This window comes from Pelodiscus sinensis, chromosome 3 (assembly GCF_052426305.1).
Source record: "Pelodiscus sinensis isolate ZL-2025 chromosome 3, ASM5242630v1, whole genome shotgun sequence".
Lineage (NCBI taxonomy): Eukaryota > Metazoa > Chordata > Testudines > Trionychidae > Pelodiscus > Pelodiscus sinensis.
The window spans coordinates 25,565,925-25,710,103 of record NC_143054.1 but is presented as its reverse complement, the minus strand read 5'-3'; the positions used below and the strand labels follow the sequence as shown (position 1 = coordinate 25,710,103).

Sequence of the window (144,179 nt, the reverse complement as noted above, 5' to 3'; positions counted from 1 at the left end):
CAAGGTAGGGAGGTAGGGTCTTCTGTCATACAAGGAGGGGCATATCAGGGCTTCAGACCCTAGGAAGGAGCCTGGTCATGACCCACATGTCCCCTCCCAAGATTTTGGCTAGGGTTGCTTACCCTGTTCTATCACATGGAGCTACCAGGCCTCCTCCCTGCAGGAGATTTGCTGGAGAGCTGTGGTCCTGAAAAGAGGCAGTGGGGCAAATAGCTGGGAGCTGCAGGGAAGACTCTCTGAGGGAAAGGGGGAGTGTGTGCCTGGGGGCTGTGACTCAAGCTGTTGGACGGTGCTACTCCCCTTCCCCATCATCTCTGGCAAAAGCTCCTAACCACTCCACCCTGCCACTGGGCAAAAGCCTTGAGTTTCCTTCCCCTAGTCTGGTAGGCAAAAAATGGGAGGAGGGCACAGGGGCTCTGTGCCTGTAACTTAAAAATAGCCCTAGGTGGCTTGCAAGCCATTGATTGGCCACCCCTGCTATTATCAAAGCATACTAGCAAAGATCATGAACACTGTATTAATGTAAGCATTAATACAAACAATCCAGTGTATCCAGTTTAAAAAATAAAACTTTTGTTACTGGACTTAAGAGTGAGTTAAGAGTAAGCTACTGTTCTTTTCTAAATGCACTGGGGTAGGAACCAAAAACCTGCTCTTTTTAACGTGGTAAGTAGTACATAGTATACTGGAAGAGGCAAAAAATAATTGTTGTTTCTGTCCTCTGGAGGGTGGATGATAGAATTATAGAAGTCAGAAATGAAAAAGACATTACATTTTCTGTGCTTTATTTTGAGTCTCTTGTTCCTCTCAGTGTTGTGACACACTAGCACAGAGTTCTCCGTCTTGCATTTCAGTTTTTGAATCTTATATGAAGAAGTTGGCAAAAGTGCAATGCAAATTCTGGAATTTTAAACACCAGCTCAGCCGGGAGCTTAGCTGAGGAGGTGGCTCCTTCATTGTTTGAAATTCATCGGGTAGCTGTTCCAGAGCAGTTTTAGGAAGGGGAATCGCAGGGATTATCCAACTCTGGAGAGCATTAATAAAACAGATGCATTTTCAGCACTTGATAGCACTTCAAGCTTCAGAGTTAGAGATCATTACAGAGAAATAGCTCAGATATATGGTAATTGTTGCAACAAATGAAAACACCACCAAATAAACAGCTTTTCAAGCATGGGAAGAACTAGTGAATTTTGCCAGAAGGGTTAGAAACTCATTTATGGCAGCAACAAAAAAGGAACGTCGCTAAATAACTGTATTGCTTTTTGTTTTCAAAATGGAATACTTTAATAACAGATAAATTCTGTATTTTGAACATTTCAATTTGTTATCCTTCCCTGGTAATTTTTAGGGGGTGCTCTTTCAGTTTGTCCCTAGCTTTTGTGGGACCCACTGCAAAGTATGAGGAAGTGACTGCTAGCTCTCTTTAGCTTGTGTACCATTTGTGAATAGAGGGATTTGACAGGTAAAAATGGCCAGAATACTTATTAGCATTATTGTTGAGGGATCTCAATTGGTTTAATCAGTTAAGAGGTAGCGGTGTATTTATTACTGGCATGGTTTCATCCACTAGGATAGGGTCTGGGACATATATCAGAGGTCACAAAAGATATGTTCAGAAGCTGGGGAGAGAGAGACAGGACACTTGCAATACTAGTTGCAGGAAGATTTTGTTAGTTTGATGAATAGGGTAAGGATACTTGTCATAAAAAACAGGTCCACATTCACAGAAGTATTTAGGTGCCTAAGGGCACCTACATTGCAATGTCTATAGTGCAATGTACATTTGTGCTTGAGGATATGTCTACACTGCAAGAGTTTTTCACGAGGAGTAACGGTAGTTCGGAATAGGACCCTAGTCCGAACTACCTAGTTCGAGCCCCGTGTAGCCGCGCTACACGGGGTTCGAAGCAGCGGGGATTTAAAAATGGCGGCTCCCCGCTTATGCTAATGAAGCCCGGGAAATTCAAATCCCGGGCTTCATTAGCAAGTGCGGTATGCATACATTACCCCGCTAGTTCGAACTAGCGGGGTAGTGTAGACATACCCTGAGGCTATGTCTAGATTGGCATGATTTTCTGGAAATGCTTTTAACGGAAAAGTTTTCCATTAAAAGCATTTGCGGAAAAGAGCGTCTAGATTGGCATGGACGCTTTTCCGCAAAAGCACTTTTTGCGGAAAAGCGTCCGTGCCAATCTAGATGTGCTTTTGCGCAAAAAAGCCCCAATCGCCATTTTAGCCATCGGGGCTTTTTTGCGCAAAACAGTACTGTGCTGTCTACACTGGCCCTCTTGCGCAAATCATTTGTGCAAGAGGGCTTTTGCCCGAACGGGAGCAGCATAGTATTTCCGCAAGAAGCACTGATTTCTTACAATAGGAAGTCAGTGTTCTTGCGGAAATTCAAGCAGCCAGTGTAGACAGCTGGCAAGTTTTTCCACAAAAGCAGCTGATTTTGCAGAAAAACTTGCCAGTCTAGACACAGCCTGATTGTACTAACTCAGGTCTCAGATGCAGAATAGTAAGACCTTGCAGGGCTGCAGGATCTGAACTCAAGTCAAGTGGGAACTAAAGGCCCATTGCTTTGCTGTGTAGCCACAGCTCTGCTTGACTCAGGTCCAGGAGTCATCTGAAATTATCCTACGAATTCCATGGGACAACTTCCTTCATCCTCTCTGTTCTGACAATCTGCAATATGCTCTATTGAAAACAGAAGCACCCATCTCTCTCCCCATCTTAGCAAACGGCAGCAGCTCAGGTCAACATTAACCCCTTCTGCTCTAACCACCAATCTGCAAGCATACAATCAGAGAACACTCCTGGATTTGCAATGGACTGCGAACTGATAAAGCCTTTAGCACTATATTCTGAGGACTAGAGCAGCTGCATTTCAGACTGGGGACAGCACTAGGGACTCTGGCATGAGGTTGGGTCTGGAGGCTGTAGTGTGGACACCAGAGTCCTATGTTCAAGCATGAGGCAGAAAATTCTTACCTTAGGCTGAAACTACAAAGCCCAGAGTTCCCGAACATGGGTCAGTTGACTCAGTTTAGACCTATCTTTAATGTGGATTTAAGTACCTCAGTCCCAGTATTGGCTCCACTGCAATGCACAGAACTCCCATCTAATCCTGTAGTCACACAAGCTAACTCGGTGCCTACATTTTCAGAGTAAATGGTCCTTACATTTAATCCCCAGGGCATGCACCCGGCTGGCTCACTCTAGGTGTCCAGATGCCTACCTCCTGCCTAAACTCCAGAGTGAGTCACAGATCGGGAAGGCTGGCATTCAGCTGCTCAACTCTTATGCAGTTCACATGCTTGGAGGCTGCCTACCAAATCAGGCCCCATTCTAACTCTGGCTGGAGAAGGCAGTTGTGGTGCCCCCGCCCTATTTATACCTTTTAGCCCAGGTATTAGAGGAGTCACCTGGGATATGGGAATATGGGTTTGAGTTCTCCCTCAGGCAAAGGGGAGGAATGGATTTGAACAGGAATCTCCACCTCCCAGAAAGGTGCTTTAAGGAGTGAGCAATCTGATATTCTCTGGGGCAGGAAGGGTGTGTCCCTCATTGTCTCCTGTTGAACCTATTCCAGCTTGGCTAAATAATTAAAGCGATTGAAGCAGGAGGACTGGAGCCTCCTGCTTCAGTCACAGAGAACTGAACCTATGTTTCCCACATCCCAGGTGAGTGCGCTAACCATTAGGCTAAAAATTATAAGGTGAGACGCGCCTTCTCCTCTGGCTGTTTTGTGTGGAGTTAAGTGCTGCTTACAGGAACCATCTTAGGAACCTAATGTGCCTGATTCCAGATGAGTGATTCCCTTTCATGGAACACTAACAGAAATAGGCACTTCCCTATAGCCTAGATTTAGGAATTCTTCTCTGTCAGAGGAATAGACAACTACCCCCTCCTCCCGCCCCCCTACACACACCATTTCCCATTGACTAGCTGAGGCAGCTCCCTACCTAGTATCCTGGCTTCTGTCAACCACAGTCTAAAGGTTCCTGTCTCTCCCCATCATTATATAGGGTGCCTCACTCAGGCTTTGCAAAGCCCAGCATTATTTCTGTGATTTCTATGTGCTTAAAAGTTAGGCATTTCAACACTAATGTCACAATGCCTCAGTACCTCTGGGAATACTTGCCAATTTGCCATGTTCCATGTGCATTCAAGTTTTGTGGGTTCTCCTTTTGGTCTAAAGAGCTATTTGCCCACCTCAATGGTCCTCTGGGATGTGCCCTATAGTGAAGTTGCAGTATGCAATGAGACTCTTTTCTCTGCCCATTCTTTGAGGGGATGATCTCTGATGGTACATCTACACAGCAGGGCTAAAGCTGAATTAAGCGATGCAACATCAGTTATTCCGAAGTAACTGCTGTGTAGACTTACCCAGAGAGTGCAAGGATCTTCTGGAACCCTGTCACACCAGATAGCATCCACTGTTGAGCATAAGTTGGTTAAAAGCTGATACATCTGTGTCCATCGCATGCTTTCTTTATTCTGATGACAGACAAAATTTTATTCTTAAAAATAAAGAAGCCCTAAAAGAGGCAATAGAAACCTAATTCAGAGGCAAGAAGAAATGAAGCCTAGAGAAGTCTGGGCTGGAATTTTCATAAGCACTGCAGCCCAGAGATCTGAAATAAATTCAAGGAACTTGTGCTTCTAAGTCACGGAAAATGCATCCCAGTGTTTGCATTCAAGTAAAAACTGTTGTTGCAGTGAATGGGGAGGGGGAGAGAGGGAGGGATGATTTTATTAATTAGTATTAAGGTGTTTCCTATTCTTCTAAGTCTTGCTTTTGTTGAAAAGAAACCTATCATGAATTGTATGTAACCAAAACAATGTAAGTTAACATTCACTAATACACTCCAGCTCCTTTGTATTGTTAGTGTGTCAGTGAATTATAGCCTTAGTAATTTGTAGCTTACAAATGCAAGAAGTGATCACAGGTTAAGAGAATGCTTACAATACAGGTCAATAACTACAAGTTTATACTTTAAAACAAATGATGTAATGTTTAATATTCACTTTTCTTTCATTTCAAGTTTAGAGAGTAGAATAAACCCAGTACATTTAAGGGTATTTTTACACTGCACCTGGAGCTCGAAATAAGCTTCACAATTTGAGGTATGTAAATTGCGTAGCTTATTTCAAGTACATTTCAAAATAGCTTATTTTAAAATTTGGCAATGTCTATGCACTATTTATTTCTAAATAAATCGCTATTCCAAAACGTCCCTTACTCCTCGTGTAAGGAGGTTTTTAAGGTCATTGGAATAGCGAGCCTGTTATATTTAAAAAACATAGGCATGCTCAAAAGATGCAGAATAGCTATTTTGGGATACCTCCGGTATCTGGAAATAGCGCTGCAGTGTAGACATAGCCTTAGAGTCCAAGATATGAAGGAAAAACTTGTAGACTTTGGAAAACAAATGTCAGTACTTCATGTCAATCTCCTTCTATGTAACTTGCTTCATTGCTCTCCTGGGTGCCACAGAACAAATCAATTTTAATTCTAAGAAAATGCAATTTAGCAAAACTAAAATGCTGTTTTGAATCATTCCATAGAAAGATGAGTTCTTTCAGTTTTTCTCTGTGTGGATCCCAGTAATGGTGTGCTCGTGCCTTATGCACAGGAACTTGGTAGCAGGAAATTTTGGATGCCTCTCCCTGGCTTCAGTGAGAATTAGGCACCTAAATTCCTTTGATCCTTAGAATCTTTGGTCCAGCAGTGTTCACTGGGGTCACAAGTATGCTATGTAGATCCCTGTGCCTCTGATTTCTTTCTTACAGTTTATGGTAGCAAAATGGAATTAAGCAGTGTCTGCCTGCTGCTCCATAATGTCTTTCCACTGAATCAGCTTGTAAATATTTGCTTAATGTAGCTTAGTGACAAATTAGCAGCCCCTGATTTGTTTTCTTTCTTTAAAATCTTTCCTATCTTCTATTAGTTTATTTTGAGGCATTTCTTCCCTTGCCCCCTTAATGGCAGAGTCTAAATCCTGTGGCTTCAAGCCATGCTCATCACATGAAAGACATATTCCTTTAATCAGTGGACAGAATCTGTGTCTTTTTTGATTGTGAGCAATGTTCCAGACTGGTGCTTTGTTTGCCTGTCCTCCTCCACTAGAACTCAGTGCTCCAGAGACATTCAGCTAAAGCTCTATTTACTGGAGTTATCTGTGAGGGAACTATCTGATTTCAGAAGACAATTCTCCAACTCAAAAAGAAGACTCTCCTCCTAGTGATCCCATCAGAACCGCTTAAGCAGGGACTTTGCCCTAACAGCTACTGTGACTGGGTACCAATTAAAGGTCAGCAGCCCTATCCATCAGTCATCCTTGATCCTCAAAATCCAGTTCAGCATTGAGAACTCATCACAGAAGCCTGATTCCACCTCTATCATATCAAGGCCAGGAAGTTCTGAGTTCCTCTTTCAGAGTGGCTTGTGGCACCAGTCCTCTTTCCTGAAATTGAACAAATCAAAGACATTTTTAAGAGCCATGTGCCTCCTGACTCTTATGTACCACATGCCCAGAGTACTTATGATCCTTGTCTGGCTAGCAGATCTAAGTCCCTTTGGCACCAAAGCCTCATTCAGCGAAACATTCTCATTAATTCTGGCATCCTATGAACTGGATATACTAGATCTGAAATCTTTAATAGTACCTGTAACTCCAACATTGATCTTATTAGTACCTGCTGAAATGTGGAAAAAACACATTTTCAAGTGAAAACCACACATTAGAAAGCTTTTCTTCACTGATTTCTGGCATGACATGCAGAATTGGTATGAGAGGATCATATATGGAGACACATCTAACTGTCAATTTTCAACCATTAAGTCAATAGAGGTTTGTAGATCAATGCTAGCATAACCCAGCAGAAAAAGAGGAATTAATAGCTGTTCCATATGGAAATTTTTTGTAAACATTATTGGATTAATTTTAGAATAGTATATACTTTTTCAGTTTGAGGTATTAAGGTTAAAGGTAAGTATTCACTGAAAATTCCATGCTGCTACCTGTGTACTTATTAATATGCATTGACTTATTGTGCAAATTCACAGCTTATTTTGCACACAATATAGTATACACCCCCATACAACTGAGATCCACCAATAATTTGGACTGTAACATTTGTGTACAAAGATGGAAGTATTTTATAACTAGATGGGCCACCTTAGATAAACTCTTAGTTCATAAATTTAAGAAGAAGTGCGTCTTATTATACCAAGGAAGAAAATGAGTGATTTCAAAAGCCGTAGGGCTAAGTTCTACCTTTGGATATACACAAAATCCCACTGAAATCAGCCAGAGTTCCACATGAATGCTTTTCATGCTTTGGGCTATTTACTGCTCTTTCCCCACTTCTACAGCTCTTGTTGACATCAACAGAAGGTTTATTGCTGACTGAGGATAACATTTTAGCCCACAAGTCAAATATATTCACATAAGTACCTAAGGGTATGTCTACACTACCACTCTAGTTCGAACTAGGGTGGTAATGTAGGCAACCGGAGTTGCAAATGAAGCCTGGGATTTGAATTTCCCAGGCTTCATTTGCATCTCGCCGGGTGCCGCCATTTTTAAATGTCCGCTAGTGCGGACTCCGTGCTGCGTGTAGCCGCGCGGCACGGAGTCCGCATTAGCGGACATTTAAAAATGGCGGCGCCCAGCGAGATGCAAATGAAGCCCGGGAAATTCAAATCCCGGGCTTCATTTGCAACTCCGGTTGCCTACATTACCACCCTAGTTCGAACTAGGGTGGTAGTGTAGACATACCCTAAGATATTTGCAGGGCAGAATGGAGCTTCTATACAGAAGAGAATGGACCTGATTCAGCACTCCACAGGTATACCTCGACTGAGTTTCAATGGCATTAAACCAGAGTTAGCAGAGGAGGAATGAATCAGCCCTGAAATATGTATATGTTTGTGAATAATCTGCATTATAATTTTTGCTCTGTTTGATTCATGTTGACTCTAGCACTTTGTTCTGTGTGGTCCATACGGTAACACCTCACCTATTTTATTTCCTTGGAATACATACTTTAGGTGTTGTACAAAGTGGAAAGGAGTGCTGTGATGGGATACTTATAAAGACAACACTAGAACCAAGCTAAATAAATTTATAGGGGATAGGTTCATCCCCTATAAAGCTATTAGCCAGGATGAGTAAGAATGGTGTCTCTAGCCTCTGTTTCTCAGAAGCTGAGAATGGATGACAGTGGAAGGATCACTTGTTGAATTCCTTTTCTGTTCACCTCTCTTTAGCCACTTTCTTCTGACAGGATGCAGGGTTAGATGGACTTTAATCTGACCCAGTATGGTATACCATTCTTGTGTTCTTATGAAGGAGTTAAGGAGTACGTTTGTGCCTAATTTTAGCCATTTTTGGTCTCTTTGTACCTATTTTTAACTGGTACTTCCAGATGCTTACCAGACTGCTGTGTTTGGATCCCACCACACTAAATCCAAGTGTTGTAAATTTCCTGAGTTTAAGCATAGCCCATGAACTGCCCTTGGCTCCGTTTCTAGGGATACTCGTGGGATGCAGATGCTCCATCTAGCACAGCTTTGTAAAAACGGAATGATCCCGGGGCCAATGGCCAAAGCCTGAACCTAATGCTGGCTCCCCCTGGCTTCCAGATAGCTTCATCACACCCTTCCCCAGAGATCCAGCCTTGCGTACCCCCTGGTTTTCAGTTCACTTCTTCAGGGAACATGCCAGTTTATGACTGGAACACACAGATTTTGCAAAAGATTCCAAAACAAATACTTTTTACTTTAGAAAGCCCAAGAAATATACAGATCTGGACAAAGTAATAAAACATGTAAATACCATTTACTGCCTAAGTTTCATGACCACTTTAGAGTGTTCTTCAGGATCTGGGCCAGTGTTCTTTCAAGATCCCAACTCTCCTCTCCTGAGCCTCTAAACTCATGGCCTCTTCTTTGGAACAAAAAGTTTATGTCTCACCTCTGCAGTTGGAACCCTTCCTGTCCTTCTAAAATGGCTGGTTTGGCTACATCTATACTGTGGAGACTCCGCTATCCCAAAATAGCTATCCCGCGTCTTAACCGTGCACCTGGTATTTTGACTATTCCGACGTCCCTGTAAACCTTGTTCCATCAGGGTTAAGGGACATTTTAGAATAGTGGGTTATTTCAAAATCTGGTGTGGTGCAAACAGCACCAAATTATGAAATAAGCTATTTCAAAATTACCTCAAAATAAGCTACGCAATTTGCATAGCTCAAATTACATAGCTTATTTTGAGCTATGGATGCAGTGTAGATGCACCCACTGAGACCCTTCCTTTGTATAACATCCAGTCCCATTTGTTAGACTTGTCAAGTGATGAAAGTCCCTCACAGGAACATCTCTTGTTTATTTGCCATTTAGAGTGACCAGATAGCAAGTGTGATAAATTGGGAGAGAGGATGGGGGTAATAGGTGCCTATATAAGAAAAAAACCTTCATAACTGCACTGTCCCTATAAAATTGGAATATCGTGTCACCCTATTGCCAGTCCACCTGTTCAGAACATATTTTCTTGGCTTAATCACCTTCCTTAATATATCTACTGTATAGCCCAAGTAGATCCATTCAAGTCTCAATACATCTTGAGCCTCCTTGGGCACAGCCTCCTCAATCCCCCACCACCACTCCTGGGCTTGGGGAGCATAGGCGGGAGGCTTCTGCATTCTTCCCCCGCCTCTGGGCTGGCTCCTGGGCAAAGCCGGCAGCCAACATGAACAACTCTCCCAATCCCCACCCCGGGCTGTCACTCACCCCCTCCGGACCAACCCCACGGCAAACCCAGTGGCTAGGGTGCATGCCCCAGCCAGAACTAGGAACAACCCAGCAACCAGGGAGCATATCCCCCTTCCCCTCTGGGCCAACCTGGGGAGAAGCCAGCAGCACCGAGCTGCACCCAGGCTATATCAGGTAACTTATCTCATATTTTATAAAAATTAAAGCAAAAATCTTCTGTTAACCACATTTAATATTATTTTTGTAGTAGACCATGGCCTTTTGGGGGAGGCAAATAGAGTCTCTGTGTGAATATACAATAGGTTCATTGTAATTAAAATAATAATTTAATTGTGTTTTATTAAAATATTTTTGAACTGATCCAGTGGAGCTGCACTCATTTATACCACATGAACACCCGTTCACTTGTCTTTCGATTTTGCATCCTTTTTAACTCTCATGAATTTGCTATTATGAGGGAAATTCTGTAGGTATCTCTTCTGAATAAAATATTTCAACCCCTTATTAACTAAGGAGTAATTTCATTCCTCATAGACTGATTTGAAGATACTTTTGTGAAGGTGATATTCCTCTCACTGTGATATGCTGATTACTATATATTTTAAAGCTATTGTAGAGAAGTAAGCTTATTGGTTGGCCGTAAGTAATCTGTTTAGATTAGCCCCTGGCAATCGAAATCTAGATAGATAGATAGATAGATAGATAGATAGATAGATAGATAGATAGATAGATAGATAGATGAGACCATTTGATTCCAAAATAATAATGATGTACATTTGATTGATTATACATGTGCTAATTATGAAAATGAACAAGTTTTAAACCATGAATCACAAATCATGTTCTCATAGCAGGCCGTCTCCATTTTCCCTTGAATATAAACTTTATCTCAGAGTGACAAAAATGTGTAGATAGATTAGTATTATTCTGTGTGTTTTGTGCCTTTCTTTCAAGCCTGAATTAGTGCATTTTTTATCATCTGTACATTTGCAAGCATTTATTGTTCTATAAAGAGAAACTTTTAATTCCCATTCAGCCTATCAGTCTTACAAACTAGTAAATCACACAGTAATAATAGTGCCAGTATAACAGCCGGACAGGGTATGTCTACACAACAATTAAACACCTGAAGCTAACCTGGGTCAGCTGATGTAGACTTTTGGAGCTCAAGCACCAGTAATATAAAATTTCAGGGAAGATATTCTGGCTCAGGTTGGAACCTGAGCTCTGGGACCTAGCAAGGGGAGTGGGGTGAGGAAGGAGTCCTAGAGGCTCCAACACTTCCACTTGAATATTTAACCCGTAAGCCCAAGCTCCACAAACCCAAGTCAGCTGACTCTGGCCAGCCATTTTATAGTAATGTATAAGTACCTTAAAAAAGCAATAAGTAATAATCACGGCTTATATATAAAAGAAGTAGATGTGATTGTGTTAGCAATGGGTTTACACTCCAGAAAGACACAGTAAGAACCAATTCCTGTCTTCTGTATCAACCCTGAGAAGCAAGGCTTGATGCGAGAGGCTCTGCATGGGTTGATGAGGAGAAGAAAGTCAGTACAAAATTTAAGGGAACAGTGATACTCTGTGGGTAAAATATGAATGGGAACAGTGATACTCTATGGGTAAAATAGCTCCAACCTCCCCTATATTCTTCTTTAGGGGGTGACTGTGGATAGTGGATATGTTTTGCATTGGTTTCATCTCTGCTCCTCTTCCAAACCACCCATGACCCCCACTCTCCACTGAACATTGCTGTGCAGAGAGGGACAGGAAAATATATAGACTTTCTGACCTCCATCTTAGGCTCCCCAAATCCTGTAAGCACTTGCACAATAGAACTTCATTTTACTGATGTTTGTGTTCCTTCACAACCACAAATAAGAGGAAATAATGCCATTGATTCATAGAGTTTTAAGGCCAGAAGGGACTACTGGATCATCTAGTCTCATTTCCCGCATAAATAAAGCCATAAAACATCACCCGGTAACTTCTGCAGCAAGCCCTTAGCTTCTGTTTGAAAGACAGCATACTTTTTTTAAAGATATCCAGTCTTGATTTAAAAATTCCAAAGATGGAGCATACACCATAGGTAATTTGTTCTATATCAGTATTGCTATAGTACTCTGACTTTTAAAATTTGCACCCTGTTTCTAATCTAAGTTTGTTTAGTGTCAGCTTGCAACTATTGGATCAACCTTAAGCAATCTACAATCAGAAATCTCATCCCTATATAGGTACCCAGGCCATGATCAAGTGGCCTCTTAATCTTCTCTTGAATAAACTAAATTCATTGAAATGAGGTTTACATACTATAAGACATATTTTCCTTATCTGGAATCATTCTCTAAACTCTTTCATTATCCTTTCTGAAGTGTGGATACCAGAACTGAGCAACATATTCCACTAATGGTCTATCAGCAATGTAATAAACAAAGATAATACAACCTCCCTATTTATGCATCTGTAATATAGTAAAAGCGACGAGGAGTCCTGTGGCACCTTATAGACTAACTGAAGTGTAGGAGCATAAGCTTTCGTGGGCAAAGACCCACTTCGTCAGATGCATGTAGTGGAAATTTCCAGAGGCAGGAATAAATATTTAATAATAAATAATTATTCCTGCCTCTGGAAATTTCCACTACATGCATCTGACGAAGTGGGTCTTTGCCCACGAAAGCTTATGCTCCTACACTTCAGTTAGTCTATAAGGTGCCACAGGACTCCTCGTCGCTCTTGCAGATTCAGACTAACACGGCTACCCCTCTGATACTTGTAATATAGTAGATTTCTGGGAGCACTGCTGAGAGGGTTAAATCACTCTGAAGTGATTAGAGATAGGGCTACTTACAGCCCAAGACTGGGGTCCTTTGCTGTAAGGCACATCAATCCAATCACAAAGCATTTCTGTATGCCTCACTGGCCAGCAAGGAGTCATACAGGCAATCCCCTCAGACACTCCAGCTTTATTGTACCATCACCAGTATCACTCCTTATACAAATGAGAGGTTATGAAAACCAATCTCACCAAATCCGAACAGGTTCTTCCAGTCCCAAAAGACAAGCCATATTCCAAGGTCAATTTATACCTCAGTTCTTACCCAAAAGAGCACGCAGTGCCAATCCTTTAGAATCTAAAATATAAAGGTTTATTAATAAAAAGAAAGAAGGAAACATTTGAGAGGAAAAATTGTTCAAGGAATTAAATTACATACAATAATTGCAAAGTTCTTGGTGCAGGTTTATAATAGAGATGAAATAATCTGCTGGTGTTTAAATCTCTGGAATACATCCTCTGTTAGGATGGGTCATCAGTTCTTTCAGGTTTCAGTTCATAAAAGAGATCCCTCGTGGGTGATTAGCAGGATGGAAGACAGGGTTGAAGGCAAAATGAATAAAACCCAGGCCCCTCTTTATACCTTTGCCCATGTGGAGAGGATCCCATTGTTCTTATTGTGTGGAAGTATGTCCCACGATGGAGTTTGTCACATGAGCAAGTCATCTGTTCATGCATAACTCAGTCCTTTTTAGGTAGCAGCCATTGCTTATATCCTGGTTTGAATGTTCATAGCAAAGCTTATCAGATGTGGATTGGCGCCAGTCAAGTATTCTGATTCACTTGATTAGCAACCCTTTTACAGTAGGTTAGCCAAGCCTCCAGTTGAGGTATTCCAGAAGCAAACATTTGAAATACAAGAATATACACAATACTCATAACTTCATATACAAAAAGGACACATGAATATGAATAGTAGAGACAGAATCAGCGAATCATAAGCTTTCTGTAGACATCTCGCTTGTCTGACGGTACACAATTTGGTACAAACATATAACAGTAGTTGCAACAATGTTTTGTATGTTCACATCAGAATCCAATAATGTCACAGCATCCAAGGCTCCTCTTGGCTACATCATCACATGGGGAATGCACATTCATTTTGCTGCCTGCCATGATCCCTAAGTCCTTTTCAGCATTCCTGCATTCCAGGATAGTTTCCTAACTTGTACCTGTGACCTACCTTCTTTGTCCTTATAATGTTTAACTTTGCAACCAGCTGTAGTCAAAAGGATGTTGTTGAGCTGAACCCACCTACCCAAGTGATTAGAGATTGTTGGAAAAAAACATTTTTCCACTAGAAAACGCTGATGCATTGAAATATAAATGGTCTATAGGGACAAAATTCTGATAGAAACCAAGCAAATGTTTGGCGGTGTCCAGCTTGCCTGGCCTGGTTCTGTCAGCAATATTCCATTTTTTCCTAGCTGACCAGTCTAACTCCTCAGCATCTGAGAGTGTGGGAGCCTCATCTTCCTGACTTTCTGCTTCTTGGAAGCTGTAGCTTCCAAACTTTCAGTCTTTATCACCGTGCCTGGAAGGGAGCCTAGGAACCAGGACTGCCCAGAATCCCCACCTCTCCAGTATAGAGGGATGCCCAAATCCTATGCTGACATCCCATTTTCTCTCTAGGAAAAATCTTCCTCCATTTCTTCTCCTCACCACCTCGGGGTTTCCATCCCTTCCTACCCCCACACTCTCCCATTGTCAGGCTCTATAACCTCTCTTCCCCTCACATTCATTAGCCTGAGGGATTTCTGCCCAGCTCCCCAGAAGCAGTACTGAGGGAAAGGGAGACCTAAGACAGGTGGCAGCAGCAATGACATAGTCCCGAATCAGAATATTCTTTTATAGGAAATTTCCAGTTTCAAGATATGGTTCTAATTTGGAGTGAAACAAAATTTCATCCACTCAGAACTTGCCATAGGACACATGTTCTTTTTTTTATGGCCAGGACCAACCAGATGTTACAGGCTGGTGTGCATAACTGACCTGTGCCCATCATTATTTATGACTCCACTAATTTTTCTATCTGCTCCAAATTTTATTAGCAATGATGTATTCCATTCATTCAGAGTAGATACAGATATTGAATATCATTGGCCTAAAACAGGGACCCCACTGGAGATACCCTCTTGGCAGGATGGTTCCCCATTTACAATTACTTTTTAAAATGTATTTATTAGCCCATTTAATAAGGGCTACACTGATTTTTGTAATGTGCTATTTTTGTTACCAAATATCATATGTTACTGTCAAATGCTTTATAGAAATTTGAGATTATTATATCAACACAATTACATAATCCTATTACAATTATTTTTTTTACATTGTGTAACCATCCTTAAATTCTTTATTGATTACATCCCATATCATCCTTTCCATGAATTTGCCTCAGGTCCACGTCAGGCTAACCAGCCAATAGTAGCCTAGGAGATCCTGTTTTACCTGTCCTAAATATTGGAACATTAGGTTTGTTTGGTTTTTTTTTTTTAAGTTTTCTGCAACTTCCTCAGTGTTACAACACATGTTAGAATCAACAATAATGTTTCAAAGAGTTCCTGAACCAGTTGTTCTACCATTATGGGGTGGAAGTTATCGAGTCTGGACAATTTAAAAACAATTTAACTTTGATAGTTCTTGATTAACATTTTCCCTACTTACTGGCAAGTATTTCCATTTCACTGTAAGATATGAATACCTCATGCTGCTTTACTCCACAATGTTTCCCTTTTCCTATAATCTATCATTAATATATTATAAAAAATTATTTCTCAGACCTTGTGTCCTAATGTAAAATTTCACAAAGAAAGCAAACAATAACCACACATTGTATTAATTCACTGACTCCAAAACACCACATTTGAATTTTACACTGATAAACTTTCTTAAATATCCCAGAACACTAAGGTTATGTCTATACTATAGCTTTCCTGCGGAAAAGCATATGTAAATGAAGTGTGGTGTGGAATATCGCTGTCTTCATTTACATAAGTTATGAGTAGCCATTTTTGCACAAGAGGATTTTGTGCAAAAACGAGCCATGTAGACGGCTCCTTTTTGCTCAAAACCCACCTCTTGTGCAAGAGCCATTCTTCCTCATTTTTTGAGGAAGAACAGCTCTTGCACAAGAGGGGGGGTTTGGAGCAAAAAAGAGCCATCTACACAGCTCATTTTTGTGCAAAAGCCTCTTGCGCAAAAACGGCTGCTCATTACTTATGCTAATGAAGCGTGGCGATATTCCACGCCATGCTTCATTTGCATATGCCTTTCCGCAAGAAGGCTACAGTACAGATGTAGCCTAAGAAATTAACTCAACAAAAATGCTTCCCTTTAGATTTTTGTTTTGTCAAATTAAAATAAATGAAAATTTTGTTGTACTGATGATGTTTTAAAAGATATTCAAATGTTGCTGACAGAAATTTTAAGCTGGAGAAATGTAAAGGTTTTTGATTCATATATAATATAGTTTGGGAGTGACCTAAAGTCATTATAATCTGGCAGATGTTTTTGATTTATGGGAAATAAATTTGTGTTCAAAGTCCAGTTACCAGTGAGTAGGTATGTACCCACATCCCAACTGCAATCCTTATGAAGTCATCAGACAGGAAGAGAACTGAATAAGCCTGGAGACTGAGGGTATGTCTATACTACAGAGTTTTTTTGGAAAAATGGCCGTTTTTCTGAAAAAACTTCAATTACGTCCACACTGCAATCGCGTTCTTCTGAGAGAAAATCGAAAGAATAGAGGGGTTTTTTCCAACATTGGTAAACCTCTTTCTCTGAGGAAGAAGCCTTTTTCCTATAGAGCTTTTTCAGCAAAATGCGTGTGTGGACGGGGAAGAGGGAGTTCTTTTGAAAGAAGAGGAAAAAGTACAGGTGCCATGGTGGCCACTCTGTCCATAATAATTGCAGCTGAAATGCGAGAGAGCATCCATTCAGTATGGATGCTATCTTTTGAAAAAGCAAATCACTTTTTGGATGTGCTTTTGCAGTGTGGATGCTCTGTTTAGGAAGAAGTTTTTTTGGAAGATCTACTTTCAAGTAGGAAGAAGGGATCTTCCGGAAAAGGGCTTATTTTCCGCAAGATCCAGTCTAGACTGGTGCTTTTCTCCGGCAAAACCCCGAGCCGGAAAAAAGTGGCAGACATGTTCATGCAAATGCCGCGGGGGATATTTAAATCCCCCGCAGCATTTGCAATTCCAACTGGTCTCATTAGCATCCCTTTTCCGGAAAGGGGTGCCAATGTAGACACAGCCTAAGGGTACGTCTACACAGCTGTTATTCTGGAAAAACAATTGCGTTATTTTGAAAGAAAATCAAAATAATGGAGGGCTTTTTCCAACATTGGTAAACCTCATTCCAGAAGGAATAATGACTCTTCCAAACAGCTTTTTCAGAAGAGGGTGTGTGTGGATGCTCCACTGCTGCTATGTCGAAGTAGCTCCTCCCAGAGCCATTCTAAAGTTATTGCTCCCCAGTGCCTTCTGGAGCTCTAAACAGGAGATAGCACGTTCACATTAGGGGAGCCAGCCTTGGACTAATGTTGAGGCTTACCTGCAGGGTGTATGCTTTATTTTGAAATAAGCGTTTTTGGAAGATATCTTCCAGAATACCTATTTCCGAAAGAAGCTTGCAGTGTAAACATACACTAGGATATATTGCTTAATAGAACTAAACATTTAATTGTCATTATGAAAGAAGTAGATGTGTGTGGACAGCTTTCATAATCTGTTTCTAATAAGGTTTTATGAATTTAGGATGATAATTTAATTTCTCTATAAATTAAAAAGACAATGTCTGGCAAGATTCCTATTCTTGATGTTATAGTCACTCATCATATTGATTGAAAAGGATTCCACATTATTCCAGATTAATTTATTGCATATTTATAAAGCTAGCAAAACACTTGTTGAGAAGCGGCATTCACATTTATATTATGAAGTTTGTCAGCCTTTATTTCTAATACAAAACATGAAATTGTACCTCTGTGTGTCTCTAGCAGTGAAACTCAAACTGTGGTTTGAGACCCCAAAGTGGCTCACGACCCTGTTTTAATAGAATTGCCAGGGCTGGCATTAGACTTGCTGGTGTCTGGAGTTGAAGCCAGAGCCCCACTATCCAAGGCCAAAATATAGGACTTCAGTCATGAGCAACAGGGCTCAGGCTTCAGCCCTAGGTAGTGTGGCTGAAGTCTTTCCACTTTGGCTTTGCTCTTTGCCTTGGGCTGGTGGGAGTCACTTGGGCTCAGGTTTTGGTCATATTGTTGTCAGAAGGGAATCATGGTGCAATGAAGTTTGACAACCCCCTATGTACATCTCTAGGTCCCCTTGCAGTGTTCTTGTGTGATCCATCTTGTTTTGGTATCAGGATTAACTATGAATAAATAGAAAGACATGATGCAGCTACAGATGTTGCTTATGTTTTTAATATAGTTGATTGAATATTAGCAGAAAACACTACTGCTTCATGCCTTGCAGGTGCTTCATCATTGCAACAGAAGCAACTCTTGGAACTGCTCTACGGATCATCGTATGAAAAGTATTCCTTTACTGTGCATGATGCAAATAAACATGCAGCCTCCTCATCTACTACATGGCAATCAACAGAATATTGAAAACATGAAAAATTGCTGTGCGAGCAACAAAGATTTTGCTGAATCTTAGAAGATAGAATTTTTTTAAATGCTTGCTTGTTTACTTTTTAAAGTAATTGAGCATAGGAATGGCCATACTATGTCAGACTAATGGTCCATCGAGCCCAGGATTCTCTCTTTTGTCAATGTCCAGTGTCAATTGCTTCACAGGGAAAGCAAAGTACAGATTAATTTATCTATCCCAGTTCATTACGTTTCTGGTACTCAGATGCTTAGGGACACAAAAAGCATGAGATTGTGTCCCTGACCATCTTGACTTATAGCCATTGATGATCCTAGCCTCCTTGAACTTATCTATTTTTATATAGTTTTCATTGTGGCTGTCACAACATCTCCTGGCAATGAATTCCAGGTTGACTGTGCATTGTCTGAAGAAGCACTACTTTGTGTTTGTTTTAAACTGGCTACCCATTAATTTCATTGTGTCCCCCCTGGTTCTTCTCTTGTGTAATGGGATAGATAATGTTTATTCATTTTCTTTATGCCCTTCTTGATTTTACAGATCTATTTATAACTATTATTTTAGTATCCAGTTAATTCTGATGGAAAGATTCTAAAAAATGCATTTAAAACTGTTTCTCTTATTCCAAGACTATTAATAATTTGCCATCTTCTATTATAAATCTCCCCCTCTCTGTGTTTTGTACATATTGTACATGAAATCTCAGAGATATATTGCATGCAATTAAAAAGCTAAAAGTAATTTTCATTTTTATGGGTTTCTTGCTATTCTCCAACATTGTATAGACTTTGTATGCCCCCCCCCCTTTATATTCTCTATTAACTTTTAAATAAAAACAGACCTCATTACAGCAATTCCTGTGTAAATGACAAATTTTCTAACCAGACAAACCTTTCCAATAGGCTGGAACCACATTTTACAAGGGCTATTCATCAATTAAGTCTGTTGTGATTAGATAATTAATATAAGGAAAAGCACTCAATGAAAAGGATGGATTTTAAATTTTTAACGATGTATCATGAGTTAGCTAGTAGAATTTTAATGAGGATATCAGTTTCCTACTATCCATATTTCCTGATGAAAAAGTTAACAATCCAAAGGTTTACAGTGACTCTGAGGAACAACCAAATGTAAAATTTCCTTGTGTTTAATATGAAGGATAATGGAAGATTTTTGTGAGTCTGTCAAATATATAAATACATTAGTCCTTTCAGTAGCTTTGGATAGATTTAGAAAACTTGTATGCATATAATAGTTTGGAAAATGACATTTTTATCAGCTACAGAAATTTTATAGTACTGCAAAATTCTTTCACCTTGGAGGTTATTCACAGTTGTGTCCATTTTAGTGCTGATGAAATGAATGGATTTATACTGGTGTAAATCTAGAACAAAACAGTGATGAATCAGGTCTGTTAAAACCCATGTTCAGTTGCCAAAACTCTGCAATTTCAGGGATTATAAACCTTAATCTATTTCTATTCCTTTGCTAACAAATTTTATCTTTCTTAAACCATTGCTTTCTTTAGCAATACTAACATTTTCCCATATTTAAATATAAATTTTGCATGCTATAAAATACACCATACTGTACTTTCACACGACAACTTCATACCTTTCATAAACCAGTTGCAGCTGTCCCTTATTGGAACAATAAAAGGTGTAGTTGTTTTTAAATAGCACCAGAGAACATTGCAAGAGGTTATGACATTACTGTATAATGTCTTTTTTTTACTAGTATAAGCCATACATTCACATTCTATCTTGTACTACAGGAAAACATGAAAACAGCACAGGCTGGATATCAGTGGCAGTTGGAGGAAGGCTCAGGCTGCTCTGATCAAAGGGTATGCCTACACTACAAGAGGAAGTGCGATCGCAATAAATGTAAACTTACCTGAGCTAGCTTTAAAATACCTAACATGAATGAGCACTGATTTTGGCTTTAGCATAGATTGTATAAGTCCATCCAGGAACCTGGGTATTAACTCAAGTAGCTATGCTGTTCTCAAGTCTGTGCTGCTTCATGAGTCTTCTATGATATATGTGATAAACAGGCATTACAGACCGTGAAATATTTATTCATTGACATATATATCTTGCTGACCTAGCAATAGTCTTTGTGAATTTTACATTCTTAATCTTAAACTAAGATTTCAAGCCAAGCACCTGACCAAGTTATTGAATCCTGTAAATTAGCGAGAAAGTAAACATGTCCAATAAAAAAACCCTAAGGCTATTGCTTCAGTACATAAGTAATAGTCTTCGTTTACTTAGATTGTCAATTGTAATTTAGATTTAATTTCATATGATATATTGTACTTCATGAATACTAGTAAAGTTATTATACAATCTGCAAACATAGCTGACCTATATGAAGTCTGAATATTAACTCCAGGCACATTGGTTATGTAATTTGTCTATGTGATGAAAATAATCACATGATATTATTGTCCTTTGCTTCCTTAGAGGATAGTAAAACATATTCCAATTCAATTTGAGACATTGACTATCACCACTGTTGTCTGACTAGAGAATTTTGAAAAAGCCATTGCTGTCATCTATAGGGGGAGGGGAAAAGTAGACAGAAAAAGGGTCATGGAGTTCACTGTGGTGGTATCCCAGAAAAACTCTGCCATGTCCAGGGAACACAACCGCTTTTTTGGAACAGTTTCTGAAAAAGAGGGCTCATTCTTTCAGAAGCCCTGTATTCCTCATTTTATGAGGAATAAGGGATCTTCCATAAGAGGAGGCTTTTCCCACATTTGGCCCCGTGTAGGCCATGTCTAATGTCAGAAAATCCTCTTCCGAAAAAAAAAGCGGAAAAAGGTACGCAAATTGTAGTTCACAATTTGTGTATCTTTTCCCAGAAAAAGAACACAGTGTAGACATAGCTTGTCTGCTTAAAACCTCTGGCTATGTCTAGACTGCAGGCTTCTTTCGAAAGAGGCTCTTTCGAAAGCATCTTTCGAAAGAGCCTCTTTCGAAAGATCGCGTCTAGACTGCAGGCGGATCTTTCGAAAGAGAAATCCGCTTTTTCGAAAGAGAGCACCCAGCGAGTCTGGATGCTCTCTTTCGAAGACGGCCTCTTTACATTGAAGAACGCCTTCTTTCGAAAGAGGAACTTTCGAAAGAAGGCGTTCTTCCTCGTGAAATGAGGTTTACCGCCATCGAAAGAAAAGCCGCGTTCTTTCGAAATAATTTCGAAAGAACGCGGCTTGAGTCTGGACGCAGGGGAAGTTTTTTCGGGAAAAGGCTACTTTTCCCAAAAAAAACCCTGAGTCTGGACACGGTCTCTGTGGGGAGTGAGCGTGTCGGGAGCTGGGAGGCTGGTAATGAGCAAGAACCAATTTCTTCCTGTTATCCCCCAAAGACTATTTCTGACAGGAAGAAGGGCCACAAACCCTATCCAAATAGATAAAAATGAAGGAAACTAGGGTGTCTGAAAATATTCAAAATGAAAGTAAAACAAATAGCTATTGTCTTTAGGGTCACTAGCAGTCAATAATTATTTGAATTGCCTGTGATACCCTTAACCTTTGTCTTCAAGCTGCTGTAAGCATGCATACCCCAGAACTATGATTTTTATTTTTATATAAAATTTTCCTTTTGTTGTCCTCAGAACCAGTCAGTATCATAGGACATATTCAGTTCATTCATCTAATGGCTTTGTCCTTTGGGAGCATTACCAGGGCTTCAGCCAGGATGCCCTCTTCTGGTGGTGGGAAGGTGGATATGCTGGGAGTTCTCAATTGGGCTGCTCTAATTTATGCCAATGACCAGACAGCTTGCTAGGTATCCCCAGAATCTAGGTGCCACAAATAGGACCTTTCCTGAGCAGCAGTGCTGAATGAAGATCAGATGCAGGCAAGAATCTTATCCCTTGCTAGCAGTTAACTCCATGATGCATAGCTGGGTGTGCTGGAGGAAGATTGTAATAATCTCAGCAATAATGGCATATGGAAAGTGAAGATTCCATGGTCCACAAATTGTTGCCTCTGAACTGAATTTCTGTAAACAAGGGTGTAACTTCTTCATTAATCCAAACTTGTTTCTGAATGCCTTGGCCTTTCTCATAGTCAGCAGCTAACACTTGTTGGGGCTTGCACTATTAAAACGGCAGCAGATTTGTGTTGGTTCAAGTTTTTTTTTTCTAAATGTGTTTGCTCAGAATTGTGTAGACCTGAATAATTTCTGCAAAACATACTGTTTGGTTCAATAACCTTTTTTATACCTCACATGCAAGCACATCCGAACCAACTGGCCTACAGCTTTGCGTTGGGGAGCTATCAAACTGTTAAAAAGAGCTTCTGCAGTTTTATTTTAAAATGTATTACAATGAAACAAATGACGGAAAAAGTCTTTGAGGGTGAAAATTCACCTTAAAATCTCTGGCTAACATGCTACAGGTAGTGAGTTTCTTGCACTGTTCTCTTGGTATTCATATAAAAAGGTAGTTACCATAGCAGCTGCTTTCTCATTAATGTTATCGTAATACATCTAATACACAAACACCTTCAGTCTCCCTTAAGAAATCTGTGATTTAGTAAATAGGCTTGTTTCAAGGTTTCTCTATAAAGGTATAAGTGATTTTTTCTAAACCCTTTTTTATGTTTTTAAAAATATTTAAAACAAAGAAAAACAGTGAGAAAAGTATTATATTTTGGGTGAGCTGAGAATGTCTTTGGGAGCTGTAAATCCAGGAAAAATCTAGCGTGGTTTCCATTTATACCTATGTTTGGCTAGTTGATTTTACTGTGAATACCGCAAAAATGAAGCTATTAGGTAATTTCAGCCTGATCCAAATCCAGTGGCACAATTGGAAAGACAGACATTCACTTAAACTGGTTTTGGACTGGATTCTTAGTTTCCTTTACTCCCCTAAACATACTCCCCTAAATCTTAGCCATAGAATACATGCCTTGATATTCTTTCGGAATAAAGAGAATACTGCATGTCTCAACATGGAGCTTGGCAAAGTAATGTATAGTCAGCTCTTGCTTAACACACAGAAAGTAGTCCTTTCGAAACCATGCCCTCATCCATCATTAATCTGCCAATGGCAGGATTGTGTAATTGAAACTGAGAAAATACAAGCTCCTAAGGCAAACCCAAGCAAGAGACGAAAGCACAATACAGAAACATGCTTTTCTTAATAATTTCATGGGGAAAAGTTAGAAAACATAATGGAAGTGAACTGAACCATTAAACATTTTTTTAAAATGTTGAAATTCTTCTATGGTGAAACACTATAATAAAGACCTTAGAATAAAAAAAATCAGTCCTTATCTGACCATCAGCTGATGTAAGTATGCAGCCTAAATCACAGGAAGGGCCACCATCAAAGATCAAGGCCTGCAGCAGATCCATTCTCCTGGCAATCCAACAACCACACCTAATTTACAGCAGGCTACCTGATTGGCTAAGAAGGACAGGTTTTTAGTCCAGCAGCTGTAGTAATTCTCTTGCTCCTCAGTGCATTCATGGCTCTAGCTGTTGTCCTTCATGTGCCTGCTCCAGCCCTGCTCCTAGTTCTGTTGCTGCCTTGTCTTCCAGTTTTGTGTCTATTCAGTCCTTGCTTCACTTCTTCCTGGTTTTGATTTACTCACCCTGACCCTGGTTCTTGACTCTGCTACTGACCCTAGGTATGGTTACTGATTCTCAGTCTGAGCTCTAACTCTCAGTGTAGCTACTAGTTTCTGTCTCGGGATGTGACTTTTGGGTTGGATCAGCTTCCTGTCTCCTGCTCTGACCACTAGGCATGATTACACATAGCTTGCAGTCTAGCAATTGCCCACTGTTTAGCTATCTCTGTAATATTTAGGGAAAATAGAGTTATCGGTCCAGAATCTGAGTTGCACCCAAAGAATGTTCAGCTCAGTTTAGAGAGGAAGAAGGCATAAAGATGGTCCAAGACTACCCACTTCTGGGCTGACTAATCCAGTCCATGGCTCATGTGATTCAGCTAAAGAGTTGCTCCAAATTCTACCATCTGTCTTTGGCCCCAAGCTGTTGTTAATGCACCTGGAAACAGGAAGGTTGTGGATGCCCTAGTCAGGTGAGAAGGAAAGTATTCTAGGATCATAAGCTGATCCTTCAGTCAACAACTACACTGGGTTTATGGTCATTCAGTGACCTGTATAGAGAGGGGTCAGCAAAGAAGATAATCTGGCCTTGCATTTTAAGGGTATGTCTACACTACAGAGATTTTTTGGAAAAACGGCCATTTTTCCAAAAAACTTCAATTACGTCCACACTGCAATCGAAAGAACAGAGGGGTTTTTCCGACATTGGATGGGGAAGAGGGAGTTATTTCGCAAGAAGAGGAAAGAAGAAAAAGCACAGGTGTTTTGGTGGCCATTCCGCCCATAGTAATCACAGCTTACATGTGAGACAGTGTCCATTCAGTATGGACGTTATCTGTCAAAAAAGCAGATCACTTTTTCGATGTGCTTTCGCAGTGTGGACACTCTTCCGGAAAAGCTTCTTCCAAAATAAGCCTGCAGTCTAGACACTTAGGAGCTTGTTCTAAAGATATATCCTGTGGAAATGTAGCTTTATTTTTACAAACATGGCTTTCTAGTGGTGAAGGTGGGTGAGGTATTTGGTGCAGAAGATGACTGCGTCTCAAATGGTGGCCCAAGCTCCTTCTGTGACATTAAACCCTCAGAAGCCAAATCTCATTGCATAGACGCTTCTGTGTATTCTGAACAGCAAACACACACACACACACACACACACACACACACACACACACATGAACCTCAGCAGCTCAAACTTTTCCTGTAAGCAAAGACAGTGATTCTGATCAATATGCTTAAGATATATGTAAGGTAGTCAGCTTTCTTGAAAGATGCATCAGTGAACATAGCTTTCTCCAATCCCATAAAGCAGAGACCTCATGACCCATAGGGATACTTACTGCCTACTTCTCCTTTAAATAACCCTTGTATGGCTTGGCTTACATAATATTGTTCATGTCAATACTGAAATATAGGGGGCTTCAACAGCCATACCACTGTGCAGGAAGGTGATGTAGAAGCCACTCTGTTGGTTCTAGATCACTGTAGGGCTCCCAAATGAGGATGATATGTCTGTCCATCCATCATTTCAAGAATTCCTCCTAAGCAGTAAGACCACCAAATTTGGTGTGCAGTTTCCTCTTATCATAACTTTAAACAAGGGAAGAATTTGGTTGTGCCAGGACAATGGAATGTGCCTGGAATTCACACCTCCAGATCAGCTGCTAGAAGTGGGCCTCATCCTCCTTGATTGGATCCACCTGGTCATCTCCAGCCTGATCCTGGCCTGCATATTTATTCCTGCCTCTGGAAATTTCCACTACATTCATCTGACGAAGTGGGTCTTTGCCCACGAAAGCTTATGCTCCTACACTTCAGTTAGTCTATAAGGTGCCACAGGACTCCTCGTCGCTTTTGGAATTTGATTGTTTCCCATAAAATGTAAAGGAAGAAGGCTGGCAGGACAGATAGTTATACGGCAGAATGACCACAGAGGAGTAGCCAGGGGCCAGAGATGGGGACCCCGACAGCTATAACCTCATTGGGCCTGCAGGGGGCAGGAAGGGAGAAAGGGACAACCATCTCCTATATATTTCTGAGAATTTGTCAGTTTCTGAGTCTGTTTGTCCATCTGCCTTTCTGCCCCCAGCCAGGGGATATGCACACCTCTCCCCACGCTGTGCCCACTGCAGCTGCAGTGGCCAAGGGCAGGTGCTTCTTACCTGGCCCCAAGCTGCTGCAGTGAGAGAAGGCTGGAGTTGCCAGGATAGCCTGCATCCTGAATCCCTCACCCTCATCCTCACCCTAGAATAATGATTTAAAGGAAGAAAAACAAAACATCTGTGTTAAAGACCCAAGCAACATCAGGAAATCTTTGTCTGTGTGTGTGTATTTACACAAGTAAATGCATTACAATTTGAAGAACTTAGCTCAGGCAAGAGGGTAGGAGGTGTGAAACTAGCTTGTTTCTCTGATGTGGTAGTAGAAGTGGCTCCACTCCTTGGGTGTGTCTAGACTACATGGCTCCGTTGACGGAGCCATGTAAAATAGTTTACTCTACATAGTCAATGAAGCAGGGATTTAAATAATTCTCACTTCATTAAAATAAAAATGGCCGCTGCACTGTGCTGACAATCAGCTGATCCAGCACAGCGCGCCAGTCTAGACGCGGATCGGTCGACAAGAGAAGCCTTTGTTGACCGCTCCTGTAAACCTGTAAATCTGTTCTGAGTTCAGCCATTGAATACCACGTCTTAGGTCAGAGAGTAATCTCAGAAACATGTTATAAACCTTTAAAAGGGAGATTTAAAAAGGAGAAGTTGATGTGCACTAGCTGGCACCACTGTTACAAATTCTGCCGCATATTTAAAAACAATTTGGGAATGACTTCATTATTGCATGTTTTCCCCTTTTATTTCTTTGAGTTGTGCTATTGACAGGCATATTAGCATTTCCTTTGTTCATACTGGAGTACTGAATTATCTTTAATTGCCATGTATGTTCCGCCTGCACAAAAGAAATAATAAACTACTCCTGTCAACTTTTGCATAGATATCGTCTGCTTATACCTGAGATATCAGAGGCTGAGGAAAGGAGAGAATTATTATAAGTGAATTAATCTAAATGGACACAGGAGCTGTATAGACTATCACATAAAATGCAAAAATGAAAAATATGAATTTTTCCATGGGCTTTTCAGCATTTTTTCAACTATATTTCTTGTTTCAGATGTGTAAGAGGAAAGTCAGATTTAAGTTTTCAATTCTTTGGTTAAAAATGTAATTTTACATTGTAATGCTTTCTCTAGGACAAAAATGTCTCTTTCAGACCAAGTGACAACAAACGCATGAATTACATCTGATTTTATTATAAATGAATATTTGTTCAAAAATTATCAAATTAACCCCCCCAAAGGCATGTCAAAATTACGATTTATAATCTGAGTAGTAGTAGTGTCTATGACACAATGACTATAATGTAAATACTTTCCAAATAAAATAGAATTACCATCTCCTCAGTTATTGCACATTTAATATATGATCACATATTTTTGTTATTCTAACTCAACAGTTTTTCAAATATTGGGAGGGATTGATTAACTTTGACAAACCTCTGTAGATTAAAACAAATATAAATCCCTTATTCACGTAATTTCCTTCTTTTTAATAAGAGTTTTTTCCCAGTTAGTAAAATATGTGCATAGTTACCCATCAGTTACATGTTAGATACTTTCTCACAAGAAAAATAAATAAAATATTAATCATAAAAAAATCAAATGTATTCTGATTCTATTAACCTGAATGGGACTACACCCAGGATGAATTTGATCTAACATACCTCCTGAAAAGCCCTTCTTAAAACAAAATAAAGCCCTTGTAAAACTAAGCTCCAGAGGATTCCTTACTTTCAGATGCTGCAGTGGCAAAAACGCAAGCAGTCACTCTTCTGCATCTGCATACAGCAAGCTCCAGCAGTCACATGCCCTACAGTCCAGAAAGACTGTACAACAGATCATTTTTAATTTAACAGAAATAAAATTAACTTCCAGTAATAACTCTGCCATTATCCATGTTATTTTGAACCCTATCCAATCCTATAACCTTTACTAGCACATTACAGTCTGCTCTCCACTGCTCTCCAGTCTGTGTAGTACTGAGTAGTTTCACAATTTGGTCCCGGCTTTCTTTTTGTTCCATGTTGGAATTAAACTAAGGCAGCCCTTTTTTTTCTGGTACAGTTTACTTCCTTCTAGCTTTGTCAACACTGCAGGGCTACGTCTACATTGGCCCCTTTTCCGGAAGGGGCATGGTAATTTTTGAAATCGCAATAGGGAAATGCGCGGGGGATTTAAATATCCCCCGCGGCATTTAAATAAAAATGTCCGCCGCTTTTTTCCGGCTTTTAGAAAAGCCAGAAAAGAGCGTCTACACTGGCCCCGATCCTCCAGAAAAAGCGCCCTTTTCCGGAGGATCTTATTCCTACTTATTCCTCCGCTTTTTTTCCGGAGGATCGGGGCCAGTGTAGACGCTCTTTTCTGGCTTTTCTAAAAGCCGGAAAAAAGCGGCGGACATTTTTATTTAAATGCCGCGGGGGATATTTAAATCCCCCGCGCATTTCCCTATTGCGATTTCAAAAATTACCATGCCCCTTCCGGAAAAGGGGCCAATGTAGATGTAGCCCAGGGTTTTTGCTCAAGAAGCTTTTTGCAAAAGAGATCTTCGGCAAAAACTTCTTGTGCAAAAGTACATCCACACCTCAAAAGCATATCGCAAAAGCGATGTGCTTTTGCACAAGAGAGCATCTACACTGCATGGACACTCTTGTGCAAGAAAGCTCTGATACCCTTTAACAGAATAGCCATCAGAGCACCTGTGCTTTTTTGGATAGGCTCTTTTTGTGCAAGAAACCCCTGAGGAGCATTCACGCATGCCTTTTTGTGCACGAGCTGTAGTGCAAAAGGAGTTATTCCTCACTGGGAGAGGAATAACTCTACTGGAAAAAGCCCTCTGTACTGTCGAATTATTATTATTTTGCGCAAAAATGTGCTTGAGATGTAGACACTCCACCGGTTTTTGTGCAAAAAATGTCTGTTTTTGCACAAAAACCTTGTAGTGTAGACATAGCGGCTGTGTCTACACTGCACCCCTTTTCCAGAAAGGGGATGCAGATTATACACTTCGGAATTGCAAATGCCGCGGGGGATTTAAATATCCCCCGCGGCATTTGCATTTACATGGCTGCTGCTTTTTTCCGGCTCGGGATTTTTGCCGGAGAAAAGCGCCAGTCTAGACGTGATTTTCCGGAAAATAAGCCCTTTTCCGGAGGATCCCTTATTCCTACTTGAAAGTTAATAAGGGATCCTCCGGAAAAGGGCTTATTTTCCGGAAAATCGCGTCTAGACTGGCGCTTTTCTCTGGCAAAAACCCCGAGCCGGAAAAAAGCGGCAGCCATGTAAATGCAAATGCAAATGCAATTCCAAAGTGTCTCATTAGCATCTCTTTTCCGGAAAGGGATGCCAATGTAGACACAGCTCGCCTGTGTGTTGACTCTTTTGTGATGGCTAGTAAATTGGGAGGGGCTCCAGACTCCCATTATCTAGCCCTCTACTCAGGCAGATGAATGGAATCAGAGAGGCTCCACTCTGATTTACAATGGATGTAGCCAGTGCAGGGGAGTAAGGGGTGATTTCTGTGGCTGGCTCACTACTGAGGCCAGTATAAGTATCAGTAGTTCCTAGAAGTTGTTTTTTATTATTATTGTTTTGTTTTTGTTTTGTTTTTGAGACAGAAAGAGAGGAGGGGGTTAACGCATATATATAAAGAATTTGGGGAGGAAAGCAGATGGCTCATCTTATTTCCTTTCCTCAGCTTCAGGTCTTTCCTTGCCTCCCATTGGAACTTGATGGGGATTTAAAGTGCCATGCCCCTGCCAACTCTTGAACATGAGCTTTCTCATACTTGACATAAGCTTAATGGTCTTCACTGAAGTCCTGACCTTGTACCAGTGAATTTTGCCTTTTGGAGAATTTTGTCACTGATTTCCACAGGAGCTGAATTGGAGCCCAGATGGGATTCCCTTACTGTGAAATGGAATACACCCATTAAATTGAAATTGAAAAGCAAGTTGACAAAAACTGAAAAAAAAACAGAACAGGAAGATGGCATAAAATAGGAATATAAAGAGGAAGCCAAAGGAGATGTTAAGATGTAACTGTAAACACTATCCACTCCCCTTGTACAAGGTTGTTATTTTTTTTAGTTCCTCTTTTTATTATTATTGCTGGAATGTGAGCTTGTTGTATCCCTAGACTTCATTGACTTTTGATCTGTTCTCAATTCTCATCTGAACACATATTTTTCTCCCTGGCCGATGTCTCTTCATTTCTCCCAACTGCTATTATTTTTAACTGTGCGGTTGAATTATATAACTTTGAAAAATATTTTGTGAAACAGTACATATGAAATATACTATGCAGATAAATAACAGAATACCAAACCCATAAATACTTGAAATTTCATAGCAGTAACAAGGATAGACTTCGGATGATTCTGTTCATCTTTACTAGTTAGCCATGTAGGGCCTCTGACACACACTTGCCAAAGCACTGCAATACTGTTCATAAAACTATCAGTTACAGTGTTTAATGTGAGGTTGGACACACTGGTAATTTATAGTCCCTCCACCTCTTTGCTTTAGATTCTCAAAATGAAGATGGTTTATTCAGAACCAAGCAAGTTTTACTTTACCAAAGATTTATAAGCAGCCTTCAGGCTTAAGTTAATGACAGTCATTGGGTGAGATCCTGTACCGCATATCAGTCACCACCGGATGACAGATGCATCTGACCTTTGAAGGTTAGGTATATTTGGTTTTCAAATACTCACTTAGGTCCCAAGGCTAGAAACAACCACTTCCCCAAACCTCTCCCTCCTCTCTTTCCCTCCCCTCCCACCTACTAAGTCCATTCACAGAGAACTATTTGCCTTTCATTGAACCACACTACTCTATTTCTCTTCTGTTTTGATCCTCAAATCATTCCAAGCACTGTATCCACTTCCACTGTTAATATTATTATTAATTTTTATTAATTCTTTCAATGGATTTATTTGTGGATTCTTCTTTTATATGTGTTTTAATCTAAAATGTGGAAGAAGTAAATGTAAAGTGAAGTCAGCCCCACATTGATACACAGAGAGAGAGAAAATTTGGTTCAGATTTATTAATTTTTACTGACAAAAAATATAACCTTCAGCCTAAATTTGCTCCTGATCATAGAGATTTCCCCTGCCGAACCTTCCTATTCCTTATTTCTCTCTGCTTCAAAGAGAGGCTTAAATTTTCCCACACTTCTGTCAAGGAGCATCAGCTAACTAACTCTGCATCTCTGGGGCTGTCTCTAGACTACACCTCTCTGTCGACAGAGAGATGTAGATTAGGCACGTCAAAATTGCTAATGAAGTGGGAATTTAAATATTTCGTGCTTCATTAGCATAAACATGGCCACTGCTTTTTTTTCGAAATGGAGCTTTTTAAAAAAAAACGGCAGTCTAGATGCAGAGCTGTCAAAAAATAAACCCTTTTTTGAAAGATCTTGTATATAGGATATTTTGTACACAGGATCTTTCAAAAAAGGGTTTATTTTTTGACAGCTCCATGTCTAGACTGTCGTTTTTTTCGAAAAAGCTCCATATTAATGCTAATGAAGCACGGGATATTTAATTCTCCGCCTCTTTAGCAATTTCGACATGCCTAATCTACATCTCTCTGTCAACAGAGAGGTGTAGTCTAGATGTATAGGTAGGGTCCCAATACCTCCTATCAGGATGCGTTTGCAAAAGAGCTTTAGAGCTCTTGCAAAGTAGGAGAACCTAACACCATATTACCATGCCCACTTAATGTAGTTCAGAACTGTGTGGGAGTGAGAAAAAAATTAAGCATTTATAAATCTAAAAAGTAAACCAAACAGACAATACAATTGGACAGATTTGTCCAAAACATTGTGGAGGGATTCAAAAAGGAGGAAAATACTGAGTGGGAGAGGAAGTGCCATAATTATCAAAAGATTATGTATATTATTTTTGGCTCTGCTGGCACAAACTAATTCCAGCACCTGAGACCAGCTCCAGTGTAACCTGAAATACCAGTTCTGCAATCATGGATTATCATTGGCTTTGCTGGTATATAGTGTTCACAGAACTTCCCACACAACTTTGCTGTGCTACTGTAAATACTGCTGACATGCGATGTCTCTATATGTTGCACTCTAGCCATTTTAGTGGTGTCATGATGTTTATTAGTTCTAATCTTCCCAAAGTCTCTCGGAGCTTCATGAATTTTATGCTTCCTACAGTATATATTCCTTTATTCTTAGAAAAACAGAATTCTCTCACAGAATATTTATAGTTGGTTTTCTATTATATTTTTAGATGGATGATTTTTGTAGCAATATTTGTCTATTACAAGTGCAACACAAAACTATAAAGCTTACTGGCTTTACCTACCTGTTTTACATATAATGTTTATTACAGTCTAGCACTGTAATAGCACTGACTGTTACTACGCGCCATGCAGTCATAAAAGGCTAGATTCTCAGCAAGTGCAAATGTCACAGCTTCATTGAAATCAGTGGAGCTGCACCAATTCACACCAGTTAAGAATATGGCTCACATTGCATAAGTGTCTTTACAATTCTCATTCGGCAAACTCCTGATCTGCAACATCTGCTGTTGTTCCACTCCCTAGTTTTCCCTTGAGTCATGGTGAATTGTGATTTGAGTAATATTTCATCAAAGGCTAGAAAGACAGCATGTCTAAATGAAACCTCCATGGAAACCATTCTGGGTTGGGTTATAGTGGTTTAAATTGGGAGTGGCTCCTGCTGGCAATGAGCCTAATTCTCCACTGCCTCACAAAATGAATGCCAACTTTGTGTGAAACATTACCAAGTCAGAATGGTGGCACTTTGCCCTCATTTAGCATAGATGTGAATGACTACCAAGGTTCAAAGCAGTGGAGAATCAGTCCAGAAGGAGCCACCCTGGATTGCCACTGTAATAAAGAGATCAAAAATTGATTTTAACTGATTATTTTATAATTGTGACTTTTGGTCAACACTTCTTACAATATAAGAACATAAGAATGGCCATACTAGGTCAGATCAAAGGTCCATTTAGCCCAGTATCCTGTCTTCCAACAGTGACCAATACCAGGTGTCCCAGAGGGAAACAACAGAACAGATCATCATCAAGTAATCCATCCCATTACCCATTCCCAGCTTCTGACAAACAGGGGCTAGGGACACCATTCCTGTTCATCCTGGCTAATAGCAACTGATGATTCTATCCTCCATGAATTTATCTAGCTCTTTTTTGAACCATGTTAACACCAGTCTAAGGGTATGTCTACACTACATGGCTCCATCGATGGAGCCATGTAGATGAGCTCTGTAGACATAGCAAAATGAAGCAGCAATTTAAATAATCGTGGTCTTTAAATACTTTATGTCATTCAAGCAGACAGGTACTCAGACTAAGAGTATGTCTACACTACATGACTCCATTGACGAAGCCATGGAGATGAGCTTTCTAGACATAGCAAAATGAAGCAGCGATTTAAATAATTGTTGTTTCATTTACATCAAAATGGCTGCCGCTCTGTGCTGATCAGCTGTTTGTCGGCACAGCGCAGTAGTCTGGACGCTCGGCAGTCGACATCAAAAGCCTTTGTCGATAGCCGAGCATCCAGACTACCGCGCTGTGCTGACAAACAGCTGATTGGCACAGCGCGACAGCCATTTTGATGTAAATGAAGCAACAATTATTTAAATCGCCACTTCATTTTGCTATGTCTAGAAAGCTCATCTCCATGGCTCTGTCGACGGACATACCCTTAGTCTGAGTACCTGTCTGCTTGCATGACATAAAGTATTTAAAGACCATGAGTATGTCTGATTTCCTACTCCTCTCCAGGTAACTATGGGTGGGTTTAAACTACACCCTCTGCCAACAGAGGAATGTAGATTAGGCACATCGCTATTGCAAATGAAGTGGGGATTTAAATATCCTGTGCTTCATTTGAATAGAAATGCCTGCCATTTTTTGCCAATGCGGCACTTTGCCGGCAAAAAGCGACACTCTAGACGGGGATCAGTCGACAAGGAAAGCCTTTTCCAACCAATACTGTAACCCGTTGCATGAAGCATAAGGGATTGGTCAGAAAAGGCTTTCCTTGTCAACCGATCCCTGTCTAGACTGCCGCTTTTTTCCGGCAAAGTGCCACGTTGGCAAAAAGCAGCGGCCATTTCTATTCAAAAGAAGCATGGGATATTTAAATCCCCGCTGCATTTGCAATAGCAATGTGCCTAATCTACATCCCTCTGTCAGCAGAGGAGTGTAGTTTAGACACACCCTATATCTAAAGCCTGGCCTATACTAGAAAAATAGGTTGGCAGAAAACCACACTGTTGAACAGGGTAGTTAAGCTGATCTGAGTCCCTATGTAGACAGCACTAAATCAACAGAATAATGTTTCTGTTAATCTCACTACCACCTCCTGGGGCATGGGTTATCTTCTAAGCCAATGGGAAAATGGCTCTTGCTGTTTCTATAGAGAAGTGTTTGAGCACTGCAGAGGCAACTATACCACAGTGGTGTTTTAAGTGTGAACAAGTTCTAATACCCTAACCCTACCCCCACTGAGAGAATCGTTTCACTTTGTGAATCAGTCTTTCAGCTCTTTTCTAGGCCTCTGCTAATACCTGAATAAATGGCATGTTTCAAAGCAAGCAACAAATACTTCTTATTTGCCAGGAGCTTTTAAAAGGGGCCCAATCATGAAAGCCCTGTGTATAGAATTTCCACTGTCAACAATGAGAGTTCCATACATAGATACCTTGAGAAGTTGGCTAGAAATTACACACTAGCACTGTGTGAACTGTACAGCACCAAGGAAATCAGAACTTTAATACAGTGTTTGTATTGTGCACTAAACGTAACTTACTTTTCCTTCATCTTCTCCCATGTAACTCCTTTCCTTGTCTATTTTTTCATTTGTGAAGTCTCCCAGATGCATGACTTTGAGACCCGATTTTTCCCTCACTTACTTCAGTGTGAATCAGGAATATCACTACATGGTTTAAACATCGTTTAATCCACCAGCTGCGACCCTTACTGAACAAACATGACTTGGCCACAGTGATCCATGCTCTTGTTACATCCCGACTGGGTTACTGTAATGCACTTTATGTAGGGCTTCCTCTAAAGAGCCTTCGAAAACTTCAACTGGTCCAGAATGCGGCTGCTCGAGTTTTAACCAACACTAGTTATACAGAGCACATTATGCCAGTGCTTCGGCAGCTGCACTGGCTTTCGGTATGTTTCCGGGCACAATTTAAGGTTTTAGTTATGACCTATAAAGCCTTAAAAGAGTTGAGTCCAGGGTATCTGAAGGACCGTATTCTCCCATATGAACCTGCCTGGGGATTGAGTTCAGCTGGGGAGGCTTTGCTTCATGTTCCCCCACTTGCGGAGATAAGATTAACATCTACGCGGAACAGGGCATTCTCAGCTTTTGCTCCCAGGTTGTGGAATTCTCTTCCTCGTGATATTTGCATGGCGCCAACACTAGCGTTGTTCTGGCATCAGGCTAAAGCCACCCTTTTTACTCGTGCTTTTATTAATGTTTGAACCTCTATGTGCGTATTCCTCCTCTCTATATGTTTTTAGCTGGTTATGTCCCTCTGAGGTCTCACATTTTAAATTCTCATATTATAAATTTTTATATATATTTGTATTTTTTTTTGTTTGTTCTTGTAAGCCACCTTGAATATTTTAAATAGAAAGGTGGGATAAAAATATTTAAATATATAAAATAAAATAAAATAAAATAAAATAAAATAAATAATACAAGTCAAAGCAATATCAGACCTTTTACATGTGTGTCTGATTTATAATCATCCAGAAGGTTTTTTAAAACATTCTTCTGCATTTTATAATTTTTGTGTTTTCCTCTTGAGCTGTTTTTTTAGGTTCTAAACCACATTTGTATCATAATTCTACTCATGTAAATCCAAATTACCTCTATTAGCCTGATTCTCATTTACATGAAGATACATTTGAAACACTTTGGCAATGTAATTTATACCCATTTTATAGCCTTTTAAATGATCAAAGTCTGAACTATAGTCAGGCCTTATGGATTCAATGGAGTTACTCTGGATTTATAAGAGTAATAACAGAAATTAGTACCTCGTCCACAAATCCCTGCACTGATCCCTGCATGCAAATAAACATCAGAATTTTCTCCTTTTTATTAAATTGGTGTTATTCACATCTAGTTAAGAATCAGAAGTAGTCCTATACACTTTGATCATGCTGTGGTCTGCAAAATATTTGCTGGTAGTATATCGAGAGCTAGCTGGTCAAATGGTACCATGCTTACTGTCCTTGGGTATGTCTACACTACCCCGCTAGTTCGAACTAGCGGGGGTAATGTAGTCATCCACAATTACAAATGAAGCCCAGGATTTGAATTTCCCGGGCTTCATTTGCATGAAGCCGGCCGGCGCCATTTTTAAATGCCGGCTAGTTCGAACCATTTTTAAATGCCGGCTAGTTCGTGGAATGAGGAGTACAGCTAGTTCAGATTAGGAAGCTTAATCCGAACTAGCTACTCCATGCCGCGTGTAGCCACGCGGCACGGGGTTCGAACTAGCCGACATTTAAAAATGGCGCCGGACGGCTTCATGCAAATGAAGCCTGGGAAATTCAAATCCCGGGCTTCATTTGCAATTGCGGATGACTACATTACTATATTGCTAGTTTGAACTAGCAGGGTAGTGTAGACATACCCCTCCTGATTACTCGCAGAAAAGAAAAGAATAAATAGGAGGTTCAGATTAAATTAACAGAGCTGACTGAAAATGGAAATCCCCTCCTGTGGAAAATGTTGTAATATTTGGTTTTTTCAACCTGAAAGGTCAAATATGCACAATTTTCATGGAAAAGAATTTTTTTGTTAAATGGGGAGAAAATTATTCCAGAGGAAAATTCCAGACCTAGGTATAGAAGTGAAGAGCAAAAGGCGGCAGTGGATAACATTTTAAAAGGGCCTAAGGGACTTAAAAGCCAGAGGGTTTGTCTATACAGTACACTAGCCTGCACTAGGGAGTATAAATACTAGTGAACCTTTCTGTGTTGCACAATACATGGTCAGTGTGGATCCTGCTGGCATACACTACAAATGTCCTAGTGCACATTAATGTAGTCCATTTCACACAGCTCTATGTAAATGCTTACTAGAAAACATTTAGTGTATGTCAACAGGGCCATGTGGGCCAGTTACTAAATAACATACTAGTGGCCATTAAAATTTACAACCAAAATCTACTAAATCAGATTTATATACCATGTAGACAGGTACTGACTTTCTTTGAAAGTCACTTTTAGGCTCATAATCATTTAAGCACATTTAGAAATTTTACCCTAATTTAATTTTTTAAATAAAAAATAGCTAAAACAACTAAAAAATACATGCATTGAATTAAATAGAACTATTCCAATTTCTGTCAGCTGAAGAGCTGACCCATACATACTCTTCTAACATTATTTTTTTGATGTGAGCAATCACTGTCTTTGACCACAAGTCTCTTACGAGATTTCATGGAAAGGGTTATAGCTATATGACAATACACTGTGTGACTTATTACAGAAAATAGTTTGACAGGTCTTGTCTATTGCATTTAAATAGAAATAATGTGCTCATACTTTTCAATACACCATATTGTTCTTTTTCTTTCTGGTTTATTTGTAGTGCAGCTGTAGCTACATAAGTACAGGGCAGTAAAATCATCCGAAGAAGATTACATGCGTTTTGCTGCAAAAGGGAAATAGAGTTTCTAATCACTGTTCCCAAAAAAAGACATTTCTTCTTTCATTCATTCATAATCTCTTATTCCCCCTTCTTTCTGTCAGACATCGACATCACTAACACTAGCATTCACGTTTCAAAAAACATTCTCTAATTGGTCCCATTAACTATCATCAGTGAAACATTTAATTGCCTCTTCTACAATTCATCATCATGTTGGAATTGTGTTCTACTTAATCTATCTCAAACCTCTGCAGAAAATCCAGATACCGTATTTCACATTTCTGTTTAGAACGGGGGAATATTTTCTAAGACAATGTGTGTTACAATGCGCTGAATGATGAGAATTTCAGGTTGTAAACTATACTACCTAAACTCTCACCTAAAGGCTCCTGGTATATTGTTTATGTCTCTCAGTCTTTCTACAATGTCAGTAAAATCTTAGGGGAAATTACAATGCATGCATATTAAAAAATAATCCATAGTGTTTGTTTATTCATATATGAATTTAAAGATCTACTGCATGGCACCACTTCTATTCTAACTAGGACTCTGTCATACTGTGTGGAAAAGGGAAGTCAGTGTTACATGGATTAATAATGCATCTAATATGAATCTCTTGGTAAAATTAAAGATGAAGGAACTACATTAAAATAGCATTAAAGCACAGCCATCGGAACATAAAACCATGGAAATTCTGAACTGAGACTGTTATTTCACTTTTCTTATATCCCCTTTGCTGAAAAAGCGCCCACATTCTGTTTGTAAAATACCTTGGATCTGTGGATATAACACCTCAGCACAAAGTACTGAAACATGTTGGATTTAAGTATGGTGTCCTGAATGAGGGCCACACTAATGCAGTTCAGGTGCCCTAAATACCCATCCAGCTATATACTGATATGTAAACTTGCCCAATGTTATTGGTGCTAGTTGAGATTTTCAAAACAGTGGTTGGCAATTATAGACTCATGTCTCCCATTAAATAATCTAAATGTACAAAATATGAAAACACCGATACAATTTATCTAAATAAATCTAATGTATATAAATTCCCTTAACAAGTTTGAAAATTCTAATCTATTTATCCAAGGATTCTATATTGGTTCCCATCAAATTTATATCTGAGCACCTTCCAAATAAAATTAATAGTGATGAGGACTTTTAAATAAATTTGCACCCACTCTATTTATCCTACCTTTCTGCGTTTACCTTTTACAAATTAGTTTGGAAACTAATTCACAGAGGGTGAGATTCACCTCTGTTCAGAGGCTGAGCCTAGAGCCAAAATAACTGCATAAATCTCACTTTAAATGCACCTTTCCCCTCCTCTTTTAGGTCTTAATCCTGCAAATTGTACTTTGCTAGTGGACTGTTGCACTATTGTGAAATCCTGCTGATTTTTATAAGGTTCTGTGCAGGTGCGACAGACCTTCTACATGCCACACACTTCAGCATTGGGATCAAAAGCAGATATAATCAAGTCTTATATTGTTTATAGATTCATAGATTATAAACCTAGAAAGAGCCTATAGTCCTACCAGGATGATCTTCTTAATTTGATAGGTTATTAAATGTCACCCATTTATACCTGTATTGAGCCCAACTTGTTTGGCTAAGCATATCTTGGAATTCAGTCTTTATCTGAAGATATCAATATATGGAGAAACAACCCTTTGCTTGAGAGATTTGCTTCTCCAATTACCTTTACTGTTGGAAGTATATGCCTTATTTCTATTTTTAATTTGTGTAGCTTCAACTTCTATCTCATGTTGGCCGACTGCACTGGCGTTAATTTCACTCTGAAAATAAATTCTGAATTCATAATCATAAAAACTCTTACCATAACTTCAAGTCTGCATTCACCTAGTTATGAGAACTAATAACAAATGAACTGTGTCCAACTAAGCCAGTTCACATTGCAAGTACTTGCAACAAATTGCTCATGAACCAGGGCTACAGACCAAGAATTGTTTCCTGAAATTGTTCAGCAAAATAATTTTGCATAATGAATCCCTTGGAGAAAACAATGTTCTCTTCACAGGCAATTTGTGAACATAAACACAGGCAAAATGAGTCAAATAAATGATTCATTGTGAATTATTTGCCCAGTTAAAGCTGAGATGAGCATATGTGACTGGTGTCCCTCTCAATTTTATCTATCACACTTGTAAGCAGTTTCTTCTCTATTAGCCGTGTTTGAGTCCTATATTTCTCCTTTCCTAGCCATGTATTCTGTTGCTGTAATGTTTTGTTTAGATTATTTTACAATTCCAAGTCCTCTTCTGTTGTTTCTGTTGTCTCTGGCTATGTCTAGATTACGCTAATCTATAGGGAAAATGTAGCAAAATGCGCTTCGCAATATGTATACCTTTTTCCAATATTTTTTTTGGAAGAAGCTTCTCCAAAATTTGACCCATCTATATTGGGCCAAATTTCAGAAAAATCTCCTCTTTCAGAAGGGCCCTTCTTCCTCGTGGAATGAGGAAGACAGGGCTTCCAAAAGAGCACGTCTGCTCTTCCGTTAAAAAAGCAGAAGAGCAGACGCATTCCCTGGACACAGTGGAATTTTTCTGGCATACCTCTAGTACCCTATAGAGTAGACATAGCCTCTGTATTCTTGTTGTGGGGAAATTAGTTCCTATTAATGTTTCTGAGCCACACGTACCTGTAGTAGTCATCAACCCTGCACATATTTTTGCATCAGAACACCAGCTTTCTTCAAAGACTGAGCCTAAATACAGCCATTAGCCATACCATGATACCCAAACATATAATTTGTACTATGTCCTGAACACTGGGTTTCCTCCAAGCCTGCGTTAATGTCTCCCAATTAATCAGTCTCTATATAACAGTGCCCTCAGTGATATACGATGAAATGCATTCTTTTCCTCATAGCTTGCAGAGAGAAGGCCTTTGTACCACTGAAGTTATATTTAAGCCCTGGAAACAAGGCTTTTGTGGTGCCTAGACCTTGTATAAATGCTCTGCATGAAGGTGATGTTTATACATCTACAGTTCGATTTTATCATGTCCGGGGCACAATGAGAAGAGTCCTGAATGGAAACAAAATTTCTATCTACATCCACATCCGTATCTGCAAAAATTAGTCTTAGATATCCACAGTGGATGTGGATACCCACAGATATCTGCAAACGTGCAGAGTTTTCAATACAAAATTGGTATATGCATCTGCAAAAATGCACTGCAGATATCTGCATCCATATCCATGGATGCTGAGACCCATGGATACAAGCAGAAATCTGCAGATTTACAGGGCTCTAACAATGCTCCATGTTATATCATGTCATTTTGAAAATGTAAATTCAATTTTTTATTTGAAATGTTACTGTAACTTGCATTAATCTGATTTCATTACTGTTTGATAGTCTCTGCACAACTCTGCATTTGTTTCATTTCACTTTGATTGTGTAATGTGTTCTCTGTAGACGTGTATTAACATCTCTTCATTCCATTGTATCATTGTAACATCGTCTCCACAGACCTGCAGTGACACTGTTGCTCCATTTTCTTGATGTCAGAAATTGCCTCCTTACATCTACACAGATGTTTTGTTTCAAGAGAGGGATAGCTCTGGGCCCATCCTCTGTAGTGTTTCCTGTTAATCTTAGTCAATTCATGTCATATCTAACTAGCACATTATTATTATTCATTACTTGTTATTAGAGTAGTGCCTAAAGACCCCAAACAAGATCCTGACTCTTATGGAAAGTACATAGAAACAACAGTAAGGGACTGACACTAAATAGACAAGACTAAAAAAATGCAGGAGAAAGAGAAAATATTTTCATCTTCATTTTACTAATGTGTGACTAAGGCACCAAAAGATTTACAGATTTTCCTAAAATGCCACAGGAAGTCTTCATGGTAGAGCTTAGAACTGAATGGACATTTTACGAGTTTCCATCTCCTAGGGCCATATTCATCGTTTATCTTTTCAGACTGAATTTATGTGAACAAAAAGAGGTCATATTATATGCATTCTTACTCTGAAAAATGTTTACGTAAAAATGGCATGTTCTTACTTACTCCAGATTCTTCTTGTATGCATTCAGGGTCACACTGCATCCTCTCAACTGACTGATAAAAATAAACCTTGTGCTGATTTTCACTTATTGTTATTGCAGAAACTAGACAGCAAAATGGGAATGAACTCAACTCTACTTCTTCTTCTGCATCATCAATAAAATAGTTTGCTAAATTTCAATAAGTTACACCTATACAAGCCAATTCAAAAAATAAGTTTGCACAAATGTAACTGAAAGCATAATTTTGAAGTTAATGGAATTGAACAGATGTTACTAGGAGTTTGATTTGGTCTGCAAAACCTTTATTATTGCTGATGATGCACAAGAAGGAAAGAACCCAGCTTGTGGCTCAGATCCCAGGTTAAATTTGCACAACGATGCTTGAAAAAATCCATATTTTTGCTGCGAATTTCCATATGGAAAATTTTCAAAACTGTCAGTTTTGGAACTCTGTGTTATTTTTGCACAGTAGAATTATATTTAAAGGAACTTTTGCACATATACAATAGTTTCATTCAGCACTTAGCGTGGTGGCTTGAAACATTTACTGTAATATAAACCTATCCACTGTTTTCTAAGCACTAAAGGGCATATTCTTGCTTTAGATGCATAAACAGATTTCACTGCCGTCAAAGGAAATTGTGTGCATGTAACAGATAACAGGTTTTTCTATAAAATGGGCTTAATCCTTCAGGCCTAGCATTTAAATCAATGGATGGTTTTAATGAGTTAGGCTTACAGGATTGCACTCTGTTTGAAAAAGTTAAGCAGAAACTACTTGAAAAGATATTTACATGTAACAAGGAATGAGTCTCCTATTGAATCCAGCTCTGTATGTTCATTAAAAGGTTCTGCAAACATCATAAACTATGAAAGTGCATCTTGAGCTGTTAATGAATAGCAACTGTTATAGAGACTGAATTTCTTCCCCACTATTCAGTCAGGAGCATGTATTATTATTTATAATATTTAGAAAGTCATTTTTGTAGAGTATATGTTGAAAAATGATCAAAGAATCCCAGATAAAAGACTTTTAAAAATTAACTGGCCTTTTTGCCTAGGAAGAAGTGTTACTGTTCTTTTTACTTAAAATATCTAATTTTCATGAAGGTCCTTGAGGGCAGCAGAAATCAGGGGTAGTATAGCACATCATATTTATACAGCAAAGATTTAAACAAGTAAAGGAGGGAAGGGCCAGGAAGAAGTCTAGCCCAATGCATGCAGGCATATTCCAAGTTGCCAGAAGCTCTTTCAGTAAAAATTGAGCTCTGTCCATTCTGAAATGGGAAATCCATGAAAACTTGATGACTTACACTACAGAAGTCATTTTGCCTAGTATGCCTCAGGGGCTATGGGATGAGAAAAAGGAACAGTAAGCTAATAATCTATTTATAGCTGTCCATGTGACCTTAGATACTCATACATTGTGGCTTCTGGCCTACGTAATTTACAGAAAAGACAACATTATATAGAAGGTAGTGGTACACTGAAAAATTCTTTCCTATAAGGAGCCATTACTCTAGTGAAGGCATTTTGAATATGTTGATATTGTATTACCAAAACTCCATCCAGTCTAGAAAATGAAAAAATTCCTGATGAGGAAAGTGTTGCTTGAAAACATGCCAAGTGGCCCATACAGAGTTGAGTGGACACATGATGCTGCCTTTTTTACTTCTTGTATTCAGTTGCTACACTGTCTTGAAAGATAACTGCATATACGCAAAATAGTCTCCAAAATATTTATTTTCCATGGAAGCAATTGCTGTAGTTGCCATAGGAAAGTTGTGTATTTCAAATGGCAAAAGAATGGCTTGGAAGACAATGTCCGTATTAAGATGTAGTCCCCACTGGGAAAAACTGAAAATCTCTGAATTGGGAGAACCATTGCACTGAGTTTTGCAGATTAGTGAGTAAATGAATGAGAAAATCATGGGTAAAGCATCACAACATACATTTTCTTCAGTAATTTTGTCAATAGCAGTTTATATTTATTTAAGATACCCAGATCTTTTGGGGTTTATGTGAGTTTTGATAATGGTCCCTAGTGAACCAGGAACACAGCTCATTGTATGCCAGTAAAAGTAACAGTCAATATTTTTATTGGAAAAAAAAGACACAGAGAGTCATTTTTAAGTAACAAGTTTCAGATTTGTTATTATTCTCTTTCTTCTTAAGATAAAACAAAAATACACATTGAAGATTTTTAACCAGAAAAGTCACAGACACAACATACACATTGACAGGCTGATCACAGCAAATTGTTACCAGGTTAGATTTGTCCTACAACTCAACTGTGCTCCTATTAGACAGAAGGCAAGGAAAGCGATAGGAAGAATAAGATGAACCAAAGAGAGGAGATAATAATGGAAACCTTAGGTTCATATCCCAGGAGGGTTCAGAGTACATCCATGGAGATGGTGACTTCATCTGGTTGCCTTCCCTCGTCTGGTCTGGAGAAAACCATTGCACTGAGTTTTGCAGATTAGTGAGTAAATGAATGAGAAAATCATGGGTAAAGCATCACAACATACATTTTCTTCAGTAATTTTGTCAATAGCAGTTTATATTTATTTAAGATATCCAGATCTTTTGTGGTTTATGTGAGTTTTGATAATGATCCCTAGTGAACCAGGAACACAGCTCATTGTATGCCAGTAAAAGTAACAGTCAATATTTTGGAATTAGAAAAACAGAAAATTCAGTATTTGTGTTGGTAAATTTCTCAGTCCCGACTTGTGGTGGTATCTCTACCATGATGGCAACACTGCCAACGTGAGTATGTTGCTGCAATCCACATCTTTCTAAATTTGCTGCTGAGCTCTGAGTTTACTGGTATCATGAGCTTTCGTGGGGACAGCCCACTTCTTCAGATTACTGGAGTTTTTCATCTGAAGAAGTAGGCTGTGCACACAAAAGCTCATGATACCATCTACGTGTTTTGTTAGTCTATAAAGTGCTACCAGACCATTTGTTGTTTTTTAAGTTTATTCTGTACAGACTAACTCGGCTATCCCTGAAGCTTCTGTGGTGCTGAAGAAGTCGCCAAGTGTTTCCAGAACAGTAATCACTGAAAGAGGCAAAAAATTTGCTCATGAAAACTAACAAAACAAAACAAGTATGTGGAGGACCAAAGCTGTGGGCCAAATCTCCGTCCATCTTAAGAACATTTTGGTTTGCTTCTGCAACAATTCTGTAATCTCACCAGGAGCCTTGAAATGCCTAATCAACAACTCCTTTGTTCAAGCAGCCAGTTTACATACTCGCTAGGACTGTGCTGTGCTTCCCTTTTGCAATTTTATACATGTTTATTGGTTGAAATAAAATAAAATTACCTTTCTTGTTCATTGTTCAATTTATTTTAACCATCGGATTTTCTTGGCTGATAGAAATGATTTGGGGTTATATAAACTGTGTGAGGGATGTGGAATTAGCAAAGCTGTGGCAAAGTCTGGTAGTTGGCAGACAGAGTATAAATGGGAAGTGGATGGTGGGAGTGAATTAAATGGAGTTGAAGGGAGCTGAGTCAAATGGAACTGAGGGAGCATGATGGACTAGCGCAGATAGCATGAACACCAATGGGACTGAGACCATAGGAGGCAGAAAAAGAGTTATGATAGAAAGCCAGGCAGGGGAACAGAGCTGTGTCAAGGAATCTGCCATCTAGACAACAGCACAGCAGACTATAACAGTGATTCCTTTACACCAAGCAGCCTATAGCAGCAATGCATTCTCCTCTGTCTGTTCCTGGCAAAGATTAAACAAGTTTTCTGTTTGCTTGGAATTGTCTAAAAATGACCTTCTGCCATTCTTATCATCTTGATGATTGGCAACTGTGGGAAGTGTGAGAACTGTGTGGGTGGGATCCAAAAAAGTGTAGATATTAAAAAGAAAAAAAATAGTGTTTTGCAAACAGAAACTGTTCATAAAAGCACTGAAGGATGTATCCTAGAAAATATGAGAAAGGTCTGATCTTCAAAATGATCCAGCTTTGGTAATGGAGTATGTTAAGAGAGAGTAATGTAAATCCTAGGGAATTAAACCCTGCTTTATGTGCAAATCCTAAAATAAGCTTAAGTATGAAGATACAAATTTGCCTATATAATAAAGTGTTAAAATATTAGGGTGATCAAAGTATAAGACTACATAATGCCTAATGAGTATTAATAAATTCATTTACACAGTTCCATATATTAAGAAATACTGAGCTATCACATTTAACCCATAAAATCTTTCAAATTTATCACATTAAAATTGGATTTTTTAAAAAATATTTTGTTCTTTTGAAGCTACCGTCCAGATATATAAACCCTGAAAGCCAGAGCCTTAAGCTGATGTAAATTAGGGTAGGTTCACTGCACTGAGGATCTAGTCCTGAGACCCCAAACTTTGGATGCCCGGTAGCTAATTATAGTTACTACAATGAAAAATGACAGGAGCAGCTTCACAGTGAAATACCTGTCAATTAGGGTAGGAAGTCATGTGAGGTTGCTCTTTATGTTCTCTCCTGTTTGTTTGGTTTTGTGTGTGTGTGTGTGTGTGTGTGTAAGTTGAATCAATAGGTAATTAATATAAGGAATGAGTCCAACATTTTAAAATCTATATTTTCAAAATTATGTTTAATTAGCACCTCATAAGTGACACATCTTGGAAATGCTGATGCAGAAAGATTAGCCAAATAAACATTTGATCTGTGGGATGCACAGAGTGAGGGGTCTTCCAAATTGCACACAAGACTATAATTTAACTAAGAAGGTCCACATTTGTCTCAGATGCTGCCTGCACTATGAACCATCTGAAACTGAAATAAAATTTGATGATGGTTTCTTTGTGGTGAAAATGAACTGCTGATATTGTTCAAAGTTAATAAGAAGAGAAATTGAAATGAAGCAAGCAATTATCATGGACTCATGGTGAGACCTTGGACAAGTGACTTCATATCTTAACGCCTACATTTCCTCCTTTGTAAAATGAGAATAAATTACTTATTGTCATCATCATCACTATTATTATTAATCTCACAGAGGTGATTTATAAGCGGGGATTCTTTTTGTTTCTTTGATTGTTTAAGAAGGCCAGAAGGGATTATTAGACCAAACCCTCAAAGACATGTAGGCACCCAACTCCCAATTAAAACCATGGACATTTGACATCTGAACATCATTGAGAATCTGAGTCCAATGTTCCACATGATATGTAGCCTTACTTCCTGCAAAATACCACTGACAGAGACCCTGTAATTCCTGCATTGAACAACCCCTACCCAAATCTGGTTGAGCTACATCATCTCTTCTAGAGAGACAACCAGTTTTGATTTAAAGCCTCCAAGCAGAGAAAAAATTATCAAATCTCATGGTGTTGTGAAGCCTGGTGAACGTCTGAGCTCCTTAGTAGAGCTCCTAATTATTTACAGATGAGTCGGTATCCTTAAAAAAAAAATAGCAACGGTCCAGTAGCACTTTAGAGATTAACAAACATATAGATAGTATCTGCAGCTTTCGTGGTCACACTTTTTTGAGTTACAGATGAAATAACGTTATTGATATATAATGTAGGTTTGCATTGGCCTCACACCGTGCATGCTATTTACTATTTAAATAATCGTATTGTGCAACCGCCAGACAACAAAACACCTAGAGAGCGGTACCGGGGAACCCTGGCAATCCGCAGATCCCTGACTTGTCACCTTGCCTGTCTCTTCTGGCCACAGTGCGCGCGCGACCCGGTTCTGCACAGCCACGCTCCGGGGGCGAGAGAGTGGTAGGGACACTGGGTCGTGCGCCGATGCTCTGTCCCTTCGCAGCCCGGCCGAGCAGGCGAGGGGCGGCGGGAGCCTGGCGAGCAGCGGCGAGCCCAGGGAAACCCACCCTGGGCCGGTGATTGACACCCCGGAGGCTCGCTCCTTGTGCCAAGCGCAAAGCGAAGCAGCCAATGAGCTCCGCACGGGGCGGGTGTTGGGCTCGGGAGCTACCGGTACTTAGACTCGCCGGTGTGGGGGGCAGCCCAGAGCAGAGCGGGGCTGTCCAGGGGAAGGGAGCGCGCGTCCGAGGAGCCGAAGCCGGGGATGAGGCTGCTCAGCTGCTCGGCGGCTCCCATGGGGACGAGGAGACTTTGAGGGAGTTGGGCGCTTGGCTGGAGCGCGGCGAGCCCGGGTACGGAGCGCGAGGGGCTGGGGTGGGGGCTGGAAGGGTCGCGGCTCGGCCCGGGGGCAGACACTGCCCCGCCGCGCCTCTCCCTGCAGCCCTGCCGAGCTGCGCCGGGGTCAAGTGGGCGAACGGGGACCTTCCAGCGCCGCCAGCTCTAGGGGCTCGGGGGAGAACTTTGCCCCCTTGCCTCTCCCGGCGGGGACCCTAGCATGCGGGGCGGGGTGCTGCTGGCTCCCCATGGCTCCCGGGAGAGCTGCGCCCGCCTCACGCGGGGTGTCCCCGGGACGGCTCCACACCACGAGCCATGCGGGCGCTGGCAGGTGCAGCCCCAGCGGGGCACGGGGAGTTTCATCCCCCTCGCGCGGGTCGGGCCGGGGAACCACTGAAACTCTACGTGCCTGGATTTTATTTTCTTCCTCTTCTCCCTTTTCTTCCCGCCTCCTTTCCCTCTCGCCTGCTGCTCTCCTCCCTCCCCCCAGACCCGGCGATTCCTACCCTCGCCTTGTCATTGATGGGAAATCAACTGGATCGCATCACCCACCTGAATTACAGCGAGCTGCCGACCGGGGACCCCTCGGGGATCGAGAAGGACGAGCTGCGGGTCGGGGTGGCTTACTTCTTCTCGGATGAGGAGGAGGACCTGGACGAGCGAGGCCAGCCGGACAAGTACAGCGTGAAGGGCTCCAGCAGCCCTAGCCAGGACACTCCCACCCACCACCACCACCATCACCAGCTGGTGCTGAACGAGACCCAGTTCTCTGCCTTCCGCGGCCAGGAATGCATCTTCTCCAAAGTCAGCAGCGGCCCCCAGGCTGGGGACCTGCGCGTCTTCTCGGTCTCGGCCCTGCCTGCCCTCTGCAAGCCGGGAGACCTGCTGGAGCTGCTCTACCTGGGGCCATCCGACCACCCGCCCCCGCCCCCGCACTGGGCAGTCTATGTGGGCAGCGGGCAGATCATCCACCTGCACCAGGGCCAGATCCGCCAGGACAGCTTGTACGAGGCGGGCGCTGGCAACGTGGGCCGGGTGGTGAATAGCTGGTACCGCTACCGCCCCCTGGTGGCAGAGCTGGTGGTGCAGAACGCCTGCGGGCACCTGGGTTTAAAAAGCGACGAGATCTGCTGGACTAACTCGGAGAGCTTCGCCGCCTGGTGCCGGTTCGGGAAAAGGGAGTTCAAAGCCGGGGGGGAGCTGCAGGCTGCTGCCGGCACCCAGCACCAGCAGCAATACTATCTCAAGATCCATATGGCTGAGAATAAGGTGCACACGGTGCGGTTCCACAGCCTGGAGGATCTAATAAGGGAGAAGCGCCGGATCGATGCCAGTGGCAAACTGAGAGTGATCAAAGACCTGGCTATAGTGGAAGGGAAAGAGTAACAAACAGCGGGAAGGGGGCGGGGTGCCACCTTCTTTCCCCGGCTTGGCGAGACTCTCTTGCCACAGACAGACCGGGGACTGCGCTCTCTGGTGGGACGCAGTTTCAACCGGGATCCATGGCAACATTCCAGAAAACCAGCATTCTTCTTACACCATTTGGTTTGGCTTTTAATAACATTTAATGAACAAAGAAAGAGAGGAGAAGGAAAGAGCGACACGTGTGGAAAAGATTTACAAAGTATGTGGACAAAGTCTCTCCCTTGTCGATCGATGTTGGCCATTCTAGCAACATGCTAATAAAATTTCAAATTGAAATTCTTTTAAATTTATTTTCATGGCTTTAATCCATGAAACCTTTTAAACATTAGGGGCCATAGAAGTGGATTTAGCTAAAGAGTTTTTAGCTAACATTTGTCTTTCAAACCAACTGTCTCAAATTTTCTGTTAGTTCTGAGGGGGAGAGGTAGGAGGGTTCTTTTTGTTTTGGTTCTAAATACTGTAGTTTCAGCTTGTAGCCAGAGCTGTTCTTTTAGTCCAGTAAACTATATAAAGGTATTAATCCACTGTAAGTGTTTTTACCTTTCTCTGGCAGAAAATGATCACAAGTTTAAAAATCTGTTCTCTTTTTTTTTTGTTCTCCTGCTAGTCTTTTTCTGCTATGTTCTTATAATCCCTTCGTGTTCTGCTCTTCTGAAAATTATTAAGAACCATTAAAAATTAAATAAAGGATTGGGAGTATTTTGGTGAGCAATTTACATCCTGGCTTTTCCAGAGAGCAATCCTGCAAAGGTCTCCTGCCCTAGGTTTACCTTGCATGGCACAGAGCCACTGTACCAGTACTGTGAGGATACTTTCCACCTCCCTATACACTGCAAAAATTCAAACCCAGAATTGTTTGGCAGTCTGAGTGTTCCAGAAAATTGCAGTGTGACCAAGGTTACCTTAAAACCCAATTAAAGAAAATTAGCTTAGTCTAAATTTAGAAATACAAAGTTGCATAAAAAGATGCCTTTTATGTTATGCAAACAATACATTGCTTTATTTCAGATTGCATTCCAAGTTCACTCATTAATTTATTCTCAGTCTTGCAATAAAAGATCAGAACATTATATATAATCAACTATTATTCTTAATTATACTGGGATATTCCTGAACTTAGCTATTATCCTTTTTAATTACAATTACGTTGAGCTGCATACAATTTGTAATGATCAGGTTATCTTTGCATGTATCAATACTGGAAAGACAATGCATTTGTTTTTTTGTTTTCCCCTATCTAACAAATGGCAGAATTATTGTATATACACTCCACCCTCTCTGATATACTGTATCTTGGCTCCTTTCTGTGTTAAACAACATCATAAGCAACCTTGTTTGTAACAATACTTCATTTTAACAAACAATGTGTTGCCTTCCATGCCTACTAAAGGATAGACGTCAACATTTATTTCATGTAAGACATCTGTTTAAAAATAGAAGAGGGGAACACGACAACCCTATAACTGACGGTCATGTAACATTTTCTATTTGCTGATGTGCTTGGCAAAGTTATTAGGCAATAAAATGTCAAGGTCTTTTTTTTTTTTCCTTTTCTTCAAAGCACCATTGATTACTACAATACTATATAAACAACTTACTTCAGTGGGAGAAATTTTTGGAAGTTAATTTCTACCTGCGTCAAATAACTAATAGAATGGCTTCAAATTCCAATAACACACCTTGCAACAAATGCTTAATATTTTACATTTATGTTCATCATTTTTATTGCCTGGTAACTGTGGCCTTATCCATTAAAAAATAGCAGATACCTATTTTCGAATGATGGGAAAGAATGATGGGCACATGTTTAGTTAGCTGCTTTTCTTTTTCCATATGCTGCAAGGATTGAGTGAGGGGAAAATGGAAGGAGAAAAGAAATATGGGAAGGAGGAGAGTGGTATATTTAAGAAGATGAGTTTGCAGATTCCCCATATTTTAGTTTTTGACTTCTGGAGTTAGATCCAGAACCTAAACTGCCCTGCTATAAATAACACAGAATTTGAAGCAGAATCCTTATACAAGCATCACAACATTTTCCCACTAATGAGAACTGCATAGTTTATTATGTTAATCAATGGACTTTTAAAAGATATTCGCTTTAAACTCAGTATTATTTCTTCACAGCCCATCATCATGTTCATACATTAATCTTAATTTTGATATCTTGTGAAATGAATTGCTAAATGGTATATTAACAAACCCATTTTCCTTTGCTTCTCTATTTGTTAAGGGCTGACACTGAAGTTGAGGCTGTACAGGAAGATATAGGGACAAAGTTTATACTGTGTTACTCAGGTTACTTCCTGTTTTGCTTCAGATTTAAACAGGTGCAGGTGAAAGCATAATTACACCTCTGGACTTTGCTGGAAGGACTGAATATAAAAATACACTGGAAGCCTGAGGGGATACTGGTAACTTGTGATCTGATCTGCTATCATTGAACTCAACAGCCAAAGCTTCCACAAACAGTGTTGCTAGATCAAGCTCTTCAAGGATTTGGTTTGGTTTGGTTTGGTTTGGTTCTCCCCCTTCCCGTCTCCCTCCTCCCCTTTAGTTCTGCCCATCCATGACCATTATTACAAATAAAATTCTAATGGAAACCTAATTGTAATTAATGAAAACTTCATTTTCTTCAAAAAGTTGTAGTTTAACTTCAATGGGCTGTGGGTAAGGTCTTATTGTTTTAGGCATTGCTTGCAATTTGTGGCTCTTGCAAAAGAAGTGAGATTTAAAGAAGCATTTGAGAACTGAAGGGCACCTCTTGGGATAGGAAGCAACCTAGAAGCAGATAATAGGAGAACACAACAGATAAGTGTTGAGGCAGGCTGCTTTAATGCACAAAAAGATGGATGAATTGTTCAGAATGAAGAACAGAAATGTGGGCAGGTCCAATACTGTGCAATGTCTTGACACAATGATGAGAAGCTAAAACTTTCTATAATGGCAGGTGGGGAAGCTAGGGGAAAGAAAGAAGGGAAGGAGTGTTGATGAATGTCAAGCAAAGAAAATGATTGGTTATATTTTCATTCAAGATCAGAGCCCTGCCTGAGTTAAAATATCCAAGTCCATCAGTGAAGTCATTGACTAATTAGATTATTTATAAACTCTGATCATCTGAAGAAGTGGGCTGTGCCCACGAAAGCTCATGACACATCTACATGTTTTATTAGCCTTTAAAGTGGTACCAGACCATTTGTTGTTTTTTAAGTTTAATTAAATTATGTTTGTGGGAGGTGATTTCATTCCTCAAACTTCTTGGGCAAATTATACATTTCTGTACATTATTGTTCATAAAGTAAATCTAACATATGTAAGTTATTTTCAAGTGCTAGGAGAATTGGAAAGTCCTGTTTTTCTACAGCTTTGCTTTTAGCTGATATGGTCACATTTTGGGAACAATTTAATCTTTGGGTCAGAAATCACTGTACTTGTCTCTCCAAACTGTGATCATCTTAATTGCTTTCAGGTTAACATTTTATAGAGGAAATCCAATCCAAGATCTCTCTAAGCACAGAGAGCCTTTGTTTGTAAACCGGTTTTTACTGGCATGACCAGGATATTTGCCAGTTATTGCCTGCAAATATAGTCCTTCAAACAGAACTTAAAACAAAACATGTTTTGTCTCTGTCATATATTTCCAAGTTGTTCTCTGTTCCCCACCTACATTATTGCTCTTTTTTTTTAAGCATTTATTTAGGACAATATTGACTCATTGATTCATGGGCTGTATCGCCATAGAAATCAATGAGAGTTTGGCAAAAAATAATGAGGAGATAAGGCCTTTATTGTGTATTGGAATGTGAGGTCTTAATTGTGCTGCCTTGTTTAATTTTAGTGTATTTCACATTTAGGTAAGCCATGTGCAGAAATCTTTTGGAGTTTATGGACCTGATCCCGTAATGTATTAAACATCTTCAATTCCCATTGAACTCCGCAAGTTTCAGGTTCTCACAGGAGTTGCTCAGTATCTTGCAAGATCAGGAATGTAAGGCCATGTCTACACTAGGAATACAGTTGCCAGGTGTCGGGTTTTCACCCGGACAGCCTGGTATTTGTGGCTCCTGTCTGGTAAAAAACCTCAGAAAATACTGGACATGTAAAATGTCTGGTATTTTCTGTTTTTCTCGGATGGAAGGCTGGCGGGGACATTATTTCCCTGCCGCGCCTGGCAGGGGCGGGGTAGCGGGTAGCGTGGGGAGTTAAAGGCACGGTGACCTTTTTTTTCTTTTTGCTTAACAATTTTGCCCCCCCCCCTTTTTTGTTTTTTGTTCAATTTTTTTCCTGCTATGTTTGGGATTTTTTGTGAAAGTATCTGGCATTCTTAACTAGGAAACTATTTCAAAATAGCTAAATTCGACTTAACTCCCAGTTTTACAAAATCAAAATAACATGTCTCCTCAATGTGGAAGCCTCAAAATTAGTTCAAGGCAGGATCTGTTAATGTGGATGTGCTACCTGGACTTAAAGCCCCATGAAGCACTGGGGAGTAATTAGTTCAAATTACTCTGGGGAGTAGTTATTTCGAAAAAGTGACACGAGAGCATCTACACTACTGCTACCATGTGTACAGATTTTGAAATAAGTGGACCTTTACTTTGAAATAATAGTCTTGGTAGTTAACGAGCTCTGCTTATGAATTCAACCTAAGGGTTGTTATTTCAAAATACAGTAACGCCCTAGTGTAGACCAGGGCTAAATGACTTCCATTCCCAACCCTCTGAATGCTATTATGGAGAAAATATTGGGCTCGGATAGGCTTTGTAGATATTAGAACCAGTATTCAGATCACATTCATTAGTGTGGAATATTACTACCCAAGTAGATTAATAATTGTTCATCATTTTCTCTGGCTGCTGATACATATTTTTATTTATGTTGCACAAACTCTGCTTTTTAGACAGGTGGGAGAATAAAATGCCTATCCCAAAGAATTTAACAGGATGCACATGTGGAGATTTAATAAACACATGCAGTCTATATTCTAAAATATAAAGCTTTGATCCTGAAACAGGATCTGTGTAGATGGAGTCTTATTCTGGGATGGGTCCCATTGCAGACTGGGGCTTCAGTGATAATCTGTGAATAGAATAATGGTTTGCCTCATTGCTGCTGTTAGTTAAATAGCTGTCAGCGTTACAAAGATAAGCCTAGACCTTATTTTTATTTTTGTTGTTATGAAGGGTTTTTAAAACATGTCTTAGATTGACATTTGAAATACAAAACATTCAATGCTAGAATGGATCTTTTTACAAAGTTTAATGTGATGTTTAAATTTTCAGTATAAAGAGTAAAAATGATAGGATTAAACACTTCATTGAGCTACTGTAAATCAAAAATAGGAGTTGTGTATGTTGTAGGGCAAAAGACAATGAGCCAGATTCTGCTCTGATTTAAACTGCTATAGTAAGAAAAACTATTTCACTAGTAGAGTGGTGAAGCACTGGAATGGGTTACCTAGGGAAGTAGTGGAGTCTCCATCCCTATAGATTTTTAAGTCCCGGCATGACAAAGCCCTGGCTGGGTTGATTTAGTTGGGATTGGTCCTGCCTAGGGCAGGGGGCTGGACTTGATGACCTTCTGAGGTCTCTTCCAGCTCTATGGTTCTATGATTCTATTAAATCCAGAGTAAGCTCCTGTGTAAATGTTTTTTTCTCCAGATTTACATCAAGAAAACTGCCAATAAAATGTCACCCCTCCTGAACATTTTAAAAATGACTATTGAACATGTGCATTTTCCACTTAACAGAAAAATGTTATTATAGCTAAATAATACAGATGTACATGCTAAGATGAATGATCTGAACATACCATAATGGTGACATATGGTTGTGTGCAAATTAATAGTTACTGGAATAATGTTTTTCTTGGAAAATAAACTATAATTGGCCCAGTGGTATTTAAATTTAAAGCAGCCAGTAGTATGTACTTTAGTTTTGTACTAATAGCAAAACCACTCTGAGCTAATCTATCTTTGTGAACTCCTAAAAACTTTTAATGTTTTTATTTTTATTTTTTGCTGTTTTTAGGGCCTGAATTTGCAAACACTTATGTACATGCTTAACTTAATTCATGAGAATGAGATGACTCGTTAGTAAAGATACTTCACCGTTTGCAAGATCAGGCTTAACTACTTAAGTAATGCTTAAGAATGAAAGCACAAAATGTCCTTAATTTAATATGTAATCTAGGTCTCACTCTTCAAAGTTGGGATCCAGTCCAGCTCTCCCCAAGCATAACTCTGACTGGGAGTTTTATGCAAGTGATATCTTCAAGATCAGCTTATGGAGCATATTTTCAACTGTACGTATAACAACTGTCCATGCAAAACTGGCTTTCCCTTGTGCAAATGGGTAATTGCTTATGGAAATAATCCAGGCTTTTGGTGTGTGTGTGTATGCACTCTTATGTGTGCCTGCACACCCATGTGTGAGAGATGCAGTTTATAAGCCTGTTTTTCGGCAGTGCTGAGCAACCACATCAATTAACAGAGATGATATATTTTTATTCTAGAAACCAGGCTTTAAATGAGCAGATTGGACAATGTAGGTAAGCATCAGAATCATCAAACAAGAAATACAGAGCTAAGTCTGAAATTCCTTTATTTCTTTCTGCTGTCTCAGGAGCAAAGGGGTCTCTAACTGGTAGGTAATTATGTAAGCCCTCTAATACAACATCATCGCTCATACTTTGAAGACTCCTTACACTATCACAGTGTGTAAAAAAAATCACAATGTAACATCTGCCTTCCCTAATACATATAGTAGGTTTAAACATAATTTGAACATAATGTGACACTGGTGTCCTAAATGATAATCCACTTGAAAAAAAGTCACAAAGTTTAGTTTTGAAGAGGTAGCTGTGTTAGTCTGTATCTGCATAAACAATGAGTCCTGGGGCACCTTGGGTATATCTATACTAGGGAGTTATTTTGAAACAACAAGGTGAGCGTCCACACTACCAAGCCTATTTTTTTTTTAAAATAAAGGAAAGGGCTTGTTATTTCAAAATGATAACTCTGGCTTGTGAAGAGGAATAGTGCTATTTTGAAATTGTTGTTTTGGGAATTATTTCAAAATAACTTATTTTGAAATAACTCTCTTAGGATATGTCTACACTTGCAGCCTAATTCGAAATAGGGCTGTAAATGTAGGCATTCAAAATTGCAAATCAAGCCTTGTTATACTTCATTGCAGGAGGAATAACAGGTATTTTGAACTAGGGCTTTATTTCAAATGCCTGTTTCACAGCTGCGTGTAGACGCGGGCAGTTATTCCGGGCTTGTCAATTTCAAAAATGGCGCCCCGCCGGGAACATGCAAATCAAGTGCGGGATATTTAGATCCCGGTCTTGATTTGCAATTTCAAATGCCTACATTTGCAGCCCTATTTCGAATTAGTCTGCAAGTGTAGACATGCCCTTAGTCTCCGAGGGCATGTCTACACTGCAGGACAAAAGTCAAATTAAGATATGTAACTTCAGTTGCATCAACTGCATAGCTGAAGTCAAAATAGCTTAATTCAGCTTTTGGCACTGTCTACACAGCAAGAAGCCGAAGGAAGAATACTATTTCTTCAACTTCCCTTACTCCTCATAAAACGAGGGTTACGGGAGTGGGAGTAAGAAGTCCTTCATCTCAAATTTATTTCAAAATAATGGCTTGTTGTATAGACACACACTATGTTATTTTGAAATAATGTCAGTGATTCCAAAATAATGCTGCTGTGTAGATGTACCCTAACAAGTTTATTAGGGCATAAGCTTTTGTTGGTAAAACCCACTTCATCAGATGAATTGGAGTGGAAGTTACAGAGGGAGGGGTATATCTATTGTATTAATGAAGCTAATCAAGTGAGCGTGGAAATGGCTCATTCATTTCCACACCCACAAAAGCTTATGATTAACAAATCTTTTAGTCTCTGAGGTGCCACAGGACTCCTCAATTTTTGTACAAAGTTTAGTTATAGATTGAACTATTATAGATCAAACAAAAAGTGCAATACAGATGTTCCTCAATCTTTCTTGCAGATCCACAGGCAGCAGAGGTGGTAGACTGATTTGGATCTCTTACACACAGGTGTAAATCAAGAGCAACTCCATGGAAATGAATAGTTATATGGGTGTAAAACCAGCAAAATGAGAGAAAGAATTGGGACCTAAATTTATTGGCAGCCTAGAATTGTAGGTTTAAAAGAGACCATGGGGTCAACCAGGCTAATCTCCTGCCAAGATGCAGGATTTTTTTCTGTCTAAACCATCTAAGACAGATGGCTATCCCGCCACCTTTTGAAAACTTCCAGTGAAGAAGCTTCCACAACCTTGACACCCAGTTCCGTTGTCCTACTGTTCTTACAGCTAGTTTTTTTTCCTGAGATTTAATCTAAATCTGCTATGCTGTAGTTTGAATCTATTGCCTGGTGTTCTGTTATTAGTGGCAAGAGAGAACAACTTTTCTTCATCATTTTTATGATAGCCTTTCAAGTATTCAGAGACTGTTATAATGCCCCCCTCATTCCTCTTGTCCAAACAAAACATATACCCAGTTTCTTCAGCCTTTGCTCATATGGCTTGTGTTTCATCCCTCTGATCATCTTTGTCTATTATCTCTGGATCCTCTCCTGTTTCTTTACATCTTTTCTATACATTGGTGATGAAAATTGGACTTGGTACTCCCTCTAAGGCCTAATCAGCACTGAGTAGAACAGTACTATCATCCATGATATTGCATCTATGCTTCTGTTAATGCAACCTAAAATTGCATTTGCTTTTTTTTTTTTTTTTTTTGCAATGGCATCACATTGCTGACCCCTGTTGAGACTGTGATTCACTAAAACTCACAGATCCTTTTTAGAAGTGCTGTTGCCAAGCTTCATTTTTTAAATTTGTATATTTGGTTTGTTAAATTTCATTTCTTTTGTCTATATTCCAATTTCTCAAATTATCAAGATACCTATGAATGTTAGTACCCACACACCCTCTCAATGTGGTTCACTGTCCAATCTAGTGGCACTGAGATCACTTACAGAGAGAATAATGAGTCTGCTTTACAGCCTTAGCTAAGAGCCAGCTTGCTTTTAGCTCAAGTGGTAGCGGCTGATGCACTAAGCTCCAGAGATCCCGGGCTCAATTCCACCCACAGATGGCATTACGTGATGCTGATGTTACATTAACTCTATCCTCCGGAGTGCTGGCAACCTCCCCTAGCTCTTTGTCATCTGCAAATTTCATCAGGTGTGACACAGTTGGAAGTTTAGCGAGGGAACTAGCAACACTGAATCTACAACATGAATAAATACTAAGGGCCAGATTGTGATATGTATACTCACTGTGAGTAGTATGTTGCACCCATTAGTGCCAGTGAGAATACTTTTGGTATAATATTCAGCACGAGTAAAAATATCACAATCTGGCTTTAAAGCACAAGATTTTTTATTCCTATGTGTCCTTTGAGTAAGGGGAAAGATCATGGAAAGCAATACAAATGAAAGACTGTTTAAAAGAAATATAAGAATTGACTCTAAATATTTATACAGACATTTAATTTTTGAACTCTCTCTTTTTATTTTTGCACTGTGTTCCTTATTTGGGCTCTGGACAGATTCTTCAAATTAACTGTCAACTGGCTTTTAACACTATTCAAACATTTGTGCTTTAGGGTATGCTGCATTCTTCTGACACCAAGAGAAGCAAATTAAATATTTTGAAATATTAATATTTAGTGGAGAAACAAATCAAGAAACACTACAATATGCAATAAAGAAGTACAATTTTAAAATGAAACACGTTGCTGCCGACTTGTGTGTTTACACATAAAAGACTCTGCCAGTGAAATACCCATTCATACTTCCCTTCAGCATATTCAAATGGACACTGCCAAGGGATTTTTCATACTTTAAATATTTTCTGTTTTCAATTCCTTGGAAGTTTAACATTCAAATTAGCTGTGCTCGATTTGCTATGGATGCTAATCTGTTATTGTACAGTTGGCCCTAAGTGAGGGGCAGGTATTTTTTATTTATTTTTAAAACAGAAGTGTATTTGTTTTAAAAAGCGAGAGGATAAGAATTTCAAAAGCATGCAGTATTACCTAACTTTTCTATCATGGAAATCAGTCATAAATATTGATGGACTAGAATGGGACTAAAGTTAAATCTATGTAGACTATTTTCAGAAATCCTGTCACTTTCAGAAAAAGTATGCATAAAGTAAAACTCAACATCACCCACATTTCACAAAGGCCAATTAATCCTTTGTGTGGGAAACTAATGGTGAGATATAACCCAAAGCCCTTGGCAGAGTAGCTGCCACTGCTCAATCCCAAGTTTTTGCATCATTTGAACCACATAGGGATTTTCTACTCAGGCCCCAGGCCATCTCTGTCCATATCATCTTATCTAGACCTAATTCAAGAGCCTTCTCCTTGTCATTCACGGAGTGAAGAGGCTGCCCAGAACAGGTATTTAGCTGGTAGTCACTGAATAACCCCACCACTGGAATTACTTGGTGCCAGGGAAACACTTCAAAATTCAGTCTCACTCTGGAGATTTGTATCAGTATTACAGGCAATGAAAAAAAGCTATTGTGCCTACCAGTCATATCAATGTCCCTTTAACTAAACCAGTTTTTATGAAATGAAAACAATTTGAGATTAATAAATGAAATAACTGTTTGCCGCTATAGTGCTGGCACCTAAAAATCACCCTCCTCTGATCATTAGCAACATTTATTTCTAATCCCCTGTACACTGTATATTAAGGTACATCCAGACATTTCAAATGAATACAGAAGCTTTTATGTTTCTGATAATATTGCTACTAACATTTACTAAAATGGTCCATTTGCTATGTAACATAACCCCACTTTACCTTTGAATTCAAACTTCATTTTACTGTGTATTTTCCTACATAACAAGCTTTTTGGATTAGTCCTAACAAGCCAGCAAAATATTTTATATGATTGGTTTTCCAGAAAGCTACAGTTAAGAGTCATTAACATTGAAAACTTCATTTTAATTGACCCATTGACTCATTTTAATTATGGCTCTGAGCTTCAAGTGCTAGGACCCTGCACAAACATGCACTTAATTTGCTGACTCATGCTGGCAGCCCTCTCATCTGGGTCTTATTAGTTCCAAACAAGGATATTAAAGGGCTTGGTGCATTGGTTCTCTTTTCAATCTGAGGAAGCTAGGGAAAAGCAGGGATATATTGATAGTGGTGCCCTTGAGAGAAACACCCAAAAACACCACAAGTAACTAAGGTATTTTAGGTTGAGTTTTATATTTTGTGTTCCAGGAATTAGGAAGAGGGTAAGTTTGGATCAGATACAATGTGTGTGTACTATATTAGGAACAGAGTTATGCAAAAACAGGGAATATTAAATCTACCAAAAATGTGTTTTGAGTACACTGAGAATATTCATGATTTTGTGTCAAATTCAGCAATTGTTTCTTTTCCTGAAAACACAAAATGAAACTTTAAAAAAAAAAAACCTGTCAAAACTGTTTTTGACATTTTCAGAAATGTTCATTTGAATTTGAAGAGACATTCTAAAATCTTTTTTCACCATCTTTTTGTTTAACAGATGTACTGGAGCATAAGCTTTCGTGGGCAAAGACCCACTTCATCAGATGCCATGCATCTGACCAAGTAGATCTTTGCCCACGAAAGCTTCTGCTCCAATACATCTGTTAGTCTATAAGGTGCCACAGGACTCCTTGCTGCTTTTGCAGATCCAGACTAACACAGCTATCCCTCTGATACTATCTTTTTGTTTGTTTGTTTGTTTGTTTAGGGGAAAAAAGAAAATTCAGTTTTGATTTGAAATTGACTGCGATTTTTCAGATGGGGCTACCAAACTGAAAAATCAGTCATTTGCTTGCCTGCTTCTAAAAGAATTATACATCTATATTTCTGTATAATAGAGAAGCATATATGTGTGTGTGTGTGTGTGTGTGTGTGTATATATATATATATAGCATAAAGAGGATAATGTTAGGGTCTCCACTTCATATAATGCTAACAAATGTTTTAGTACATCGTAAGAACTGATACCAGTAGTTGAACTCTCTATTGCTGATCACTTAACTTACTGGTAGTAGGACTTACAAGTGAGTCTCATATCTATTTTAATCTTTTGATGGTTCTTCTGAGAATAACATACAGAATAACCCAGTGTGGAAATAGGTAAGAGCACAAATGGCTTAATGTCCAGCTATATATTGCCATGTCTTTCTATTCCTCAGTCTAAACCAAGAATAGAACTTCCATTGTTCTCAATGGGTGTTCTGCCTGCAAGAGTAAGCGCACTATTACTCTAAAAGAGCATTATCTCTGTATAGATACACTATGTACCTCAAAACACTTTCTAATTCGAGCTTTCTGGCAGGAAATTGTTTTATAGAAATTATACAGTATATTATTTGAAAGATCACTCTAGTCATATGACTAACCATTTGAAATGATATCTCTTTCAGCCTGAGAATGACTTGACTATACAGGATACTTGGGCTTTATTAAACTTCTGATTAAATTTCTTCACCAAAGTCAAGATTTTCCAAAATTGAATAGTGTTTGTGTTTTTCTGAGTGCTTAGTTGACACCCCCTAAAATGGACCATATTTTCAGTAACACCTGTGCACCTACTCTTTGACAAGTCTCCTTAAAATGGCCTGATTAAGTGTGGCATACAGGCACAAAAACCCCAACACCACCTAAAAATTACAATTTATTTAAAAGTATGGCCAAATGCTTTGATAGCAGTTAAACAGACATTAAGCACTGAGTTAAATCAATCTACTGGACTAATAGTGAATTCTGACTTAGTAGCTCCATCAAGAGTAAAAAAATATAAAATTATTTTCCTTTGTCAAGAATAATCCCAGTTATTTTGAAGACTGGGTGCCATGTAATTAGTCAAATATATTATTTTGCAAAAGCAGATATGAATTTATTTTAAATGTTTTAAAATTCCTTAGACTTTCCATTTTCTAATGAGATAATCAAAATTTAAATTCATCCAATCTCTCTTCCTAATGTATTCAGTCAGATAATGATGTTGTTTAGGTGACCAATCACAAAATATCTAACACAATTAGTCAGTTTGTAGATAATCTGTAAACTGTATATTGTTTGTAAAAATATTCAGTGGACAATAACTCATTTGTGAAAGCTGCAAATAATACATGAACAGTAAAAATTGTGTAAAATAAATTGTGCATTAAATGGTTTGCCCAATTCAAATCACACAGAAAAACCCCTGTGCCCTCCAATAAATTACAATACATTAAAAACAAATATTAATTAACACCCATATGGATAGCTTTAACTGCCTTTTATTTGTATCACAGAGGACCAACATATTGAGATATTAGCTAATTGAATAGCTGGTTGAACAAGGAAGCCTCACACTGCTCTGAAGCCTGCCAAATTTATTTTCTGGTGGTCTGCCAGAGGACTAGAACCCTCCACTGAGGTCTCTCCTGTGGGCCTGAGTTTTAATCCCATCACTGATGTTAGGAATGATCTACCTGATCTTAACTCCCACAAAGCTGAATTCCAGACAGGTTCAAAGCTTTAAATATTATCAATGTCTCTAATTGCAGCTGGAAGTAAACAGACAGTACACATTGAATTCATGTTTCTTGCTTCTATTGGTTGGGACAAACTAAGGAGGGAACTGAAGTTGTGTTAGCTGGAAATTCTCAAGTCCTCTTCAATTTGAGCCTAAAGGAGAATACTATAAACTAGATGAAAAAGGGAGAGGTAACTAATAAGGACCAGGTTTAAGAGGTGAGGTCATATATCATATTAGCCCCAAAAAAAAAATTAAGTACTAGGAGCCATTTCTCTTACCTGTGGATCCCTAGAACAGTATTGGATCTAATTGGATATAATGCAGTTCAACTATACTGAGAAAACTCTGGCATACCCACTACCCTGAATGCTGCTTTAGGTGTTTTTTTTTCCAGCCTTCCTGCATTCCATTAATCTTGCCTTCATGAAGTCTTTGATCTTTTTTTCATCCAAACCTTGGTGTTCATCATGTACAAGAAAGCGGTAGGAATGAGTGTGCTTCATTTTTCAAACATGTTCATTGTTTTGCTAATAAAAACTAGGTAATTCACTGCCCCATGAGCCTGAATCAGTTAAAAGCTCTAAAGCTAACTGCTGCAGGTCTTTTATTTTTCTTCAGTATAGACCCACCCAGAGGAGTCTCTAAAATCTGAGGGGACAGATCCTGAGCTGGTGTAGCTCCTTTGACTTCAGCACCACTTTCACCAAGGAACTGGCTTTGAGAAATATAATATGTACCCCATTACATGGGTGTGGCATAAAGCCTCCACCTGAGCTATTATTTGATTTCACACATGCATTGTCTGGAAAAACACTAAACTAGACAGTGCCTTCTGGTGCAAGATCCTCTTCTGCAAAAATGGCAGCTCATTAGTTATGCAAATGAGGCTCGGTGATATTTCACACTTAGCCTCATTTACATACTTATGAGGAAGGAAGCCACAAGTGTAGACATAGCCAATGGCTGTGTCTACACTGCACCCCTTTTCCGGAAAAGGGATGCAGATTAAACACATCGTTATTGCAAATGAAGCAGGGATTTAAATATCCCCCGCTTCATTTGTATAAACATGGCTGCCGCTTTTTTCTGGCTCGGGGCTTTGCCGGAAAAAAGCGCCAGTCTAGACGGGGCTCTTTCGGAAAATAAAGCCTTTTCCGAAAGATCCCTTATTCCTCTTAAAATCAGGAATAAGGGATCTTTCGGAAAAGGCTTTATTTTCCGAAAGAGCCCCATCTAGACAGGCGCTTTTTCCGGCAAAGCCCCGAGCCAAATAGCGGCAGCCATGTTTATACAAATAAAGCGGGGGATATTTAAATCCCCGCTTCATTTGCAATAACGATGTGTCAAATCTGCATCCCTTTTCTGGAAAAGGGGTGCAGTGTAGACTCAGCCAATGTGTGTGAATGAATGAAGGAGTGAGTGTGTGTTTTGGTTCCCCTTAGTTTAAATCTTTAGTGGCAGCTCTGTCCTCTATAGTTTAACCATATAGTGGGCTGATAATTCCTTAATCAATAAATCCATGCTAGTGTAATCCTGGGTGGTCTCCAGTGGGAAGTAAAGAGAGTTATGCACTAAAATGCCTGATCATGACTGCATTGCTTCCCCTCGTCAAAACAAACACACACAAAAAATCCTGTGGCACCAAGCCTCAAAGCCCATGTCAGATATCTGTACTGATATAAGACTGGCCATACTGGGTCAGACCAAAGGTCCATCTAGCCGAGTATCCTATCTGCCGACAGTGGCCAATATCTATAGACGTATATCTAGACTGGTATTTTGAATCCCATAGTGTGAGCTCAAGTTGACCTGGGCTTTGCAGGTTTGGGGAAGGAGGCACTGGTTTATTTACGGAGGGAGATAGTAGTGTAGATGTCCAGATAATCCAATTTGAACAAATATACACAAATCCTTAAGAGTGGTGGAATTCCTCTAGACATGTTATATCCTGAAAGGTGGGTGGTTAGGCAAATTCACTGTTCTGAATTCCTGAAGGAGAAGTGGTGGTCCTCCCCAATCAAATTACATATAATCTCTGGCCCTTAATGTTGCATCAAATGATGGAATCTCCCAAACATATTGCAGGAAATTGCCATATCTGTCATGATACTCAAAGCTGACTTTGCTACTATTGGTGCCCAAACTGGCTAGATGAAAGCCACAGCACAATGGGTTTCTGCATGAGCTAGCAGAAGGGAACTCACCAACCAAGTGTGAGAGGCATGCACGGAATGCAAGCACTTCCCCAAGTGGCCTTTTTTCAAAAAAACTTCTCCTGTGTCTAGACTGCTGCCATGGACTTTTGAAAATAAATCGAAAGAATATGGCGTTTTTTTCGACTGCAGTAAACCTCATTTTACGAGAAAGAACGCCTTTTTTTGAAAGTGCTCTTTTGAAAAGAGGTGTTCTTGAATGCAAACAGGGCTTTTCCGAAAGAGAGCATCCAGACTGCCTGGGTGCTCTCTTTTGAAAAAACGGCTTGTTTTTTTGAAAGAAGTGGTTGCAGTCTAGATGCTCTCTTCTGAAAGAGGCTTTTTCAAAAGATTCTTTTGAAAAAGCTTCTTTTGAAAGAGGCTTGTAATCTAGACGTAGCCTAAGAATATACTAAGAAGCTTAAGTACTGTGGATTTCAGTAAGACTTGCGTCCATCCAAAGTGCCTAGACTGCTTCTGAAAATGGGACTTGGGGCAGAATTATAAAAGTATTTGGCACTAAATGTGCAGCAAAGCATCTGAGGGGTTTTTTTAAGTGCTTTGTCAGGTAGGTGTCTGTCTGTCTCTCTAGATGCCAAATACCATTAATTAATCTGGCCCTTAAGATCTTAAATAACTTAACTTCTTTAAAACTAAGGTCAAAAGACCCATTAGATCATGGGTTCCCAAACTGGGGGGCGTGCCCCCTAGGGGGTCATAAAGAAATTCCAGGGAGGGCGCAAGGCGACCCAGCCTCCTCCCCCCCATCAAGTTTTGCTGCCCCGCTCAGTTCCTTTTTTTTTCTCAAGTTTTGCTGCTTTTTCTTTGGTGGGGGTGGAGGGGCACGTGAGGGTTTTTTTCAAAAATCAAGAAGGGGGACGTGATGCCGAAAAGTTTGGGTACCACTGCATTAGATCATCCTCCTGTACAACACAGGCGGTCACGTTTTATCACATTATTTAGCCCAATAACTTTAGCTAAAGCATACCTTGTGTTTGGCTAAGGCATATATTCCAGAGAGACAGACAGTCTTGATGTGAAGGCCTTCACAAATGGAGAATCCACCACTTTCCTTATTTAGTTTGTTCCACATTCATTCATTCATTCATTCACCTCCCTCTGAAAATCCCTCATTCAACCTTCCTCTGAAAAAGCCTTCATTATCCAGATTTTTGTTGTTGTTATGCCCTTCTCCCCTAGAATGAAGAGCCCTTTAGTATCCTGTATTTTCTCCCTGGGAAGGTACTAAGGTCATATCTTCATTTACAGTACTATAGCTGCACAGCTCTGTTGCTTCAGCACATCATTGAAGATGATACTATACCAAAGGCAGAACTTCTCCCATTGACTCTTTTAATGCACCTCTGTGACAAGCAATAGCTATGTTGATAGGGAAAGTTGTCCCATGGACATAGTTAGGGCTCGCCAAGCAGTGGTGAGCCCTGCTTGCCAGCCGTGCGGTTCTGCACTTTGCACATGCGCAGATCGCTCTACGCCGGCTCTTCCAGGTTGTAATCTACTCGCCATTGGTGAGTAGATTTCATTATTTGTCAAGCCCTGGACATAGCTCTGTCTGGCTGTGTCCAGACTCCATGCCTCCGTCGACGGAGGCATGTAGATTAGCCAGATCGGAAGAGGGAAATGAAGCCGCGATTAAAATAATCGCGGCTTCATTTAAATTTAAATGGCTGCCCCGATCTGCCGATCAGCTGTTTGTCGGCAGATCGGGAGAGTCTGGACGCGATGCCCCGACAAAGAAGCCTTTCTTCATCGACACAGGTAAACCTGGTTTCACGAGGCTTACCTGTGTCGATGAAGAAAGGCTTCTTTGTCGGGGCATCGCGTCCAGACTCTCCCGATCTGCCGACAAACAGCTGATCGGCAGATCGGGGCAGCCATTTAAATTTAAATGAAGCCGCGATTATTTTAATCGCGGCTTCATTTCCCTCTTCCGATCTGGCTAATCTACATGCCTCCGTCGACGGAGGCATGGAGTCTGGACACAGCCTCTATGTGGGTGGCTAGATTCATGTAACTGTGTCGCTTAAGCTATGTCTAGACTGCTGGCTTCTTTTGGAAGAGGCTTTTCCAGAAGAGATCTTCCAAAAGGGAGAGTCCACGCTGCCAAAGCGCACTGAAAAAGCGGTCTGTTTTTTCGAAAGATAGCGTCCACACTGAATGGATGCTATCTCGCATGTAAGCTGTGATTATTATGGGCGGAGTGGCCACCAAGGCACCTGTGCTTTTTCCTCTTTTCTCTTCTATCAAAAGAACACTCCCTCTTCGCCATCCACATGTGCCTTTTTCCAAAAGAGCTCTTTCAGAAAAGGCATTCTTCCTCAAACAAAGAGGTTTACGAATGTCCGAAAAAACCCTCTGTTCTTTCGATTTTTTTTTCGAAAGAACGCGATTGCAGTGTGGACATGAGATTTTTTCAGAAAAATGGCTGTTTTTCCGAAAAACTCTGTATTGTAGATATACCTCAGGGATGTGAATTGTTCACACTGTTGAGTGACAGTTACACTACCACAGGTCTGTAATGTAGACCTGGCTTTATGCTCTGTGGTCAAGTACCCTTTCAATCTTTTTCATAAGCTAAACAGAATGAAGTCTCTAAGTTTCCTGCTGTGAGGCATTTTGTTTAGCTTTCAAATCATTCTTTTCTAAATGCTCTCTATTTTTTATCATTCTTTTAAAATAGTGGACACCAGAATTGGTCACAGTATTTCAGTAGGAGTGTTTAAAATTTCCACCCAAGTCTACACTTCTCTTGCAAATATAAGAGTGATCCCTACAATGCATAATCTAGTATTTGTGTCACCTTGTAAAAAGTCATGAATTAAGACAGTGTATAGATTCAAAGGCCAGAAGAAACCACTGAGATACTCTAAACCTGTATAACATAGGCCATAGCATTTCATTCAAAATAATTCACAGAATAGGCTTTTTTTTTTTAAAAAAAATTATTTTGATTTAAAATGGTCAGTGAGAGAGAAGCCATCTCAACTCTTGGCCAGTTGTTCCAATAGTTAGCTTCTCTGTCATAAATTTACATCCTATTTCCAGTCTGAATTTGACCAATGTCCAGTGCTAAACATCTATGGAATAGAGAAAGGCATGTCAAGATAGGCCTAAAAGGCCTTGAGCCAAAACTCAGTGAAGTCAATGGTAAAAGACTTCAAGGTTTTTTATCAGGGCTGGACTTCTTAATGGGAGTCATATGAGTCATATCCTTAAGCAGTTAGCACTTTTGATTAGGTTGGTGAAATCTAATAATATAACATACATCCAGTTTGGGGTTTCTGCCCTGCTCTTTGACCATCTGTCCAGAGGTTGCCTCTTATGGTTGTGAGCACTCCAGAGACACGGTAGCTGTGTCTAGACTGCATCCCTTTTCCGTAAAAGGGATGCAAATTAGACACATTGCAATTGCAAATGAAGCGGGGATTTAAATTCCCCCTGCTTCATTTGCATAAACATGGCTGCCGCTTTTTTCCGGCTCGGAGGTTTGCTGGAAAAAAGCGCCAGTCTAGACGGGGATCTTTCGGAAAATAAAGCCTTTTCCAAAAGATCCCTTATTCCTTATTTTAAGAGGAATAAGGGATCTTTCGGAAAAGGCTTTATTTTCCGAAAGATCCCTGTCTAGACTGGTGCTTTTTGCCGGCAAAGCTCCAAGCCGGAAAAAAGCGGCAGCCATGTTTATGCAAATGAAGCGGGGGGGATTTAAATCCCCGCTTCGTTTGCAATTGCGATGTGTCTAATTTTCATCCCTTTTACTGAAAAGGGATGCAATCTAGACACAGCCTCTGTGTGTCACAGGCTATGAAAGCATTCGTATTGCATAATTGTTTCTTTGGTATCAGATGTAACTTTGTATACTAGGAATCTCAAAGAAGCTTTTAGATGGGATCTCTTATTTTTGAAGAGTACCTATAGATCCTGGGCAATGGGTTTTATTTAGATATTGACTGGCAACACTTTTTTTTTCTGGTAGTCTCCGCTTTTTCATAACTTCACTGTGTTGGGTTAACCTCTGATCAAACTTCACACATCACTCTTTGAGATGACATTTTCTATCTAGAAAGACAAAAGAATAAAGATGACCTGAATTTTAAAAAAAAATGCAGGCTGTACAAATCTAAAATGTTCCCCTGGTGAATTTCACACTTGACTGAAAATTATCTAACGACAATGTCTGCCTGTGCAATTCCAGACTCCGTCTTTGGTTCCTGCTTAAGTAACTCTTTATGGAGCATAAAATAATAAATTAGCAATGAAGCAGGGAATTAAACCAAAGTATCATTTCCAGTAAAAGCACAGGCAATGGGTTTTTTTTTCATAAGATCTGACCTTTACTCCAGTAATGAGAGAGTGATTAATTTACAAAAATACTTATCTAGTCCCACACTGAAATATAAAATGCAGAACATCTATCCATGGAAAAATGTGGCAGTGAAAAAGTGTAATTAATTTTTACCTGTTCTATTCATTTAATTGTAACTGTTATCATTTAGAAAGAACAAAATTTGAACGGTGACTGTGCAGGAATTCAAAAGCATTTGGTATCTCATAGCGGGGGTGAGGGAACTCTTCTAATTGCAGCAACTGGATATTACTTTTTCTTTACCTGCTTGCCCCTGGGGGGTCAGAGTATTTTAGCACAGACCCAAAGTACAGGCTGTATGGATTTTTCTACTACTCTCAGGTGAAAGATTAAACTTTTCTGAGGCTCAGTGCTATAAAAATCAAATAATTAGCCTGGAGCTTGCTTTCATTTTGAAACTGCTCTGTGTGCCTCCTGGGGATGTCATCAGAACACAAAGAGGATGGCGAGCTTTCACAACTTTTTATTTCCTCAGATAGGGGACCTCCTCTAATCATGGTGCCACAATCTAGAACTGCATTTTATTTTGTTTTAAATACTTATTTGATGAGGCCTTCGAACTTGTCCTTGTTTGCTCTTGTTTTTGTGTGGTAAGGAAAACAATGAGCTGTATTACCCTGCTAATTGTACATTTTGTAGGTTACATTGTTTCTTGTACCCCAATGATTGGGGTAGGATTGATAGACCCCCTAAAGTACAATTTTTTTTTGCTATTAAAACAGTTCCCATGGTTTTCAATAACTGCACGGCTCACCTTCTCTATTCACCTACCTGTTGATACCATTCTCTACTAATTGTGTAACAAAATCCACCAGGTACCTAAAATGGTTTGTCTTTTGATCTAAATACAAATGAACAGTATAATAGATACCAGGTGGATCAACTGCTCTCCCTGGCATTGCAGTCCAACTGCAGCTGCAAAGATCAAATAGATATTCCATTTGTTCTTCCTTTCAGCAGAAAACATCAGAGCAGAACATAGTCAAGCAATTGCCTGCAACTCCCTATTATGGGAATCCTCACTATCCCCTTGTGCAGGAGGGGAGTGGAAAATCTATCGGAACTCTGTGGTTTCAGAAACTTCCTTCTGCTTTTAATAGTGGAGGTGTAAGAATAACAAAATCAGGATCAATTAATGGAGCAAAATAAAACTAAGTGGAAATTTAGGAGCTACGGAAAATTAGCGGGACACTGACTCAATATATTCCTGCCGTTGTTTCTAAATATACCATATACAAGAGTGCTGGTGTCCTTATTGTATTTTACTCTTTACTCGACTTGTATGGACAGTTTAGCTTATTTCTCTCTCACTTATTTTAGTATTAACTGTGGTTATTGGGAGGCATTATGCTTTGGAAACAGGTTTCAGCCTGTTCTTCTCTTTTCTGGTTAGTTGTTCCTCAGTCTCCCGTTATATTTAGCTGCAGACTGTAACAACAGCTATTTATTAGATGGAATAACAAGTCTCCTTGTGCTCCTAGTTAAGGGTATAAGGGATGAAGCAGACTGGCCACCTCTCCAGTTCCTTTCTGCCACAAGTGGTCAAGGACAGAAACCTCTAGCAGTGGCATTCTAGTGTTCCTTCAATTTTTTTATTCTGTAAATAGATTGAAAATTAGACAGTTGTCTTAATTAAATTGGTTTGGGGTTGGGAAATTTCCTCCCTCTTCTTCCTTCACAGTTTAGGCCCTTGAGTACCCTGGTAATAGACACATAAAAGTCACTTGTTCTTCCTTGGAATCACACATTCCCTTGCTGAGTGAGATCAGCTGCTCTTTTTCCCCTTGTACCAGGCATGTACAGTAGACTTCCGATAATCCGGAACCTATGGGACCTAGGTGGTGCCGGATTATCAGATATGCCGGACTATCAGGAGACACTATAAACTGGTTATATATATACTGTATACATTATATACTGTATATAAAGTGTTCTTAACCCTTTTTATTGTACATACTGTATACAGTATACTGTAATGTTTTAGTTTTTTTAAGCCTTTTTTATCCTTTTTGCTCAGTTCAGCTGCTGCCGCTGTTACCTTGTGACTCATTTTTTGCTGAAGCTCACTCACTAGGCTCTTGCCATTTTTATGCCAGACTATCAGGAGTGCCAGACTATTGGATACCGGACTATTGGAGTTTTACTGTATTAGAGCCCTCTATGAGGTTTCTTCTGAATTCAGGATTCTCCCAATCCTTGTCTCTTCAATCTGAGTTTTGGGGTAGTATCCCTCTAGTGCTTGCTTAGCATCTCAGACTGCCCCATAAACCTAGTAATTTTGTGTCCTGGAATGGGTGTGTGCAGAGCCTATGAGGGATACATATTAGCACATGCAGTACTGGGAACTTCCAACTTTTCAGTACCACTCAGAAAGGAGGAGGGACTCTATCCCTACATTATGAAAGGATTACTGAGGAGGATCACAGAAACACTCCATATCCCCTTGTTGGAGATTCAGATTCCACCCAAACACTTCTGAACATTTCCCACTCCATGGCTCCTTCCAAGGTGATGCTCCTCTCAAGGAGGACACAATGAAGCCTGTCCAAGCTATTAGACACACTCCAGCCACTTCTGTCCCTACCCCAAAAAGGACTGAAAGGAAATATTTTGTGTCCCCTGTAGAGGTGGAATCCCTGTTTTCACACCTTAATCCAAACTCTCTCTTTGTCCAGCCAGTCACAGAGCGAAACAGACTGCCTCAGCCATGGTCCACCCCCACAGACAAAGACACCAAGAAATTAAAAGTCTTTGTTAGAAAGGATTGATCAGCCAGCCTAACGCTTCCTAGTGCAAACTACCAGACATGCATGTCAAAACATGGCTTTATAAATGACAGCAAACTATCAGAGGTAACCACAGGATGAAGATAAACTGGTGGCTAGATTATCCCTCTATGCATCTCTCAGGACAATGGACTTGGCTTATCACTTCATGCCAACCTGTATGGTTATGAGTCAGACTTCTTAGTTGCAATCATCAGGATTCCTCAAGACAGTCGAGGGGTTGCAGTTGGAGGGTAACAACCTCCGTATTGGTAACAACCCTTTTTAAGGGTAACAACCTCTTTATTGTAAAGAACAATGAGACATTTTACTCACTCAGGAAATCTCTCTCAAACTCCTTCTTCTTAGGAATATACGCCCCACCTCTAATAGGAAATTTTCCAAACAGCTGTTCATAAGTCCTGACCGGCCCCTCAGCCATTCTATTCTGAGCAGACCTATGAGCCCTCAGAAGATAAAGGGTACAACACAGATGACATGCATCCCTTCTTGGTCAAAAGAAGGCATTTTGATGGGACACTTGAGAGCCGTGAACCCTTCCCCCATGTTCTCCCCTCCTCACACTCTTTTCAGTGGTTAACTAGCTTGTTTTATTGCCAATCTTCTTCCAGAACATTTGGATTTGTTACATGTTCTGTAATTAATAAAGGTAAGACTGAACCTTAAGCTTTCAGTTAACTAATTTAGCCTGGGATCTGCTTCAATTAGAGGGGTGGGGTGGAGATTTGTGAATTCTTGCTGAACTGCGCTAGGCCTATGGGAAACAGATGGTTCCCTATAGAGCAAGAATCTTATAGGAATACAATAAATTGATACTATGTATGATGTCCCCAACTCCCTTACCATGTTGGATATAGACTTCTGTTTCACCAACAATGAGTCAGCCATTGACCTAAGGCCTGGAATGCGTCTAGTTCTGGTGATCCTCAGACTGTTCTCTGACAGCATTCTGAAGTGTTTTAAAGGACTGAGATGCTGCCATTTCTCAAGCTTTGACACATCTACATATTATCGTCATGCTGTAAAGACTGAGACATCCTCTCGGAGAGAAGATCAGCGGGGATTGTGTCTTTGCTATGCACACATTAACATAAAGAAAATGTTATACTGAAATCTTATATTTGCATTTTTATAACATAAGGAAAAATGTACATGAGCAACACCTTTCAGTTTACTGTTTAATAGCTTTAACAAAGATAGTATTTCAAATACTGTTTACAATATTTTATACTATATACAATGTAATCCATATGAATTAAACATTTTACTAAAAAACGTGTGTGATATTCTCTCTTTGGAATTGGCTGAGACTGACAACTTCCATTTAGCAGAGTTTTGCGTATAATAGCCTAAGGTTTAACTTCATGTAATGATTTCTTAAAAGTCCTGAAGGGACTGAGTTCTGGCCTATGTTCACCAAAGAGTTAAACTGAGGAACAGGAAGAAGGGTAATATAAAGTTATACAGAATGTAGCCTAAGTATCTCCATCCACAGTGTTACCCCAAGAACAGATGCTGGAATCCCAAAGTAGCCCTCCTATTGCTTGCTTCTGGGTTCCCAAGATGTTGACCTATTAATCTGTTTCTGCAATGTGAAAGGAAGGGTCTCGGCCAAGTAGAAATGCCAGGGTGTACCAATACCATGGATCTCCCTATGCCATTGAGGAAACCACCCAGAATAGACTTGATCTGGAAGGACACAGACACATCTTTACAAACTTGGAGGGAGGGATAGCTCAGTGGTTTGAGCATTGGCTTGCTGACCCTAGAATTGTGAGCCCAATCCTTGAAGGGGCCATTTAGGACTCTGGGACAAAATCTGTCAGGGATGGTACTTGGTACTGCTATGAAGGCAGTGGACCTCCAAGGTCCCCTCCAGCTCTATGAGTTAGGTATATCTCCATATATGTGTGTGTGTATATATTAAATAATAAAAAAGTTAATGTAGCAATTTTGTTATGGTTTTATCTGTGGGATGAAATTATCCTAAATCTTAATTACTGCCATTTTGGATTTAGATGTAACAACTGCTTCAAGCCTTGGAAAACTGAAACATCTGTATTTTATTTATTGCCTGTGTTTTCCACTGGAAATGACATTTTAAAGTATTCTAAACTGCTGAGGGGGGATTTCTTTTCAAGAGCTAATTCAAAATGACAGCTTCCCCCTCTTCTCCCAGTTTCTGTAGTACAATGCAAAATCTCACTGTTTGACCCATAGGATTAAAAGAGACTGACAATTTGCTGATGACTCCCATATAAATATCACTTAAAAATCTGACTCCCGGGAGCTCTTACCACCAGTCCCTAAACTTGTGTCTAATAATATCTAAGACCGGAAATTATTCCTTTCTATTCTACAAAGGAGAAATAAAATAAGGAAACACCCTGGACATCATTGTAGATAGTTCGGTGAAAACCTGTGCTAAATTTACAGTTATGGTTAAGAAAGCAAACAAGGTGTTAAGATTAATCAGGGCTAGGATTTTGACTAACACAGAGAAATATTATCATGACTTTAGATAAATTAATAGTGTGGCCTTATCTGGAACACTGTACCCAGTGCTTATCACCTCGTCTCAAAAAGAATATTGCAGAACTAACGGTGGTTCAGAGAAAGGTGACAAGAATGATAAAGGGCCTGGAAAAACTTTTGTATGAAGAGAGACTAAAAAGGCTGGAACTGTTTACCTTAGAAAGGAGTTGAAGACAGGCCATGATAACATGATGGATGGTATAGAGAAGAAGAAGACTGGGACCTTCTCTTATCCCTGACTTACAACACTCAAAGAGATTATGAATGAAATTTGAAGGTAAGACATTCAAAACTTATAAAAACCACAGAACTCATTGTTACAGGAAGTCATTGGGGACAAGAACTTACAAGGATGCAAAAAAAGGGGGATTGGGTATTTATATGGGTATCAGGAAAATGCAGAATTATTTTTATTATAATGAATGTTGTGGAAAGAATGTCAACTGTTGAGCCTTGTGCTTCAGGAATTAAGCCCATCAAGATGAAAAATAGGGGTGAGGAAGATCATCCACTTGCTGGTTCTGCAGGATTCTTACACGTTGCTGACTACTGTTGGAGATAGGATTGGACTAGATAGATAATTTGTCTGATTCAATATGGAAATTCCTAGTTTTCTAAAATAAAAATGCTAATATTTACATACTTGTGTACTGGAGCAAGGAAAGGGTCTCTAAAGGGTTAACAAGTCTCTGCCTGTCAAATAGTTGCTTAGGGCATCTTCACTGTGTGGTTCAAGAGAAAGTTAGAAGGCACCTTGGAGATAAACCTGGGGTGTTAGCATGATGGTGGCAATCACTTGTTGCCAAGTATGGCCATCTTCCTGGGAGATGTAGACCTTCAGGTGGCTGATAAGGCTGATCCTTGAACCTCAAGTTCTGTTACAGTGAGGACAGATGTTTTCAGGTACAGCAGGAGGCTGTTGACCATGACTAGAAGCCAGTCTCTCCTTGCTCTTGTACCTCTTCTCCTCCTCAGCTTGTTGGTAGGCAAATTCAAAATGCAGGGAGCCATTGCTTAGGACTTCTCTCCATTTTGAGCGATCCTGGGCGAGTGTCTCCCAAGTATCAATGTCAATGTTACACTGCTTTAGGTTGCTACACTCCCTTAGCAAATCCTTATAATGCTTCTGTTGTCCTCTCAAATTACAGTATCCTTCTTTCAGGTGAGAAAACAAGATGGCTACGTCTACATTGGCCCCTTCTCCGGAAGAGGCACGTTAATTTCCAACTTCAGAATAGGGAAATCCATGGGGGATTTAAATATCCCCCGCGGGATTTAAATAAACATGGCCGCCGCTTTTTTTCCAGCTTGGAAAGTAGGAATAAGAGATCCTCTGGAAAAGGGCTTTATTCTGGAGGATTGCGCCAGTCTAGACACTTTTTTCCGGCTTTTCCCCAAGCCGGAAAAAAAGCAGCGGCCATGTTTATTTAAATCCCGCGGGCGATATTTAAATCCCCCGCGGATTTCCCTATTCTGAAGTTGGAAATTAACATGCCTCTTCCGGAGAAGGGGCCAATGTAGACGTAGCTGATGGGTTTTAGGAGGCGATGGTCTAGCATCCAAACAACATGACCAGTCCAGCAAAATTGCTGATGGCTGATCATTGTCTTGTTCCTGGTGGTCTTTACCTCTTCCAGAACACTGATATTAGTGCACCTGTCTTTCCATTTGATCTTCATGATCTTGCAGAGGCAGTGTTGGTGTTACCTCTCAAGGACTTTCAAGTGATGTCTGTAAGTTTTCCAGGTTTCAGACCCATACAATAGCGTGGCAGCTTGATAGACAGCTTGATAGACAAGAAGTTTGGTGTCTGTTCAAATGTCATGATCTTCTTATCTTACTCTTAGCTTTCAACCAGCTAAGCCTAAACAGCTTTTCATCCATTCTGTAGATGATTTCAATGCCAGATGGAGCTTTCCAGCAATTAGGTAGCAAATGACTGCGGACATGGTTGGGGTTATGATATAGCCCTGTCTGACTCCTGTTCGTGCTTTGAAAGGTTCATGCTGGGAGCCAGTGCTGCTCAGAACAGTTGCTTTCATGTTGTCATGAAGCAACTTTAGGACACTGATGTATGTATCAGGACATCCAATCTTTGAAAGTACAGTCCAAAGGGCACTGCAATTTACTGAGTCAAAGGCTTTAATTAGATCAATAGAAGCCATGTACCATGGTCGGTTTTGCTCCTGACACTTCTCTTGCAGCTGCTGTGCAATGAGGATCATATACGTAGTTCTGTCAGAAGCCACCCTGCAACTCTGGTAAAATTTCTTCTGACAGAGGCAGAGAATGGGCAAATCCCAGACAAGCCCCCACTTGTAACCACCACCAAAGCAGATTTGAACCTGGGATCTCGGGAGCTGACTTTAGGAGCCTCTACCCGCTGAGCTAAAAGCCAGCTGCCTCCCATCCCATGCTGTAGAGGTCCCTTGATCTTAACTGTTGCAGTGATCTAGGTGCCACTTGTAGTACTCAGTAACCACACTTGGTGTGTGGGTTACATAAGGACACATGCCAGAATTTTGCCTGTAACAGCAAGGAGAGAGATATCACAATAGTTTCCACAGTCTTTTTAATTCCCTGTCTTAATGGGTAACAATCAAGGCATCCCCCATTTCACTGGGTATCACCTCCTTTATCCAGATTTAAAGGATAAGCAGGCTAAGCTGCCGAATTAACTCTGATCCATCATCTTTAAAGATGTCAGCAGAGAGCCCATCTGGACCTGATGCCTTCTTGTTCTTCATCTGCTTGATGGCACTGAATACCTCATTCAAATTGGGAGAGTCTCCGAGCTCATCCCTAGAAGGTCATTGGGGGATTTACGCAAGAACTTCATCTGTAACCATGGAGTTATGGTTAAGAAGATGTTCGAAATGTTCTTTCCAGTGAAAATTAATGGCTTCATTGTCTTTCAAAAATGTGGTTCCATCCTTAGAGCAAAGGGAGTACATGCCATGACAAGCTGGTCCATAAACAGCCTTAATGGCAGTAAAGAAACCATGTTTATTATGAGTGTCTATAAGGAGTCTAGAATAATACCATGGCCTCCCTCTCACCTGGAGGAGGAAGGGCCCTCTAAGTCCCCTTAGTGGGCAGGTCTAGCATCACCCATCCCTGCTCACAGGAAGGTGGGACCAGGAATATAAGAGCTCAGGGCTCAGTTGGAGCCTGGTGGACGAACAGGCCAGATGCTCAGCCGCAGCTCCCGCAGCAAAGTGCCTAGCTATGCTGCGTCCAATGGGAGGACTGGGTTGGGCTGCTCTAGGACCCCTGCTAGCCCCTGAAGACTGGCCTAGGCCACTAAGACCACTGCCCTTGCCTGAAGACTGGCCGAGGCCTCCGGGATCCCTGCTGGGCCACCATGACTGGACTGGTCCGCCCAGGCCCCTGTCGGAGTTGGAGCTAGACCTTATGGACACACTGCCAGCATCTCCATCCCCAGCTGACCCCAAGGAGCAATGCCCAAGCCAGTAGGCCTCCGGGTGAATTGGGAAGTGGCCCAGGGACAACTGACCCCACGGCAGCTGAGGAGATGAAGGTCAGTGTGTTGCGGGTTGGATCCCCGCTGACCCAGTGGCTGCTATGCTGCCACTGACAGGGCCCTAGGCTGGGATATAGTGGAGCAGGTAGGCCTGCGTTCCCCCTGCCACCGTCCCCTCAGGTAGCAGGCTTCCCCCTGTGGTGCAAAAGTCCTGCACTTGACGGCTCTCCGAGAGTAAGGAGACCCAACCCCAGCCCTGGTGGGACCCGGACAAAGTTTTAAAATGTTATTGAACCGCTCTTGGTAAACTTTTGTCTTTCTGTCCTGCCCTGACCCGACCCATGGCTGGGCCTTACAAACTGCTGCCCAGGCCGCACTGCAGTTGGGCCCTTAATGGTTAATCCACGGCTCTGCCTGAATTGAAGGCCGGGCCTTAAAAAGGCTTATTTGAGTGCTTGCCCTGATCTAGGGTGTGGCCATTGTAAACTGTTGCTCAGCCTGCAGCTAGGCCCAAGATGTGCCGGGCAAATTGGTTATAGACTGTGACATTGCAATTGCTCTTTAACAGGGTAATAGAGGGAGTCAGAGTGGCCCCCCACTGATATGGACCCTTTGCAGTGTCCATTAAATGTTGCTTTCTCAGTCCACCATTTGTTCTTGAGTCCTCTGGTTTCACATTGGACTTCTGACCTTGCCTTAGTATGGATTTCTCTCTTTGTATTGCAATTTATATCATTCTGCCAAGCACAAAATGCAATTCTCTTCTCATTGATGTTGAAATCAAGCAACTCATCATTCTCATCAAACAGCCCTGATGCTGTCTGATGTGGTAGCCTATGGTTTTGGTATTGGTGGTTGTTGCTTTAAGGTGGCTCCAGTATTCCTCAGTTTCTTCCGGAAACTTTGATAGAAGTTTTTGTTCTAACACAGCTTGGAAGTGGTCATGCTTAACGGGGTCCTTCAGATCTTGAACTTTCAACCTGTGCCTGATCTGCTTCTTTTGCAGCCTCCATTTAAGAGTGGTCTTAATTTTCATTGTGGATTGAATGAGGCGATGATCAGTCCAGCAGTCATCAGCACTTGCCATTGCTCCCATGAGAAGAACATTACTGAAATCTCAAGCACGAACTATGACTTAGTTGAGATTTTGGTGCTTTGAATGCAGGTGTCTCCAAGATGTTTTGAACTTGTCCTTTTGTTAAAAAAGAGTGTTTGTGATCATGTTCAGCACACTTGATCAGGAACAGGATTCCATTTGAGTTGCTTTTGCCAACTCCTTCTTTCACAATTGTTCGTTCCACAAGTCTGAGTCTCATCCAACACATGCCTTGAAATTCCCCGGAAGAATGAACTTATCTTCTTCAGGGGGTCTCCAATAAAACTGAGTTGAGAGTAGAAATCTTCCTTTAGGTCCTCATCGGGGCTCACAATTGTTATCAGTTGGTTTGTAATGAGCCTCAATCAGAGTGTTATAAGCCACTCATAGATGACTACCTTACAACAGTGGTCTCCAACATTTTTACACCCAAGATCACTTTTTAAATTCAGAACAGGCGAAGATCTATCGCCTTGCCCCCTCCTTGAAGCCCTGCCCCTTCCTTGAGGCCCCACCCTCTCTATTCTCCTCCTGTCCATCACTTGCTATCCTCAACCCTTACTTACACACTTTGATAAACAGTTTATTTTTAAATTATGCAATATATAAAATTAAAATCACGTGTTTATAGTTATGAAATAAATGGTCTGTTTTTTATTCATGCTATTTAAATCTAAAATGAAGCATTTATAATTATACATTTTGTAGGGACAGAGTTCTGCGGCTGGTGGCAGGGGAGAGGGAACAGGGTGCTGGGAGGGCAGAGGACAGGGTTCTGCAGCAAGGGACAGAGTGCCAGTGGGGACAGGTTTCTGCAGCTGGGGACAGGGTGCCAGTGGGGACATAGTTCGGGGAGTGGGGACGGGAATAGGGACATAGTTTGGGGAGTGGGGACAGCGTTCTGGAGCTGGGGACAGGGGAGTGGGGACAGCATTCTGGAGCTGGGATGTGGGGGCTGGGGAGTGGGGTGCCAGTGGAGGCAGAGAGTCCCCTGCATCTGCCTCCTCCCAGGATTCCCCCCCCCCGAGGGAAACCAGCACGTGCCTGCCCTGGGGCCCGACCTCCCCCTCTCGCACTCCCACGCAGGGAAGCCCCGTGTGCGCTTGCCCCGGAGCTAACCCCCCCCCCCCCGGCGCAGGGAAGCCCCGCACGCGCCTGCCTCAGGGCCGACCTCCCCCTCTCGCGCTCCCGCACAGGGAAGCCCCGTGTGCGCTTGCCCTGGAGCTAAACCCCCGCCCCAGCGCAAAGAAGCCCCACGCGCGCCTCCCCCAGGGCTGACTCACCCCTCCTGTGCGATGCAGGAAGCTGATGCCCCCTCCCTCAGTACACCTGGCAGAGCAATTAGCACACTTCCGGAATCGCTGGAAGTGGCGCTAAGCTGCAGGACTTCTGTCCATCCCCAGGAAGCCGACACTACCTCCATTTTCACTTGAGGTAAGTAGTGGGGCTTCTCGGGGGTGGGAGGGAAATGGGGGAGGGGTGGACAGGACGCCTTGCGATCGACTGGTCAAGGCCTTGCGATCGACTGGTCAAGGCCTCGCGATCGACCAGTCGATCACGATCGACCTGTTGGTGACCACGGCCTTACGAGCTTGTTCTTTATAGCAAAGCATGCTCCATACAATCGAGGTTCAACTAAAGATTTTCCATTCCAAAAGGAGCTGTAACTTCCTTTCTCTTCCCTCACCTGTCCCTCAGCAGCTCATCTAACTTTTGACAAGGGAGCAATATCGACGTTAAACCAATTCAGTTCTCAAGCAATGATAGCTGTCCATCACTCTGATCACTGAGTTGTCCATCAGGGTATGTACGTTCCAGATTCCAAAGTTGAAACGTTTTCAACTGCTGGGGCTATGATCCTGCTGGATGCAGCTATCCAGCTGAGAGGAAAAGAGACAAGACTATTTTTAGGGCTTCTTATAACCCTTTCCCCATGTGGGTAAGCAGAGAGGGTCCTTAGGAGGACTGCTCAGTCATGTGTGCAGCTGCCAAGATGACTGACTCACACACACACACCACCTGTGTAGGTATGTCTACACTGCAGAGTTTTTTAGAAAACATCCATTTTTCTGAAAAAACTTCAATTACGTCCACATTTCAATCGTGTTCTTTCGAAAGACAATTGAAAGAACAGAGGGGGTTTTCCGACATTGGTAAACCTCTTTCTACGAGAAAGAAGCCTTTTTCCAAAAGAGCTCTTTCAGAAAAAAGCATGTGTGGATGGGGAAGAAGGAGTTCTTTAGAAAGAAGAGGAAAGAGGAAAAAGCACAGGTGCTCTGGTGGCCACTCCGTCCATAGTAATCACAGCTTAAATGCGAGATAGCATCCATTCAGTGTGGACACTATCTTTCAAAAAAGCAGACCGCTTTTTCGATGCACTTTTGCTGTGTAGACACTTTCTTTTGGAAGAAGTTTTTTCAGAAGAACTCTTCTGGAAAAGCTTCTTCGAAAAGAAGCGTGAAGTCTAGACATAGACTTGTCTGTCTGACTAGAAACTTCTGGATCTTGCTGTCCAGTTCCTTTTGCCACTCACTGATCCCCACAGGATGTTTGACTTGTGCAGGTGTTGTTTTCCCCCCCAAAAGGGAAGATGCTTGTGCAGGACTTCCTTGAAAGTGAGGTGACTGGTGCACAACTGTCACCACACTGTCCTTGACAGATGAGGGCTTGAAACCTATGGCATGGACACCACAATGATTGGAGATCCTCTGTCTGCTGCAGCCTTCATCGCCTTCACAGGCACTATGACATTACACAACAGTTTCACCTCCATTATGCAATTATCTTCCATCTTCTCTGCCATTGAGGACTTCTTGGATCAGATTTTGTCTGAAACCTTGCCCTTGGCCATTCTACCATGGGTGATGCTAAGAGTACATGATTCCAGGCAGCATCGCTCTTGGGGGTCACTGGATCACACAAATCTCTCCACCACCACAAGGTGATGATCCACAAAGAGGTCACATGCTAGCATAGGGGCACCTTGATTCTGTGAAAGATCATATCAGGCAGGTCCACCTTGAGGGTCTGGAGCTTATCCACTGTCTAGGCCAAGGTGATGATAGTTAGGAGGGCTTCCCACACCAATAAATGTGAGGGAGAGCAGGAGGACAAGAATTCAGATTGTGGGTAAAGCAGTGTGGTTAGAACAAGCTTAAAATCCCTCTAGCAAATATAGGTTTCCAAACTGTGAGAATATTCTGATAACTTTTAGTAACATTACTGTTGTGGGATGGGTGAAAACTGAGCCATTCTCTAGCAGAGAATGAAAGGTATAAATAGCTGCTAAATGTTCTCCTAGAGACCATATGGATAGACTCAATGATTTCAAAGAGAAAATATTCCAGTACAAGAATAATCTTGGGTTCCCCAGGAGGTAAAAGATGCTGTTGACATCAGGGAGAGAACCCCTTCCATTTGGCAGCATAACACTTCTTTGTAGAGGGTTTCATGGTATTGAGAAGAATGGTTTGAAGTACCTCTGAGCAAGACTTAGGGGTCCATAGCCCACCCAAAACCCACCTGGGAGATGGAGGGGAGCCCAGGATTATTCTTGTACTGTGGTAGTAGACATGGGGACAGCTGTAGGTGAATGAGGCCTGGTGACATGAAGTATTTTGAGCTGCTCTGTTTCTGTTTAAGTAAATCACTGAGAACATTGCTTTGCCACAATTAATTGAAAATAGATGAATGATGTGTAGTTTTGAGATAATTTGATTTTTTTAAATTTTAATAAGATCAATGTTTATTTTAAGCATTTTTTTTGCTTTATTTAAATTTGTATAGTTATGTAGAATTATAAGACATAAGTATTTGTTATCAATTTGTCTGAATTTAAAGTTTCATGGTTACAAAAAATTAGGGTGGAGGGAGTCAGATGACGACTGTAGAAAATGAGATTAAAAATATTAAACTTTCCAGTTGTAAAAACACAAATTGTCACTGTCATATATCAAAATATGTGAAATCAGTATCCTAAAATCAAATGCTAGTAAAAGCTTAAGCTGATTTTTTTTTTATTTGCCAGTCTGCACATTTTGATTATTATTAGGGGAAAATGTTTTGACAGGTTGTGTGTGGCTGAGGAAATTATTGTTTATTCTCACACACACACACAAATCTAATTATTTCAAACATAATTATAAGGAAAGGGAATGATTAGATCTCACCTTTTGTCTTTTCCCTTTCCTTAGTTTCATGTCTTGTTACATTTGGTCCCTTATGCTGGGAATGGCTTTTCAATTATTGTACATCAACCACCTTGAGAACTATATTCTGAATATCAGCTCATTCAATAATGTCCACATGTGACCATGCTCAAATCAATTATCTTTATAATAACAACGATAATTCCATTGTTGCCTGACAATGGCACCCTGAGGTCCCAGTCTGAATTCCCATTTGTGCTGCTAGGTTTTAAACTCTTCAGGACAAGCAATTTGGCCCTTTGATTGTCACAATATTCTACATGTTGTAAAATGCCAATTTCAGCTGCAAGCACTAAATAAATAATACATTATCATCATTATGGGACTCACTGGAACAACTTGCCATTTTATCTAACCTTCCCACCATCCCTGCACTACCCCTGAATTCAATTTGTGAGTTCAGTAGGGAATGTAGTTACTGAATAATGGCTGCTGCTCAAAGAAGCCAACCTGGTGTGCTTGGAAAATAAGAAGCCTTTTCACTTTTCTCCCTAAACACCCTTGTAAATTTACTTCAATTTTGAAGAAAAAAAGACAGCGGAGTTCAAGAGAACTAAATACAGTGTGAGTCACAAGAAGCATTTATTCTCTGAGAAGGAAGACAGGGGTGGTTTTTTTGTCTCCCCCCCTCCCCCCCCCATCAACTATGGGGATTCTAAACATTATCGTCACTGCCAAAGACCTAAGAGGCTGCTAAAAGTACTTAGGAAGGATAATCTAGCCCTGTTTTATACACAAAAAGACATTAACATTTCAGAAGCATTGTATGACTGAGTATATAAAGTAAAAATAATTTCAAAGAGAAAGCTAGGTTCAAACAGCTGGTATAGGGAGACAAGTGGCTCAAAAGTGTTTGTAAAGTCTGCCTTTTGTAACACTTTCTCCTCTTTCTCTTGATTCAAAGTAAAATGTATGCTTTGTATCCATTTTCAGCATCAAATACTGTATTTACAGCTCACTTTGCATCAGTTTATTAACTTAAAATAGCTCAGTGTCATAAATGGTTCAAGATTTGGACAATTGACCAGAAAAGGCAAAAGTGACAATCAAGGCCAGGAGGGTAGATTCCACCAGATCAGAGGGGAAAAAAAGGCAGAGGGCTTTTTACCTTCAGAGGGCAGAGCACAGAAAATGAGGAACATACTATACTTTGTGTCCTGTCTAAAAGTGAAGGAAGTGGGACCTTAGGAAATAACGGTAGTTAAAGAATTGGTCAGTCAGCCCTTCAGCAGTGCCTGGTGCATAATACCTGGCAGCAATTAACAGGGACCCAGGGCATCTGCCCCCTTTGTCCCCTCCGCCCCCATCAGTTGGCTTGGATTAGAACCTAAAGGGAGCACAGCACTCCTGGATACTCACCTACACATTTCTAAGGACAGATTAAGGACCCTGGATGGTGTAATGGCCAGGATTTATGCCTGGGATAGGGTCAAGCCAAATATTTTAAGCAAGTCCATGTCTTCATGCCATCACAAAAAACATAGCACTATATACAAAGTCAAGGACTTATACTAGTATAATGGATTGCCACTGTAGCGATAAACTAATTTTCCAATGAACCATGGAAATTTTGCTGAAAGTTGTCCCAAGTGTTGTAATGAAGATTGATTACATCCCCATCAGAGGTGGAAATGACACTGATCCTATCTCAACATTAGCAAAAGTACTTCAAAGATTTGAGGATTGTGAGAATTTGCTTACAACAAAGTAAAAGCTTTTTAAAAAGAAATTGTAGTATTTATAGAATGGCCATACTGGGTCAGAGCCAATGGTCCATCTAGCCGAGTATCCTGTCTTTTGACTCTGCCCAGTGCCAGATGCCCCAGAGGTAATCAACAGAACAGGGCAGTCATCAAGTGAACCACCTCCTGTCATCTTGTTTCAATACTGGGCAGTAAGGAGATTTAGGCATAACCTTTCCAGTTTGACTAATAACCTTGGATGGACCTATCTTCCATAATCGTTTTTTGGTTTTTGTTTTGTTTTAGCCCACTTTTGGCCTTCACAACAGCCCTTGACAATGAATTCCTCAGGCCAATACTATATGCTGTGAAGAAATACTTCTTCTTGTTTGCTTTAAACCTTCTGCCTACTAATTTCATTGGATAACCCCTTTTTCTTATGTAATATGAAGGCTAAATTCACTTTCTTCACAGTAAACATGATTTTATAGACCTTTATTATATCTTCCATTAGTCTTCTCTTTTCTAAGATTCATAGACCCGGTCTCTTTAATCTCTCTTCATAAGTGCATATTCCCAATTGTTTTTGTTACCCTTCTTTGTACCTTTTTCCAATTGTAAGGTGTTTTTTTGAGATGGGGTGATAAGAACTGTGTCCAGTATTCCAGGTTCATATAGTGCCATTTGGTGATTTGTTGTTGTTTTTTACTTTATTTTAATATCTATCTATTTTATAAAGGTTCTTCAGACTTGTCACCTAAAAAAATGGTTGGGCAAATCTCTTTCGCATCATCTACAGTAAAAAACTAAGCAAAGAATTCATTTAGTTTCTCAGCAATCTCTTTGTGTTCCTTAAATACCCCTTTAACAACTCAGTTGCCCATTGGTTCCACTCATTTTTGGCAGGCTCTAAAATGTACCAACTTATAATTAAGAGAGCATCGCTATGCCATTGTGAAGCCCAAGTTTCTGCTGTGCAGTGAAGTAAATATTGTTGAAGTGACTCAAAATGAAAGGCCTCACCAACCTTATTGCACAAGCCAATTTTGTGAAGCGAGACTTCACCATGTGAACTTCACATTTATTATTGCCCCAAAACCTGACCTTTTTGTCTTTGAATGCTCTCTTGCAGACAGTGATCACCACCAGACTGGGGAAGAACTCCAGGAATGTGATGGCCTTCAAAACTATTGACTCCTTTCACTGCTAGGGCTGTACCAATGCCACCTGAAACAACAGTCAGAACTCATGCTGCCTGCTGTGTCCAAATAGATTGGCAAATATATTTGCAGGTTGCCTTTGAATGTGCAAATATTCCACCATATGGACATCCCATTAAAGTGAATGAGGAAACAATGACTGTCCATGATCTTCCATCAGCTTCCTAATTATCCCACTATCACCTATAACAAAGGGCACATAGAAGGCATGCCCAAGGGCAATGACATTGCAAACAAACTTCAAAAGGGCTAACAGGCACTGGGGGGCTCTCAGACAAACCTTTTTTTTTTTTTGGAGCAAAATGCAGGACTATGTAGCACTTTAAAGACTAAAGCGACGAGGAGTCCTGTGGCACCTTATAGACTAACTGAAGTGTAGGAGCACAAGCTTTCGTGGGCAAAGACCCACTTCATCAGATGCATGTAGTGGAAATTTCCAGAGGCAGGAATAAATATGCAGGCCAGGATCAGGCTGGAGATGACCAGGTGGATCCAATCAAGGAGGATGAGGCCCACTTCTAGCAGCTGATCTGGAGGTGTGAATTCCAAGAGAGCAGAAGCTGCTTTTGCAGTTAGCAAGCCATTCACAGTCTTTGTTTAATCCAGAGTTGATTGTGTCAAACTTAAAGATGAACTGTAGCTCAGCAGTTTCTCTTTGAAGTCTGGTCCTGAAGTTTTTTTGCTGCAGGATGGCTACTTTTAGATCTGCAATTGTGTGTCCAGGAAGATTGAAATGTTCCCCTACAGGTTTTTGTATGTTGCCATTCCTAATATCAGATTTGTGTCCATTGATTCTTTTACGTAGGGACTGTCCTGTTTGGCCAATGTATATAGCAGTGGGGCATTGTTGGCACATGATGGCATATATTACGTTGGTGGATGTGCAGGAGAATGTACCAGTGACAGTATGGCTGATCTGGTTAGGTCCTGTGATGGTGTTGCTGGTGTATATATGTGGGCAGAGTTGGCACCGAGGTTTGTTGCAAGGATTGGTTCCTGAGTTCGAGTTATTATGGTGCAGTGTGTAGTTGCTGGTACATATACACCAGCAACACCATCACAGGACCTAACCAGATCAGCCATACACATGAACATACACATGTAAAATTATCTACAAAAGTAACTTCATTCTCAAATAAAACAATGTATAACCTCAGAGTCTAAAAGTCCACTCAGGTCTCTTTCTTGTTCAGCCAATTGCTCAGAAAAATAAGTTTGTTTACATTTGCAGAAGATAATGCTGTCCTCTTCTTTTTACACTGTCACTTGAAAGTGAGAACAGGCATTCACATGGCACTGTTGTATCTGGTATTTGAAGATATTTACATGCTATATACACTAAAGATTCACATATTGTTTCATGTATAACCATCTTTTTTCTCCCTGGATTACTCAGGAGTAGGTCAAACTCACATGTGTGCCTGGGTGCCTGATGGTTTTAACATAAAAGGAGATCATGAGTACCCCAGTGGTGATGCTGTTTAGTTGGGGATTCGCTATCCACCCCCTTGCTGCAGTCCTTTGCTCCTAAAAAATATACAATGGCAATGCTTCCATCTGGCTGGCCCTGTGCACACTTAATGGTGTGTCTTGGGAGCCTCCAGGAATAAAGTTATTCCAGCAATAATCTAGATCTAACTCCAAGACAACAATTATAAATAATATGCATCTAATTGGTTAAATTATAATTAGCATACATTTACTTAACAACTTAAAGAAACAGGGTTTAACAGATTAAAGTGAATAAAATAAATTTAAAAAGTACACAGAAATAAAGGAAACGTATCTATCTGGCATTTGCATTGCCACCATTTATCCTACCCCAGAGTATGCACTCCTCTGGATTCAGAGTCCTAGATGCTTGCTTGCATGGGCACGCTTAAAGGACTGCAGGTGGAGTAGAAACAGCACTATGCAGGTCCTGTGTGTGTTAGTCCAAGCTGAGCAGCCAGATGCAAAATCCCCCTGCCACTGGAGCAGGCCCCACCAAATTCCAGCAGCTCTGGTTCACTGGAGTGGTCACTCTGCCTCTCTTTGGACCCAGAGTTAGTCTAAATCTCTGAGGTCTGTCCCAGGCAGCACTTTCCCAAAGAGCCCAGTTACTCACAGTTTCCTCTCGTGTGCAGGTATATGTAGCTCTTCTCAGCCACAGGCACAGCCAGAGTCTCTCCCCTCTGGGACAATCAGCAGCCTCTGCAGCAGTCTGCTTAGAACCAAGCCCCACAGGCTCTCAGTCCCAGGCTCTAGCTGCAACACAACAGCTCCTGGATTAGACAAAGGCTCCTCCACAGCAGCCTAACTCTTCTCTGCCAAAATGGAGAGCCTCTTTCTCTTCCAAAATGCCCAGATGAGTCCTGCTTCCTCCTTTTTCCTCAAGGGGTCATGGGAGTTGTAGTCTCTAGGGCTAGATTGCAGCACAAAGGATCCCCCCAGAAAAAGTCAGAGGCCCCTTTAGTAAGGGCTCTACACATGCTTCAAGTATTATCCCAGAGGACATATGTCCATGCTGTTGATGTTTTCTGCTCTATAATGATCCAAAGCCATGTGGACTGAGACATGTTCATTTTCATCATCTAAGTCATATGATACCAACAGAAGATTGATTTTCTTTTCTCTCTTTTCTTTTAATGTTTGAGTTTTGTAGTTTCTACATTGGAGACTTCTAAAAGCACACTCAACACCTCATCCCTCTCAAATTTTTGATGGTACTGCCGATTCTCAAACCTTATGTTGAGCGCTGTAGCTACCTTTAGAAATCTCACATTGGCACCTGCTTTGCTTTTTCTCAAATCTGCAGCAAAATATTCTTAAAATGAACAACATGCTGAGTCATCATCTGAGACTAGTAAAATATGAACTATATGGCAGAATGCAGATGAAACAGAGCCAGAGACATACAATTCTCCCCCAAGGTGTTCAGCCACACATTTAATTAATGTATTTTTTTTAATGGCTGTCATCAGCATGGAAGCATGTCCTCTGGAATGGTGGCTGAAGCATGAAGGGGCATATGATTGTTTAGCATATCTGGCATGTAAATACCTTGCAATGCCAGCTGCAAAATCCCATATGAACACCTGTTCCCACTTTCTGGTGACTTTGTAAATAAGAAGCAGGTAGCATTATCACCCATGAATGCAAACAAACTTATTTGTCTTAGCAATTGACTGAACAAGAAGTAAGATTGTGTCAACTTATAAATGCTAAAGTTTTGCATTGTTTTGGTTTTGAGTGCAATTATGTAACAATGCCCCCCCTTTACATTTGGAAATTGTACTTTCACGATAAAGAAATTACACTACAGTATTTGTGTGAAGGGAATTAAAAAAATACTATTTCTTTTATCATTTTACAGTGCAGATATATGTAATAAAAATAATATAAAATTATCACTCTACACTTTGTAGTCTGTGTTGTAATTGAAATCAGTATATTTGACAACGGAGAAAAAACATTTCAATTGGCAGTCTTGTTTAACAGTGTCATTAAAACTGTGATTAATCATAATTTATTAAATCACAATTATTTTTTTGAGTTAGTTGCATGAATTAACTGTGATTAATTGACAGCCCTAATCCAAATACTTCAGTATTGGGTATAGCTGTCCCATCACTCCCATGTAGGTGATGTAACCATGAACTAGTTGTCCAGTTCCTTGTTCTCTTGGGGTATGTCTACACTACCACCCTAGTTCGAACTAGGGTGGTTAATGTAGTCATTCAAAGTTGCAAATGAAGCCCGGGATTTAAATATCCCGAGATTCATTTGCATCTTGCCAGGCGCCGCCATTTTTAAATCCCTGGTAGTTTGGACTCCGTGCCCGCGGCTACACGCGGCACGGAGTAGGTAGTTCGAATTAGGCTTTCTAATTCGAACTACCATTACACCTCGTTCCAAGCCTAATTCAAACTACCTAATTCGAACTATAGCCTAATTCGAGCTACCTACTGCGTGCCGGGTGTAGCTGCGGGCACGGAGTCCGAACTACCAGGGATTTAAAAATGGCGGCACCTGGCAAGATGCAAATGAATCCCGGGATATTTAAATCCCGGGCTTCATTTGCAACTTTGAATGACTACATTAACCACCCTAGTTCAAACTAGGGTGGTAGTGTAGACATACCCTGGTAGGGGAGGCCCTCTTTCAGCCCTTTCCTCTAATACTGTTTCCCAGAACAGAAGGGAAAGTATGCCCTTTGTACTCTGTCCTGCTTAGCTACTCTGTTTCATTTACCTCTTATTAGTATTTATTATTGTTCTATCTCACTAGGAGCCCACAAGCCCCATTCAGGTTCAGGGTCTTGTGCTAATATATAAGAAGAGAAGATCCCTCCCCTGAAGAATTTACAATCTACTTTAAGATAAGAAGCAGCAGATTGATATGTAACTTGTCATTTGACACACATTATAATCCAGATTTTCTGTGTCAGACACTGTACAGAGAATCACAAGTATACCTAGTAATATTGGGTTTAATAGACTCTACAAGCAAAGCCAAAGAGAAAAGTAATGCTGCTGTAGCTGTAGAAAGTAATGATGTCACTGGCCTACTGTGTTAATAAGACAGGGTTTAGTATAGAAATGAAATTGCTCATGTCTGTCGTCTCTCATTATATATTGCCTCTGGAAAGAGGTAAATTGTCATCCTCCCTTTGTTGTTCAGCTACAGTAGCTTTTCAATTAATAATAATTTAAAAACACCTTGTTTTGTGCGGGTCTTGTGTTTTGCCGTGAAAGACTCCTAAAATATCAACTATCAATTTGTTTTGTTGCTGAAACTTGCTACACAGTAAGACATGAGTGCCTCGAAGGGTTCCATTATTTTATTTTGGTTAAGTTTCATTTTGGTTTGAAACCCTTCTCTTTGAGAAGTATCACTCTTTTTCATTTAAGATGATTCACTTTGGAGTCTCTTGTGCCAACCTCTTACTCCACTTTCATTTATCAAGATGTGACATTATAGAAATAGCAGGGATGGTTATCTCACTTGGTATGTGTCAGAAATGTTGTTTAGGGTTCACTGCTGCTTGCTTCTTTCTTTGCTGGATTCTGTTATACAAGCAACCATAAAACCAGCATTTCCTTTCTTTTGAATTCTTAACTGTTCAATCATAATATAGTGGAAGGGGGTTGGGAGTGGTTATTTTTAAGGGAAAAAATTAATAACCCTCAATAATTTTGCTAGATGCCACTGGAATAGCTTCCTCAAATCCAGATGAACACTCAGGATTGAAAGAGCCCTGTCTCCCTCACTGAACAACTTTCAAGATGTATCTCCATATACAGAAAGATACTACTGATTGTGTTATTTCAGAAATAGTATGCGAACAGGAAATTAACTGCATTGTGATGTAGACATGCAAACACAAGGAGGAAATGTTAAGGACAAAGGGTGATCTTTACTCAGGCATTTTTTGGACTTCAGAATGCTCACCTTAATGTGCTCTTACCATAGGATTTGTTTTCTTTTAAATGACTTTTCCTAGCTTGTCTTTTAGTTTTAGTCTTTTAGTTTTCAAACTGAAAAAGACATTCCATGATTAAGGCAATTTGGCTAGATATCATCAAGAGACCTTGCCTGACATTTGTGTACATTCACCGATGCAAGGGACTTTGTAAAACCTGCCTCATTCACTGGCTTCCTTGCCACACTGAAACAGGAGTCAAGAATGAAGGTGTACCCTGTGCCATTGAAAATTTTGGATGCAATACAAAACCCATTAAAATCAGTGGGAAAATTCCTAGTGCCTTCAGTGGGCTATGGATCAGGCCCTCAATATATAACCTTTAAAGAGTACACTGAATAAAGTAGGCTCCACAGCAGCTCTGTTTTAGACAATATATGATCTACTGCACAGTTGGCTAAGTGCACATTTTTGGGCATGCAATTAAATCAGTCATGTACACGGGTGCAGCAGAACATGACTTCTATTGTTAAAAATATTGCTATAATAAAAATACTGTGACTTGGCCAAATAAAAAGCTATTTTCACTGGAATTATCAGAGACACTTGCCAGGGATAATATCACAAGTACATTTCAGTTTGTCCCTCTATTCATTTCAAAACTAAACTCTTCAATAAAAGGCTACAAAAATGTGTTTTATAATGGGAAGAAGTATTTTTTCTTCTTTCCTTCAGATGTAGTTGAGTTGTTTTTCCTGAAATTTCCCATACTAACAGCCTGTCTGCACTTAAAATGCTACAGCAGCATAGCTGTGTGGCTACACCACAGTAGCACTTCAGCATAAACATTACCTATGATGATGGGAAGGATTTCCCCACTAGCATCTGTAATTGAAATCCCCAAGAGGTGGTAGCTAAATTGATGGGAGAATTCTTCTGTAGGCTTAGCAAAAGGAGGTGGGAGAGAGGAAGAGAGAGGGTGGGAGAGGGGAGGTGGAAACCTGGGAGGAGGGAGCTGGAAGGGGGAAGCCAGGGGAAGAAGGAGGGGAAGTATCAAACTATGATACGCCATATCTTCAGTACTGTATACAGATGTGGTCTCCTCACCACAAAAAAGATATTTTGGCCTTGGAAAGTGTTCAGAAAAGGGCAACTAAAATAATTAGGGGTTTGGAACAGGTCACATATGAAGAGAGGCTAAAGAGACTGGGACTTTTCAGCTTAGAAAAGAGGAGATTGAGGGGGGATATGATAGAGGTCTATAAAATCATTAGTGGTGTGGAGAGGGTGAATAAAGGAAAGTTCTTCATTAGTTCCCATAAAATATAAGGGCTAGAGGACACCAGATGAAATGAATGGGAGCCACCAGGCTGGTCCTGGGAAGAGGCGGAGGGCTGGGTGGCAGCGGGTGGCTGGCTCATGCCATGCCAGGTGCAGGGTCTGCTGGCTGGGTGCTGGCAGTCTTCCAACTGGCACAAGCACTGTAGTCACACCGTGCCCCTTTAAGGGCTCCGGGGCCGGGAGGGAGGCAGAAAAGTTTCCCTTATTTGGCCCAGAGTGGTCACCGGGGCAACCTGGGAAGGGCTAGCCTCCAACTAGTTCAAATTAAGTGGCTACACAGCCCTTAATTCGAACTACTTAATTCAAACTAGGCATTAGTCCTCGTAGAATGAGGTTTACCTAGTTTGAATTAAGTGCTCTGCTAGTTCGATTTAAATTCGAACTAGTGGTTTGTATGTGTAGCCCCTAATTAACTTTGTAGTGTAGACATACCCTAAGGGAAGTCGGAGAAAGAATGTTCTAACTCAGACTTCCTGCTGTGTAGACAGCACCAAAAGCCTAAATAAGCTATTTTGACTTAAGCTACGCAATTGACATTGCTCAAGTTGCGTCGCTTTTTTCGGCTTTAGCCCTGCTGTGTAGATATGTCATAGAATCATAGAATACTAGGACTGGAAGGGACCTCGGGAGGTCATTGAGTCCGGGCCCCTGCCCTCATGGCAAGACTAAATACTGTCTAGACCATCCCTGATAGACATTTATCTAACCTACTCTTAAATATCTCCACAGATGTAGATTCCACAACCTCCCTGGGCAATTTATTCCAATATTTCACTACCCTGACAGTTAGGAAATTTTTCCTAATTTCCAACCTAAACCTCCCTTGCTATAATTTAAGCCCATTGCTTCTTGTTCTATCCTCAGAGGCCATCACACTGCTGACTCATATTCAGCTTGTGGTTCACTATAACCCCTAAATCCCTTTCTGCCGTACTCCTTCCTAGACAGTTGCTTCCCATTCTCTATCTGTGAAACTGATTGTTCCTTCCTAAGTGGAGCACTTTGCATTTGTCTTTATTAAACTTCATCCTGTTTACCTCAGACCATTTCTCCAATTTGTCCAGATCATTTTGAATTATGATCCTATCCTCCAAAGTAGTTGCAACCCCTCCCATCTTGGTATCATCTGCAAACTTAATAAGCATACTTTCTATGCCAATATCTAAATCGTTGATGAAGATATTGAACAGAGCTGGTCCCAAAACAGACCCCTGCAGAACCCCACGTTTTATACCTTTCCAGCAGGATTACAAACCATTAATAACTACTCTCTGAGTACAGTTATCCAGCCAGTTATGCACCCACCTTATAGTAGCCCCATCTAAGTTGTATTTCCGTAGTTTATTGATATGAATATAATGCAAGACCGTATCAAATGCCTTACTAAAGTATAGGTATACCACATCCACCTAAGGGCTTAACTATGCCACTCAGAGATGTACCTTTTTCACACCTGTGAGCAACATAATTATGCTAACCTAATATTCTAGTGTACACCAGGCCCTATTAACCCCCAGAAAAAGACCCAGATCTTAACATTTCAACATAATAGGTGAAAGTTATAAGCAGTGAACTATTGTATATGGAAACATTAAGGCAGATTCATCTAGAGTGCTACAGCTATAAATGAATAGATAGTGACTAACATCCACGTACAAAAGGTCATTGTGACGGCTTCCAGTTCGGGTGCGAGCGCGTAACCCTCCCACATCGGGGTTAAGGCCCTGCAAGCCCACATACGTTGAGGTTCCGGTGCGTATCACTCGGCGGAACCAAGGAAGTAAGGGAAAGGGAATGGGTGGCTAGGGGGACCCAGGCCCTCCCTTTCCACCAGGTCCCAGCCCTGGGCCCTCAGGGTTTGGGTCTTTAGCCCTCACCCAGATGACGGGGTCCCACCCCGTAACCTGTCAGCCCACGGGCGCCAGTACGGCCCTGCCCCGGGCTGCTTACTAGCCTCCCCCATGCCGGTCTGGCGGGACCGCGGCCTCTCAGCCCTTACCTCCCCAGCGGTGGCCTGTGTCAGCCTGCCTGTGTCCTCCTCCGGCGTCCAGGTCTTGCTCCTCAGCTGGGGAAGGGAGGAGAGTGATTGCCCTCCTGGTGTCTTCCTCCCTGCTCTGGCCCTGGTCCCAGCTTTAAATGGCCCGCCGGGGCTCACGTCTCCGGTGTCCGCCCTGCCCCAGCGTTGCCAGCCCTCCTACTTCGCGGCATAGGAGGCGGGACGGCATTCCGGCTTGTCCTGCCCCTGGCATGCTCGGGCTTGCCGGCGCGGCCGGGAAACGCCACCTGCTCCTGCCTTACACCGGGTGCAGGGAATGCGGCGTCCCAGCGGGGACTGCGCAGGGGCATGCCTCCTAGGTTTTCCAGGGGGGTTGTAGCCGCAGTTCCCCCCCCCCGAGTGCAGGCTGGGGTCGGACCGTCACAGTCATTATTAAGTGCCCAGGTTCAACTTTCATTAAATTCAATTAGCCTTTCAAATGACTTTAATGGGAGTTGGATGGGGGTCTCACATTTGGACTCTTAGGCTGTGTCCAGACTCAGGGTTTTTTTCGAAAAAAGTAGCCTTTTTTCGAAAAAACTTCACCTGCATCTAGACTGCAGCCGCGTTCTTTCGAAATTAAATCGAAAGAACGCAGCTTTTCTTTTGACGGCGGTAAACCTAATTTCACGAGGAAGAACGCCTTTTTTCGAAAGTGCTCTTTCGAAAAAACACGTTCTTGAATGCAAACAGGTTTTTTGAAAGAGAGCATCCAGACTGCCTGAGTGCTCTCTTTGGAAAAGGGGCTTGTTTTTTCGAAAGTTCCGCTTGCAGTCGAGATGCTTTTTTTCGAAAGAGGATTTTTCGAAAGTATCTTTCAAAAAAGCCTCTTTCGAAAGAGGCTTGCAGTCTAGACATAGCCTTATTGCTATAGAGGGGAGCAAGGCAAGCCAAATACCAGTACCAAAAACTTGAATCACCAGTGGCTGAGAAAGCAGGACGTTGGTGCAGTACAGCACAAAGATAACTCTCAGAAGTGACTGATCATTTCTATAATTCCACGTCCTCACAAGCAAAACAGAAGATGTCCAAATTCCCACCTGGTATAAATCAATGTAGTTCTCAGGACTTCCATGAGAGTCTACTGATTTACATTAGCGGAGGACCCAAAGGCTTTAACCTTGCCAATAAAACAGTGTTTTAAAATTGTCACTGCGGCATTTTCTCTCTTCAAAGTCTTCATAGAATCTGGAAGCAACCTCAAGAGGTCAATTAGTCCAGTCCCCTACATCACCAGATTGTATCTAAAAGTGCAGAATTTGGTGCTCAGTTATTCTTGAGTTCAATATGCTGCTCTCCCTATTGGTGGTATTGGTGTTGTTCTTTCTGCCTTATGACCAAAGAAGATGCTGATGACTTTTTTACATCTTGTGAGTAGAGATGTGGCTACAAAGACCAACGTGTGAGCTGCAGTCATTTCAAGATGAACTGCATGGGTAGCTCAATGCTGAGAAACAACTGTGGCTGCCAAGTCTACTTCTTTTTGGGTGTGTCTACACAGCAAAATTATTTCAGAATAACGTCCGTTTTTGTGAAATAACTATGTGACCATCTACAAAGCAATTCCATTATTTCAAAATAATTTCCAAATAATGCATGGCTTATTCCAAATTCTGTAAACCTCACCCTACAAAGAATAACCCCTATTCCAAAATAGCTATTTTGAAATAAGGCATGTGTAGATGCTTCAATTCCGCTATTTTGAAATAGTCCCTCACTAGGGCCATTCTAAATTATTCCTCCTGGGGCTCCAAATCAAGATAACATATCTTGATTAGGGAAGCCTTCCTTGGACTAATTTTGAGGCTTCTCTGCAGTGTAGATGTGCTATTTCGATAACCTGTTTTGGAATAACTATGCAGTGTAGATGTAGCTTTTTTGACTCTGTGCCTCACAGATTCATATAGTGGATATTCTAGAACTAGGTAGCCCCATCATTGCCTACAGCTTGCCGGGATAATCTATCTTCACTGTAAAAACTTTCCTTAGTCCTCAGAATTGGTTTCAGTCATGATGGCTTGTGTTGATCTGTTCATGTTCTCTTGCCCATGCAGCTGTGATCCAGAGGCATGTGTTCTCAAGAGAACTAGCAGGATACTGTCTATGGTTGTTAATGTGGAATTATTCCATGTGCCCTGTATAGTAGACAACTGTTCTGCCGGCATCCACTTAATAGGCCAGCACTTCTCAAACTGTTGTTCGGTCCCCAAAGAGGTTGCAACCCTACTTTCATAGTGTTGCCAAAGGTGGCTTAGACTTCCTGGATCCCAAAACCAAACCCCAAATCCCATAGTGTGGGGTTGAAGCCAAAGCCTGAGGGTGGCAGAGTCTACATTATAGGACCCCTGCCTTGGGCTGAAACCCTTAGGCTTTAGTTTTGGCCACCAGCTCAGGGTGATGAGGTTCAGACTTTGACTCTTCCCTCCCACCTGGGCCAGGTAGTAATTTTTGTTGCCAGAGGGGGATCACAGTGCAATGAAGTCTGAGAATCCTTATGCTAGGCCATCATAGACTACTACAGTCCTGTCTGCCATAGAAACCAGTGAGATCATTTCTATCAAACTGCTAGGTAGGAGCAATGGTTAGTGAGCATGAGGATGTTTTTCACACACCTGCTGGGTGTGGCTCACTGTCGCATATCGTGGCACTGAGACACCTTACAGAAAGAATAATGAGTCTGCTCGACAGCCTTAGCTGACAGCCAGCTGGCTTTTATCTCATGCTGTAAGGACTCATGCACTAAGCTCCAGAGGTCCCAGGTTCAATTCTGCCTGTTGATGTTACACGTGCACTATGCTTCTGGGGTCCCTTGCAGAATTTGCTGGACAAATAATTCCTGCTGCTCTGAGATTTCTTGCAGAAATTGCTGGGCATGTAAGGACCCACTTACTACTGGCTGCCACTCAAGAGTTGCTGCAAGCATCTTGACTACAGAAAGGCTATATACCTGTATAGGCATTCAGCCTCTTTTCCACCTAAGTAGCGAGAGCTGGTGACCAGTGATGACAATTGTGGAATCACCACAAGATGCTCTTGCTAAATGCTTGCTAGATGCTCAGTGAGGTCAATAGGTATTCTGTGCAAGAAGCATACTGATCTCACAGTATAATTTTGCTGCCGGAGACCAGCTTTCCATATATTGTTTTCCCTCAAGATGACATAATAAACCATCTTGTTAGTCTTTAAAGTGCTACATAGTCCTGTATTTTGTTTCAGCTACACCAGACTAACACGGCTACGTTTCTATCATAGATTACTTATGTGAGGGTTGCCCCAGAATTTGACATTCTTGCATGTAATCCCAGAATATGACAACGTTCAGCTAAAGCCAGCTAAAAACCAAACATCATTTCCCTAGGAAAATCTTAGGCCCTGGAAGGCAAAGCCAAATAATTGTCCATATTTAGGGTTATCAGGCTATGTCCAGACTGCAGGCTTCTTTTGGAAGAAGATTTTTTCAGAAGAGATCTTTCAAAAAATCTTCATCCAAAAGAGATCGTCCACATGCAAAAAAGCGCATTGAAAACACGATGCGCTTTTTTAAAAGATAGCATCCAGACTGATTGGACATTCTCTCACATAAAAGGCCACCTGGAATAGAGGGCTTTAGGTTACCAGTTGCTTCCGAGTACTGGTTCCAGAGCCTTGCAGAGACACATGCTTGAAGGGACCCCTTGGACAGCTGTTTCTCTGTGTCTGCTGTATGCTTGCTACCTCTTTGAGGGACAGCAAAGCTCTTGCAGTGCCTGCTGTAGTTGCCCAGCTTTTTTGGATGCAACAACTTTTTTCTTGGTGCCATGGAGCCAGAGCTGCCACTGGGCATGCAATGGCCTTACATGGCCATGCTACAGTTTTTGCAGCACTTTGTGCCAGTTGCCTTCCTGGTCCTGACTGAGCTTGACCCCAAACTCATTCTGGGGATCCTCTCCCTGGGTGTGTTAGCTACGCTCTGGCAACCACACCCCACAGTACAGAGGCATTTCTGGAGGTTAGACACATGTTTGGACTGGTAGGATCAGCTGGTCATGTAGCGGTGGGATGACCAACATTGGCTTCAAAACTTCTGCATGTGGAAAGCCACCTTTTTGGAGATATGTGCCTGGCTCACCCCCATCCTCCAGAGACAAGACACCCACCTGCAGCCCACCATCCTCCTGGAGAAGTGGGTTGCAATCGCCCGCTGGAAGCTCACCACCCCAGACAGCTACTGGTTGGTGGACAACCAGTTCGGCATGGGGAAGTCCACCATCGGGGCCCTCCTCATGGAGGTAAGGCACTCTGGGGCTACAGTCCCTGTGGGGGGGAGGGGGAGTCCTGGAAAAGGGGGATCCTAGAGAAAGAGGGGTTGGAGGCTGGGGGGGTGGAGTAGGGGTAGGGGGAAGCCCTGTCCCTGGGGGGTTGTGTTGTTCTGCCCTCACACAGGCCTACTACTGGGGTGGTGGCCTCATAGGAGGTGGCTCTTGTGGCATTTGAGGGAGGGAGGAAAGGGGGTCGGGCACCTCACAAGGACTCAGACACCCCCTCTCTCATTCTCTGTTTTGTGTGTTTCTTTGTCTCCTTCTTCAGGTTGTGAGGGCCATCAACTTGCTCCTGCTGCCTAGGGTCATCAGCCTGAGAGACCTGGACCCAACTGTGCATGGATTTGCCACCCTGGGGATCCCAAACTGCGCTGGAGCCATAGATGGGATCCACATCCCAATCCAAGCACCAGAACATCGAGTGGCCCAGCATATTAATAAGAAGGGCTACCTCTCGACAGTGCTGCAGGCCCTGGTTGACCACCGTGGATACTTCACACATACTTGAAATCTAATAGAAAAGTAGTTTTAGAAAAAAGTGCTCATCCTTGTGCCAATTATTTATCAGACAGATGAGCTGTGCTCCCATAGATTAATTCCTGAGGGTATGTCTACACTGCCACCCTAGTTCGAACTAGGGTGGTTAATGTAGTCATACGAACTTGCAAATGAAGCCCGGGATTTGAATTTCCCAGGCTTCATTTGCATGTTGCCGGGTGCCGCCATTTTTAAATGTCCGCTAGTGTGGACTCCGTGCCCGCAGCTACACGCGGCACGAACTAGATAGTTCGGACTAGGCTTCCGAGTAACATGATGATCACTCTCCTCATTGACCTAGAGAACAAAAAATGAGAGCCATCCCTGCCAATATCTTTCTGCCCACCTGCTGATTTGTATGTAAATAGGAATTCCGTTGTATTGGATCACACCTTGCTTAGGCCAGGTCTTCACTACAGGGGAAAGTTGAATTAAGTTATGCAACTCCAGCTACGTTAATTATGTAGCTGGAGTTGATGTACCTTAATTCGAGTTTCTACATTGTCCCCACAGTGGGAGGTTGATGGAATCAAATGCTCCTATTTGCTTCCCTTACTCCTTGGGAGGAGCAGGAGAATCAGTGTGGCCAGGGACACCTTCTGAGTTTGATTTAGCAAGTCTTTACTAGTCCCGCTAAATGTAACTCTGAAAGACAGACCACAACAATGTTGATCTTCTGCATAGTGAAGACAATTTGTTTGGAGACTGGTAGATTGTTGTGACATTCCCTCCTTTTGGAAAAGACCTGTTTCTTCTTCTTTGGACAAAAAACTTTAAAGAATAATATCATTAAGTAGCCATGTTTTTTCAAGTAGTGTTAATACACAATGATGTTAATCACCAGTGAGTGTATCATTGGCTTTCTTAAAAGAGCCCACTCTATATCCTTTAACAATAAAGAAATACTGAATACAATCAGTTGATTGCATTGCTTATCACTTGAGATCCAGAACCAGTCTTTATAGTAAGTAAACATTTGCAATGTATTATTTGAACTGTAAAATCCACACCAAGGTTTTTTTTCTCCTGACGGGTTAAAGATGCCATGATGTCTCTGACCCCTCTTGTTTCTTGACATCTTCATTTACCCAGCATAAATGTATTTTCATTATATTTGCCTAACAGCTGAACTCTGGGTCAGAGAAGCAAACACATTCTTTTGTCAAAGACAGACTTGTTTACCAACTCCCCCTGACATGCCAGGTTTAGTCACACAGTCATTATTCTAGCACATATTGATGACTCTTAAAACACACTGTATAAATACATTACACAAGAATAATAATGATCAGTGAGTTGAGAAGCATAACTTGAAAACTAATAAAGCATGGGTTTTGTATAAAGAGTATTACAATAGTACATAGCATGAGAGTAGAGGGGGTCATAGCTTAGGGTCACAGCATGTTATTGGCAGGTGTACTGTATCACTTATGAAAATAAATTAGTTTGGTGAAATAAATACTTAAATATTAGGGCAAGCAGATATGAGTTATTTGTTCATCTGTGAAAGATAAGGTATGTTTTAATCCATGCCATTGGGAATATAAATGTTTTTGAATAGCTGACAATCTAAAACCATTTTTGACAGCAATTTATGAGTGGAAGGATAGGGGAAATGTTACACTGACATTCAATATGACATAAGGTCATGTCACATTACTTGTATCACTCAAAATGCCACACTAAATCCTGATGAAGATTGAGTAAACTGAGGGTCACATGTTGCAACACCAGACATCTGATCCTACTACAAAAGAGAGTGTATTCCTTTAAGATATTTGTTTCATTGCCACTTTAAAAAAAACCAAACCTTTAAAAAGCAGATACACTTTTAGAGAAAAATTATCTTGGTGCTATAGCTATATGAAATGTTTGCAAGAAAGCCCATAACAATATAAACCACAGAATTTACACACCTCCTGCCCAGAATTGTATGGTCCAACTGGTGTAAAGTGATGTAGCTCTACTGACTTGAATGGAGCTATGTTGATTTACACCAACTGAAGATTTGGTCAGAAAGAAAGAAAGAAAGAAAGAAAGAAAGAAAGAAAGAAAGAAAGAAAGAAAGAAAGAAAGAAGTTATGGAAGATGGGAGAGATTCCAGAGAACTGGGATAAGGAAGCAAATATTGTGTCAATCTATAAAAATGGAAAATAAAGATGACCAGGGGAATTACAGATCAGTCATCTTAAGCATCATCTGAAAGATAATGAAGCATATAATTAAGTGATCAATTTGCAAACACCTAGAAGATCATAAGTAAAAGTCAGCATTAATTTGTCAAAAACAAATCATGCAAAACCGACCTAATAGTTTTCTTTGACAGAACAACAAGCCTTGAGCATAGAGAGAAAGTAGTAGATGTGATATATCATAAACATATTAGGGGAACACAACCTAGGTGGAGCGTCTACAGGTTGGACCTCCCAAAGCTGGGACTCCCTCATCCGGCAACATCCATGGTCTGGCAGGAACATGGGTGTTCTTGGACCAGCAAATCCTGGCTGCGAGCCCCAGTGGCAAGAGAGCAGGTGCCTTGGAGCCTGTTGGAGGTGGGGCTAGGACTGGCGCCAGAGCCCCAGTAGTGCAGCAGGGGCTGTAGCAGCCCCAGTAGCAAGGCTGGGGATGTGGCAATGGCAGCAGCCATGGTAGTGGGGCCAGGGCCAGGGATGTGGCAGCCGCAGCAACCCCAATAGTGGGGCCAAGACCAGGGATGCAGCAGCCCCTATAGCGGGGCTGAGGCAGACTAGGCTGCCGGAGCTGCAGCAGCATGGCAGAACAGCATTTGGGGTGTGGGAACAGGGGCCAGCAATGGGGAGAGAAGGTGATCTGGGGAGCTGGTAACAGGGGACCTCCTCTGGTCTGGCAAATTTCCTCTTTCAGAACAGGTCAGGTCCCGAGGGTGCTGGACCAGAGAGGTCCAACCTGTAAAACCTACGTGGGGGCATAAATTGTTAGAAAGCTGTTCCCAGAAAATAGTTACCCATTATCTCAGAAGGTAGTTTTTCTATCCCTCTGATCATCTTTCCAGTCCTTCTCTGCATATGTTCCCCTATCCAGTCTGCCCCTGGATTTCTGCAGCTATGAACACCCCATTACTCAGAGCACACTGTGAAGTTACAATGTGGCCCATAGAGAGGTTAACTGAGTATATTTATATCTATATAATAATTCATTTAAACTACAGAACAAAAACATATTCCCTGCACCCTTCAGAAGCAGTGCCAAAGCTTGGAGGAGTCAGAGTAATGGAGAAGCTGAGGGAGAGGAATGTAATAATTGGGAAGGAGCTTGGACATGAACGTGGAGGGGTGTTGGATGTGGGGGTATGTCTACACTACCCCGCTAGTTCGAACTAGCGGGGTAATGTATGCATACCGCACTTGCTAATGAAGCCCGGGATTTGAATTTCCCGGGCTTCATTAGCATAAGCGGGGAGCCGCCATTTTTAAATCCCCGCTGCTTCGAACCCCGTGTAGCGCGGCTACACGGGGCTCGAACTAGGTAGTTCGGACTAGGGTGCCTATTCCGAACTACCGGTACTCCTCGTGAAACGAGGTGTACCGGTAGTTCGGAATAGGCACCCTAGTCCGAACTACCTAGTTCGAGCCCCGTGTAGCCGCGCTACACGGGGTTCGAAGCAGCGGGGATTTAAAAATGGCGGCTCCCCGCTTATGCTAATGAAGCCCGGGAAATTCAAATCCCGGGCTTCATTAGCAAGTGCGGTATGCATACATTACCCCGCTAGTTCGAACTAGCGGGGTAGTGTAGACATACCCTGGGTGAGTAACGCTTGCAACAGAGATTTTGGGGGGCAGAGGTTGTTAGGAAGATGGGTAGCCTCCCCCATTCAGACCCTGGCTGATCTCACTCTCTCCCATTTAATCAAGCACATATGTCCTTATCTCCTTGTGTCCCTGTACCTCCACTCAACTACAGCCAACCACATTCATCCTCTGCACATTCACTGCTCCATCCCCATGTGGCTCTGCACCTCTACTCCAATGTAGTTTCCTGCCTAGTCTATCCGCCACTCTCTCTTTTGAATGCCAGTCTATATGGTAGCCCCAGATGCCCTCCTCTATTCTGTGTCCCCCATATCCCATGTCTCCTCACCTGGCTGTGTAGGAAGGCCACAGTGAAAAACACAACATCTCTTCCTTCCAATCTACTGCTGACTGCCACTGCTAGTGACCCAGTGCCACTGAGTGTGGGAGAATCACCGGGCTCTGCACCCCCATCCGCAGCCAGATGTGACTCTCAGCCCACATGTAGAACAGAAGGTTTATTGGTTCACGGGGACACAGTGTAGCACAGGATCGTTGTTAACACAGGAACCAGGAGCAATCAGTACTATTCCTCTCAAGGGAAAGTTGCTCTGGCCTTGTTCCCTGCTTCCTGCTCTATACCCCCTCTCTTTCATCCTAAAACCAGCGGAGACTGACTCATCACCCAGGCCCTAGTCCCCAGCCTGGAGTTAACCCTGCCTAGCCCTTTGTTCCCTTTTCTGGGATAGAGTTGCTTCTGATGTCACCTGGCACTCAGAACATGAGATGCTGCACATTCTTCCCCAGTGAGTCATGCCCAGCCTCCCCTGCCCTCCAAATAGCTTTTCCATGACCAGGGAAACTGAGGCGCGCGCACACACATAGAGTTATTACAGAACATCACAGGCCAGCAAAATCACAGACAACACCACAAGGCAAACAGAGTGAATACAAAGAGTGAATGCAGTCCCCAAAATGCAGTCCCTACGTCACATCCAGATGTCTTTTTTGTTTGTTTGTTTTTGTTTTGTATTATGGTAGTTCCTAGTAAGTGAAAGCAACTTTCTAGTAAAATGTATTTTCTAGAGAGAAAAGAAAAAATCTGCGGGGTACATGTAAATCTTTGTGTTGCTAGTGGCATAAGAATTCCTCCAGAAATATGATCTGCATACCAGATCTAATGAGTGATTCGGAATTTCACCTTTTACATAAGCTGTTCTCATAATTTTGTCTTTACCCCTTAAATTGCTGGTTTACAAATTACAGTACCTCCAGCCAATAATTGTTTATTAAGCTTCTTGGTGGGAAGCCAGTAAGCCTTTTCAACATAGATCAGATCACTGTCTCAAGTTCTGAGACCTTCACAAACCAATCTTCAAAGAAAGTAATCAGGCCCCATTCTCTGCATCCATTGGCAGGTCGAGGATTCTGACATTATGTACTTTCACATGATTTTTACACTGTTTCAATTTAGTTCTTCAGTAAATCATTTACCCTTTGGAGACAGTTCAGCTTAAATCCACTGGAACATTTCTCTATCAACAGTTAATAATTTTTGCACTCCCAGTTGGCCTCTTCAGGGAAGTTTAGTGCTTAGGAAAAATATTAATAATCTGTTTTGTAGAAATTATCACTATGAATTAATTTTTGCTTTCAAAAAATAGCAGCAAAAATAACATCAGTTAGCTTATAGCAATAATTTTCATTTCTGTATTATATATACCACATTCTTCTAAGTATCACTTTGGCAATTATTCTAGGAAATAGCAGGATTCTAAGAGCTAAGCTGTTGGTAAGTGGCTTATAATTTTTTTTTAAGTTTTTATCTATATCCCTCCTTAGTTGTGTTCCTGCAGAGAGACACGATCATCTACTGAACTAAGCATAAGAATCACATATTCTCACATTCTAATCCTAGCTCTGCCACTTGTGAGGGCATGTGTATTCTTTCTTTTAATCTGGAAGAGAAAATGAGTCAGGAGAAAGCTGGGGAAGATTTTAGAAAAAAAACACCACAGAGAAATAGTTAATCAAAGTAGTTTTAGTAGAATATGTTTTCCTGAGTCTAATACAGTGTTAGAAGCCTGTATTATTTATCACTGTTGTTTGACAGCACTGATTTCCTTGTGCGCCATTAGGCAAATTTCATAGTAGTACCAACCTCAGGTATTAAAAAATGAGGATGCAGACCCCCGTAATCATAAGATTGGCTATTTGATTTCTGATCTTTTTTCTCCACAACCATGAGGACTAAAAATGTATTTTGAAAGGGAAAATGGATGCTAAGATTCTCATGTAAATACTTGACTCCAGATGCTGGGCCTCTCAGAAAAATACCAAATATTATGAGACCCTCCAATAAAATTGTGAGGGTTGGTAATACCACCAGCATAATCAATCTGTTCCTGAGCTACCCTAATCTTTAAAAATTGAGAAAATAATGCTTCCTTTTTCTTGGTGTACTGTGAGAATCAGTAAGTTAGTCCAGTCTTTAATAGCTTATTGCTTAGTACTATTTATTATCCAGCCACATGCATCACCCAACCAAAGTGTGTTACAAAGTTTTGTTTCAAAAGTGACCGAACAAAAGTGAAGATTATTACTTGCTCAAGCTCAATATACATAATCATAACAGTTAGGTCTTCTTCAATTCCCTTCCTCTAGGATAGTGCACAAAGAGGCATCACACACAACTCCAAAAGGCTTCTAATACTTGAAGAAAGTAAATTAGAAGACTCACTGACTTTGAAGAAATTAAAGCTTCAACTGCATAAAATATAAACCAATCATAATTTTCTTTTTAGGCAAGATTCAAAATTAAGTACTATAAAGAAATTTAATATCCCCTTGAAGAGCTAGCAGAGGAAAACAGATCAAATAAAATGGAGAAAAATTAAGCCAAAATGTTTCCTATGCTCTTGAGTGTGCTAGTGCCGCCACCTACCAGTTCTTTGTTGGTTTAGAATCATCTTTCATCACTTCATCATCTGTCTCTTCTTCATTGTTGTAATATATATTTTAAACATCACATTTTTATTATAATATTGTTGTAGAAATGATATGTTTCACAAGTGTTTCCATTCTTGCTTTCAGTCTTAGAATTTTCAGAAAAGTTCACCTTTTGCACTGAAACTTTCTACAACTGATCGTTGTTAGAAGGCAAAGTCGTTTTGGCAGGTGTCTGTAAAAGTGGTGTGACATTTTAGGGGTGATATGAAAGCTAGAAATATATATACATTACTAGCAGACTTACCTGGAGTTGGCTGGGTCCTTCAGGGCAGGGTCTAGGGGATGTGGAAGGCGGGGGAGGGAGCAGGAGACTGGGAGAGTGAGAGTGAGGGTTAAGGGATAAGGAGGGGCTCAGGATGGCAGATCCCCCTCCCCACCAGAGAGTGTTCTCTTCCCCCCAGGTCTCCTCCATCTGCTAGGGCCTATTCTCTTCCCCCTAGATTTCCCATACACACACATGCACTGCCAGGGTCTTGATCTTTCCCCCCTCAGCCACCAGGGGCTCCCTCCAGTCTCCTCCACCTCCCAGGGGCCTTTTTCTCTCCTGGCAGCTGGAGGCTACTTACCCTGCCCTCCTGGCTACCTCCTTGGTTGAACGGCTGCCCCCAGTGGACACTCTGCTGGATAGCTCTCCCCTGCAGGCTTGCTGAACCCAGTGGCCACCCGCATATCATTTCCTTCTGAACAGCAGCTCTTCCCTTTGCATGTTATGGAAAACTGTCCTTTTCCTGGGTCTTCCAGTTGTCCTGACTCAACTTAACTCTGACCTTGCTTTAAGTAAGGGGAAGGAGAAGCTGTATAATAAATGTGGTGGCCCTAGCTCTTACTGTTTAGGAGGAGTTTTTGAACAAACGGACTCACAGACAAACACACAGCTAGATGTACTCTAAAATAGATGTAGATATATAGATAGAGATAGAGATTAAATATTAATTATGTTTAAAGGAAAGAAAAAGTCCTAGTGACCTTGTTTGACTAGTCCTACATCCCTGGCAGTTGAAATACATCATTTGACAGGAAATCAGCCCTTACTGAGCCAGGTCTACACTCCACAGTGTATGTCACCAGAGCCTCCCAGAAGAGACACAGCATATACCAGCTGACGTTCTGCCAACATAGAATTACCATCCTTATGAAGGACAGGTGTTATGCCAACAAAAACATTTTTTGTCCACTTAGTTGCATCTATACTGGGGGTTTGTCACAAGATTATGTTGACTAGAGAGCATGATTATTTCATATCTTTGTTGATGTCACAATGTCTGCTTTTTTAGTGCAAAGAGGAGCAATTCATTGACTTTTTCTGGTGGAAACTGGTTTTATTTTGAATGAGGTTGGACATTTGAAAATTTTATATTGAGCTAATACTCTAGATTTCTCATTAAGTCATTTAAGGGCCTTCCACAAAGCCCTTTGACTTCCTCTACTATTTACTTCAGTTGACTTTGAATAAGGCCCAAACTGCATATCTCAGGCACAATTAAATTAGCCTTGCAGTCAGCTGTCTTGCTGTCATTAACATGGAGAACTGACATTGAAAGAAGGGCATAGGTGGAAAAGCTACCAGGGGCAAGTTTGTGGTAATCCATTGTCATGGTGCTACCATCAGCACATGAAAAGTCTCCCTCATACCTAAATCTTAGGCCAAAAACTTGAGGTGAATTAGTAAGTTTGCACCTATTTGGACAGGTTCACCATGCTAAGTGTCGTCTTCGGTTATCAAAGGATTTCAAAATGACTGTTTATATAATAAGCTCTCCCACAACTCAGTATGGGTACGTTTACACTACAGTGCTAATTCAAACTAACTTAGTTTGAATTAGTTAATTCGAACTAAGCTAATTTGAACTAACGCGTCTAGAACTAAAAACTAGTTCGAATTAGCGTTTTGCTAATTCGAACTAGCACATCCACACTGATTGGACGCAGGGGGGCATTTAAGGGCAGCTGAAACCAGTTCTGGCAGGGCATCAGGTCAGTAGTTGCTTTGTGTGGCTGCTGTCTGAGGCTATCTGAGGCTCGAGCTTAAAGGGACCCCCCTGGACAGCTGGTTCTCAGCTTTTCCTGCTTGCTTGCCAACCTCGCCGAGGGACAGCAAAGCGTCGGTCTCTGTGCCCGTCTGTGTCGGTGCTTCCCTTCGGGGACGCTGCCGCAGGTGGCAACATGGAGCCACAGCCCACCCTGCACCTTCTGGTGCATTTTCTGGACTTGCTGCTGCAAGCCTGCCACCAATGGCTCGAGGCTGCCTGGCACCTCCTGGTGCACGTCAGCCCCCTGCCTCTCCGCCTGGCCGCTCTGGGGGCCGTGGAGGAGCCGCGGCGGCACCCCGGCACAGGCGTGCCCTGCCACATCTGGCGTCTGGACACCAGCACCGACTGGTGGGACCGCATCATCCTGGAGCGCTGGGAGGACCGACAGTGGACCCAGAACTTCAGGATGAGGAGGGACACCTTCCTGGAGCTCTGCGAGTGGCTCGCCCCTGCCCTGCGCAGAAGGGACACTCGCATGAGGCCCGTCATCCCCCTCCAGAAGCAGGTGGCCATCACCCTCTGGAAGCTCTCCACACCGGACAGCTACCGATCCATCGGGAACCAGTTCGGCGTGGGGAGATCCACCATCAGAGCGGTGCTTATGCAGGTATGGCACTCGTCGGCCACCGCGCCGAGAGGGGGAGGGGAGCTGCGAGGAGGGGATGGGCCGCCCCAGGGACAAAGGGGGGGCGGGAGGAGGCGAAAGTGCCCCGCACCAGAGGGGTTGGTCTGTCCCGGCCATACTACACGGGGGTTGCTTCCGGGAGTGGGGCGCGGGGCACTGCCAGGGCACGAACGCTCCCAGCCACCCGGGCGCCCCACTGATTGGCGCTTTGCTGTGTCTCTCTCCGCAGGTGGTCAAGGCCATCAACCGGGTGCTGCTCCACAGGGTGGTCCACCTCGCCGACCCGGATGCCATCATCCGGGGGTTCGGTGCCCTCGGCTTCCCCAACTGCGGGGGGGCCATCGACAGGACACACATCCCCATCCGTGCCCCGGAACACCAGGCGTCCCAGTACGTCAACCACAAGGGGTATTTCTCCATCCTCCTGCAGGCCGTGTGTGACCACCGGGGCCAGTTCACGGACATTAATGTGGGCTGGTCCGGCAAAGCACACGACGCCCGGGTGTACCGCAACTCCTCCGTGTGCCAGCGGCTGCAGGCCGGGACCTTCTTCCCCGACCGCCACATCAGGGTCGGGGACGTGGACATGCCCATGTGCCTGGTGGGGGATGCCGCTTACCCACTGCAGCCGTGGCTGATGAAGCCCTACACGGGGCACCTCAATCCCTCCCGCCAGGCCTTCAATGCCAAGCTGACCAGGGCCCGCATTGTGGTGGAGGGGGCCTTCGGGCGATTGAAATCCCGCTTTCGATGCCTCCTCACCCGTCTGGATCTGGCCAAGCACAACATCCCTCCCGTGGTGGCAGCATGTTGTGTGCTCCACAATTTGTGTGAGTGAAAGGGGGAGGCTTTCCTGCCAGCCTGGATGGCTGAGGCTGACCGCATGGCTGGCCACTACGGTCAGCCCTGCACTGCCGCCATCCAGGAAGCCCAGCGGGGGGCCGTCCGGATCCGGGAAGCCCTGCGGGAGAGCTTCCAGGTGGAGGAGGAGGACTGACCTCTCCCTTGCATGCCACACTGGGGCCTTCTTCCACCCTACCCCCCTTCCCCTTTCCCCTCCCTACCTACTGTAAAATAAAGACACCTGTTGTTCAAACAAAAATGTATGTTTATTTCACATAACTGGGGTGGAGGAAGGGAGGAATGAGGGTGGGAGAGGGGAGGGGGAACCTGGGACGAGGGAGCTGGAATGGGAGGGAAGGGAGGAAGGGAAAGGAAAGCTCAGGGGTGGGAGTACGGCTGCCTCTCCCATCTCGCCACACTGCGGGTCCGGGGGCGTCGGTGGGAAATGGTTGTGGGGGGGGGCAGAAGGGGGAGATGTGGAGGAAGCAGGAGCGGGAGCAGGAGGGGGAGCAGGAGGAGCAGGGGGAGCAGGGGGAGCAGGAGGAGCAGGGGGAGCAGGGGGAGCAGCAGGGGGAGCAGGAGCAGGAGCAGGAGGAATTGGGAAGCGGTCGAGCAGGCTCTGGAGGTGGCCTCGCAGGGCACGGCCCTGCTCTTCCAGGGCCTCCAAACTCCTCTGGTGCAGCCTCAGGTCCTCCTGGACCCAGTGGTCCTGGGTGCGGAGCTGGTGATCCATGAACCGGAGGTGCCGCCTCTGGTAGTCCTCCTCATTCCTGGCTCTCCTGCTTTCCCGGGCACGGGCAGCTGCTTCAGGCGGTGTGGTGTGCCCTGCAGGCCCAGGTGCTGCAGCTGTGGTGCAACAAGACCAGCGGTCAATTACCCCAGGGGCCCAGGTGTGTGAAACCCAGCTCCCCTCTGCAAGGCCAGGGCCCCTGCAGGATCCCCAGCTGCTGCTCCGTGGTGGGCAAGGCCCAGGCGCATGGTCCCGGGGCTCCCTCTCGCCCCAGCCCCCCGTACACATAAGGGGAGCACGATGGTACTCACAGGTGGACACCCCCCCGGCCTCGGACGACACAGGCGAGCGGCTCTGTGGGGTGCCTCAGGGGTCCCGGGTCCTGGGCAGGCTGCCGGCAGGCTCCTGGCTCTTGGAGCCCTCCTCCTCCTCCTCCGTCTCCTGGAGCGGTCCCTCTGCCCCGGGGTCTATCACGTCCCTGGGGGCAGGGACAGCATGAGCCCCCAGGAGGCGGTCCAGGGCGTGGAAGTGGGGGCAGCCCTCTGGGTCAGCCCCTGGCTGGCAGGCCCGGGAGTAGGACTGCCGCAGATCTTTGATCTTGCAGCGCACCTGCTCCCGGCTGCGCTGGTGGCCCCTGGCGGCCAGGCTGGCAGCCATGCGGCTGTAGACGGCCGCGTTCCTGTGGCTAGTGCGGAGATCGTGGACATTGGAGGCTTCCCCCCAAACCTCGATGAGGTCCACAATCTCCGCACTTGACCAAGCGGGCGCCCGCCTCTTGCGTCCCCGGGCAGGCTCCTGGGAGCCGCCAGGCTGGTCCTGGGGAGCAGTGGAGGGCTGGGTGTCCTCGGGTGGCTGGCTCATGTTGTGGCAGGTGCAGGGTCTGCTGGCACGGGTGCTGGCAGCCTTGCAACTGGCACAAACTGTGTAGCCAGCCCGTGGCCCTTTAAGGGCTCCGGGGCCGGCAGGGGGGCAATAGAGTTTCCCTGGTGTTGGCCAGAGTGGCCACCAGGGAAACCTGGGGAGGGCTAGCCTCCCACTAGTTCGAATTAAGGGTCTACACAGCCCTTAATTTGAACTAGCTAGTTCGAACTAGGCTTAATCCTCGTAAAATGAGGTTTACCTAGTTCGAACTAAGCGCTCCGTTAGTTCGAATTAAATTTGAACTAACGGAGCGCTAGTGTAGCACCTATGAAAGTTAGTTCGAACTAACGTCCGTTAGTTCGAACTAACTTTGTAGTGTAGACATACCCTATCTGATTATTAAAGGGAAAGCTAGGACTCTACGCAGATAGCTCTGACCTTAATGGAAGGTAGTTTGGGTAGCTCTGTTTGAACTTGTATTTCAAATCATTCTCCAATGATATATTTATTACATTATACCTGTTTATTCTCTGTTTTTCTTCCTTCTTTTAACTTATGCTTATTAACCACATACTATTCTATATTTAGGTTATCAGCACACTCCATTGTAAAGAAAAATTGCAACTTTTTTTTAAGAAGGGCAAATGATTCTCCTTGCAGCAGGCCTCTGAAGTGCAGCAAATGAAAAGTTATGAGCAGACAAAGTACATCTACACTGAAGAAAAAGATATCCATGACAGCAAGTCTCAGCACCCAGGACAATTGATTCAAGTTTGCAAAGATTACATTATGGGGCTAAAAATATCAGTGCAGATGTTCCCACTGTTAGAACACCGCCCCTCCACCCCCCCTTACCACGTTTCAGAGCCCAGGATCCATCCCAAGTGGGAACATCTGTACTGCTATTTTTAGCCCCATAGTGCAATCCCTGGGAGCCCAAGGCAGTTGTCCTAGGCTCTGAGACTCACTACTGTGGTTCTTCTTATTATGATGATTGTTCTTTTCTATTGTCTATTATTTATTTATTTGTTGTCTAGCCAGACCCATACTGCCTTTCCCATATGACTCCAGCCTCATTCAGGATACAGAATGGATGCACAAAGGGCCAGAATTAAAACTGCACAGTTGCATCTGACATTTTCAAATGTTCGACTTTGCAACCTATAGCACAACACTTTGAATGTTATTTTTTGTATGTAGGGCAATAGCGCACCAACAGTGCATGTTGTACCACTGGAGTTTGAGTAGGATTGCCACTTACTATCCTCAATTTCCCACCCTACTAGGCAATGTGGCAATCCATCTCAAAAATAAAAAATATCATTTCTATTAACCCTCCCACCAGCATGATTATTTCCATCCTGAAGGTGGTTGTGACTCATCCTTTACTTCCAGCCTCTAAAAATTCAGGCATGACAAGGATTTCCAGACCAAAACTTCCTAGATGAGTTTTTCTGTCTTCCATAAAAAGCTATTAATAAAGCATATGAAAAAGCTTGAGGTGAATGCTATATACATTATACCTTATAGCAGAAGAAAATACAAGAAAAATCAGTCATTTCTCCCAAACCCTTTAATCCTGCCAGCCATACAAACAAGAAACAATGCGCCATGACATGCAGAAAGATATCAGACTCTTAACAGCAATATCCACTTAATGCAGCAAGGTTTTGCTCCTGCCCACACCTGACTGATCATTTTGGGGGAGGTAGAAAGGGGGGGAAGATGAAAAGGATTAACCAGTTCACAGCACAATATATCCAACAAATGAAACATCAAAAGGTACATTCCCTGGTAACAGATCAGTCTGTAAAACCTGCAAGTACACCACTACTTAGAGATTTTTGGACCTAAAACTTTATTAAACATTCATGCGCTCTTTCTCTTCACTGCTAGAGGGAATAACATAGTATATAATCACCAGGACATGTGAGGAGAAAATCCTTTTTTATTGAAAAAACTATAAAAAATGCTTTTAAATTGTAGGCTGTCTGCAGCACGCAGCTCTGTTCTAGGCAATGTGTTCTAGGAACTACTGCAAGGGACTGGAGGTGGTAATGGGAGTCAGGACTCATGCATCTATTTTTAGCCTTGCCATGAACCCAATGTGTGACTTCAGGTACTTAACTTCTATATACCTGAGCTTCCCCATCTGCAGAATGGGGATAATAATAATACTTCCTATATGCATTCTGAGACTCAATCCACTGTTGATAATGGCGCTTGAAATCTTTGGAGAAAAGTTTCTGGGTATGTAGGTCCCTATGCTTTCTTATCGTTAACAGGAACATTCCCCAATATGCCAATTCTGTCTAGGTAGCAGGGATCCTAACATGGTTGTATTAGTAGGATAACCTTTTAGACTCTGAATGTACATTTTGGAATCAAAAGATAAAAACCTCACTTTTTAAAGGTTCCTGGAGAATACACCAAAAATCCACAGGTAGAGCCTAAATCCCCCTTCCTCTTTAAAACAATACCTGCCTCAAAGCCTCCAAACAACAAATAAGTATTTTGCTTATGTTAACCAGCTGGTTATATGAAGAGAGACACCTGTGTGCCAGTTATGCTAGTGGGCTTCTGGTGTTGCTATTCATCTGCAGTATGCACCACATGCCAGTTGCTCCACTTAAGTTGGCTTACAGCATGGTTCATTAGAGAAAACACACCGCACAGTTAATAAAAGATTTTTTATATCGATACTCCTTGTTTTTAGCTAATCCTTGTGATTTTGCTTTTTTTGCCCTCATTTATTCAATGTCAGTATCACTTCCTTTTGTAAAAATAGGTCAGTACTGTACTTGTTCACTATCAGCATATAGTGATTACTGGAGATGAACAAGTGGCACAAACATATCTTAGTGAGGTCCGATTCTGACCCCTTAACTCATGCTGAGTTGTACCTTACTCCAAATGTAGTCCCATGCAAGGCTTAAATTCTCATAGAGTATTACCCAAAAACCTCTATGCTCCAGCCCCCAGCATTCTATAAAAGCTCAAGGGGGGCTGAAAATAACTGCCGAAGTTTTGCTCCAGACAGTTCTGGCTGAATTTAATCCCAGGTCCCATGGAAATGATGAAAAAGTGTTAGAAGTGCCTCCCCGTGAGACATCAGGAGGACAAAAGGGTTTGGGCAGTGAGAAAGTATAATTGGCCGGAAGAGGTTATGGAGAGGGGCTGTGGGAAGATAGGGAACTAGAAGAGGCTTTATTGGCAGCTAGGAGAGGGAAGACTAGAATCATAGAATCATAGAATAGTAGGACTGGAAGGGACCTCAAGAGGTCATCGAGTCCAGCCCCCCGCCCTCAAGGCAGGACCAAGCTCCGTCTACACCATCCCTGACAGATGTCTATCTAACCTGTTCTTAAATATCTTCAGAGAGGGAGATTCCACCACCTCCCTTGGCAATTTATTCCAATATTTGACCACCCTGACAGTTAGGAATTTTTTCCTAATGTCCAATCTAAACCTCCCCTGCTGCACTTTAAGCCCATTACTCCTTGTCCTGTCCTCAGAAACCAAGAGGAACAAATTTTCTCCTTCCTCCTTGTGACACCCTTTTAGATATTTGAAAACCGCTATCATGTCCCCCCTTAATCTTCTTTTGTCCAAACTAAACAAGCCCAGTTCATGAAGCCTGGCTTCATACGTCATGTTCTCTAAACCTTTAATCATTCTTGTCGCTCTTCTCTGTACCCTTTCCAATTTCTCCACATCTTTCTTGAAATGTGGCGCCCAGAACTGGACACAGTACTCCAGCTGAGGCCTAACTAGTGCAGAGTAGAGCGGCAGAATGACTTCACGAGTTTTGCTTACAACACACCTGTTGATACAACCTAGAATCCTAGAAGGTGCCACAATGTGCTGGAATAGATTGGGAGGGGATCAACACTGGAAGACAGGAGGGGAGACAAGCCAGAGGAAGTCCAGAAAATGTTTGGAGGAGCTTGAGGGGAATAACACGAGTTGCCAACCAAATGCCAGTATTGAGGAAAACAATGGGTTTTTTTTTTTCAAAATCTTTGCAATGTATTTGAGACTTCCATTGCTCCTATTAAACCTCCTTCTTTGACATATCTGGCAGAAGCAGGCAGTTAGATCTGATTTTGTCTAGGCTTGGCTTGGTAAGGCTTGACTTGGCTTGCATTTTTATTTTATTTTCCCTGATCAAACTCTGTAAGCATGAATACTTGCTAAGGGCAAATGTAAACACACATGTGCAAACATGTCCTGAAAGGAGAGGAACACCACAAAGGGAAAACCTATTGTCAGAGTCTGACAAGGAGGCAATTAAAAGAGCTAGATAAGGTTCCCATTGTGGCTAAAATTGCACACACATATGTACAAGCACTTTACCGTGGGTTAACTATAGCTGGTCAAAGGTTTTCATTCAAAAACTTTTTTATGAAAAATGTCCTTTTTAAAAAAAATAAAAAAAAAAATCCACAATTTTTGTTAAAAAATTATTTAAAAAAAATTGATGTAAAAACAAAATAAAAGCATTTTCAGCTTCCAAAACATAACACTTTGACCTTAATCAATGCATAAAGTATAAATTAAAAAAATACATTGAGCAAATTCCAGTGATAAATATATTTGTGGAAACTGCAGTCACCCTGTAGACATTCCACAAGCAGAATATGAGGCTAAACACATCAAGGAAATTATTCACTGAATTATTCACTCATCTGAAATAGTTACTTAGTAGGTTTTACTTGGGGGTTAAATCCATGCCCTGCACGACTCATATTCCTGAATCCTTCTTGGTGATTGCTTTTGGTCCTGTACTTCCAAAAATAGGGTCACTAGAGGGTAAGCTGATCTCTGGTTTACAAGACTGAAATAACCACATGTTTATTATATATTATACTTACAATATAGTGATAATGCACAGTAATTTACAGACAAATAAAAGACAGGTCCATAGCCTAAAAAGTTTACAGTCCAAGGTCTCAATTGTCTTTTGACCTTGAGCCCAGAATAAGGGTGGCATATTGCTATTCCACTCCAAAGTGGGGAAGAGACTGCCTTGGAGAGGCTCTATTCCATCCCTATTTTCCTCTTGCTCCTGCAGGATAATAGCTTTACTAGTGGCAAATTACTACCCCCACAAGCACCCATTAGCTCTGGGGAGATGACAGTGCTTCATCTATTTCCCACCATCTGTGCAAGGGGCACAGGATCCCTTTTCCCTAATGGGCTTGTGGTAGAGGTCCAGAGAAGCCCTGAAGGAGCATTGTGGAACTTACTTCTCTATATATAGCTGCACAGCTTCCTAGGTTGGGATATTAGCTGGCCTTAAAGGCCTCTTATTGCTAACTCTCACTCACACAAAGTTCTTAGCCTGGTAATAATCCCATTCAAGCTGAGAAGTATAGATTTGTAGCTTCAGGTTCTAAATTTACTGCATAGCTCATCTTTCCATACACTTGCTATTGAAATTATACACACTGAGTATGTCAAGGATCAGAAATTACCACGTTCATAAAAATGATAATGGAAAAGGCAAATGAAAGGAAGGAAAATAAATTCTCAGTGTTGAGAAATCTGTGGGATCATCTCTCCAGCAGGAGTGTTGGAAGACACATTTATTTGGATCACGTAAAAGTGGGCTGAAAGAAGCACTGGCGTGTTGCTTCTGCTGAACGTTCCCATACAAATAGGAAGGCAATTTAGATGATCAAATATATCTTCTTTCCCTGGAATGTCTATGATGCAAAGGGGCAACAAAGGATCCCATATAATGGTGCCCAATTCTGTTATCAATGACAACACTGAGACCAGTCCCTACACATCTTCTGAAGTCATCCTTTTGGGTTTCATTGTGCCCCTCTATTGCTGCAGAACAGGATATTGCATGAGAATAATTATTCCACCTCCTGCCTGTCCATCCTGATGGTTTCACAGAACCACAACCTCCACAATCAAATGAGCTGAGGGGCTGCTACCATTTCGCTCCTTTCCCTCAGTAGCATCACCTGTGAAACTGTCCAGAGAAGATGTCTGAAAAGAGGAGGGAAGGAACAGGACTCTGTTCAGTATGTTCCAGCTACTGGCCACACACATGCCTCTCTCCATAAAGGGATATATCAAATTATTTTCTCCTTCCAGTCACCCCTAGGAGCTCCCTGTATATTAGCACAAGTCACACCATCAGCCCCTGAATGTCGGAGTGTTACCAACAAGGCTTTTTTTAAACATGAAAGGCACATTTCTATGGGGGACTTCCAAGCTGAAAAGCAAGTACATTGTTGCTATTGGAAACCAGAATAACAAATTTACACCAATGATTGTCACTCTCTCAATTAATTGTCATTACAGAGGCTCCCTTCATTATCTTTGTATATTGTAGTTGTTTTCCTACTTTCATACCTTCTGACTTGAAAACCTTCCTTAGCCAAAAAATAATACACTTCTTTCCAAATAAATCACACTTCCCTGCACTCAGATTGCCATAGCATATAGCAATGTGTACTTAAATCTGACAGTACTCCAGGAAAATTGTTGCTTCCAACATGCAGAAAGCCGTTGAATCCTTTGTTTATCCCTGCTTTAAGTACAAGTTCTTAACATATTTCCATGCACTTCTTTCTAAGATCGTTCCATTGAGAAAAGATAAATAGTGTGCTTTGCATCCAGATTTTGCATTGTTGTAATTACCAGATACAATAAGATCTAGAAGAATGATTTTCTTAAAAGTCTTCATGAATAATCCATTCTGTTCAAACATGGGCAATGCCAAGCTGTGAGGTACTCATGTTAATAACTGTATGTCAGTAAAGTCACTGCCCCTCCGCTGCCTTCTTTTTGTACTCCTCAAACACAGCTTAAATAAAACAAATAAGATCCCTTTGGAAGAGAATTTAGAGTAACAAATATGCTCAGTCTCCTCCAGCTGATGTCCTAGTGTTACTTACAAAATAACTGCCATCTTTCCATTGACAAATGTCCCATTATTTTGAAATGAACATCGGTCTGCTGCATCCTGCAGATGTGTGTATATCTTCTAAACCTATTCTCTACACCCTCAGTCGGCATTTCACTCACCATAAAGATCCACGGAGCATCCCTCTTGCAGCTAATCAGCATGGATTTGTCAGGGTAAATGTGAGTCCTTAGGAGAAGCCAGGATAATAAAATTAGTGTAGAGCAATACAAAAGAAAAAAAAGTACATTTCAAAGGCAAGCCACAAAAGATGAAGTCAAAGCAGCAGCTGCACCTCACTGATGATGAGCCCAGAAGAGTAAAGCACATCTGTTAGTTGCTGTTCATTTTTTGGCAGGATTAATGCCAAGTCCTTGGTTGATAATTTTTAAACACTGCTAAAGCTGTCAGCCTACAAGATAATGAAATTGTTGACAGTTTTACACTACATTTTCTTTTTGAAAAAACTAAAGGTTTGCATTGGGTTATTTTCCCAATTCCCTTGTGTTGAATTTTCACTAATGTGACGATTCAGCTGAAGGGAAAAATATGATTATTATTGAGCCACAAGGTAACTACACAGTGCTGGGGGCTCCAAACTGTATCACTTTGGGATGCAGACAAGTGGGTGGGGAGAGAGCAACAGCTCTGATCACCTACATATTGAGAACAATAATGTCTTCCAGTGATGGAATGTCATTGCGAGACTGTACCTGGAACCTCCAGCACTAAAAGGGTGAGCTGCTGTCACCTGAGATAAAGAATTATCTCCTTTAACTAGTAGTAGACTCACAAAGGCTGTGGACCAGTCACACTGAACCATGAGTTACAACCTTGGTAGCAGTGATTCCATTCCTTGGCAGTGGGGGGATCAGACTGGATGGTAGGAAAGGTTGATGAGTATTTTGTTGCCCTTGGATTTGCTGAAGCTTTCCAACGTAAATCAGCCTGAGTCACTTGTGAGTTGAATCACCAGTAGCTTCTTCTGCACCTTCAACTCCCAGGGTATATCTGCACACCAGGGCAAAAGTGGAATTAAGCTATGCAACTTCAGCTATGTCAGTTGCATGGCAGAAGTATAAATAGCTTAATTTGGCTTTTGGTACTGTCTACACAGCAGGAAGTCAAAGCAAGAACACTCTTCCTTTGAATTCCCTTGCTCTTTGTGAAATGAGGGTTACAGTAGTTGGAGTAAGAAGTCCTCCATTTCAACATTAGTTTGAAATGATGGCTTGCTGTGTAGACATGCATTTTGTTATTTCGAAGTAACAGCAGTTATTCCGGAATAAGTCTGCTGTGTAGACATACTCTCAGAGATGTTGGATTGGAGTTTTGAGTGGGGACTGTGAATAACTCTTCTGGGAGCACTGGGAGAAAGGCAGAGGCATCCTGAGAAATGTTTCCTCTAAGCTTTTCCATCCATGTATGGAATAAAAATTTATGTGCACCAAGGCATGTGTGAATGTGCACTACCAGTAGAAACAAAAAATCTAATCAGCTGGGTGGCGTTTGTATCTGTCTTGAGTACTGCACAAGCACATGGCTTACAGGGAAAACTGATCCTGAGATTGATGGGCAAAGAGAACTAACCATGCACTCCTGTGTATGCTGTGTGTAGCAGCAGGACACAACCCTTCCCCCCACCCCCATTGGTGTCTAGCTGGCTGAACACACCCCTCTGCTTTCCCTCTTCCATTGACCCTGGCTCTCTTAGCTACAACTTATGTTGGGTGTCAAACAATACAATGTATGTTAGCTTTTTGAGATGTCTTCTTGTTATGTTACCCCATACCATTTATGTTAGTATTTTGTTGTCACGTCAAGGCCATAAGGCCAGATTTTGCTTAGAAACTATATTGCTTAACGTCTTATGAATATGCTTGTATCTTATGGAATGAGTATGAAGTGTGAACGAGAAACACCCAATCAAAGGCAGTTTAGGATCTGTAACCTTTTAAGGCAAATAAGGACCCTGCAAAGTGTATAAATCAACTGACAAGTGGCCACAAAAATCTCTGTCCTGGACAAGATGTAACAGCATAAAAGAAATCTGGAACCAACCCAGAGAAAGTAAAGCCTCCTGCAGGTCTAAAGGGATCTCCCAGAGAATCTCATGGCCGAGTCTCTGGGAAGCTGACACCTGGCCAGCACTCCAGAGAAATCAAAAGTAATCTACACTGCACTTGCAGCCTGCCTGCAAACTGTCAGCATGAATGGTGCGTGTGTGGGTGGGTGGGGGGGAACTCACCCCTGTGAAATTTCTGCATGGGCTTTTCTCACATACGTTAGCAGATGACCCTGTAGGCACCATTTCCTAATGTGTTCAGCACTAAACTGTACAAAACATGATGGAAGACATAACCCTGCTCCAATGAGCTTAATAGTCTGATAGTACAGTTGAGATCCATAATGCATCAGGATGAAGAGATGACAGATTGTAAGGCAGAGCATTATTATTAATTATTATAATTATTATTTCTATATTTCTCTGACAGATTATTACTGAACATCTTCAGAAAAACAGGAGTTTAAAGGACCTGGCCACTATAATTATTTGACTATCTCCCTGCTACATATCATCTGGGAAAAGTAACTTTATAGTTACATAGGGTTCTTTCCATCATATTTGAGAACGGCTGTAGTTAAAAATGTTTCTGGCCAAACATAAATTGATCGTGGAAATAAATCAACTACTATATGCATCTGAAAATGTCAATATATTTCTGTACCAGTAAAGAATCATAATTATAGGAGAATAGATACGAAAAAATAGCTGCAGTCAGGTCATGCTGATTTTATAGATTTTTTTTAATTAAGTAGCTGGTTCATAGATTTTTTTGTGTGACTTGCAGATAGAAGGTCAAATTCTGTATCACTTATTCATGCAAAGCACATAGTTGGATTGGGATCACCCTATGCATATATATACTTTGTATATATACAAAAGTACTGCATGCTTAATCTATTAACACAGCAGGAAAAACTATTTTGCCTCTAGAAAGACTAATCTTTTTAATTAACATCAGTAATATAATAATTATATCTTAATCATAGTCCTGATGCTGAAATTTAATTTACATAAATGGACATTTTTGGATCTGTTTTTTTGGACATCTAGGTTTTTTGGACATCTTTTAAAAAATTGCTCGTATTTACCAGCATAGAAGTTGCCAAATTAACAATTTTTAATAATAAAGACCAGAACAAGCAGAGATATTGTATCTTTTCCTGTCTCTGACCACGAGAATAATTATTTTTCTGTTTTACAACTAAAATATTTTCTGTGTCATTTTGGTTTTTTAGCAGAGTTTTTGCCCTTTTTTGAAATTATACCTTGCTGCGTGATGCAAATTAGGTTGAGGGAGAGAGATTCAGGATGGACACATTTTATCTTGGGACATGAAAACAAGGGAAAATGTTCTGGGATTTTTTGTTTGATTGTTTGTTTTGTTTTCCTCAGGAAGAAGGAAGTTGCACCCAATTCAGTGCCCTACTAGGTCAATAGAAATACTCTAATTGACTTCAGTGGGAGATGGATCAGGCTTTAAATTGGTTTCATAATGGACAAGTAATTACTTTTCCTTAAATAGAGCCTGACATATATTAATGAAATGAAATTGGGGAAAGCTTGTTTCATTTCATTTAGAGCAGATTTCCTTTAACAAGTTTGATAAGTAACACACCCACTCTCATGCAGACCTTGAATCTAGTTGGATTTTAAGCTGGACGCAGAGGTAATATGTTCTGTACTAGTAGCTTAAGTATTGAATCTAATGTATATGTAAGAAAATGTAATAGTACTGGACACTGTAGAGGAGCAAGTAGTGAGCAGAATAACTTGCTGTGTCCCTGTCCAGACTTTTGAGTCTTCCATAGTAACAGTGCTGGATGATCCTTAAAAGACTGGGAGGTTTCCTTCATGTAAGCAACAAGAAACATTGCTTATGTGAGACTAGCATATCACTGTGATTCTCCCAATCAGACCCTGTATCCCAGCTCACATAATTTTCTTTAAATATTTATTATTCAAAAAGAATAGAAGAAAACCACATTCATTTCTTCTAGAGTACATGGCATCATTTTACTATGTATTTCTATAGTGCTATAGACGTGCATGGCATCATTACTGAAATATTTCTGTATTAAATTTCACACTAATATATGGGCCACGTTCTCTTTCTAATTCAGACCCCCTTTCACTATTGCAGAATCAGATTGTATCTGACTGCTGAAAATTGCCTTAGTATGAGGGAGCTTTCACTGATTTGAAACTAGTGTATCAGGTTCCTGCCCCACCCTACATGCCTTTTCAAACCAGGCCCTAGTTCCCCTCTACCTTGCCTGTTCTGTTTTTGGGAGTTTTGTTTCAGAACCCTTTAGAATCTTGCCCTACCTCCAGTGGACATAGAGAACAAATGATCGCCATCCTTGGCATAATCAATCATCCCTCAGCATATCTGAAGACTTATCAGGTCTCACCTCAAAACTATACGTGGACATTTTATCTCCATTGATAACAACATTTTGAGTACAGTCTTTCAGCCAGCCCCTTCCCCACTGCTGCCCTCTCTTCCAGTGGCAGTAGGGTTGCCTTCTCCCTGTTCCTTCCCCCTGCCTACTTGCTCCTCTCAGTCAGCTGGCCAATGTGCTGAGGGTGCCTCCCACCAACCAGACTGGGGAAAGAAAGGAGCCCAGTAGCTCCACTTCAACTCCAGGAAATCCCAGAGCCCCAGCACAAGCTGAATGGGCAGGACAGTGGATGTAAGCACATCACAAGCCCCGGCAGAAGTCATGCTAGGTGAGAAGTTCCCCACTCCTCAATACCCCTCAGGTAACTTATGTAGGCCCCATAAATTGTAAAGACATCTATCAAAATTAGGTTGACTAGTCTGTAATTCCCTGGGTGCTTTTTGTTCATCTTTTTAAAGATAGCACTATGTTTGCATTCTCCTATCCTCTGACATCTCACCTTTACCAAATCAATTCTCAAGAATAATTGTTTATAGTTCCAAGATTGTTGAAGACATGCCCTATCAGGGCTGTGTGTGTGGGGGGGGGGGGGGAGAAGGGAGGTAGGGGAAGGAGGGCCATTTGACCCAGGCCTCAGGAGACAAAGGGGCCTCACATTTTGACATTTTTCTACCAAGTCATTTCCATTTATTATACACCTTGCAGTTATAACAGAGACAACAAAATAAGCTATATATACCTCCAAAATAAAGATGGAAATCATTGTGGGACCTCAGGCCTTTGCCAATTTTTCAGTTATATTCAAGTTTTCAGCTACATGACTGGAGACTGCAGTAGCATCTGTGATTAGTGATTCTACGTTATGAAATGTTATTTACAGTCTTTGCAGAGTTTAGAGGTTTTGAAAGTTGTAATTAATTCTGTTTCTGTAAAGTGATTTTGCTTGGTATGAGGGTGAGTTTATCCTTTAAATTAGATGTTTATCTCTGCATAGGAGATTTTAGAATTCCTGTTTTTTCTTGTGTCTTTGTGTACAATAACTATATCAGGCTCAGCTGTAAGCTACCTTTTCATCCAGGTTTAGATTCACCTTTAAAGGCTTTTTTTGTGATTTAAACTTTTAATTCTAGTTGTTTAATAAACTGTATATCTAATCTGGCAATTGCCCCGTGTTCATATTCATAACAACACACCAGTTATGAGAGGAATTTAATAATGGGAATATGTTAGCAGACGAAATTTCAAGACTTTAAAGTAAGGCTGTAAGAGCCATAGTAAATAACATCCTCCCAAACCATTATTATATAATAGTGTTTGCAAAGTATATACAATTTTATATTGCCAATAGTCTTTAGTGAATTCATTTATTGTGTGTTAGTGTGTTTTAAAAGAACTCCTTTATAAAAGTGAAATGAAGATTTGAAAGTGGTGCAAGTAAGAGATGGCAAAAGCAACAGAGTGAAGCATCAGGTAAGAGTAAAAGGCTAATAACATAATTTCTCATAGAAAAGACATCTCAGCCATTAGACAGTGACCATACTGACAGTGACACTTCCAGTTCTGATTATAAAAACTTTGTACCCACAAATGACATTCCAATGCCACTGCCTCAAAATGAGGAGGTCATTAATCAAGATACAGAAATGCCAACAATAGCAATAGATGCAGAATCTATGCTCCATTTAGAGACTGTGCAGGCAGAAAATGAGGACCTCGGAGATACTGTGCAGCAAGAGCAAGAACTTATGACTAGCACAGAACAAAATGTAATAACAATGACATCAGAATCTGATAGTGGACTTCTTGATAAGAACAATGTTGCTCAAATGCAGTTGTTTCTCAAAGTTAGTTGTTTTCAGATTCCAAGTAATATACCGAAAGATGCTGAAAATCATGCTTTTCCCACTCATCTGCTGACAAAAACTCTTCCAAATGGAATGATCTACACAAGAGACTGCTTCTGCTGGAGCATGTAAAAGCAGGCTCTGTACTGTGCACACTGTTTCATTTTTTAACAATAATACTTCAAATTCATCAGCACTATCTGATCCATCCAGTAGGAGCATCAGTAGACATTGGAGGATGTTGAAAGACCAAATACTTGCACATGAAACTTCAGTATTGCATAAAGATAACAATGTTACATGGAAATCAGCTAGCAGAGCAGCACCAGCTGACAGTTCAACTGAAAACTTACTCCTGTGTGAAATAAACACAGAAACCGATAACCAGAAAAAAACTCCTTCAGTGCATATTGAATGTCATTCTTTTTCTTTCTGAATGAGGATTGGCTTTGTTTAGTTCCAGTCAATTTATTGGTGAACCTACAAACAGAAACTTTCTTGAGCTTCTTACCAAGTATGATCCACTTTTATCAGACCATATTAAGCATGTTCGTGAACCACAAGAGAACAGAAGATGTATGCAAGTCCATTATCTGGCTACCAAAATACAAAACTAGTTTATTAAGCTGTGTGGGATATTTGTGCAAACAACAATTCTTAAAGAGATACAACATGCAAAGTACTTTTCAATTATTAATGATGCAACTCCAGACTGTTCTCATAAAGAACAGATGACCTTGGTTGTTCGATATGTTGAAATTGCAGGAAGTTCAAAGGTTGCAATGGAAGAATGATTCATTTTGTTCAATAATTTCATGGAAAAAATGGAAAAAAAATCACCACTCATGTATTAGAAATCCTGAAAGGTTTCAAATTAAATTTTCAAGTCTGCATTGGCCAAGCCTATGACAGTGGATCTAATATGGCTGGGAAGTACAATGGAGTACAAGCAGTCCTTCTTGAGCCAAATCCAAACTGTATTTTCTCCAGTTGTGGCAACCACACACTAAATCTTGTTGGAGCCGTCTGTGCTGAATCATGAAAGGGAGCAATCACATACTTTAGAACAATCCAGCAATTGTATAACTTATTTGGTAGCAGTCCTCGAAAGTGGGAAATTCTGAAGCAGCATCTGCCTGTTTCCTTTCACAGCACGTCAACAACGAGATGGTCAGCACCAACTGATGGCATTTAACCAGTTGCACAGCATTTGGACTCTGTGAGGAAAGCTTTAAGTGAGCTTGAATCTCTTACTCGCATAGCACAGGATTGCATTGAGCTTAAGTCATTCAGAAGTAAACATCCAAATTTAAATGAATTTTAAAGTCATCCATGTGGATGAGGCTGCTAAAAATGATCCATGAAACTAATCTTGTAATTGAAGCACACAATACTACATTAGAAGTCGAGAAGGATAACATTGAATGACTTCTTAAAAATAGTCAAAAGATTTGTGATCAATGGGATGTAAGCCTTTCTGAGTTCAAATCAGTAGCACAGGGTATTGACATTTCATCAGAGTTTTCCAGCAAATGCAGCCTAACATCTCAATCTAATGCAGAAAGGCACTATTGAGTCAATGGTTTTTGTTTGTTCGTTTGTTGGTTTTGTTTTTGATTGTTATTGATTCCATCAAATCTGGTCTTACATGTCGATTTGAGTTGCTACGACAAATTTGTACCTTTTCTGGATTCCTTTGGGAATTCAGAGAACTAAATAATGAAGAGCTATATTCAGCAGCTGAACAGTTTCAACAAAGGTACAACAACGGAATTTCAAGAGATCTCTGTGATGAAATCATCTTCCTGTGTGTTCCACCAGCTTTAAATTTGCAAGCCAAAAACTCTGCTTCAGAAAATATTCAATCTCAGCCTGTTGACTGTATTTCCTAATATCACAGTTTCATTATGTATTTTGTCAGCCTCCCTGCATCAGTGGCTTCAGGTAAATGCACATTCAATGTGTTAAAACAACTAAAGAACTACCATTGTTCTACAATGTGACAAGAGCATTTGAATGGGCTTGCAATATTTAACATTAACAGTGATGTTGCATGTAAATTAGATTTTTTTTTCAATTATAAGTGAGTTTGCACACAACAAAGCCAGGAAAGCATTCCTAAAATGAAGAGTTTTGCTTGCAGTGGAAACTCCCAATTAAAGTTGCATTTTTAATAAACATGTTATTGGCATAATGACTTAATTGTTAATAAATAAATGTCTAGAGTGTTCATTTCATATATATTTTTGGTTTTTGTATGACCCTGTGGATGAGAAGTTAGATACATCAGGAACCTTGTACTGGGCTGCAGTCTCTAAACTCAAAGTGGTTTAGGCCTCTGTGATTCTCTGAGAGGGTCTGGCTTCAGCTACTCCCTGACGTACCATAGGCACTGCCAACTTGAATACCTCCAAGTTTCTGAAATCTTTTTTAACTTGTTCTTTCACTGTTTTAGTTTGCATTCCTTCCCCTTTGTTAACAAGCCCATTTATAGACTCAATTTGGATATGCAAGTGGAAAACTCCATCATCCCAAATGTAGACCTGAATTTTTCTGGCAAAATTCCATCAATTCAAATGCAGAACTGAATTTTGCTGGCAATTACACTTATGTAAATCTAAAGTAGTTATGCAACAGGCAACAAGGAAGTTCCCTTTTCCATCCTAGTCAGGAGCCCTCTTCTGGGATAGTGCTATGCCCAGTGATCACTATTTGGTGTTATTTATGTTTTTTAATATGGGTTGTTTCAATGTGCCTTCTATTAAATGTTGAAATCAAGTTTTGTTGCTCCTTTTATTGTTTTGTGTTCACATGTATTGTACAAATGATTATTTGGAGACTTCAGAAAAGAGACCAGAGAGAGCATCCATACGTGATTCTCAAGTTCTTATTGTAAGTATATATTGACGACACAACAAATTGCTTGCTTTCTGTTATTGCAAAGCAGTTCCAAGAGATGGGAAAGCAAAAGAGGAAGGAAACAAATGAGAGAAGTGGACAGGCTGGTGTCAAATATGGTAGTCTTAATCCTGCCAATCCATAGAATTATTCCTATCACCAAAGTCTAAGGTGCGCTTCCAAAATAGTGTGTTTAATAAATCCTCAGATCCATCAGTGCTAAATAAACAAATGTGAATTCTACATGAAGAAAACAAGGATTAACATTCAGAGTTTGTGGTAATCAGTATTTATGCCTGGAGCAAAAGATTTGATTATCCTAATCACTTAGCATAGGTCACCATGAGCCTTCTACAATCAAAAGGGCAGGATGTCTCCTTAAATAACATCATTACAAAGTACAGGACACTTTCTTCTTTTCAGAATGATGTATGAGTAGCATCATGTACCCTTCTGCAATGTGATAATTACTAGACTGCTGACTGTATGGAGAATTTTTTCAGAATAATCTGGCCTCTTAGACATTTTTAGTATAATTTATATCACCTACAACCCTCCCTCTACATACTTAACTAGGACTTTCATATTATTAGCAGATGCAAAGTTTACAACAAATAAAAAGTATAAAAAGAATCCCCATATTATCACAACACACCAGATTGTGTTACCCTTCTCTACACTGGGCTGGACTGCAGGGTTACAGAAGAGTGGTTCAAAGCTAATTTTCACCAAGAATAGCACATGAACCAGGCTCAGACATGCCCCCTTGCTGCAATAGAGAAATCAGCTGCACCCACTTTTAAATTTTGATTTTAAGGTGGCTGCAACGCCACTTCTCCTACACTTTTTGTCACCTCTTAGTAGAGATGGACTTCATCTCTCTGATTAAAAAAAAAATTTTTTTAGAAAGACAGGTATTTTAAATGCACCACAATACAACATGAAATAATTGTTTAATATGGTTATTTTTTCAGATTATAATATGTAAAAGTCTCTGAAGTGCTAGAAGCTTCAAGAGGCCGTGTTTTTTATCTTATTCTTTTTGTATTTGAATAGATTTTCTTAACACTTTCATTGATCTTTTAATGTCTGGAAGCATCCCAAAGGGCCTTACAAGCTATCATCTGGATCGTGATGAGCTCTGGCCACTCACAATTCCCATATACAGTTTCATGTATTTGCACTCATCACTTTAGTGTGATGGGGAAAGAATGTCGGAACTTAACGTAGAAACCAATAGGAATTGTAGGTGCTTATTGCCTTTCAGAATCAGGCTTTAAATAGTCTAGAATTTAGGGGTAGGGCTGGGGATGAGGGGCTCAGACCTAGGGCAGAGATTTGGGGTGTGGGTATGTGTGTGTGAGGGCTCTGGCTGGACTAATGGTTCTTGAGTGGGGCTGCAGGTGAGAGGTTTGGCATTCAGGCTGCTCCTGGACTGGGAGGAGAAGACACCTTAGCCCTGGCTATGGCAAGTCCAGTCTAGCCTTGTTTGGGGCTGGGGAAGAGGTGCCTTTCCCACAGTTATTTGCCAGGCTGGGTTGGTGCCAGGGCAGGGTCTGAGGGAGAGAAACCTCTCCTTGCTGCAGCCCTGAGTGCCTATGTGGCATTTAATAAGCTGATGTACAAACACACAGCTAACAGGGAATCTTGACTTCAAGGAATTGTTAAATATCAGTCATATTGTGCTATCACAAAAACAAACAATGGGATTAACATCTTTTTATTTCCAAAATATTTCAGGGGATCTTTAAACACTAAAAATAGCATGATGATGGGTTTAGTATATCCTACCCATCAAACAGTACAGTTCAGACGAGACGGGAAGAATGTCAGTTGCTGAATCACGAGCATCTCTCTTTGAAGACTGTAAAACAGTGGTGGGCGACCTGTGGCCCATGAGCTGCATGCAGCCCATTGGGGCTCTTTGGCCCTGTCTACACTGCAACTTTGCTGTGCAAAAGCCTCCCTCTTGCGCAAGAGACGCTCTTCCTCATTTTTTCAGGATGAACGGCTCTTGCACAAGAGAGGGATTTGCACACAAAGGAACCATCTACACAGCTCCTTTTTGCTCAAACACCTCTTGCGCAAAACCAGCCCCTAATTAATTATGCAAACGAAGCATGGAAATATGCTAATCCACGTTTCGTTTGCATAGGCTTTTGTGCAAGAGAGGTGCAGTGTAGACATAGCCTATGTGTGACCCGCGAGACATTTTATTTATCATTGTCCACCTGCAGGGTGGCCAGATTCCACTGATTTCCATTTGCATAGGTTTTTTTTCCCCTACCAGTATCACTAAAGTGATACACACCTAAAATAAGGACATGTGAAGTGAGGTGAGTGCTGATTGTACATAACACTGACCATAAGAGTCATGTGTTCCTTCTGCATCCAATTAAAGTGCTACTATGGTCAGGAAGTACACTCTGCAAATTCTACACATGCAAATGCAGTTTGCAAAACTGCCCTGTCTCAGGAGACAGTCATGGTTAGGACAATCTTGAGGGCCACTGAGATGAAGGAGGGCCACTCATGCAGTCCACTCACTAGCCTGGGTTGGCCATCACTTATGTAGGATTTTTCTTTGATATTTTACATCATGTCTGCCCAGGACTGACTCTGCTGAGCCTCATTGTGATATGTTTTTCCTTTTATGTTACAATGATGAGTGAAATGATCCTGACAGCTGAAATAACCTACTAATTTGCAGTGGCAAAAAATGAAAAGTTACAACCAAGCTTAACATCTGCTGCTACTGTGCAGAAGAGGGATTTAGCTAATTCCTACAGAGCTATGAGGCACTAGAGTTAACCCATATTATTATTTAGATTTCTAAGGTTTGTATGTAAGCACTTAAAAAACTCCTCAGTGCAGGAGAAGTAACGGGAGTTCGAATTAGGAGCTTTAATTTGAACTACCTAGCCTGTGCCGCGTGTAGCCGCGGGCAGGTAGTTCAAACTACCGGGCATTTAAAAATGGCGGCTTCCGGGAACGTGCAAATGAAGCCCGGGATATTTAAATCCCAGGCTTCATTTGCAAGTTCGAATGACTACATTAGCCACCCTAGTTCAAACTAGGGTGGCTAGTGTAGACATACCCTTTTTCATTTGACTGTTTCTCATCTGATCTTACCTGTATTTTATCATCTATCATCCTTTCCTCTTCACTAGGACATAGAGAATCTCTATTAATAGACGCTCCTCTAAAGGATGTCTCTGTCCAATCCATATGCTTCTTCATACCTATTGGCTTTCCCCTAGTCCTTAGTTTAAAAACTGCTCTATGACCTTTTTAATTTTAAGTGCCTAATAAACCAAAACCACTCCTCCCTAAATCATTGGTCTCATCCATACATTGATATGCTGCAGTTCTGCCTAACTGGAGATCCTAGATTTCGATCTTTTACTCAGCATCTTAAATTTGGCCAACAGGACCTCTCTCCTATCCTTCCCTATGCCACTGGTATCAACATATACCATGACTACTGTCTCCTCTCCAGCACTACACATAAGTCTATCTAGATGTCTTGAAAGATTTACAACCCTGGGACCAGGCAGACAAGTCACCACAGCCTCTGCTATCTATGTTTCTAATGGTCAAACCCCCCATTACTAACACCTGTTTCTTCCTAATAACTGGAATTCTCTCTCATGAAGATATCCTCAGTGCAAGAGAATACCATGCTATCATCTGGAAGGAAGATCCCAACTATAGTATAATTTCCATCCGCTCCAGTTGGATATTCTCAAGCCTTGAGACGTTCATCTTCCTCAACAGCACAGAGCCTATCTAACTGGAGATGGGACCGCTCTACTGTGTCCTGGAAAGTCTCATCTACGTACCTTTCTGCCTCCCTTTGTTCTTCCAGGTCAGTCACCCTGGTCTCTGAAAACCATACACTGTCCCTGTGAACCAGGAGCTCCTTGCACCAAATGCACACATACACGGTAATCGCACATGCTACATTGGGTGTAATAAACAGGTTAGTCCCCACGCTGTTGGAGGTCTTCTACTTGCCTTCTCTTTTTACTCCTAGTTTATCCTTTCTTGATATTTATTTTTTTAAATCAGGTGTATTTAGTTTTAGTTTAGAATGTAAGAAATTTTAAGCGTTAAGTGTATTTACACCCCTTCCCCAAACTCTGGTTACATCTACACTGGGAAGGTTTGACAACAAAAGTGCTGTCCACACGCAAATGTCGCCAAAAGTGAAAACCAGTCAAACCAGTTTTTCTTCCTCCCATTGTCGATGGCCACACTGCTAGCACCCTGTCAACAGACAGAGCAAAGTAATGTGGGTAAGCATCCCACAGTGCAATGTTGTGGGAAAGCGGAGCTGATCCTTGTGCTTCTTGGGATTCCCTAGCAGCTCTGTGAGCTCTCTGTGCTAAGGAATGTCAAAGCAGCACAGCAGTCTCTCCAGCCCTCCCGCTACAGCAGCGGAAGAAAAGCATCCAATGATTTGGTTGTTTGTTCCCCAAACAGAGCATCTTACTCAGCTATCAGCAACTTCCCAGAGCTTTGAAAGGGGAGGGGAGGGCAGCAGAGATCACAAAACACCGAGCACAGCCATCAAGGCAGGCATTGTGGGATACTGGCAGAAGCCAATTCTCTCCACAGAACAAACAGCAGAATCCACGCTGACTGTTTTTAGACAATAAAGGGAGGGGAAAAGACAAAAGTGTCTCTCAGGGGTGAGAGGTTTTTGTCACTAAAACTGGGTATTTTTCCTGACAAAAGTGCCATTTTAGTGTAAACCCGCTCACTGTTTTTTCAACAAATGGCAGGTTTTGGCAAGAAAACATGCCAGTGTAGACAAAGCCTCTGTCTCTAATCTTCCTCACAAAACTCCCCTGTTAGCCCACCTTGTCTTTTTTATCTTTGGATTGGAGTACCTGACAATGCTTTTGGGATGATCTAATGATCCTTAGTTCATTCTAATAACTAGCCTTTGCTATCTTAATCATCCTGCCTCTGTGTATAAACAAATTCCCTGATGCACAGGCTGTGCTACTCCCAACTGGTCATAGTCACACTCAGGCTGTGTTGCAGTTACCATTGCTGTAGCTGAGCCTTCAACCCTGAATATTCATGGTGTCTGAGCACCTCAGGTCCGTATAACTCCCTGCCTATGCTGGCTTCATACTTGGCTTACAACTCAATGCATACTGCAAGAAAAGAACACACTGAAAATGTTTTCAGGCACCCTGCCTCAAAGACAAGATTCCGCTTACTAAGCTGTGTTGGTTATACCATGCATACAAACAACCACAGGAATATCTAGTTTTGCATTCTATCTACCCACCTCCTTTGAGTTCTTCCATTTATCAGCAGAATCACCAGCTCTATGCTTTCTGCCAGCTGAGAGGTCAGATCTAATTGCACAAACAGGTACAATCCAAAGAAGACAACAAAAGAGAGAGATACCGTAACAAGTATAATAATGTACAATATGTTAATTTCAGATTATTGCCTTAGACATTATACCTAATAGGGCATAGAACTTTACTAACTGTTCCAGCTGTTACATTTCTGTTCTTTCCATTTTTTTTATTTGTTCTCCCAGGTATTTTAAAAGATTCCATCAGAAATTAACTGGAGATTCAATCAGAATTATAAAAAGGAAACCATATAACTGAGTACCGCACTTTACTCAATCATAGAAGTTTACATCAACATTGAAAAGTTAAATAAATAAAATAAAGGTATGAATAATTCTTTGCAAACTAATCAACATGCTGTGCCTCCACCATTAGCTTTTATTACCAATTACATGTCTAAAAATGCTGCCTGGCCAGCAGAATATTTTCAATGAGGAAACTTTCTTGACATGAGTGTTCTTCTCTAATATTATATTCAATTCACTCTAATTTCCTTCCACTGGAATAAAATCAGATGTTCTGCTGGGTAATGCATTAAATATGTGGGGCCAAATTTCCTGATAGCAAATTGGAGGCTGGAGTTCCATGTAGTTCAATGGATTTCCACCCATTTCTGCCAACAGTGAATTTAGCCTTTGAATCATTTTTCTTCTGCAGGATTGTACACATGCTGATGCATGCTTTGGTCATTGTTTTGTTGATTATAAATTCTTTTCCAGGCTTCCTACACAGTGGACTCATTGAAGGTACTCATATATCTGAGTGTCTTTCTGTTATGTTTCACAGCATACAGAGAAGTTAGATACACTGTAAAAAAAAAACCCTTAAGATACATTGGAACCTTCCAGTAAAACTAACACTATTGTATTTCTTAGTGTTCAGAATGATAATATATAAGAACTTCATAACAGAGAGTGACAAAGTTGGGTGCTCCCTAAAAGAGAAAGGCATCGTGCACCTCTCCTTACTCTAAGCTGGTTTTTTTTTTTTTTTTTTTTTTTTGTATTTTGCAGATTGACAATTATGTGGCCTAGCTCACACACTTCCCTATAGATCACTTTAGTGCAAGCAGGACAGGAAAACCTCTGCACATTAATATTGACACCTTAACATTTCAATGTAGTTTTCAATACATCACATATTCTGAAATATATGCTCAAGTTCAGCCTTGGGCTACAGGGGAAAATAGGGTTTATGAAAACAGGGCAAGGGATAATGTCTCTTTGCAGAAGAAGAAGTCACAAGGTGCACTGTTTTTCCACTGGCTATTCACCCAGCCCCTCAGGGCATTTGGTCCTTCAGTAAGAGAGAAACCAGAGAGCAAGGGACATTACTTGCCCTTTCATCCTGGTGGAGTTGGAATGCACCAGTAGGTGTGGGAGAGCTTTGCCTCCATCCCCTTCCTTGCAGCTGGACTGGAATCTGCTGCTTCTTCCTGTGAGTGTTACCCCTCATTCAATACAGACTGCAAAATGGTAATCAGCTCTTAACAGGGAAAGATAATCCCTTCCACTGCAGGAATTACTGGGTGAAAATCCATGGCCTGTGTTATGCAGGAGGTCAGTGTAAATAATCACAGTTCTCTCTACTGGCCTAAAATATCTCTGCATTCCTTCACAAACTACTATTATGACAGTAATTGAAAAAACAGATTCACAAAATCATTAAAGAGAGAGAGTCCCATGACATCACATTACTTCTACCAATGCTTAGCATCGGTGAGCAGGCACTTTTCTTGTGTGACTATAACTTGTTTCTTCCACATATACACCTTTCCATCAAAAGAACATACTCATTTATGACTCAGTAAAACTCAGTTACATTTTTTCACCATATCTATGTTTCCTCCAGTCAATTTTAGTTGTATTCCTTCCTACAGTAGCTTGTATAGACAGGTCTGAAGGCTGTGCTCACTTTTTATCCCTTTCCTCAGATTTTCTGTGTTGACATTTCCAATATAATGCTCTTTGAATCATAGCTGATATTGACTCTTGGTGTGGAAGATTCAGTGATGTTACTGTGCTACACAAAAGAAGATAGATAGATAGATAGATAGATAGATAGATAGATAGATAGATCAGATTGTGAACAGGATCCTAGGGGGCCTACACGTAGGTTGCTTGATTAGGGCAAACTGCAAAGAATGGGGAAGACAATCCCCCAAAACTGATGGATATTCCAATACTTAGATTCACCAAGCCAGCAATCAAAGCAGCTTCTACAATACCTCACCAGTTACACACAAGCCAAAAACACAGTTCACTTAAAGCAACCCTACCTGTGGGCTTTCTCCCAGACAACCAAGCCAAATATGATGAGGATTACTGAAAATCTTGTTCATTATATAAGAAAGTTCAACCAATCCAAATGGATGGGACGTATTACCCACCTTGTTTACATTACAAAGCTCTAGTTTATCTAACATAGACTGGCTCTAACTACCATTTTAAATACTTTTTTAACGTGTCTCTAAGGTTGAATCTGTGTCAGCTTGCAAGTTGCTTAACGCTTTCTGGCCTTGTATCATACAAGATCTATGCTGTACTTTTATCTATTTTTTAATAATAATCTATCTTGAGTTCCACTTGGCTGAAGTTATCCTTTTTGTTCTTGGCTCTAGGTATAGATTCCCACCCAGGTGAGGCTGTTGTTTATGGCTGGTTTAAGAATAGAAGCTCCTTCTTCAGAATACAGAGACTGAACAAGAAACTGCTAGTCTGAGGAACCAGGGGCAGTTTTAAACCTGTTTTCCCATGTTGAGGGGTGGGTGATACATAGTACTAAAAGCTGTGATCCCAAGCATTTTGTTTGTATATACAGCAGTAATCTCTAGCTCCAAGAGTTCTCTCACAGAAGTGAAGTGGTTGAAAATAAGCACACTGGTAATGCAGAATGATGTGATTTTAAGATCTGCTGTCTCATCGATGTCCATGGGTAGAAATGCCTGCTGCTTTTAGCATACATCTTCACTGTGTTTTAAAACCCATGGCAGCAAGGGTCAGAGCAGGATTGCTCCATGGCACTAAAAACAGCTATGTAGGTGTTTGTGTTAGGATAGGGCTCAGGCATACTAGGAGAGACATAATCTCAAGGGCTGCCTTGTGTCTCCATGTGCCACATGTGGCTGTCTCATGTGTCTCCTCTGCCAAGTGATCTCCTCCCCCATCCTGTATCTAGCTTGGGGCCACTGTACTCTCCTTGCCCCATGTTACCTGCAGTGTGGGGTGGGGGGAGAGATGAACTCTCCCTGCAGCTCCCCCCAGTACATTCAGCTGCATGACAGCCAAGGAAAAAGGAAGGTAGAACCACTTCTTCCTGAAAAAAAGCGTGACTGAGATGTAGCAGCAGGTACGGCCCACCTCCTACTCAAATTCACCTATCAGGGACAGTGGCTGAGATGCTGGGTGCAGGGGAGATCCAGCTCACTTGTCTCCTTGTTCAAGCATCAGTCCAAGCTGCAACATCTGCACTGCTGTTGTTAGTGCAAAAGGGGAAGGCCGAGGCCATAGATCCAGGCTCTAAGGCTGCCACAGGGTTTTTTTTAAATTCACCAATCCTAAGAATCCCAGCAAGATGCGGGGACATATTTAAGATACCAGGTTTCAAACTAGTGAAGTATTTAGTCTTTATTCTGTATCATCAGCTACTGCCTCCTTCTGCCAATGTTATGGAAAATAATCACAGTAAAATGGCTGGACTTCTGCTTCCTGACATGAAGGATACAGAGGGCTTTGTGGTAATGAGTAGAGGGAGCACACCTTGTGAATGGTGTGTTTAGTGGCGGGAGGCTGTGGGAAGAGTAGCAGAGGAAAAAAGGTGCTGGGAAAAGAGCAGAATCCATGGCTGGGGGTTTCCTGTAGATCTTCAGGGGAGCTTTCAATGGGTTAGGTGCTTAACTGCCTTTTGGGCCTGTAAAAAGTCTCTCTCAAGCTTTTTCAGTCTCCCAGCTGCTGCACTCCTATTAATCTCTATCAGCAGTGCTTATTTCATTCAATCATTTACCTTGATAGGTCTGAACTGAATGGTGTGTTGATTCATTGCCCTGTCTGTGGTCCACTTAGAGTAGGTACTCAAAGATGTTGACTTGTTGTTCTCAGTCACATTTTGTCAGAAAGCAAGAGATTATTCACTACTGAGGTCAGGCCTTTGCTCTCTCTCTCTCTCCCTCCTTTTCCAGTATGATGTAGAACTCTGATCCTTTTCCCCTTCTATTTAATTACATGCTGCATTATGCTCCACCATATGGATTAATTAATGCATCTTTCTGCCTACTATCACAGCTGAAATAATCTAAACTATGAGACACTTTGTCTTTTTTTTTACAAAGAGATACTTTTTAATCTAAGTCAGTAAACTTGTACAGATGTCTAAAATCAAATTCCAATTTCCCTTATTTCTTTGAAATTCCAATGAAAGCCTTCATTGACATTAGCGTCCTTTAGTACCTGATGCTTAGTGTCACCAACTTATCCTCGGGGCTTCAGCTGCCACATTACAAAATAAATAATAACTAAGCCTGAGTCTTGGTTTCAAAATATTTTCTTTTCATCCCTCTGCATGCAAGCTCCCTGGGACTCTGATAACTAAGAGATGCTGCTGTGTGACTGAGAGATGTTGAAAACACATGGAATTAAGTCTAGGTTATGGAATTTGAAGCCCCCTAGGGTATGACTTAGACTACAGTTTTGTTTTTTTTAAAGGGACCTTTTTTAAAAAAAACTTCCCCGCGTCTAGACTGCTGTCATGTTCTTTCGAAATTAAATCGAAAGAACGAGGTGGTTTTTTCGACCGTGGTAAGCCTCATTTTACGAGGAAGAACACCTTTTTTTTGAAAGTGCTCTTTTGAAAAAAGACATTCTTGAATGCAAACAGGGCTTTTTCGAAAGAGAGCATCCAGACAGCTTGCTTTTTCAAAAGAAGTGGATGCAGTCTAGACGCTCTCTTTCAAAAGAGGCTTTTTCAAACAGCTTTTGAAAGAGGCTTGTAGTCTAGATGTAGCCTTACAGAATCCTTTACCATATGTAATTCCCAGATGGAACAATAAATATGGCTCACTCTCTCCCAGGGAAGTGAAGCTGAATGCTGAAAGTGTTCTATTCTCCCTTTCCCAATCTCCAGTCTTCTACCACAGAGCTGCTGTGAAATACCGCAGGCCAGGTTGTATCTTACTGCATACCTGCTTCATTCATTTACTGCATAAAATAATATAAAATACAAAGGTACTTAGTATATTGTAGTGGTATGTAGTGTAAATACCATTGCACTGCAAAGTTACCTACAGAGCCATGTTTTAACAAGCAGAAATATAATAGCTGCAGTCTCAATAAAAAAGGGAGATGCATCTGCATTCCAATCTATTATCACCTAATGATGGCATAACCGAGGCATATTGTTTACAGTTAAATAAATGTCCATGTTCATTGAATGTGTTTGAATGACAGTCCCAGGAAATGAAGTCCTTTATTTATCCACCAAAGGAGATTAGCATGACTTGAGCAAGGACAGTACAAGCTTTCTCTTTCTGTGCTGCTGCTGTATTCAGTCCAGAGGCAGAAGGACCAGCTTTTTGAGTGAGAAGATCTTTCAGGCTCTTTGCTGAAATTACCATGCAAATGGTAAACTGGAGATTTGCTCCTTGGAAGTGAGCTGAAGGCATCAACTCACTGCACCTATGCTATCAAACAAACATCACATGGTCCTTATTTTATATTATTGAGTTCTGTATCCATTAACATTATTCATTGGAATATGCATTGTCCTATTCATTCCCCCATTACACATATTTGAAAACAATCACACTCTGCACTTGAAGCCTTGTGAACTTTTGCAGGATTGTCTTTCATAATTTCACGGAGAAACCTGGATGACCAGGTTCTTTGATAGTTCATGTGGTTTAGAACCGTTAAACTCAATAATGAAGAGTTAGGGACACATGACATCATAAAACACAATTGCAGAGTAGCACCTAACATGGTGACCTAACTTTGCATGGTTTGTGTTGTGACCAGAAGTGGACAAATTATGCTTTGGAAATAAATTATTAAATGAATTTAGTATGGTATTTTCAAAAGAACCTCCTAGATTTTGTAAGGAAGTTAGGCACTTAAAGACGCAAATGAGTGCCTGGTGGGATTTTTCAAAAGTATACGGGAGCCTAATGGGTTGAAATCAGTGGAAGAAATCAAAGTAAACACATTGAAAAATCCTACTAAGTACCTTTTCAAAATCTTCCCCTAATGACTTAGCATTGTAAGTCTCACTGAAAGTCTACGTACAACTTCCATTCACAAACTGCTCAGTTCTGATTTCTGCATATTAATTCGTCGCAAGGATTTGTTGAATAATTTATGCACACAATCTTAAGTCTGTGGGTTGTTTGCAAGTTATTTGGGTTTACTATTTACTAAATTTTTATTCCTGGTTTGGGATTAGTTACCTTTTTGTACTGCCTGATTGAATAAAGAACATTTTAAGCACGAGAATGATAAATTAAAACTGGCAAACAGCAAAAAGTGTGAGTAGTCTCGTCTTCCCCCACTGCCTTTCTTCACATGCCAATACATGTATTTACATGCACTGCCATTCCCAATGATTCTTATGAACAAAAACAAAAACCATGAAAATATCTGAATAGAGTGGTTATTTATATTCATTTGATCCGTGCTAGAAATGATGTTGCATCCTGATTCAGCATAATCACATTCTGTTGTAAAAAATACAATAGGGCTGCATCTAGACTGGCATGATTTTGTGCAAATACTCTTAACGGAAAAGTTTTTCCATTAAAAGTATTTGCGCAAGAGAGCGTCTATACTGACATGTGCCTTTGCGCAAAAGCATCCATTCCAGTGTAGACGCTCTCTTGCGCAAGAAAGCTCCGATGGCCATTTTAGCCGTCAGGCTTTCTTGTGCAAGAAATCAGCTTGGCTGCATACACTGGCCCTCTTGCACAAGAATACTTGCGCAAGAGGGCTTATCCCTGAGCGGGAGCGTCGGAGTATTCATGCAAGAACCACTGATTTTGTACAGTACAAAGTCAGGGTTCTTGCACAAATACTCGCTGCCACTGTAGACTGGCAGCAAGATTTTGCGCAAAGTTGGCCATTTTTGCACAAAATCTTGCCAGTCTAGACGCAGCCTAAAAGTATAAACAGTAAAAAACATTAGGTGACATTTTCAAGATCCCTCCAGTATTGGCTTAACCTTGTTCTCATAGACATCACTGGTAAAATTCCACTGGATCCCATAGGGGCAAAATCAGACCAAGGCTGAATCATATCTTTTAGCTTTTGAAAATTCCTACCACTAGGATTTTCTCCTAACTTAGTTCTTTTTTACTCCCCATTTCCTGGATGCCTTGTGAAGGTATTCTTTCTCACACACACTGACTATGTCTACACTATAAGGTTTTTGCGGCAGAGAGTATGCTAATGAGGGACTTATTAGCATGAGTTGCAATGTCATTAACATATTATCTGCAGATTCTTTTTGTGCAAGGTGTTTTTGTGCAAAAAGAAGCAGTGTAGCCACTTCCGTTTTCACTCCCAGGGAAGAGGCATAAGGATCTTGCGCAAAAGGAGGGGTTTGCACAAAACGAAAGTGGCTACACTGCTTCTTTTTGTGCAAATAACCCCTTGCACAAAAAGAATATGCAGAAAATATGCTAATGACATCATGACATAATGAGTCCCTCATTAGCATATTTTCTGCTGCAAAAACTTGCACTGTAGACAAAGCCCAAGTGTATATTTGCAGAGCTCCTAGCAGCTCTTTATGGAGGCTTAATGGGCCATAGATATATAAAGGTAGGATCAATGCTCTTCTCATGTTTATGATTATTTCTGTTTCAAGTCAGTCTGTAGCATTTCCATGTCTAAAGTTACGTGCAGACAAGAGAAAGGATATAATCCATATTACTATAGATTACCAAAAAAGCCCTAATTTATTCAAATAAGAAAGCCAAAGTATACACAGAGTGGACTTTGGTTTTAGTGAATACTTTGTATAGATCTTTCAGTTGTGCAAAGCCAATATGACCTACCAAAAACCAGATCCCATTTGCATTAATGCTTTTTTAATTAACATTGTTTACACTTTTGGATGGACTTTTCCAGTTATGAGGAATTTGTTTTCTTTGATGTTTTCAAAGGCGGGAAAAAACTTCATACCTTTGAGTGACACTCAGCTGCAGATAAAGATTTTAACAGCTTGTGAGAGTGCTAATTAGGGTCCATTATAATTTGATTGAGTTCCTTTGACACTAAACATCCAGCAAATCCAGTTCATTCTGTCCTTGAAAGATGGAACTTTTGCTTCTCTCTACCCATGAGCTGGATTAACTTCAAGATCAGATTTAGTTTGTATAATTCTTCTTCTCTAGTGAGCTTTACTACTTCTCTTTTCCCTACTCCTTACATACTCCCTCCTTTTAATAAGTCCCAGGGACACCTACCCTACTATGGGTCTACATCAGAAAGGAAAAAGGAATGTTAGCCTTCTTTCCTTCTCCAACACTGCTTTTTCTCCTGACTTTGTGGCACTTACCCAAGCATTTCATTTCACTATTGAGAACAGTCCCAAACAGTTAAATTAGTTAAGTTAAACACGTGCCAGGAGCCTAGTACATGCTACTTGACCCAGATCCACTAAGGAACATATGCTTCTACTTGCTTCTTTAAGTGCATGAGTCAACCATTTAGATGCCACTGAAATTTTCAAAGCCACCATATAGTTGTTGCCGAACTCCTTAAGTACCTATACACTTAGGGTGTGTCTAGACTACAGAATTTTGTCGACAAAACTATACCTGCGTCTACACTACCACTGAGTTCTGTCGACATAACATCGACAGAACTCAGCAGTTTTGTCGACGCTGGTAAACCTCATTTTACGAGGCATAACACCTTTTGTCGACAGAGTTCTGTCGACAGAAGGTGTTATTGCATGTAGGGTTGTGTCTAGACTACAGGGTTTTGTCGACAAAGCAGCTTGCTTTGTCGACAGAACTGAATGTGTCTAGACGCTCTTTGTTGACAGAAGTTTTGTCGACAGATACTGTTGACAAAACTTCTGTCGACAATAGCCTGTAGTCTAGACGTACCCTTAGGCTATGTCTACACTGGCTGGTTCTTGCACAAGAATGGCCGTTCTTCCGCAGAACGTCCACACTGCCCTCCTGCTCTTGTGCAGCAAGATTTACATTAAAGCATGGGAAGAGAGGGATTCTAGAGGAAGATACGCTGTTTTCTAACAAGTGTAAGCTCTCTTGAGCAGCGCTGTTGTGCAAGAGGGCCGTGTGTAGGGTTGCAAGATAGTTTCACAAAAAATACCGAACATGTTGGGGAAAAAAATTGGTTGAGCAAAAAAACAAAAACAAAAGAACCCACCAGACACACCAGGGGCCTTCCATCCAAGAAAAACAGAAAATACCGGTATTTTCTGCTTTTTGTTTTGTTTTTAACGGACAGAAGACACAATTGCTAGACTGTCCAAGTGAAAACCGCATACCTGGCAACCCTAACCCCATGCAACGAAGGGGTGGGGGAGCTTCCCTTCCCTCCCCCTCTTGCAAGGGATTCCTTCCTTTCTCCGCCTTTCCCTCAGGTTCCACATGCCTCCTTAACTGTTAAGGAGGCATTGAGGCCAGCGTAGGGCTAGCTAGAACTATAAGACACTGCTCCTTGCCTATAGAAGAGAAAGAGTTCTGGGGCTTGCCCAGATGTGGCCACCCCATCCTCCCTAAATGCACCCCATGCAGGGAAGGGACTGGGAGTGATTCTCTTCCTTCCCACTCCTGCAAAGTATTCCCCCACCCCCGTCCCTCCAGTCCTGCGTGCCTCCTTACCTGTTAAAGCTCCAGACTGCCAGAGGCTAGCCAGCCTATTCAGAAAAGGTGGGGGAGAAGGGGTGAAGGGGAGAAGCTGGCTCTGCTGTGGCTTCCCCTTAGTTCCAAAAGGTGCCCCATGCAGGGAAGGGGCTCAGGAGCTTCCCTTCCCTCTGACTCTGGGAATGGATCCCCTCACTCCCCCTCCTCTCATCCTGCTCACGGCAAAAGGAGTTTTGCTGGCAGCCTCCTGAGCCTGGGAAGGAGCTACAGCCTCTTTCCCTGACGCCTGGCTGACATCCAGCAGGTGGAGCTTCTCCCTCCAGCCAGATCTCCTGTGCGGCCTCTTCTACTCGCAGGAGAGGAACAGGAAGTATCTGGCCATACGGGGCAGGGGAGGCTAGGGGAATTTTTAAAGTGGCTCCAGGGACACCCCATTCCCTCTTCTGCCAGATGCAGCAGGGGAAAAATGTCCCTGCTTACCTTCCATCCGAGAAAAACAGAAAATACAGGACATTTTGCATGTCCGGTATTTTCTGGGTTTTTTTTACCAGACAGAAGCCGCAATTACCGGACTGTACAGGCAAAAACCAGACACCTGGCAACCCTAGACATGTGGCGCATGGCAGGGGTTTCTTATGCAAGAAAGCCCTATGGCTAAAATGGCCATCAGAGCTTTCTTGCTCAAGAAAGCGTCCATACTGCCATGGATGCTTTTGCACAAGCACCTGCCACAGTATTTAATTCCTGGTTAGCCTCGGTGGGACGCTTCCCATATGGCCAATTTCTGAAGATCCCTTCGGGTACGTCTACACTAGCTCCCTAGTTCGATCTAGGGAGGCTAATGAGGGCGACCGAAATTGCAAATAAAGCATGGGATTTAAATATCCCGCACTTCATTAGCATGTTTTCATCTGGTCGCCATTTTAGAAATTGACTAGCCCGAAGGAACTGCCCGCATCTACACGTGGCAG

At 41.4% G+C, this 144,179-nt stretch overlaps 1 protein-coding gene and 1 pseudogene across 2 annotated transcripts; both read left to right on the top strand.

Annotated features, from left to right (window-relative positions):
• The first annotated feature begins 47,643 nt into the window (after window positions 1-47,643).
• On the top strand, window positions 47,644-53,154 carry LRATD1 (LRAT domain containing 1). 2 transcript variants are annotated; one of them, XR_012902514.2, is made up of 3 exons: window positions 47,644-47,817; window positions 48,291-49,424; window positions 51,543-53,154. XR_012902514.2 is itself a non-coding variant. In XM_075923477.2 (2 exons), the coding sequence occupies exon 2, from the start codon at window positions 48,323-48,325 to the stop codon at window positions 49,184-49,186; it is 864 nt and encodes a 287-aa protein (XP_075779592.1). In that variant the 5' UTR covers window positions 47,644-47,817; window positions 48,291-48,322; the 3' UTR covers window positions 49,187-50,766. The 2 variants fall into 2 exon arrangements, 1 of the variants encoding a protein (XP_075779592.1); XM_075923477.2 differs by lacking the exon at window positions 51,543-53,154 and having other exon boundaries at window positions 48,291-50,766.
• A 31,889-nt stretch (window positions 53,155-85,043) lies between these two features.
• On the top strand, window positions 85,044-125,957 carry LOC149524632 (zinc finger MYM-type protein 1-like; annotated as a pseudogene).
• The last annotated feature ends 18,222 nt before the right edge of the window (window positions 125,958-144,179 follow it).

Excerpts from the sequence above, each read along its gene's own strand:
- LRATD1 (XM_075923477.2), top strand. The coding sequence starts at position 48,323 with ATGGGAAATCAACTGGATCGCATCACCCACCTGAATTACAGCGAGCTG.